This window comes from Nipponia nippon, unplaced genomic scaffold, assembly GCF_047370975.1.
Source record: "Nipponia nippon isolate SJK-2023a ecotype South Korea unplaced genomic scaffold, ASM4737097v1 scaffold_33, whole genome shotgun sequence".
Classification (NCBI taxonomy): Eukaryota; Metazoa; Chordata; class Aves; order Pelecaniformes; family Threskiornithidae; genus Nipponia; species Nipponia nippon.
This window is the reverse complement of record NW_028262351.1, coordinates 2,238,081-2,382,259: the sequence shown is the minus strand read 5'-3', so window position 1 is coordinate 2,382,259 and position 144,179 is coordinate 2,238,081. Positions and strand designations below refer to the sequence as shown.

Here is a 144,179-nt window from a genome sequence, read left to right as displayed (position 1 = left end):
AAAGACACCATTTTCTAGGGTAGAATAACACATACAGAGAACCGAACATGGCGTTTACTGTAACAGTTGTGAAGATAAGGATAAAGCCAGGTCAGTATTCAAAAGAAAAACAGCACTCTTAGCATACAGAATAGCATAGATACGATGCCTTTCAAAATCACAGCCACAGGAAAAAAAATTAGAAGACATTAGAAAAGCTTCTAATAACCACTATTCAATATTGCTAACCACGTTAAGGACAAAGACCAGTGTAGGGTGCGAGAAGACTTTGTCACGGTAACCCAGGATAGTTCATCTCCCCCATCTGAGTATGTAGAGTCCCAAGCACATCAGCGAGCTCGCTAGTGAGCAAAACAGGACATTGCATATGTATGATATGTTAATTGGCACAAGTTTTATTATCCACCTCTGCAGCGCTTTCCCTTGAGCTTCACTCCCGAGCAGGGCTCCACTGCGTCGGGTCCCCATTTGATTAGTGTCGGTGTCTCGGGGCTCCCACCGTGGTAACACTATGCTTTCAGTAAAGCCAAAGCTTTCACTTGCTGAGTGTCGTACCTCGTCCCTGGGGGTCCGCACCTGCTTTTTGCTCGTAACAACCAGCAGTTCATCAAACTATCACTCCAATTTAAATTACCCTTCAGATCAAAGAAACAGCAACAGACATAAGAAACCATAGAGAAGTGTCATGGTTTAACCCCAGCCAGCAACTAAGCACCACACAATCACTCACTCACTCCCCCACAATGGGATGAGGGAGAGAATCGGAAGAGTAAATGTGAGAAAACTCATGGGTTGAGATAAAGACAGTTTAATAGGGAAAGCAAAAGCCGCGCCCACAAGCAAAGCAAAGCAAAGCAAGGAATTCATTCACCGCTTCTCATCAGCAGGCAGGTGTTCAGCCATCCCCAGGAAAGCAGGGCTCCATCATGCGTAACGGTTACTTGGGAAGACAAACGCCATCATGCCGAATGTCCCCCCTTCCTTCTTCTTCCCCCAGCTTATATACCGAGCATGACATCATATGGTATGGAATAGCCCTTTGGCCAGTCTGGGTCAGCTGTCCTGGCTGTGCCCCCTCCCAGCTTCTTGTGCACCTGGCAGAGCATGGGAAGCTGACAAGTCCTTGACGGGCGTAAACACTACTCAGCAAGAACCAAATCATCAGTGCGTTATCAGCATTATTCTCATCCTAAATCCAAAACACAGCACTCTACCAGCTACTAAGAAGAAAATTTACTCTATCCCAGCTGAAACCAGGACAAGAAGACAGAACTTTACTATGGCAACCACACGCTTAGATGATGCTTGGCTTACCATTAGGACAGAAGATTACATCTGAATTTGAATTTCATTAGAGTTTTTATGGGTTTGGGTGCAAGAGTTTGGTTAGAGAGGATATCTTAGTAAACAACATACTATTATTTTCTATAAAGCAAATTAAATTAAGCCATGAAAGTTGAAAAGAGCCAAATTTAAGATTAAAATCTCAATATTTAACACACAATGCAAAAGTGAGGAATAAAAAACTTGCCAACTTACAACTTGCTAAAACAAGTGGAATTTTCTGCAATATATTTACCATTTATAGCTTGGCTCTATATTTAGACAGATATTTGCTACAATTCCTTGTATTTAAGAAAAGGCATTTATTTATGAGATCATTTTTATTTGTATATAGACTATGACAGCAGACAAAAGGAGAAAGAGGCACCACTAAATGGCTCCATGGTCAGTATTTTTCTCCAACCACACACAAAAACCAAGCTTAAGAACAGAAAGCTTTATTAAATGGTTCTCCAATGATAAATCTTACTCTCATTTCTAACTGACACCACATAGCAGTATTTCTCTAGAATACTTCTAAAGCACTGAAAACAATTAAAATATTTTTCTATTGAGTTATTACACTTTGTATATAAATGAAAGCATATTCCATGTGATACCTGACTTCATCTCAGCAAGTGCTATCAAAACTTAAAATTGGGAGTTTTGGCAAAGGTTAAACAGATACAGAGGTTGAAATTTCTCTTCCTAGCAAGTCAATGAAAAAAGCAACAATAAAAAAATGTTGATATAGCAAAAAAATACATTAAATTACTGCACTTACTCTGTGGATTACAAAAGGCATGGTCAAGTTAAAAATCATAACCATTTAAACAATGACAAAAACACCAGTATTTTCAACACAAACTATCATTGCAGAACATTGGGGGGGTTCCATTAGTAGGTCTGTACTTCCAGCTATGAATTTAGATGAGAGAATTAACTCTGTTAACTTATTCATGTTAACAGGTTTACTTCTGTTTTAACCATTTCCTCTTTCTTTACAGGTAATTTAGAAATGCCTGGGTACCATTCCTACTCCTGAAACTCCTTCTGAAAGACAATTCCTGTATCCTCACAGCAGGATTTATCATCTACAAATTTAAACCCTATCATGAAAAAAACGGCATCTGTGTCAGTGGTCTCTAGCCCTTAAATGATTGTTTCCAACAAAATATAGACCAGTATGGTAACACTTATTTATTCTTTGGGTTAGAGTTGGTAGAAAGATATACTTCAAAGAAACACGTACAAGCTAAGATATTCTAATAACCCAAACACTGCCTCAGACTAATAATATACAAGAAGTATACAATAATGATTAATACCACTAGTAACTGCAGTGCCAGAATGTTTTCATTCCACCCCTCCCTATGTCATTACAAGGTAATGCATCATTACAACATGATCTTCCTCTGGTAAAATCTAACAGAAACACACAGTAATCATCAAATTCTCCACCACTTCTACAGCCAAGAAAAGTGTTGAGTAGATGAACTGCTTGCAGTTATCCTCAGCTAGGGATTACAGCCTAGTAAACGAAAAAGTGTTCCTCATACAATATCAATTAACAAGCAAAAACTGTGGTTTAGTTGATTACTATTCATGCTCCCTATTCCAGAGCTTCCATTTTTGTGAGCAAGAACAGGCCATCATGAAGATGTTATTTCCAACAAAACATGGCAACTTAGAAATAAGAGCATGAACATGCCTTTTACATTGAACCAAATTACAAACCAACCACTTCAAACTTAACCATCTTTGTCACTTTATAAAAAAAAAAAAAATCCTAAACCCAAACTCCACAAAACATTAATGTGCTTTGCACATTTTGTTCTATTACAGATCTCCAACAATGACAATGTTGAAATCATTCCCCACTTTCTAGCAGGTGGAAGATCCCACCTATTCATCCTCCATTAATATCCGACATGAAACAAGGCCCACACTCAAAATGGGGTATGGGGAGACAAGTAAGAAGGGGAGGGGAGTGCTGCCTTGTTTTAGGATGAAAAGAACCCATAAGCCCTTCAGGTGTACTGAGAATTTGCTATGTACTGGAACTTGCAATTTTTCAGTCTCCAGAAGAACCAGAATTGGTCCTTCTCTCTCAGGCTATATTTCATATCTTAGTGCAAGACAGTTAAACTGAAATATTAAGAGAAATGTAATCACTGACTGCTATAGTAAGAAGGCAATGCTGAGCTGACATTTAATGAAATGAACAGAGACAATTTTGAGCTTTTTTAGTTAAAGAATAAAGATCCTTTTTTAATGCTACTGTATTTTCTAGTAGTAAGACATAGTTATTCTAAAAAAAAAGACTCTTTAAGGCAGTTAAGATGTAAATAAATGCCATAGCATCATTAAAATTATGGATTAAAAATATTCTGCAGAGGAATCCTAGGTCAAAAGCCAAGATGAGAAGATCACACTTTCATGCTGTTTTTCTTTAAGGTTGAATATATTTTACCATCTGTGAATAGCGTAACATTCCCTTTTTCCCTCAAAAGCCATTATGCATGGTGACAGAAACACAGCAGTAGCCAAGACTGAAGCTTCTTAAAACATTTTATTTGCTACATTCTCCTGATCTGTGATAAGAAAGTAACAAAAAGTTACTTTGCAAAGATAATATATTTATCTCAGCTCTCTCTCTTCCTCCTCTTGCATATGCTAAAAACAAAAACTATGCCCACTTAATTATCACACCACAATGATATTCTTAACAGGCTATGACTGCAAATAGCAAAGACTGCATATCCTTTGAAAAATACCAAACATTGATTTGTGTTTATTTGAGCAGCGTAATTTCTCAGCAGTAGGTTGGTGTGATAATCATCATTGTTTTTTAGAGTTTTATTTCATCTTTAGATTGAAACAAATGGCACATACTCCTTGCCCTTTAGAGGCCTCTAAACACATTTCTCTCAACACACAAGAGCTGACACAAGTAAGAGCATTCATCTGGCCTCCACTTGGGCACGGAACTACTGAGGCCACTTAAAAGAGAAAGAAGAGGTAATACTAGATGGCAATCTGTGAGGGTTTATCTTCGAGATGAGGCTTATTTGAGTTTAGCTCCCAAATAGGGAGTGCACAACCACATCTCAAAACCACATCAGGGCCTCCTCCACAATCCCATGCACCAAACAAACCAACAGCACATCAAACATGAGGTATATGAACCACAGAAGAGGAGAAAAAAAGAGGGGTCAACTGAGTGAGTTGGCAAGAGACCTGAGAGGAATGTAGCTAGTTTCTTCCAACCAAATGTCAGTCAAGGATAATCTGGAAAGACAGAATTTCTTCACAACTAAAGGCTGATGGAGAAGCCACAATAATAACAACCATAAAAAATATTTCATGCCTATTATTTTCCTTGTTTAAAAAAGGTTGAGATTTTGACTCCTTCCTCCATGTACTCAATACAGACTAAAGATGCCACCAGCAGAAGTGGTCTTGTAGTTCCTGTGTGTCGCTCCTCCAAACACTCTCACCACTGCCCTTCGCTAGCACAGATTCTTTCCTGACCCTGAGAAAAGCTGCTTCAAGGGATTTAAAATTGGCAGAAAGCTAACACTAAGATGACTGCAAATTGTATTCTGCTATTTTCACTCCCAGGATCAGACAAGCACTCCTGCAGGCTCGTGGAAGGGAGCAGGAGCTGGCAAAGCAGGGACATGCAGCCCTTTCAGTAACAACCAGCCAGTGTCTCAGCCATGCTGCAAGATGAAACTGCACCTTAAATAAATTTGAGAATCCAGATAAGAAAAGTAGCAAAAATTACTCTGAGATCTTAAGGTACGCAATGAGAATCTCAAGCATTGATAAACATAAGAAAAAGTGCATCTACTCTCTGGATTCCAGTATAGGAAAAACACGCATGTGTGCCTGATGCCAATGCCATCACAAGTACACGAAGCACATAGAGCAACGCTGCTCTCCAAACCCAGTAAATCATGATGAGATTTTTTTTTACTAGAGGGTCCAACATCCATTTGAACTGGCACATCCAACATGACTGAATCAGTCCGCTAGGGTTTTGCTTTTGTTCCACTATCGAAATGCCCTAGCCAAAATCCCTGCCAAAAAGGATGCCCACTCAGAAGTTGTATGAAAAAGGTTGATAACTGTAAGCATATCCATCTATATAAACAGGTACTAAATCTCAGAGCTCTAACAACTACTTGTCTTAGGGCTCCAAAACTGTCTGCATTTTAAACCTGCCTTCCCATATCTTTTGAAACATTTTGCCTTTGATCTGAAAGCCTCCATACCTTCTTTCTTTGCAGGAGTCAACTTTTAACACACGAGGTCAAACCTATATTTAATATATTTAATATTTTAAACCTGTTTAAAAAATATTTTAAAAGCTTTACACATCTCCTCTGTCTCCAGCAGAAGGAATTAGAAGTTTTCAATTGTTTTAGCAATATCTATTCAGATAACCTAAACTCTTCCTAACTCCCAGTGTTTAGTTACGAGAGAGTTAAGAATCTCTTAAGAACAAATCAGAGGGATCAGAGAAAACTTACAAGTGGAGAATGCACAGGGACTTCAGTAAAGTGTATGGTCACAGTCAGCTGGTCCCAAACACCTCTACTCTGATCTTACACCTTCAATAGTTTTCATACAACTCAGTCTTGCATGCCTTATGCATAAAGGGATGTTGCTAGAAGAAAGCACACATGAAGGTGATGGTGTTTCATTTAAATAAATATTAGTATTTTCTCAGTCCTTCTCATTCCCCTAGAATTCTATGGTGGTTTGTCAGAAGTTTTTAACTTTACAATTATTAGACTGATGAAAATGATAGACTGATAAAAAACCAAAACACTCATTTAAAAATACTTTCAGTTGCCAGGATACAATGACCAAAGTTTAGTGTATTTCACCATATCAGCCTACTAAGATTTTCTCTGTTGCTTCTGAACCAGCAGAAAAGGTGGAAATATCTTTGTCACTTCACGCAATTGGAAAAATGTGCAGATTTCAAGAAGCATGCTAAGTTTACTGACATCTTCTTTCTTTGCCTTTATAACCAAGGAAATTTGGTGTAAAAATTGCATTAATTTAGCATGGTAAAACATTCAGCCAGGATTTAAACCTTTACCTATAGAGAAGAGGACCAGAAATTCTGGTCCAGACTGAAACAGAAGAATAATCACCTCAAAATGGAGAACAGGAGTAGACAGAAGAAAAGGGGGAACACCTATCACCAGCCAAGAACACATATTGACTGTAAGAAGATGAAGGTATAGAGGGTCACAAGCCAAGACTTTGTGAAAGATGTAATAAAGAATTCCTCAGCAACACAACTAAAAATAAAACAAACAAAAAAGTGAGATTGCTAAGCAGTATGAGTGAGGTAGATACTGAATATAAACTTGCCATGACCTCAATGTTAACTCCACTCTCAGTAAAACTACTAAGGTGCTTGATAGGAAAGGCAACTTAGCTTCCAGTAACTAGGCCATGAAAACTGTCCACTCACTTGAAAACAAAAAAATCAAAAAATAATTTTTTTTTCCCCTCCTTCAATTCAGACATTAAATGATCAGATAATCTCCATCCTGGAATTCTGAAAGCATTAGGACACGAAATAACAAATCTAGTAGAAGATTTTTTTTTTTAATAAATCTTTCTTATTGAAAGTGACAGGTGACGTAGAATCAGAAATGCTAACGCTTACAAAAAATGTTGAAGGGAAAGAAAATATGACCCAGGCTATTCCAGACCATTACAGGTACCCAGTCTGACCTCAGCAGAACACAAGGCAGAAAAGTGGGTTTTGGAGGAATGATGGATTACAAAAATGGAATGGAAATTGGAATAAGGAACATATTATAGCACTGGAATGCCATTTGTGATAAAAATGCTATCTTGGCTCTTTAGACAAAGGCAATATAACAGGACTAATTCATTTAAGTTTCAGTAGAACATTTAATGATAGTGCCACATTGCAAAGTATTAGCTGAAGTAAAAAAAAAAAAAAGATTAAGGATTAGAATAGTTGCAAATGGCAACTGAAATGAGCTGCACTAAAAGACAAATTACCAGGGAGCTAGTGATTCTCCCCAGTCAGTCCTGTGATCCCCACTCTGCCCAGAGGAGTTAGCGGTGAAATGTCCCGATGACACAAAGCTGGGAACTGTCGCCAACTCAAGAGAATGAGCAACAGGTTACTCAAAAGAACAAGATAGCCTTGAAAACTAGACACATTAAAATCAGATTAAATTCAATAGCACAAAGTGCAAGGGCTATTCAGAATTTAAAAATTAAAGTGAGAGCTCAAACTGAAGCAAGAGAGAACAAGAAAAGGAAAGAGGCACTTTTCAGTCACAGGATGACTGTGACCCCCCACTGTTCATGCAGCCATAGAAGAGACAAATACACAGTCTAAGACCTATTGGGCAAGCTATTGCCAGTAAAAGCTGACAAGGATTAATGCAACTACAGAAGGCAGTGGTGTGCACACCTCTAGTTTCTCAGACCAAGTAAAGATTAATTCAGCTGGAGCATTGTCGCAGATGGAATGAGAGTGCACTGGTAAGAGAGAAGCAGTGATGTCCTGCAGAGAATGGAGTTTTCCACTGAGCAGAGCTACGAACCACCTGTGCCTTGGGAAAGGAATTTGGGAAGGAGCTAAAAGATATTATTTGTTTAAGTAACGAACTGTGGAAAACTAACCCTATATGAGCTATACCCTTGAAGAAGGGCTAACAGGCTGATAAAAGGGAACATCTTGGCACCAAAGACTGATTGGTGGCCAGAAAAGCATGAAGTCTGATAAAACTGCAGTAACTGGGTGAAAGGTAAATGCAGCGAGGGGAGATCACAACCACCAACTCAATTCAGGACCGAAAAGACTTGCCCCCCCACACCTGAAAGGAGCACACATGCTAATTTACATAGCAAGTGAGACTAATTTAAATACAGTAAACCAATAGTGTATGAAATGTTAATCACTGACCAATAAGTGTAAATTTGGACCGGTTTATACTAATCACATAGCAGGATAAGTATGCTGTAGTTTTGTATGAAGGTGTGCTTGATTTGTGGGAGATCACCAAGCACCCAGATTTGCGCAAACGTGAAATAAATAAGCAATGTCTCTCCTGAATATGTGATTATTGGCCTATTGCACACCGGGAAAAGAATCCGCTTTTTGGACAACAGCAGCAATATGTTTATTGATAACAAAGTTTGATAGTAAATACAACAGAGGTTTAACAAGATTCGATGGCAAGGTACACTTTATTATTATTAAGTAAGCTCATTGGTGATATCAGGATTGGAGGCAGCCTCGGCTGCAGTGATCACACACTGGTACAGTTCACAGTCCGGAGAGATAAGGGTCAGGTGAAGGGTATAGTCAGGACCCTGAATTTTAGGAAAGCAAACTTCCAGCTCTTCAAGGAGTTAATCAACAGGACCTCCTGGGAAATGGCCCTCAGGGACAAGGGAGCAGAACAGAGCTGGCAGGTCTTTAAGGATGCTTTCCATGGGGCACAAGAGCTCTCAATCCCCAGGTGCAGGAAATGGGGCAAGGAAGGGAAGAGGCCAGCATGGCTGAGCCATGACCTGTGGGTCAAACTAAAGGGCAAGAAGAGATTGCACAGGCAGTGGAAGAAGGGACAGGTATTCTGGGAAGAGTACAGGGACACTGCCCGGTTGTGTAGGGATGGGATCAGGAACGCCAAGGCTCGGCTGGAGATGAACTTGGCAAGGGATGCAAAGAATAATAAGAAGGGCTTCTAGAGGTATGTCAGCCAGAAAAGGAAGGTCAAAGAAAGTATACCTCCCCGATGAACATGACTGGCAATCTGGTAAAAACAGACGAGGAGAAGGCTGAGGTACTCAACAACTTCTTTGCCTCAGTCTTCACTGGCAACCTCTCTTCCCACACCTCTCAAGTGGATGGACCTTAAGGCAGGGACTGGGGGAGCAAAGTCCTTCCCACTGCAAGAGAAGAACAGGCTCGTGACCACCTGAGGAACCAGAACATACATAAGTCTATGGGACCTGATGAGATGCATCCCGGGGTCCTGAGGGAATCGGCTGATGTAGTTGCCAAGCCACTCTCCATGATATTTGAAAAGTCATGGCAGTCAGGTGAAGTCCCTGGGGACTGGAAAAAGGGAAACATTGCACCCATTTTTAAAAAGGGTAGGAAGTAGGACCCTGGGAACTACCGACCTGGCAGCCTCACCTCTGTGCCTGGGAAGATCATGGAACAGATCCTCCTGGAATCTATGCTAAGGCACATGGAGGACAGGGAGGGGATTCGGGACAGCCAGCATAGCTTCACCAAGGGCAAGTCCTGCCTGACCAACCTAGTGGCCTTCTATGATGGAGTAACTACATCAGTGGATGAGGGAAGAGCTACAGTTGTCATCTACCTGGACTTCTGTAAGGCCTTTGACAGCCCCCCGCAATATCCTTCTCTCTAAATTAGAGAGATATGGATTTGATGGGTGGACTGTTTGGTGGATAAGGAATTGGGTGGATGGTTGCATCCAGAGGGTAGTGGTCAATGGCTCAATGTCCAGATGGAGATCAGTGACAAGTGGTGTCCCTCAGGGGTCCGTTCTGGGGCCAGTGCTGTTCAATATCTTCATCAATGACATAGACAGCGGGATCGAGTACACCCTCAGCAAGTTTGCATAGTGAAAAATCAGCACTTTGACAAAGTAACTTGAAACAGATGGGGAGAGAAAAGGAGGAAAAAATTAGGTTTATGCTTAGGAATCTGTTATCACTACTTAAAAAAAAAGTTTTTGCTGACAGATCTATTCCTTACAGGTAGTCTCTATGGGCTAACAAGTTGGTCCTACTGCTATCTCACTAGAGGTCTCAAGAAAAAAAGAAATCCAGATAGGTAGCATAAGAGACAAGGGAAATACTCATTCCCTTACAAAAAACCAACAGTTTCTAAAGCAGTTTCAGAGAATGCATGGGTCAAGTATGGCAGATGACATTCATTCAGTTAAGAATAATCTGTCTTCTCTTTTGACTGGCAAAGAGCCACCACTCCCATCTGGGGTTCCTGGAGAAAGGAACCTGTGTGCCAAGGTGCAAGGGGCACATTTAGGGTACACTGTTTCTATGAGGACAGTGAAGCCACACGATCCCTGAAATATTTTTAGTGGATGCAAGGGCTGGGGCCTGAGACCTGGTAAGGAGCAGACTGGAGCAGGAATACCTGCAGGTGCTGACTTTCAGGCAGGTTTTCCCCCAGACAAGCAACCACCTTGCTAGAAGCAAGTGGCCAATACACCATGACAATGTGGAAACAGCAGGATAAGAATAAACTCATATTTCACTGTGCCTTTCATTACTGTAGCAATGGAGATATGTCTTACGAGCAATGGGAATCTTCTGTCTGTGGATACTTTGGGCTGAGCCCAGTAGAATTCTAGTGAAGCATTTCAGTTCCAAAATGCATCTAAGTTTCCTGAGCTTTGTTCTGCAGACCAACAGTAATTCTTGAGTTTTATGGAACGAGGCAAGATGAACACTAAGTGTTGGAGGAACCTGAAAGGCAAGATAATAAAAAAAGAGAGTATTTATCTTGAATTCTGTAGATTAGCAGTTCCTCTTCTACCATGTAATATAAAAATCTTGCATTTGAAGGCAGGGGAACACTAAAAATATGTTTCCTTTACTAATGAATCAAGAGACCAGCTGCAGGACTGATCAGCTTCATTAGGAAAGAGGTTTTTCCAAGAAGTGTGAAATTCTTAAGAATATATATCCAAGCAAAAATAAACATAGGATTATAGAGTTTCTTGAATAAATAACTATTACAAGACAACATAATAGGAATCCTACAAGGAGCAGAAATAGGGATCCATGTGAGAAAGAGAAATCATACAAGTCAGCTAATAAGATTGATCAGTCAAACTGATTCCTAGGACTGTACAGAAAGACAGAGTAAGAACAGTACTAGTACTATGCAATAAGAATAAAGAATTAAAGATTAGCTGAATGTGCTTTCATAACGATATGGTGTAGTAACAAATGGAGCCTAAGGAAAATTGAGCAACTATTATCATCAGGTGACTCAGTGGGATGAAAAGATCTGGAATAACACTTGGTGGAAAAAATAACAGAAGACAAAAATATAAAATAGGACAAGATTTGGCAGGGGTTGACCAAAGATGCCAGACTACACCAATATTCTACAGTTATCAAAGGAATGGTTTTAAGAAATGCAGAAAACCCTGTTCTTCAATAAAATTTTTGATACAGTGTCACATAGAAAATTGCTAGTTAAGTCGAAGAAGAGACATTGGTACAATTTAGCTACAAGTCATCTAGCTACACTGAAGATAGAACAAAAGTGTTACTGAAAGTTTAAGCGCAGGACTGGAGAGGAGGTTACAAGTCCCTTAAGCACAGTCTAAATGGCCTGTAGGTGGCACAAGCAACAGATAGTGTAAATAGCCTATGAATGAACATCCCAAAATAGCACGAGCAGCTGATACTCTGTGATTTGAGACTCCCTAACCATAATAGAAGAGAGAAAGGAAAAAGCCAAAGAAATCGTCCATGGAAAAGTAAGGAAATATGCAACAGATGGAGGAAGGAACTGCTGAGATAATACAAACAAGCTGATAGGACTTCAGTTTAACAAAGAACAAAAAAGTGGAAAAAAATGTAAAAGGTGATGAGAGCAAAGGAACTGCAAACACACCTAAAGGAGCTGAATCTGCCTAGCCGGTCACTGGCCATTTCCAGGCCCTCAACTGTTCTCTGGAATATCTGCCTCCAGCTCAAGATTATCTGCCTCCAGCTCAGCAAGCTCCTGCAAACAGACACCATGCAGCACCACTTCTGCTGGCACAGCCAAGTACCTCTCCCGCAGCTGCTCCATTAAGAGAAGTAATTGTCTGCATCCTGCTTGCTCACTACTCACATTTATCACTCTGGCAACAGAAATAACAGTCTCGGCATTGCTATTTTCAGAATTCTAATTAATTACTTTTGCACAAAGACTACGTTAATTATATTTTCTGAGGAACAAGAATAGGCAGGCAGCCACAGCCTGGAAAGACCATGAAAGAACATAAAGGAAGTAATACCCTTATATGTTGATAAAGAGTTAAATTATAGAAAAGGGTGAAATACAGGAAGGTTGTTAACAGGATCTTCCAAGGATTTCAGCTAGTATTTATACTGCTCCACATATTCCTAAGAAATTTTGAAGCAAGAGCGAATAACAAGGTTAGAAAAATCTGTAAACAAACTTATTGAGAAGGATCACAGTGATATTGAATAACTTGACAATAAAATGATGTACTGAATTACAGAAAATGCAAAATAACACAGAAAAATAGCTATACAGCACTATCTACACAGCTATGAGTTCTACATTAGCTATATCACCCACTGAAAGATCTTAAAATCACTATGCATAATTTTTCAAACATGAGCTAACCACCTAAGAGCAGTCAAAAAGGCAAATAAATCAAGAACAAATCAGAAAACTAAACATTATATGTTCATGATTCACCCAGCATACCAATAGCTACATCTGCTTTGATCATCTTGCCTCAAAGATATAGACCCTTGCCTCAAAGATACAGATACAGAATAAAGCAACGCAGATAATTAATGGTATGGAGCAGCTTCAGTAGAGAGCAACTACAAGTGAGCCCTATGTGTTAAATGGACCAGGGGGATGACTGTGTGTAATATGATAAAGGTCTAGAAAACCCTCTTTCAGACAACATAGAGCCAAATGATATGCCTCTAAAATATTGAGAGTAAATACAAAATTTAAGTTATTGTCCTGGTTTCAGCTGGGAGAGAGTTAATTTTCTTCCTAGTAGCTGGTATAGTGCTGTGTTTTGGATTTAGTATGAGAATAATGTTGATAACACACTGATGTTTTGGTTCTTGCTTAAACTAGTCAAGGACTTGTCAGCTTCCCATGCTCTTCCAGGTGCACAAGAAGCTGGGAGGGAGCACAGCCAGGACAGCTGACCCAGACTGGCCAAAGGGCTATCCCATACCATATGACATCATGCTCAGTATATAAACTGGGGGGAGTTGGCTGGGAGGGAGGGACTGCTGCTCAGGGACAGGCTGGGCATTGGTCAGCAAGTGGTGAGCAATTGCATCATACATCACTTGCTTTGTGTATTATTATTACTGTTTTACTTTATTTTATTTCAGTTATTAAACTGTTCTTATCTCAACCCATGAGTTTCTCTCACTTTTACTCTTCCAATTCTCTCCCCCATCCCACCAGCCAACTGGGGTTAAACCACAACAGTTTAGATTTAAAAATAAAGCCTGCACAGGAAAAGGTAGATATAAACTGAATCTAAAAAAATTTAACTGTAAACCAGAAGACATTTTTCATCATTAGAGAAGTAAAAGTAAGGCTTCCCAAACAATAATTCAGTCAATAAGCCTAAGCCTGTCCTGCAATGGAACTGGGAGACAATAAAGAGGGATGATGGTGCTTCTACATGCAATTGTAGGAATCTGGAGTCTTAGTAAACTGAGGAAACTACAAAATTACAAATTAAATTATTTGATAACAACCTGCACAGGCAAAGCACTTATAAACTTTTGGGTTATTTGAAGTACATCTTCATACTCGAACAAGAGCAAGGAAACGCACTGATAGTTACCGCAAGATGGCTGCTGATGCAGCTACTGAGAAGAATTTCTGAGCTGAGAATCATCACACATTTCGTTACACAAATGTATTTTTTATGTTACTTTACTTTTAAACTTTCTTGTTTCAGTTAGAAGTACCAACTCTATTAAAATAGCATGGGGCACAGACCAGATGAGTTGAGCAAGGTTAAGTCTCAAGTTCAGGCAAGAGGAATGAAAGCTTTCAGAGAAAGTCTAGAGACCTGAGCTGTGCTTTTTGGTTTTTTGACACTGTTTAGAGGAGAGAGAGGAGTTTTCAAATTGTATAAGCTTTTGAAAAGGTACTGCCTCTTTACAGCAACTTACAGTAAGATTCCTAAAAAAAGAGAAACTGCCTACCACATGAGCATACTTTGCCTGAGTACTGGAAATGCTAGCAACAGTGAATGCATGTGCAGCAGTCTGTCAGCCTCAGCATTTAAGACTATATATAAAGATCAGTTTAGTTTCCTGATTTATGAATATGCCAGTTGTCAAGGTATTATTTTTATTTGCCAAATAATTTGCAGTACTTCAGCCTGTGTCACAAAGCTGATTTATGCTTAACAATGGAATGCAATATTTTCATAAAGCTTCCAATTAAAAAAGCCATTCCTATGAAGTTATCAGGTTTTGCTTTTATGCATGGAAGGGAAGGATTCCAATGATTTGCATACATATAGCTACTGTCAAAGTAAATGATCCATTTATAGCTTAAACTCCAGATTCTCTGTGCATATCAGGTAACTTCTCATTTCTCACAGCTGTGAAGTTATTCAGCATTTCACGTCAAAGATTGTGTTCAGTAATGACTTTGCCATGAAAAGTTACAAGCAGTAGTGTACCAAGTCACCTTTACCACACACTACAACTGTTTTAAGGAGAAATCCGAGTCTGTATCCACTAACTGCCGAGTTACACAAGCTTTTTTGGCACTTGTCGTGGTTTAACCCCAGCCAGCAACTAAGCACCACGCAGCTGCTCACTCACTCCCCCACCAGTGGGATGGGAGAGAGAATCAGAAGGCTAAAAGGGAGAAAACTCGTGGGTTGAGATAAGAACAGTTTAATAATTGAAGAAAAATAAAATAGAACAGTTAAATAGGCAAAGCAAAAACCGTGCACGCAAAACAAGGAATTCATTCACTACTTCCCATCGGCAGGCAGGTGTTCAGCCATCTCCAGGAAAGCAGGGCTCCATCACACATAACGGTTACTCAGGAAGACAACCGCCATCATACCCAATGTCGTCATCCCCCCTCCTTCTTCTTCCCCCAGCTTATATACTGAGCATGACGTCATATGGCATGGAATAACCCTCCCGGCTGTGCCCCCTCCTAGCCCCCCGTGCACCAGGCAGAGCAGGGGAAGCTGAAAAGTCCTTGACCGGTGTGAGCGCCACTTAGCACCTATTTAGCAACTACTTAGCACTACTTAGCAAGAACCAAAACATCAGTGTGTCATCGACATTGTTCTCATCCTAAACCCAAAACACAGCCCCATACCGGCTACCAAGACGAAAATCAACTCTATCCCAGCTGAAACCAGGACAGCACTAAACCTGTTTGCTTTCAGAAGGGGTGAGAGGAACACAAAACTTTTGTTTTAAAGCAGAATTTCAAGGAGATCTATTAACCATCTTGAGTAGAATTGCAAAGAGCAAGAATAAATTCTCGTAACTCCACTTTCCAGTTCCCTGCTTGCTTCTGCATAATAAAAAAATGCCAAAGCTCCAGCTATGACTCCATTCTTTTTCATTTTAATCTACAGCTGTGAAATGAGAATTTTCTATGAATGAAATGACACCCTTCCACACTCCTGGTATCTCAAGGAGGCAGATGCATAAGAGATGATACATGAACACACTGCATGTGACCTTAGCTTCATTGCACAACTGCAGTTATTACAGCCTGGCTATGTCACTTGATTTTTTTTTGTACTGCTTTCTCATTTAAAAGAAAATATTGCATCCACTCAGACAGTATAAGAAGAATGTTTTTGTTGAATGTTGTGCCTCCTCTATCTTGTCTGCCAAGAAACTACTCAAATTTAACAACCCACAGGAATACAGACGATGTGTAAGCAGGTGCCACATCATAATAACACAAAAAAAACTCCAGCTAATGCTGGTTCCAAATTCAGAGGACTGACAGAAAAAATCCTTCCTTTTAAAAAGGAGAAAGCAGCTTAAAATGAAGTAGGAATTAAATGGTGAAAATTCAGGGTTGGCAAAAAGATATAGCTCTAGCTAGCACGTAACTATGGAGGTATATATGAAAGACGCTTCTGGTCTCCATCTAAAAGAAAAGCAAACAAAAATAACTTCTTGTGGCTCACTGGTGTCAGAAAAATTCACAATTATTTCTAGGGCATTTACTGCAAATAAATATGGTCATGTGAACAGTAACTGATGCAATGGAACTTTAATATTTATACTTTTGTTCTAATAAAAACCCTAGTCTTGCTTCATGGCTTTTTCATTCAAATAAATCACTTTCAAATTCGTAGAATCATAGAACCATAGAATGCTTTGGGATGGAAGGGACCTTTAAAGGTCATCTAGTCCATCCCCCCTGCAATTGGCAGGGACATCTTCAACTAGATCAGGTTGCTCAGAGCCCCATCTAGCCTGGCCTTGAATGTTTCCAAGGATGGGGCATCTACCACCTCTCTGGGCAACCCATTCCAGAGTTTCACCACCCTCATCGTGAAAAATTTTTTTTCTTGTGTTTAGTCTAAATCTAGCCTCCTTTAGTTTAAAACCATTACCCCTTGTCCTGTTGCAGCAGGCCTTGTCAGTTCATCACACATTGTCTCTGCCGCGCCTTCCTCCTCACACTCTTCCCATGCTCCAGTGTGGGTTCCCTCCCACGGGAGACAGTCCTCCACGAACTTCTCCAACGTGGATCCCTTCCATGGGGTGCAGTCCTTCAGGAGCAGACTGCTCCAGCGTGAGTCCCCCACGAGGACACAAGTCTTGCCAGCAAACCTGCTCCAGTATGGGCTCCTCTCTCCACAGGGTCACTGGTCCTGCCAGGAGCCTGCTCCAGTGTGGGGTCTCCACAGGGTCACAGCCTCCTTTGAGCGCATCCACCTGCTCCAGCGTGGAGTTGCTCCACGGGCTACAGGTGGATATCTGCTCCACCGTGGACCTCCATGGGCTGCAGGGAGACAACCTGCCTCAGCATGGTCTTCACCACAGGCTGCAAGGGAATCTCTGCTCTGGTGCCTGGATCACCTCCACCCCCTCCTTCTTCACTGACCTTGGTGTCTGCATAGTTGTTTCTCTCAGATATTCTCACTCCTCTCTCCCAGCTGCTGTTGCACAGCAGTTTTTCCCCCTTCTTAAATATGTTATCACAGAGGTGCTGCTACCATCGCTGATTGGCTCAGCTTTGGCCAGCAGCGGGTCCATCTTGGAGCCGGCTGGCATTGGCTCTATCGGACATAGAATCATAGAATCATTTAGGTTGGAAAAGACCTTTAAGATCAAGTCCAACCGCTAACCTAGCACTGCCAAGTCCACCACTAAACCATGTTCCTAAGCACCACATCTACACGTCTTTTAAGTACCTCCAGGGATGGGGACTCAACCACTTCCCTGGGCAGACTGTTCAGTGCCTGACTACCCTTTCAGTGAAGACGTTTTTCCTAATATCCAATCTAAACCACCCCTGGCGCAACTTGAGCCCATTTCCTCTTGTCCTATCACTTGCTACTTGGGAAAAGAGACCGACACCTATCTCACTGCAACTTCCTTTCAGGTAGTTCTAGAGAGTGATAAGGTCTCCCCTCAGCTTCCTCTTCTCCAAACTAAACAACCCTAGCTCCCTCAGCCGCTCCTCATAAGACGTGCTCCAAACCCTTCACCAGCTCCGTTGCCCTTCTTTGGACACACTCCAGCATCTCAATGTCTGTCTTGTAGTGAGGGGCCCAAAAATGAACACAGTACTCGAGGTGCGGCCTCACCAGTGCCGAGTACAGGGGCACTATCACCTCCCTGGGCCTGCTGGCCCCACTATTTCTGATACAAGCCAGGATGCTATTGGCCCTCTTGGCCACCTAGGCACACTGCTGGCTCATGTTCAGGTGGCTGTCAACCAACACCCCCAGGTCCTTTTCCGCCAGGCAGCTCTCCAGCCAATCTTCCCCCAGCCTATAGTGTTGCATGGGGTTGTTGTGACCCAACTGCAGGACCCGGCACTTAGCCTTGTTGAACCTCATCCAATTGGCCTCGGCCCATCGATCCAGCCTGTCCAGATCCCTCTGTAGAGCCTTCCTACCCTCCAGCAGATGAACACTCCCGCCCAATTTTTTTTTCCCAGCGAAGAGTACGCCTTTCCAAGCCCTGAGCAGCCAGTTTCATAGGGGAAGCTTCTGGCATCTTCTCACAGAAGCCACCCCTGTAGCCCCCTGCTACCAAAACCTTGCCACACAAACCCAGTACATAAAGCTGTTTGCCAAGGAAATGAAAGATCTACATGAGTACTTTTAATAAACCTTTATAACTATGCTTTAGAAGAAGTTATATCTCTGTCTCCTACTGGCACAATTCCTAATAGCAAAGTTCCTGTTGGAAGTAAAAATCATAGTTTGAAGGTTACATCATTGTTAAGATAATTTGTTATGATTTGTATCAGGAAATGGCTCATGATGTATTGCAGTTTGGTTCCCAATGCCATAAACTGTGGTACACCATCAAAATTTTGACTAAAAGTGGCAGCTATTTTCGGAAGGTACAAGCAAATTAGTAACTGATAAGAATTAAAACTGTCAAAATTTCCCAGGTATTCAAGTCATAATTTATGAATAACAATTCATAAATTAAAGCAACTAAAAGGATATATGTTCTACAAATAAAATTACTTATTTTATGCTAATAACATAAAATGATAAAAACATAATTCACACCACTTATCTTTTGGGAGTAATTTTGACCTCTGCTACACATTGACAACACACATGACTTCAAGCAAGTATTCTGCTAAGAGCAGAATTTTCTCTTTCTCCCCCTCCTTACTTGGAGTATGTCCAATAAATATCATTAAGATTCATGAACCTTACTATAAAATGCACTTACCAGTGCTGGACTATCTTTAGCTTCCACACCAAAAACATTCTGTCAGCAAATCAGGATCTTTAATATCATCATCATTGTCATCATCTTCAAAGAACTGCATAGAGTTTGAGTTTGGAACCCTGCTTAATACAGGAACTTCTTTTTCCTCCGCCTGAGATAACTCATTCAATTCATCGTCAGACTCACCACTCTCCTCAGCACCTTCACTGGAAGCAGAATATTCCTCAGTTTCTTTCCTTCTCTCCTTTTCCTTTGTTTTCTTAACAGATACCTTTCCACTGAAATTAGTTCCGCATTTGTTCACGCCTTCCTTGTTTATTGAAGAGATTATATTTTTGTTTTGCTCTGTCTCCTTCAAGTTATCCATCCTCTCAGCTGTCTCATTCACACATAGCTGTTTCTGAACTTTTTGAAGAAATCTCACACAAGGTGCCGTTGCAAGACCAAGTGATCTAAAGCATGGAATTAAACAAATAAATTAATCTGTAAGGTAGATATACAAAATTTTACTAAATTAGAAGCTGTCATTGATGGCTCACGTGCTTCAATTTTAATTATGGTAATTCATATTTACACATTTTGACAAACTTATTTACAAAACAGTATTTGGCACACAACAGGACATTCTAGCTTGAAAAATGCATGTGAACATTGAGAGAGGAAGGAAGATGAAATAACTGAGAAAACCCTCAAGAATAATTACAAATCCTCCCAGGAAAGAAAGCAAAGAACCTGGAAAGCTGTAGACAAGAGCAAATTAAATATGATTTATAGTGAAATACGGTGGAAAAAACACCAGTGTAATTTGGTATTGAAGATACACAGATGTCATGTCAAGGACTGAGATAGCACTGATCTCTGTCAGTGTCCTTCACTTCTAGAAGTGCACCCAGAACATTGTCCCCACCATCTTGAAGTGATAAAAGCTTAGAAGAACAAACACAGTACGGATAAATGACTAACTACTGAAAAAGCCAAGGGAGAGACATTTCTCCCTTAAAGGAAATCTCACCTGTCTGCATCCTTCTATGGCAAGGCTTTGACCTTCATGGCATATGTAACTATTGGTGCAAACAATACTGTTATTTAACCAAGTTATTCATGACAATTCAAAGTTATACTAATGCTCTACATGAAGGGACAAAAATTAGCCAAAAAGCAAAAATATTATATGGCAACAATAATGGCGAGCATTGCATGGGAACAGATATTTTGTCTCTAACTAACAGATCATTTGACTTCAGTAAACTTCATAATTGCCCACTATTATTACATCTGTCACTGCCAACACCAATTCAAAAGCAATATTTAAGTCTCTTTTGGTCTTTGCGCCTGGAGCACCTCCTCCCCCTCATTCTTCACTGACCTTGGTGTCTGCAGGGTTGTTTCTCTCACATATTCTCAGTCCTCTCTTCAGCTGCAGTTGCGCAGGTGTGAGTTTTCCCCTCCTTCTTAAATATGTTATCACAGAGGTGCTACCACCATCGCTGATTGGCTCAGCCTTGGCCAGCGGCAGGTCCGTCTTGGAGCCGGCTGGCATTGGCACTGTCGGACATAGAATCATAGATTTGTTAAGGTTGGAAAGGACCTCTGAGATCATGGAGTCCAACCTGTTAACCTAACTGCCTGGTCCACCTCTAAACCATGTTCCTAAGCACCACATCCACGTGTTTCTTGAATACTTCCAGGGACTGTGATTGTACCACTTCCCTGGACAGTCTGTTGCAATGCCTAACCACTCTCTCCATGAAGAAATTTTTCCTAATATCTAATCTAAATTCCCCTGGCGCAATTTAAGGCCATTTCCTCTCATCCTATCACTTGTTACTTGGGAGAAGAGACCGACCCCCACCTCGCTACAACCTCCTTTCAGGTAGTTGTAGAGAGCAATAAGGTCTCCCCTCAGCTTCCTCTTCTCCAAACTAAACAACCCTAGCTCCCTCAGCCGCTCCTCATAAGACTTGTGCTCCAAACCCTTCACCAGCTTCATTGCCCTTCTTTGGATACACTCCAGCATCTCAACGTCCTTCTTGTAGTGAGGGGCCCAAAAATGAACACAGTACTCGAGGTGCGGCCTCACCAGTGCTGAGTACAGGGGCACTATCACCACCTCCCTGGTCCTGCTGGCCCCACTATTCCTGATACAAGCCAGGATGCCATTGGCCCTCTTGGCCACCTGAGCACACTGCTGGCTCATGTTCAGTCGACTGTCAACCAACACCCCCAGGTCCTTTTCCGCCAGACAGCTCTCCAGCCACTCTTCCCCAAGCCTGTAGCATTGCATGGGGTTGTTGTGACCCAACTGCAGGACCCGGCACTTAGCCTTGTTGAATCTCATACAGTTGGCCTTGGCCCAACTATCCAGCCTGTCCAGATCCCTCTGTAGAGCCTTCCTTCCTTCCTTCAGGCAGATCAACCAAAGCTATGTAGTGCCAGTTCAGAGGAGACTGGGTGTGTATGGCTCTGAAATACAATACTTTATCAGAAAGTGCTATGAACTGAGCTCAGGTTGATGGATATTGATATTGGGTATCACTCTGTAACCAATATGAAGTGAATAGGTTGAGCAAACTCAGTTCTTTGAAGAAGTTGTCTAAGCTGTAAAACCCCATCAGGTAGCTTTACCTCCTAAGCAGTCTGAGCAGAACAATGAAAGACTGAGTAAGCCATGAAAGTTAATATAACCTCACCACTAGGAAGAAATTTGCTTTTGAGCAGCTGTGCATGATATGGGTAGTGTCAGGGGTGGGAGACTGAATAGGTTTTGTTTTAGTTTTCACCCTTCCACTTTTGTGAAAGATGAATTCTCCCATGTACTTCAGAAGAATTAGATTCCTAGACAATCAAAAAATTAACCTAAGCCTATAAAATACAGTGTAAAAAGAATATTTGAACTCCAAAGGAGCATCTACCCACCTTTTTAAAGGAGGGGTAAGAGTCCATTATATGGGAGCTAATAGAAAGTGCTACCTGAAAATAATGCTTTCTATGTACATTATAAAGAGCATTACAGCTCCACAACAAGCTGCAGTATGGGGAAGAATGAGTAGATCCATATCCTGGAGTCAAACATACCCCATTATAACTGAGCAAGCTCTGTTACTTGTCTGAAAGCAACTTCAAGAGCACACAATTATGGCAGTATATAACTGAAAAAAATGTTACCTAATGTGATGATATCTAGTGGTGCAAACATAGTATTATTCACATGCATGAATACCAAAATAATCTCCAAGTGGTGCAAATGCAGTCTGCATTCAGCAGAGCAGGACTAAAGTTTGCAAGGGGATCTAGATCTGTAGAAGAATGTTCTGCATGGTAGCAGTGCAAGGTAGAGCCAAAATTGCCAACTTCTTTGAAATAAGAATATAGTTGGCTGGCTGGCTGTTTTTTCTATAGAAAAGGCAAGACAAGGGAAAAAAAGATTATCTGAAAGAGAATACAAAAAGGACACAAAATGTTATCTCATGTAAAAGATATTTATAGCATCTAATTTAATAGTTAGCATAACAACTTCCCAACTCATGTCCAGTGCCATAGCTATTTCATTCTATTGTGGAGGCACAAAGGGTATGTACAGTTTTTGTAAGTAGGAACTGTCAAGTTGGTTTTATTAAATTGTTAGCTACTCCTTCCCCCACATAGAGTTATATCCTCTAACATGTCAGCCTTCAAGATCATGTTGAGCAAAAAAAGTCTGGAAAACTCACTGGGCTGAATTCACCAATAACTACTCTGTTTTCCAACAGAGCAAGCACATGTATATCACAAAGGCATATGCCATGCCTTTTTACCCTGCTCTCTTTAGTTGCAATAAGCAGAACAAGACCTAGCCTGTTAATTTTTTTTAGCTCAAGTAGTTCTTTGATGTGTAATGTTACCTTCTTATACTAGCAGTGAATTACTGGAGTTGCAGATGTCAGTTCTGATGTCGTGAACATGAATGAATAAGGGGCCTTCAGAGCAAGTAATTATCCAAGGAAATAGGGAAGACTGGTTGCTGTGATCATGACAGAGAGGTTTTGGTGTCGTGCTGTGCAGTGGCTAATGTTACACCTGTCCAAAAACATAAAGCTAAAATTCCCAAAGAGACAGCAGCATGGAGATGTATCTCTCTGCACCTCCTCTGCTGCATCTTCTCTTAGGCCCTAAACAGCCTGGTACATCTTGGAAGACTAAAATGACCAAGGCCATCTAAGCCATCATCAGAGACAAAAGCATAATATCAGATCAGTCTGATTATTTGCACTTCTCTGCACATGCATTAGGAAAGTTGTGCCATCTTCCTACATTTATAAACTTAAAAACAGTGTTCACTACAAAACTATTCCAAACAGACCGTGGTGGTTTATTTCTGGTGAGTAATCATAGAATGCTGCCATTATCCCAGCAGAGGGAAATCTGGAGAAATTGTCAAAGCAGGTTTTGTTTTACTGAAGTAAAAACAGTTTGTTGTCATAAACGTACTAGAATTAGTTTTTAATTATATGACTGCAGACAATGATTAACTGATGTTATTGCTTAGTATGCATTAGTTTAAGCTGTACTCCAAAGAATAAAATCTGGGGCGTTAAATACATTAGTGCTGTCACTTGTTTTTCTATAAAAAAATTAGGTTAGTTTTGGCAAGTTATTTAAACTTTTAAGTTCTGGCTTCTGCAAGACATGTTACTTGGAATTTTTTTTTCTTCTTCAGATATTTTGTGTATGTCCAAAGGAGTTAACAGATCTTCACAAAAACCAAAGAAAGGTATACTTTAACATATCAAAAGCATCAGGCTTTACTGAAAGGGATAGATGTTACTTAATGAAAACTCTTCTGGTGCTTAATAAAATGTTCTGTGTACACTGGGAGTCCTGTACAGTAATAAGTGAAACAGTGCCAAGAAAATGGTCATAGCATGGACATAGCTACACTGGCAAAACTATACTTGGTAATGATAAATGTAAAATCTTTTTTTTTTTCTCCATTCCTCATCTCCTGCAGAAACAAGCCAGATCAATGTAATGGTGTCTACATGAGGAGCTTCTGCTGACTTATCTATGTTGGCCAGTGACAGTAATTTCATATGCCTGAGCAATGTTTAACTGGCAGAAGTCTGCAATGTAAAACTAATCATGTGAAAAAAAAAAAAAAGAGGTTCCTGGTTACTTATGACAGTGAGGAAGAAGAGTTAATTCATCATTATTATGGAGAGTTAAGTCATTGTTGTTGTTGTTGTTATAATGTAAAGGAATTGGAACAGAAAACCACCACCAAGTGGATTAAGATGAATTTGGTTTCATGTTCTAAGGGGATGAAAAAGTCTGGTAAAAGCTACCCAGCACCAAAACAGAATTATTAAAAAATGATAGGAAATTAAACATTTGTAGAAGCAAACAGCCACAGACTCCTACTCAGTTTACTGGGCAAGTCTTCTTGGCTTGCAGCACAAGCCCTTGCCATGGAATTGCACTCCAGAATTTGAAGTTTCATTTTAATAGTGATATTTCTGCAAAGAAAAACTTAAAATAAATGTGAGAAATTGAACCACAGGCATACTGCTACCTAAAGCCTAAGAATGAGTTTTCAGTTGAGCCATACCTGCTATGGAAGCTGTGGGTCCATGGATATTTGTCACCAGAGCTAAGCTGCTGCTTTTTTCTTATATAGTTATTTTTAACCTATGCCAGTTCCTTGGTTTCATTAACTTGTGGCTTCACAAACAGTTTCACAAACTTCACAACTAGCAAAACTGGGGGAGAATATGGCCAGGGGGAAGAGGCCAGAGGACAAGGAGGCAAGAACTGCTTGCATCAATTTTGCCAGGAAATAGCTGTAGAGCCATAGCCAGCAGTGGGATAGGAGACAGGGCTGATTGCAGGGGACAGGAGCTGCTTCCACAAATGCAGCCAAGTTTACCTGCAAGTATAGTTAAATGGTGTCTGTCTAGTCAGCATGTGAACTCCATCATTTTTAACAAAGAAACTACCTCAGTTGTTCTGCAGAATACTCTGGTTCATGTTACTATCTCTATTCCTGAATGCCTTCTTAGCTGTTAAATTGCTTCCATTTATATTGAACTCAGAAGCTGGGTGTTTTTCAGCATCATCTTTAGGATTTCTGTGTTAAAGTTCCTGTCATCAGTACATAAATCTGCACCAAGCTGAAAAACATAGAATGAAAAAGACTACTGAAACAAATGGCATCATGGCTTGCTTCATTTTAAAAAAATGAGCAACTACATTTTTCAAATAAACTGAATTTCTATCCTATAGTGCTGGGGTGCCTTTTAATCATCTTGGGCAACTTGGCTTTACTCCCAAGACCTTGAGCCTTGTTCAGTACAGCAAAACTGTACAGAGCCCTCTGCAAACTCAGATTCCTACAACCTGTGTATCTGAGAAGTTTGGCCATCATGTAAATGCCTAGGTGCTCTTACACAGAGATGCACTTTTCCTGGGACCTGTTAATTAGCCTTCATAACAGTGCATGCTACATGGTGTGTACATATTAGCTGAGGATAAGCAGAAACAACTCACTGGCTTTTAATACGTGTTGAGTAGACATATTCCTTTTTTTTTAATTGCTTCTCCACACTGTATAGGTGATGAAGATGACAAGTTCTGTGCAACTACTCAGGAAAAAAAAGTCCTGTTTCTGCATCACCTGGGAAGGTCTAACCAGTAAATTATGTGAAATAGGGACTATAGATAAATCAGGTGATGAGGAGGATTTTACAAATGGTCAGTATAACATCAATTCATTTTTGGCAGCTGAACTTTTTAGTAAAAGAGTGCTTACTCCACATTTGTTGGTAGAAAACGAGTTATCTTGTTGCTTGGTTATTCAGAATAATACACTTTAAGATGTAAAAGCTAGATAACAAGCCTTCCTAACTAGCAGTGTTGCCCAGATATTTGATTTATCTGTACAAGCAATGAATGCGGTATTAGTACTAACACTTATACATGGCTCCACAAGATAAATGTTTGCTGTCCCAGACAAAGCCTTTATCTGATCAGCAATTCAATCCTATCTGCAAGTGCTAGGCCAACAGGTTAATTGGGAATGTTACTGGTTTGACCAGCCAGGAAAATGAGTGATGTCTCACAGGTTTGTAACTATAAGCCAGGAATATGTCAAGGTCAGCACGTCAAAGAGCTCAGATAAGCATCACCAAATTGTTTCAATTCCCATGTCAGCAGAGTGTTGTTACTATGTAGTATTTTGAGATTTACTGCCAACAGAAAACTTCTAAAACAAAGACCCCTGAGTCTTATGATTATATAATTCTAAACACCATAACAATTTTTTTTGTAGTTTTTATCACTCTTCTGCCTGGAGCCAGCAAACAGAAGGTTTGGGAGCTTTGCTTTTCCTCAGAATGTTTTAGGACAGGACATTTGAGTTATAGAGATGCTCAGATGCCATAAAGAGAAAGGAAAGGGTTTTACTTGGACAGACATGCTTACTGTCATGGGCAGACATATTCTATTGCTTTCCTCCTGTTAAGATACTATTATCCTGTGCAAACCAACAGATTCTTTCTCTTTCTGAACAGCATTTTGCTGCTCTCTGTTGCGGCATGTAATTAATTGTTTCTGGCACATCTGCTGTTCCTTGGCAAGAACCTACCTCTAAGTGCTGCTGATGGTCATTTAGTCTTTAGTGGAATAATTAAAATGTGTATGCTCTTGGAAAGGCATATGTAATGATAGTCCAGGGAGTCCCTTGATGGTAGGGGACTGTTCCTCCCCGCTGCAATGTTTCATGAAATTAGCCATTTCTGCTAATTCTTAAGTGTTGTGTCATATTCGGTTAGCAAAAAGGAAATCAGTGGATCAGATTTAATTCTGTGGGATTTTCTTTGAGAACCTATGTGTACAGAAATAAAGGATCTGCCATCTTCACTGTCGGAACCACATCGATTGCTCCCTCTGTTCAGGGCTGCTCAAAAAATTTACTGTCGAAAGTCATCTCTCGGTTCTATGAAGACAGTATATGCTGGGTGACAAGAATGAATTGCTGTGAGGGAAAAACATATTGAATATGCCCATTTTTATGTTTCATGTTGAAAATAAATGCTTGATTTTTAATTGTGTTGCTGGGGATTCACGATAAGAAAAGACATCTTTGGGGGAAAATATCACTGTTCTTTCACCTATTGCATGTGACCTTAACCCAGAAAGTTGATATCTTCATCCAAAGATGCAATAACTCAGTGTTTCTCATGTTGTCCGACCCATATTCTTTTTATTATTCTGTTACCAAGTAGGAGTCAGATCCTCAGGAACTGGTTATCTGGGTAATTGTTGTCATTAGATGTCATAGGTTGTTTCCTGCCAGTAACACAGCAAATCTAGTAATTTACTATAGCTCAAGACTTACAGCGGCTTTCTGGATTTTGACAAAATGACATAGTTTGAGTTATTTCTAATAAAATTAGAGAGAAAAGGGTTTTTTTAAAGCAATTGTTTATCTCTTTAATCTTAGAGAATCGAAAGAAATATGCCATGTTGAATAGGCAACACTTTGTGACTGAATGACCTGAGCTAATGCTTTGGAATAAGCTGGGATGGTTCTCATTATCTTCCCCCCCTCCTCCACAAAGTAACTAAAAATTTACCTGACAACTTTGAAACGCATACGTATCTGTGCAAATTCACGTATAGCCAAGCATATACATGAATGTATGAAGCAGCTTGTGTTTGTTACTCCACGTACTTTCATCAAGGTTGCTTTGTTGTTTTTTTTTTTACATGCAAGGAAACCATCTATTTGCATATATGAGAGTTGTTAAATCTACTGTTTGCAAGTAACTTTATTTTGCTGACTGAGAGTTTCAGCATTAGACAGGCTCATTCCAAACTGGTCCAAACAGTTGACTTAAGATGCAAAATAAATACAACCTTTATTAACTGAATGTTATTCTGCCTTTGTGTACATATTTTCCACTATTTGAGTAAAATCTACATATGACTGTTTGCTAAAACTTTCTTCAGCCTTAGTACTTGACTCATGATATGCCACAGATATCCTCATCTATTCTTTTTAGAAAACTCCTCACTGGTACTATTCCTATACAGATGGTCATATCTGAGCTGGCCAAAAAAACAGGCACTTTTTGTTTCAGCAACGGGGTAGTAGAACAACACAATTGCTTTTGATGCCTCTGATAAAGAGGAATGTAACATGCTGGAACTCTTCATATAGCAAGGGGATAAGGAAAAGGAAAATAAAGTAGATTTAGGTTGTTTGCTACAAAAATGGTTCAACATCATCTTGGAGCAATGTAAGGAAAGGAAACATAAGGACATTCTGTTTAGAAAGAATGAATGAAGCATCTTTTATACTCGAGTTCTACCACATACTAACAGATACACTTCTGAAAAAGGAAGGCTATTTTAATATGAGCAAGCATCTTGGAATGGGACATTCTCTCATCTAATTCCTACTTTTTTGTCAGCTCTCCTCTGAGAAGTTTTTTATTGGAAGAGTTCCCCAGGAGCTATTTCCAAGAGGAATGACAAAGAAACTGTTGTCGTTTTCTTTTAGATAAACTTTTTAATTCATAGAATACCAGGTTGGAAGGGACCTCAAGGATCATCTGGTCCAACCTTTCTTGGCAAAAGCACAGTCTAGACAAGATGGCCCAGCACCATGTCCAGCTGAGTCTTAAACGTGTTCAGCGTAGCGGAGTCAACCACTTCCCTGGGGAGATTATTCCAATGATTTACTGTTCTCATTGTGAAAAATTTTCCTCTCGTGTCCAATCGGAATCTCCCTGGGAGTAACTTGTACCCGTTACCCCTTGGCCTCGCCATGTGACTCTTTGTAAAAAGGGAGTCTCCATCTTCTTTGTAGCTCCCCTTTAAGTACTGGTACATGGTGATGAGATCAACTCTAAGCCTCCTTTTCTCAAGGCTGAACAAACCCAGCTCTCTCAGCCTATCCTCATATGACAGGCTTCACAGACCCTTGATCATCTTGGTGGCCCTTCTCTGGACCCCCTCCAGCCTGTCCACATCTTTTTTGTATAGCGGGGACCAGAACTGTACACAGTATTCCAGGTGTGGCCTGACAAGCGCCGAGTGGGATAATGACTTCTTTATCTCTGCTGGTGATGCCCTTTTTGATGCAACCCAGCATCCTATTGGCCTTCTTGGCCGCAGCAGCACACTGTTCACTCATATTAAGCTTCTTGTCCACCAGGACCCCCAGGTCCCTTTCCACAGAGCTGCTCCCCAGCCGGGGTAGATCCCAGCCTGTGCTGCACTCCTGGATTATGTTTTCCCAGGTGCAAGACCCTACACTTGCCCCTGTTAAACTTCATAAGGTTCCTGTTAGCCCCCTCTTCCAGCCTATCCAGATCTTCCTGCAGGGTGGCTCTCCCTTCCAGAGTGTCTACTTCCCCACTCAATTTGGTGTCATCTGCAAACTTCATCAGGCTACACTTGATCCCATTACCCAGATCACTTATCAAGATACTGAATAGCATTGGGCCCAATATCAATCCCTGGGGGACCCCACTTGTGACGGGTTGCCAGTTTGAAAAAGAGCTATTTACCACCACCCTTTGGGTCCGGCCCACTTCTCAAAGATTATAGAGAGTGGCCCCACAATGACATCAGCCAGCTCTCTCAACACCCTCGGGTGGATGGCATCAGGGCCCATTGATTTGTAGGGGTCAAGCTCCTGTAATAATCCACATACTAACTCCTCCTTCACTGATGGTGGGTCTATGTTTGGATCAACCTGGGTTTTCGTTCCCAACGCCTGGGATCCAACAGTGTTGGTAAAGACAGAGGTGAAGAAAGTGTTGAGAACCTCTGCCTTTTCAGCATTGTTGGTGACTGATTCACCTCTACTGTTTAACAGTGGGCCTATGTTTTCCTTCTGTTTCCGCTTGCAGTTTACATACCTGAAGAACCCTTTCTTGTGATTTTTGACATCTCTGGCCAGTTCCAATTCAAGCTGAGCTTTTGCCTTTCTAACTGCATCTCTGCACACTCTGGCAATGCCCTTGTAGTTCTCAGTGGATAATCTTCCACTTCTCCATCTCTGGTACGCATCTCTTTTGGTTTTGAGCAGACCCAGGAGCTCGTGGTTGAGCCAAGGGGGCCTCTTGCTCTGCTTCCTTCCCTTTCTTTTATAGGGGATAAACTGGTTTTGTGCTTCCAAGAGAGCATTCTTGAAGAACTCCCAGCACTCACTGGCTCCTTTATCCTTCCCACAGAATCCCTCCCAACTGAGCTCTGAGTGAGCTGAAGTCTGCTCTTCTAAAATCTAGAACCTTTGTCTTGGTGCTAACCCTTAGCATGCTCAGCCGGATCCTGAACTCCACAATACTGTGATCACTGCAGCCAAGGTTGTTACTGACCGAGATGTTACACAGCAGGTTTTCTTGGTTTGTGAATAGCAGGTCCAGCAGTGCCTCCTTCCTGGTTGGCCCATCTAACATTTGTAAGAGGAAACAGTCCTCTACGCATTCCAGGAACTTGATGGATGACATGCGAGCTGCTGTATTGTTCTTCCAGCATATGTCTGGGTAGTTGAAGTCACCCATGAGAACCAGGTTCTGTTGACCAGACGCTTGCCTTAGTGTCCCAAATATTGCTTCATCGGCTTTATCGTCATGGTTTGGAGGTCGGTAGCAGATGCCCACTGTAAGGTCCTGCTTGGAGAGACGACCCCTCTGATTTTAACCCAGAGGCATTCAATAGAGCACTCACAATCACCATAGTTGACTTCAATACATTCGAGGTTTTCCTTAATATAGAGTGCGACTCCTCCACCTCTTCTTCCCTGCCTGTCTTTGCGAAACAGCCTATAACCGTCCATCGCGATTCCCCAGTCATGCGAGTTGTCCCACGATGTCTCAGTTACTCCTATGATATCATAACCTTCTGACTGGGTACGGAGCTCCAGTTCCTCCTGTTTGTTTCCCAGACTGTGTGCATTTGTACACATACACTTGAGGTGGTTGCTCCTCTGGTACACATCTTGGGAGACAGCTAAGGAACATTTGTCACCGCACTGATTGGCCTGACTTACTCCCCAGCTGGATGTGATGGCATGAGCATTTCCGTTTTGGACCCCACCCCCCAAGTCCTTCAGTTTAAAGCCCTCCTCACCAAGTTAGCCAGACTGTTGCTGAAGATTGCCTTGCCCCTTCTAGACAGGTGGATTCCGTCCCTCCCTAGTATGTTATAGTCATCGAAGAATGCCTCATTGTCGTAAAAGCCAAAACCCTCACAACGGCACCAGCCACGTAGCCAGGAGTTGATATGCATTATGCACCTATTTCTGGCTACCCCCTTCCCTTGAACTGGCAAGATGGAAGAAAAAATAACCTGGGCACCAATGTGTAGCAAACACTACACATCAAGGTTATCCCGCCAGATCTCCAGCTGACCCGGGCTTTATACCCCCAGCAGCAGGCGTGTCATGTTATAAGGGGCGGAGACAAGGGAGGGTCAACCCTTAACTCTTTCCCTACAGCACGTGATCTTCCGGTCGCCAGCCCTTATCTTTACTACATTTCCCCCTCCCTTAGCTCCAGTAGTTCTGGATCTTGCTGGGGAAGCTGCGTGTAAAATAATCCATATATGGTAAGACTTATACAGACACGCATCCGTTACGTTCATAGATTTTGCCCAGTCCAGCCAGTAGTTCGTCGCGGCTCCCTCATTACTCCCCCACACCATCAGGATGCATAGGGAAATGGTAACCTGTCAAGATAAGACTCAATAGATTGATTAATGTCTATACGGTCAAATATTTCGACTGGGTACCCATTCTAGCGTCCCTTTCTCGGTTTGCACACACGCATACCCACGCCCCAGGCAACGGAGGGAATAAGGGCCCCCCCATTCACGGGTTTGCAGGTCCCGTACTTGAACCAAAGGGTAAGGCCCTTCGTTCTCATCGAGCCGGAAATGTGCCTGGGTTGCAGTCTGGGTTTTATAGGTGTTCCCTCAAATGGTATGATTTAAGGTAATTAGTGCCGTCGTCAACAGACGCTGTGCCCGAAATAAGGGAGGGTCAAGGGGAGGGGGAACCCCTGTTCCTGGGCTTATCTTTTCCCCCTCCCTAAGTCGGTCGAGTAACCCTTTTAATGTGCGATACGCGCGTTCTACAATGCTTTGGCCCGTACTGTTGTAGGGAATGCCATGACTCAACTGAATATCCCAGCGTGCGCAAAAGTCCTTTGTCTTCTTGCTGACATATGCCGCTCCATTATCTGTTTTAATTTTTTGTGGGATGCCAAGTTGCGCCATACAGTCCTGCCAATGTAAAATAACTGCGAGAGCATTTTGTTTAGCATGCATAGTCACTAAAATAACTCCACTGCAGGTATCAACTGTGACATGCAGATACTTACGTGGATTAAAGGGTTCATAAATCGTAACATCAGACTGCCATATTTGGTTGGGCTGCAACCCTCGAGGGTTTACCCCTGCCTCCCAGAGGGGACCTTTGGAACACACAGGACAAGCAGCAATCACAGAGCGAGCATCTTGCAACGTAATGCCAGCGAGCCTAGCTAAACCGCGAGCTCCACAGTGGAGCAGCTCATGCAGGCAGAAAGCTCACCTTAGGTTAGAAGTTTCTTCAACCGCCAGTACGCTCTTTGCTAAGCTGTCCGCTACTTCATTCCCAGCAGAAAGAAAACTTGGTATGGAACTATGACTATTAACACGGATAGGACAGACAGGAGCGGTTCTCATTTGCAGTGCAGTGAGCAACATTCCGGCAATCTCTGACGTTGCCCCAAGTGCCCATCGGCACTTCTTCAGTAACTTATATACATAGCAAGAGTCTGTGATTAGATCCAAGGCCTCTTCGGGCCATTGAGTGAGAGCCATCCATACTGCTTTGGCCTCAAGATACTGCACGGATTGCCCTTGATCTTGATAACTAATGTGGGTCCACTGACCATCCTCCTGCCATGTAACGACAGCTTTCCCAGTAATCGATGACGCGTCGGTAAAAACCGTGCGGCCTCCGGTGGGTTGTTCAACTATGGCACTAGCTGGCAAAAAATGGAGTACCTGGATTATCTCCCCACAGGGGTGTGGTCTTAGACCTTCAATACAACCCATAAATGCAGCTATCGCCGCTTGCAGGAGCCCCACTTGTGGAAGTACCAACTCCCACTGTGCCAAAGAACAGGGCAATGCGATGACCTCCAGGTCCTTCCCTGTTAAGTGTTGAGTTTGCCTCCGACAGCGGAGAATAAGCTGAGATAATAATGTTGGCCTGTTGCGTCTCGATAACAACTTGGGTGCACCGATTCCTCCACTCCTCCCTAAACAATACCATCATCGAGGGGGTCAATACGGCCCGCATCAACTGAATGATATCAAAAGGTGCAAGCGGCGTTGCAAAAACACAGTCTAGTAGGACTTGGGTCTCTGGGGAATTTAATCCATGACTTTTCATCGTTGTGACCAATTCTTTCACCAACTTCGCATCTAACGGTTGCCATTCATATCCTCCACCTGGGGCTGCTCGGATAGGAAATGCTTGAATCAGAGGGGCCTGGAATCGCACTCCTTCCAAGACACAATTTTTTGCAATCATCCACCAATCTGTCCCGTTTGCCCTTTCTTTCGGCATTCCCCCTGGCATAAGACTTTCCGCATTTGCCACCACCCCTCTCAATCGGCTGATCAATGCCTCGAGTTCCCTTGAAACCTCGTTAGTCCATCTCGGAAGCGGGGGCGGATGAGCAACAATCGAGGATCCCTCGTCACCCCCTTCGCCCTCACTGCTATCAGAGCTCATGGGGTAATCGTGTACAGGCTCCCTCCACTGTGAGGGAATACCAGTTTGATTTCCCATTGCCCCAGGGATAGGGGTTCCCTCTGGTGGCTCAGGTATCACTAGCAGTGCCGGGGGAGCCCTACCACCCCCCCCCGATGTCCTGCGCTCCACTCTCTGTGTGTCCAGCACTTGTCGATCACTGGGATACAATGGGGCGTCCTCAGGTGTTTTGCCTTCCTTTTCTCCTTCCCGCCATCTTCCTTCACGTAGTTCGCAATACCGCTGGGATCCCACATCGGCCCCCGGGACCCAGTCCAGCAACCTATCAGTCAGCTCCCTTTCCACACATTGTTGCAACTCGCCCCAGGGGTATTGAGGAAGTGGCAGATCCACCGGTACAGGAGGTGCCAAAGGTTCCATGGGCGGCCGCTCTAAACTCCCCACTTGTATCGGGAACACCTTTCCCGACTCCTTTGTTCCCGCTGCACCATAGTCTCCCTGCACCTCCCCTTCCTCCGTTGGCTCAGCCCCCAGTAACAACGGTTCCGTCTGTGACCCACAGGCCTGTGTCCCCTCCGAAACTAAACTTGTTGGCTTTTCGTTCCCAGGAGATTCATGCCCCATCAGCACACCACGTGCGGCAGGCCGGCGCCGCCTTGCCGCAAACCCCCTCTTGAGCACCCTTGTCATTACCGACTTTAGTACCTTTATGAGTTCCGCGAGCTCCATCGCTGTTGCCTGATCACGTCGGGGTCACCACTGTGTAGCAAACACTACACATCAAGGTTATTCCCCCCAGATCTCCAGCCAACACGGGCTTTATACCCCCAGCAGTAGGTGTGTCATGTTATAAGGGGCGGAGACAAGGGAGGGTCGACCCTTAACTCTTTCCGTACAGCACGTGATCTTCCGGTCGCCAGCCCTTATCTTTACTGCACCAATGTTTTTCACTTGCACCCCCAGGGCTTGAAAGTCTTCCTTGATTTTACCCAGGTTTCGGCTTTCAGTGTCGTTCATGCCTATATGAAATAGTAACAATGGATAGTAGTCCATTCTCTTGATGAGTTGTGGCACCCTCTCGGCCACATCTCAAACCTTAGCTCCCAGAAGGCAGCATACCTCTTGTGACTCCCTGTCAGGTCAGCAGATGGGTGCCTCAGTACCCTTCAACAGAGAGTCACCCACTACGAGCACTCATCGCTGCTTTTTACAGTGTCCACTGTGTGTTGCTGGTACAGTTTTCCCTTGCAGGGGGCTTTTCAGACCTTGCTCATGGGTGTCCTCAGCTGTTAAGGCTTCATATCTGGTTTTGATTTTGATGATGGAGGGTGCAGGTTGATGTGGAGTCCTGCTTTTGTGAGTCACCAGGGTTCAAGGTGCCTCATTCTCAGTGGTGTCTGCCACAGTGTCGTGGTTTAACCCGAGCCAGCAACTAAGCACCACGCAGCTGCTCACTCACTCCCCCACCAGTGGGACAGGGAAGAGGATCGGAAAAGCAAAAGGGGAAAGCTCATGGGTTGAGATAAGAACAGTTTAATAACTAAAGTAAAATAAAAATAGAACAGTAGTAGTAATAATAATAACAATAATAACAGCAAGTAATAATAGTGCAATAGTAATACAAAGCAAGCGATACACTCTACAATTGCTCACCACCCGCTGACCGATGCCCAGCCTGTCCCCCAAGCAGCGATTGTTGCCCCTCCCCCGGCTAACTCCCCCAGTTTATATACTGGGCATGATGTCATATGGTATGGAATAGCCCCTTGGCCAGCCCGGGTCAGCTGTCCTGGCTGTGCCCCCTCCCAGCTTCTTGTGCACCCGGCAGAGCATGGGCAGCTGAAAAAGTCCTTGACCACTGTGAGCACCACTTAGCAACTACTTAGCAAGAATAAAACGTCAGTGTATCATCGACATTGTTCTCATCCTAAACCCAGAACACAGCCCCATACCGGCTACCAAGAAGAAAATCAACTCTATCCCAGCTGAAACCAGGACACACAGGAACATGGCTCTGAAGCCACCTGTCTATATCTGTCTCAGCTCCTCTAATACTGCACAGCCTTTTAACTGTTTCCTGCAGTTCAGCCACCTGGCGTAACAGATCATCAACCTGTGCACACCTTATGCGGGTACTTACCTCTTCATCAGGAGATGGGTTTGGGCACTTGCTGCAACCTACTGCCTGTACTGATGTTTCTTTTCTTACCAGATCCATCTGGGTGGATGCGTCAGATGTCTCAGGGGCTTTCTCTGTAGGAACAGTGGTTTTGGCCCTGAGGCAAGTGCCCACCGTTTTGCTAGAGGCCTAGAGCACTTCCCGGGGCTGTGGACCTACAAGTGGGTTACAGAGCCCTGCCTGCGCAAACCGCCACGCCACGCCACGCCACGCCACGCCACGCCACGCCACGCCACGCCACGCCACGCCACGCCACGCCACGCCACGCCACGCCACGCCACGCCCTGTTTGCCCATCCTGATCATTCGCGCTCCCTAGGGGCCGTTTAAATCTCCCGCCGTTGCTCCTGGCAACGCCCACGCCGCGTCAGCCGCACGTCAGCCTCGCTCACGAGAGCTGCCGGCTCCTGACGGGTCCCTCTGCTCGCCCTCGGGTTTCCTGGGCTCCGAGAACCCCCTCGCCTGCCCCAATCTAGCGCTGAGCCACAGGACTTACCCTTGCCGCCGCTGTGCTCCTCGCCGACTGAGTCATTGCATTACATCAGATGTCACCTACAAAGTAAGTCCTATGACTTGTTCTCTGTATTTACTTCAGCACTGTAAGTTGGTTTATGGAAAGAAAGTAACTAGATTAAAGTTTAAAGCTTTGGCTGGCACACCTCTCTCCTAGAGAAAAACCTATGATAATGTAAAACTTATCTAACAGTTTTTTATTGATGTGGGCCTTACTTATATTCTGTAATAGTATAGAAAGGGAGGATAAAGCCTGTAAGCGTAACATGCTTTAAGGACTGATGAAAGGAAGTTACAAACTATCTCTGCAGAAATCCTTCTCAATTCAGTCTGTTGCTTCCTGCAAAGGAGATTCTGCCACAACCTGAAGGTGATCAAGATTTTTTTTATTGTTTTGAGGATATCATTGCTAGTAGCTATGCTGTGATTACCTGTATATACAGGTAATATACCTGTATGATTTCCTAAGGAAAACAGTTTCAGAATAGCTGTTTCCCTAGCATTACCACAGTTTATGAAATCTGAGGACTTCAAAATCAATACCAATATTCACTTTCTTCCTAGATATGATGTTCTGAGAACAGGACTTGCATGAGCATCTGTCTCACATGTCTGGTGAAAGATTGTGGTGAATGACAGCAGATGCAAAACATAGACCCCAGAGCCTGTATGGTGCATGAAGACTGCGCACACCATTACTGTGTCAACAGGAATCATTCAGGACAGCTTCCCACCAGGAAATGCACAAATGCAAAATGTGTTTATACTGCCCAGCAGGTATTTCAAACTAATTATAACCTACAAAGGCTGTTGTAATGCTGAGATTTAAAAAACTATGTTATAACAACTGAATCATGCCTTTTGTATGACAGCTTAACATTCATAAATGTGGTCATACTATTCTGCATTGTATTTAAGTACGCGAGTTTGTCGTTCAGCAAATTATTACCAACTCTATCAGCATTCTGCTTTTCTGGGCTTATTTGAAAACCTGCTTGAAGTCTGAACTCATAATTTCTATTAACTTGTATGAAGGCAGAAAGTCATATCTTGCGTAGTGGTGATGGATAGGATTAGCAGCAATGGCAGAAATGGGAGAAATGCATTGCCTGAGGCTGATTGACTCTCAGTGATGATCTAGTTGACCATTTGACAAAGGTGTTCAACATGCTGTGTGCCCCCAAACCAAACAGAATAATTTGGGTAAAGCTGGTGATCCCAGTACATGGGAAATAGAGCTCCCTAAAAGCTGAAGTAGCTTTTCAGTATAAGTATTCACAGTTCCAACTGTGGCTAAGCTTAGCAGTGTAGTTAATAGGCTGAATGGTTTTTTTCCTTCAGAAAGCTTGATGCTGATAGTGTGTCCTGGTTTCTACTGGGACAGAGTTAATTTTCTTCCTAGTAGCTGGTATAGTGCTGTGTTTTGGATTTAGGATGAGAACAATGTTGATAACACACTGATGTTTTAGTTGTTGCTAAGGAGTGCTTACGCTAAGTCAAGGACTTTTCAGCTTCCCATGCTCTGCCAGGTGCACAAGAAGCTGGGAGGGGGCACAGCCAGGACAGCTGACCCAGACTGGCCAAAGGGCTATTCCATACCATATGACATCATGCTCAATATATAAAGCTGGGGGAAGAAGGAAGGGGGGGATGTTACAGATTTACAGAATTACAGATGCTAAATACAATTAAATATTCATCAAATTATTTATTGAATAGTGCACGTCTTTAAATAATTTATTCAAGCATCTGTATAGCTGATTTAATAATGTGACCATGTAAACATGTAGCTGCTGAAAACTTTGCTTCATGCTATGAATACAGTGAAAATTTTTATTCTGAAATATTATAAGAGCACATGCAATTCTTCCCCATTACATAGATTTTTTTAAAAAAATATACTCACCAGATACTGTTGTAGTATCTGCCAATATTGCATAAGGTAGAACACGGTCAAGAATGAGAAGACTATTCCACCATATTTTGTCTGGTCATGCATTTTGTTGGTTTTCAATCAATCTAGCCATAGCTATACATTCATAGTAGTGATTCAAGAAATACAGCTTACACTTAACAGTGGAATTTGCTCAAGTTTGTGATGATCTCTAGTTACATTGGTTTATTGTGTCTGTGCACAGAGATGTCTCCTTATTGCCTAACAGCAAACATTGAAAGAACCATCTAAAATTCTCCTATTACTTCAATGTACAGACTGCTATCAGTAGGAAAAAAATTGAAATTTTCATTAAGCCTCATTCTGGGGAATCTTTCTCACTACATGGCAATTCCATCAGTCAGTCACGCTCAGCATTTCTTAGCTTCTCAATGGCATACATTGCATGTGGTATCAATCTTGGTCAGGCAGGTAAACTCCGTAACTCCTTCAGAAATAAGGTATTGCTGTGCTGATTTTAATTTTTACATCTTAAAGTTACTTAAGAGCATTCTTACCTTTAGTAAAATACTTTCATTGCTAAATTCTAGCCTGTGGCTGCAACCAGCATGTTTTAATAGTCTTCATACAAAGCCTCAAACTCTCATCCTAAATACTGAGTCTTTAGTCTTTTACTCTGAAAGTGTTTTGTGTTCTGATGTAACTGTCTGTGCTCAGAGAAATTGTATTAAACCACAGAATTGTAAATCTAGACCAGACATCATCATTCTCTCATGTTAAAAGCTGTTTCTGAGGAATAATAAAATGTTAAAGAATAAATTAATTGTGCATAGTCTTCTGTAGTAAGCCATGATGATAGAAAAAGGGATATGGAATGAGGAGTTGAAATTTTATCATTAAATTTCAAGTAGATGCAATATTCTAACTATGAATTGGAACCCCACAATCCAGGGGCATAATCATTTGTTTGAAATACTCTTGAAAAGTTTTTGATCTGTGGGAATGTGTACTACCTGAGTCTTATTCCTTGTCTTACCTCTTCCATTAAATTGTTTTCACAAATATATAAACCTAATAAACTTTGATAAACCTGTACTGCTTTCCACTAGTTTCAGACTGGGACATTGTACTTTAAGGTAGGCAAAGATGAGGATAGAAAATATTGCCAATTTATGAAATCCTGTGAGTGGTATTGTTGTCCCAAAAACTTGGGTCTGTTACCCAATGTGCATCGCCCAATTCACACACAGAGTCGAAGTATTTTCCTTTGTTACATAAATGCGCAAATACGGGTGCATGGTACAAACCAGCACAGCGTTGATGTAAACTAACAGTTATTTATACAGTCATCTAATACATATTCATTGTCACTTTGTTAAATGATTGGTTAAAATTCTTCGCCTGCCATGTAAATTACTACGCATGCTCACTACGATTCTCGAGACCTTTACTTCCTTAACCTTTTGGGTCGGTGGGTTTCTTGAGTGGGTGGTCCTTGAGTCGGTGGTCGTGATCTCCCCCTGCCGGCATTACCTTTCCCCTAAGTTCACTTAACTTTGGCAACACTAAGCAGTCCTTTACGGACTGTTAGCGAAGCAGACTATCATTCACTTTAGGGTTCTTTGTTCTGAAACATATATCCTGTTTCATGATGCCATAGTATTATTAGGGTAAAATGAGCAAGGTTAATCTTTACCGACATCAATATGTGTAGTGTAATAGCGATCTGCACAGAAGATGGAGATCATGAAAAAAGAGTAAGGCACTGATAGACATTGAAAGGGTTAAAGCCAAGATAGACAAAGCCACTGCATCAAAATGCCTCCTGAGAGAATTAAAGCCTAGGGGCAAGGAGGACATTTTAAATATCTTAGTTACTTAACTAAACAAAAGAAAGGCCTTTGTCATTTAGAGAGTAGTTAGAATGGTTGTAAGATAAGGTCACAATAGGATGACGACAGCCTTGAAGGACACAGTTTACTTGATGCTGGGACTGAGTTTGCGCAGAAGTAGAGGTCAATCAGCGAACACAGGGAAGAAGACTACGAGCCTTCATCTGAAGACCCCCAAAGACCACCTGAAGACCACCACGGGAGACAACTGCGCATGCGGATTGGACATTTGCATATGTTAATGAGTTCCAGGAAATCTCATGTTTATGTAAATGAATTCTCGGAAATCCTGTGAATATGTAGGATTTTATAGTATATAATCTCTGAAAGTCCACCAAATCGGGGGAGCACTTATGGTGGAGAATCCCCAGTGCTGCCCAGCGCTGCAATAAAGAATACCTGCTTAATAGTAACTTCCTTGCTATTGAGTTTCATTTCAGGGACTCTCTGAATACTCTGTTTCTCCCTTGGGGGATTCGGACTGTGAGGAGAAGCATCCGTGAATTTTTGTATCAACATATCGAATCCCCATGAAGTTGAAAAATATTACCTTGTACTACTTTTGTATGTATTGTACATGGTGTCCTTATGTAGACAGGGCAAGGTGTATGGATTTCCTTAACTACTAATTTTCTGAGTCTGAGGAGGTTTGTGTTTGTTTTTTTTTTTTATCATACAGTGGCAGAGTGCAGTGCTACTTAGGATCAAGACTGTGTTCAGAGATTTGGCTGCTAATGCAGCATCTTCTCATATTAAAAAAAAAAAAAACACAAAAGGGATTAACTGGCTCGTAAAACTGCTCTAGACAGCTATTGGGGAATTTTTATGGTACCCCTCGAGGCAAATTAAACACACGTTTGTTCTTAAACATAGAAAAAAATTTAATGAACAATGCATTGGGCAGTGTTACCGCAATAAGCGTTTCTACATGGAGTCCGCAAAGATGTGTCACAAGCAGCTTCCTTATATACGCTTGCGCCAGCACCAATCCCGAGAGCGGTTGAACGGGGCTCCTCAGCCCGGCCCTGGGCCCATCCCCCAGCCCAGCTCTGCTGCCCAAAGATGGGCCCTGAGCACTTGCATTCCAGGATGGCTACAAGACAATGCTGAGGCTGTTTCTTATCTCATCACCCAGGGAAACTTCAGTCCCTTGCAAGAAGTCGTTCTGTCTCAGGCATTCCTGCTTCCAGCCAGTTTAACCCCTTCTTGCAGTTGAGTCTTCTTGCCCTTCATGCCGAATCATTCCTCAGTCACAAATTACCACTGCTGAGCAGTTACAATTTGAATTTCCCCTTCACAGCTAAACAGGCTAAAGACTACGTGTGAACAGCCTGACTCCCTTTAAGAGGTCAAGTAAAAAATTATTTTTATAGATGGTTATATTAAAACATCTCCTTTTCAATACAAACCTTTTTATACAGTAAAAATCTTCTATAACCTTAACTATTAAAGGGTCTTCTAGTTGATCCTCATCTGATGGTTTTCTCTTGATCTTTCTTTCCTTTTAGAACAAGCATTTTTCCTTAACTGGCAACTTCAACAGATTGTCACATGGTGAATAATTCAGTACCATTCTTAAAAACAATTTAGCATGAAGTTTTAAATAATAAATTGGTTCTTAAAGAATTAACTTTGAGAGTGTCAAACGTAAAAAGTCCATTTGAGCAAAATACAGGAGTAGATGATACTGTGCCTTGCACGTGTATTTAACGGAGATCATAGAATCATAGAATTGTTAAGGCTGGAAAAGACCCTTAAGATACATTGAGTCCAACCGTTGTTGGACTCGATGTACATAGACTCGATGTACATATTGCTATGATGATGTATTTAATTGGTCTTCTACTGATCCCCAGGGTAAAATAATCTGCATCACAATCAAGAGTAAGCAAGGAAACACACATACTAGTTACAGTCAAAAGTGAAGAAATCCTGTAGGAAGGTTTCAAATTTATTTCTTAGTAAGAAACCTCTCCGAGATCCATGCAGAGGCCCCTGGTAAACATATTAAATCAATGAAACAAAACTGCTAATAAAATTAAGATTTAATCACTTTGGCAACAAAAGGGTCAAGTGGCATGAAAAACTCAAGCCTGAAAATACTTTCTTCTCACACTAACAGGTTATTCTTCAGAGAATTTTCACCACAAATTTGTCTGTAGGCTGCAAGTTTTTTTCTAATGCAAATGTAACTAATGAAAAAGAAAAAGGGTAGGCCACCAACTGAAAGAAAAACATTTATTGAATCAAAGTCAATACTTTCCTTTTAATATCTACAAGCCAGCACTGAACTGACTTTATTAAAGAATGAACACAACGTACAAAAACATATGTCTTATAAAAATATGTCAATTTTTTTTCTGGCTATTGATCTGAAGACATTTTGAGGAATGCAAGATAGTTTTGGCAAGTAAATTTAAGCTGCGGTTACTGATGACAAAGTTCAAATAATTTTGTAATCGTAGTATATTTAAGACTCATTGATCAAGTGGCATCAGAAATGCTGACCCCTAAAAATGTCATTGCATTGCTATGTGTTTGTGCACCCCAGACAACTGAACATCTGATCTTGTGTCATCAAGAATCAGTACCTTTATCAGTGAAGACTATCCAACCTAACTGGAACTATTCAACCAGATAGACACCTACCACTGGCATACAGCTTAGGAAAGGCCAACTACCTCCATAGCCCTTGTATGCTGCATGCAGAAGATCAGGTAGGTTCATAAATGTTTAAATCAATTGGATAACTATTGCAATGTGAAATCAGGGAAAGCAGAGGAAGAGAATAAAGACTCATTTATGAAGCAATCTTTATTTATAAACACATGTGTGTTTATGTATAAAAATGGAAACTATTAGGCTCAATTATGCCTTATTTGTTAGGATGGGGTTTTTTCCACATAAAAATTTAATTCAGTCAGGTTTCAAACCATCAACTTGTTTCAAACCACCAACAAGGAGAAAAAAAAAAGGACGATTTACAGAGATAATTCGAAAACAGTGCAATATCAAAATACAATTTTCACAACATGTGAAAGAGAAACATGTTTTGGAACCTGAGCAAAAGGCTTTTTGCTGACTTTGTAAAAAGTCACCCTGTATGTTGTTTTCACTGGCATCTGTTCTGCCAGATTAGTATGTTGCTCTTAGCAACTTCCATGGCCCCTAAATATTTAGTACACAGAAACTGCCAACTACTTAGAGAGGGCTACTAAAATTTTCAGCTAATATATTGCAGGCAGTCTGACATACTGCTACTGGAAATGACCATACAGCCTAAAATTATGAAAAATTGTAAAAAGAAAGAAGCAGCCAAACACGATTCTTTTATTTTTTAAATAGACTAAAGCGCTTCCACAATACTTAGATACTACACAGGTTTACAGTCTTGAGGTCAGCTCTTTCAAAATAAATATACTGAACATTTATAACAAATGCCTTATGAATGCAAGTTTTCTCTTTATTATTTCAAGACCAGTTGGATAAAACTTAAAATAAAGACCTAACTCTGAAGCAGATAAGATACAAGTCCTTTTTCAGAAACAGGCATGACACATGCCACGGCTAAATTTTTCACTAACAACAGTATCATCAGTCTGCAGTAAGCAATTTATTTTTTTTCTGGCACCAAACAGGCCACCATACAAATCAACTCCACAAAGCATGTGGTCATCTATTCTGCTGATTTTGTATGAAATAATAATTTGTGCTTGCAGGGCCCAGGCCTTTCAAAAATGGATATGAATGATGAGAGATTAAAAATATTAATGGAAACTTACTCATTTCTAAATTACTTGATTGGAGAAAATATTTAAAAAATAAAGAGTAACAGAATGCTGTGCATTAGGTATTGATGATGGAAGCTAAGGTTGGTGCTTTAATTTGCTTTAACAAACAGCTAAAACCGATCCTAAACAACTCTATGTCCATGATACTGGTAGGAGGCCAACATGTGCATGTCACTGAAAGGCACGGTAGGACCAATCTCATAAATGGCATCATCAGAGCAGAACGGCAACTTTTCACTGGAGTAATCGCAAAGTGTGAACAATGAGCCATCACTTCTCTCATCACGAACACAAAGCAGTCACCAAGGCAAAAGAGGAAAGAAGATACAGGAACTCACATAAACCTGTAACACAGAAAACACACATTAAACTGAGTTTTGAACATTTTGATAGTGATGATTTTCCTACCATAACATATTTAACACTACACATATTTTGCTTAATTAAATGGAACTGTTGCAAAAATAGTATCCTAATTAGATCACAAAATTCTTCTGAAATTTGGTATACAACTAAGTTCACTTGCAAAGATTTGCCTACAATAATATCTTGGACATAACACAGGCTTAAGGACAGATTTGCAGTCAGCACTGAATTATTAATGTCTTGTTCATTACATAATAACAATCAACATGCTCACCACGATATTGAATGTTATACCCAGAAATGCATTTTAAAATCGTGCATCATAAGGACGCAGCTGTTTATAGGGAGCTAATTACGATATGTGGCAGGATGTTCTTCCTCACTACTCTATCAGTGCCTAAAAAGCAGACAGTAATACTTACTGGAAAGGTTTCCCCAAGGTTATCCTGCCTGAGTGTCTACAAGCTGCATCTGAACACTTGCAGATATGCCACCTCCATAGCCTCCCTTGGACTGCATTTGGTTCTGAATTGAGCTCACCTGGAGACAGAAGGGAAAGGGGGTCAGAGAAAACAAGGCTACAGGCAGAAATGAACTATGGCATCTTTTTGCTTTTGGTTTTATTTTTTGTTTTGTTTTTCAAGTGCTCTCTCACCATTAAAGCTACATTACTTTTGCATGAGGACATATGCAGAGTAGGCTTTCTGGAATTTTCACTTCTGCAGGCAGCTCAGCAGGAGAGATGGAAGAACTGGTGCTGATGCAGAAGTTTTTCCTCTATCCCAAAGAAAACTGGCTGATTCAGGCTTTCATTGAGCTGCTTGATTAATCAAGAAAATTAATCAAATATTATCAGTATCCAGCTCCACTCTATCTGACAAGCTGTAATTTAGCTTGTTATATGGAAAACATTCTTCGTCAAGTATGATAAACGAGTGAAGTTAACACCATTACATTAAAAATGCAACAGTCAATTTATAAAATATCTGCATAGTAACTGTACTGTATGGCTAATTTCAGAACATTTAAAATAGGGCTTTCTAAAAAAAAAAGGAGCCCTTTTGGTGTATGGAAGATTTTTTGGTTTGTTTTTTGTTTAAGAGCACGAACTTAACTTTTCCTTGATTTATACTATTCCTTTAATCAGTGTGGCATTTATTTTTTAAACCATACTCAGTCTATCAACTTCTCTGAAATTATTTTATTTGAAGGCATTTTTAAGCTGATGCAAACAAATACATAAAAAACACCCTCCACCCCCCACCCCCCTATGGCTTTCATTGTCTTTATCAATAAAAAGGACAGGACTCTAGTTCTTTTGTGCTTGTGCTGCATGAGTCAAAATAATAATCTCCTAGTGCCTGCAGGAAGACAGCTCCAATCTTAAAGGTTTGGCCTTTTTCTCTTTACACCTCAGAGTGTACATAACAAGTACACAATGAACACGAAGTACTTAAAGCTACAGGTTCTGAAATAGCACTTGCAGTAAGAAGCCTATGTCTGCAGGGCACTATTTGCAATTATTTCAGGTATGCTCCTTCATAGAGACCTCAAAACACCACTAGAAAGCTGTATTAAAACAGTGTTGGAGAAATATCTTCAAGTAGCTTGCATGATATTTATCCTATCTGCAAAGACAAAAAAAAAGTACTGTCTTCTAAATAGACATCCACAGCAAAGCACAAACAAACAATGAATCAGAAAAACTCCTGCACATTGTTTCTCAAACCAGTGTGAAAGAAGCCTGTTTTAGGATATTTGTCTTTGATGGTACAGTATATTGCAGTGCCGTGCAAGAGATCTCTGAGCTTTTTTATATCCTTAAACAGCACAATGTAAAACCATCTTCTACTTTTGTGATTTATTCAAATAAGCAATACAGCTGCAGTAAAGCAAAGTTATGTTCAAATTTTTCTTCATGGATAAGCGTTCAGATCCAATGCTCTAGTGGGTCTGACACCAGAGACTACACAGTAAGGAAATGTGGAGGGAGTGTACCACCCCATTCATGGGGTAGGGTTTAAAAACTTTCATATTTCACCAAGCTGATGATCACAGCATCTTCTCTTGGCCTTTGGAACAAAAGACATTTGAATGTAATCAATCTATTTCAGAAAAAACTCTACAGGTAAATGTATTCAGAAGAATGACTTAATGACTCCATTAATTTAATCTGAATGAACCCTACCTCTAGCGAAACAGAGCTAGAAAGACACATCTCCAGGGCATGTCACCTTCTAGCTGACAACTTACCTACATCACTTGAAAAAGGAACATTATATCAACACAAAATGCAAGGCTAAAGAGTAAATTTTCATGAGTACTTCTAAAGTTTAAAAGAATCTCGCTGGTACCTGAGTCTCACATAACATAGAATCATAGAATCATAGAACATTTTGGGTTGGAAGGGACCTTTAAAGATCATCTAGTCCAACCCCCTCTGCAATGAGCAGGGACATCTTCAACTAGATCAGGTTGCTCAAGGCCCTGTCCAACCTGGCCTTGAATGTGTCCAGGGCATCTACTGCCTCTCTGGGCAACCCGTTCCAGTGTTTCACCACCCTCATTGTAAAAAATTTCTTCCTTACATCTAGTCTGAATCTACCCTCTTTTAGTTTAAAACCATTGCCCCTTGTCCTATCGCAACAGGCGCTACTAAAAAGTTTGTCCCCATCTTTCTTATAAGCCCCCTTTAAGTATTGAAAGGCTGCAATAAGGTGTCCCTGGAGCCTTCTCTTCTCCAGGCTGAACAACCCCAACTCTCTCAGCCTTTCCTCATAGGAGAGGTGCTCCAGCCCTCTGATCATTTTTGTGGCCCTCCTCTGGACCTGCTCTAACAGGTCCACGTCTGTCTTGTACTGGGGACCCCAGAGCTGGACGCAGTACTCCAGGTGGGCTCTCACAAGAGCGGAGTAGAGGGGGAGAATCACCTCCCTCGACCTGCTGGCCACGCTTCTGTTTACGCGGCCCAGAATTCGATTGGCTTTCTGGGCTGCGAGCGCACATTGTCGGCTCATGTCCAGCTTTTCATCCACCAGTACCCCCAAGTCCTTCTCCGCAGGGCTACTCTCAATCCATTCATCCCCCAGCCTGTACTGATACTGGGGATTGTCCTGACCCAGGCGCAGGACCTTGCACTTGGCCCTGTTGAACCTCAAGAGGTTCACACGGGCCCACCTCTCCAGCCTGTCCAGGTCCCTCTGGATGGCATCCTGTCCCTCAGGCATGTCAACCGCACCACTCAGCTTGGTGTCATCCGCAAACTTGCTGAGGGTGCACTTGATCCCACTGTCTATGTCAATGATGAAGATATTAAACAGTACTGGTCCTAATACGGACCCCTGAAGGACAACACTCATTACCGATCTCCATCTGGACATTGAGCCATTGTCCACTACCCTCTGGATGTGACCATCCACCAAACAGTCCATCCATCAAATCCATATCTCTCCAATTTAGAGAGAAGGATGTTGTGGGGGACCGTGTGTAGTAAAGATAAGGGCTGGCGACCGGAAGATCACGTGCTGTACGGAAAGAGTTAAGGGTCGACCCTCCCTTGTCTCCGCCCCTTATAACATGACACACCTACTGCTGGGGGTATAAAGCCCGGGTCGGCTGGAGATCTAGGGGGATAACCTTGATGTGTAGTGTTTGCTACACAGTGGTGACCCCGACGTGATCAGGCAACAGCGATGGAGCTCGCGGAACTCATAAAGGTACTAAAGTCGGTAACGACAAGGGTGCTCAAGCGGGGGTTTGCGGCAAGGCGGCGCCGACCTGCTGCACGTGGTGTGCTGATGGGGCAGGAATCTCCTGGGAACGAAAAGCCAACAAGTTTAGTTTCGGAGGGGACACAGGCTGGCTGGGAAGGAGTGGCCTGTGGGACACAGACGGAACCGTTGTTACTGGGGGCTGAGCCAACGGAGGAAGGGGAGGTGCAGGGAGACTATGGTGCAGCGGGAACAAAGGAGTCGGGAAAGGTGTTCCCGATACAAGTGGGGAGTTTAGAGCGGCCGCCCACGGAACCTTCGGCACCTCCTGCACCGGCGGATCTGCCACTTCCTCAGTACCCCTGGGGCGAGTTGCAACAATGTGTGGAAAGGGAGCTGACTGATAGGTTGCTGGATTGGGTCCCGGGGGCTGATGTGGGATCCCAGCAGTATCGTGAACTACGTGAAGGAAGATGGCGGGAAGGAGAAAAAGAAGGCAAAACACCTGAGGACGCCCCATTGTATCCCAGTGATCGACGAGTGCTGGACACACAGAGAGCGGAGCGCAGGACATCGAGGGGGGGTGGTAGGGCTCCCCCGGCACTGCCAGTGATACCTGAGCCACCAGAGGGAACCCCTATCCCTAGGGCAATGGGAAATCAAACTGGTATTCCCTCACAGTGGAGGGAGCCTGTACACGATTACCCCATGAGCTCTGATAGCAGTGAGGGTGAAGGGGTGACGAGGGATCCTCGATTGTTGCTCATCCGCCCCCGCTTCCGAGACGGACTAACGAGGTTTCAAGGGAACTCGAGGCATTGATCAGCCGATTGAGAGGGGTGGTGGCAAATGCGGAAAGTCTTATGCCAGGGGGAATGCCGAAAGAGAGGGCAAACGGGACAGATTGGCAGATGATTGCAAAAAATTGTGTCTTGGAAGGAGTGCGATTCCAGGCCCCTCCGATTCGAGCATTTCCTATCCGAGCAGCCCCAGGTGGAGGATATGAGTGGCAACCGTTAGATGCAAAGTTGGTGAAAGAATTGGTCACAACGGTGAAAAGTCATGGATTAAATTCCCCAGAGACCCAAGTCCTATTAGACTGTGTTTTTGCAACGCCGCTTGCACCTTTTGATATCATTCAGTTGATGCGGGCCGTATTGACCCCCTCGATGATGGTATTGTTTAGGGAGGAGTGGAGGAATCGGTGCACCCAAGTTGTTATTGAGGCGCAACAGGCCAACCATCCCATGGCAGGAGTGACTTTAGAGCAGCTGATGGGTGAAGGGCAGTTCGCAACTCCTCAGGCACAGGCTCAGCGAATGCGGGGGCGCGATTTTGCTGCATCTTCGAAAGCTGCCCAGGAAGCAATACGCATCATCGCAGCTCTTGATAAAAGGGAGCCTCCATGGGTCCAAATACGGCAATCGTTAAGTGAGCCCTTCACAAAGTTTTTAGACCGGCTGCAAGCGGCGCTCCAGGTTGCTCGACTTCCTGAGCAGGCTAAGGAGGCAATATTGCTTGACTGTGCACGTACGCAAGCAAACCCACAAACTGCAGTGTTGCTAAGACAGTTACCCATAGGGACCACGCTTTCACAGATGATTCGTTATGTGCTGGAACAGGAACAGGCGCAAAGTATGCAACCGGTAGTGGCCGCAGTCCATGCGGCCTGCCGCGGCGCACGACTTATGTGCCATAGGTGTGGGGGGCAAGGACACATGGCGCGACAATGCCCTTCAAAAATAAACACCCCCGGAACAGGGGAAGGAGAGAGAGACCTACGATGCTGGCGCTGTGGGCGACTAGGCCACAGAGCTCGACAGTGCAAATCGGGGAGTCAGCAAAGGAGACCGGGCTGGGGAAACGAGAAGAGGGGATGGCTGAGGGCCGTGCCATCCCCACCTGCCCCAGTGATCAGCTCAACAGGCCCGACGACAGCAGCGCAATGTATGGCACAGGGAGTCTCTCCTTCCCCGGGACCAGCACAGTCGCCTGCGGTCCCAATGATGCAATATCCAACTCAGCTGCCTTGGGGAGATGGGAGCGCGCAATAGAGGAGGCTGGGGATAGAGCCTCGCCGTATGTGGCACTCACCCTAAACATGACCACACGACCAGAAGTAGATATTATAGTTACCCCATGGCTCCCAGCGTTGGGGGAACACCACGCCTCGTGTTAAGAGCCCTTTTAGATACAGGAGCGGATGTTACAGTAATCCCATCACATCTATGGCCAGATGATTGGCCACTCAAACCGAGAGGTTCGCTGCAAGGCGTGGGAGGCATGCAGACCTCGCATCAAAGCAGGAACCCAATGCAAATTATGTTGAAGGATCCGGAATCTGGACAAGCTAGGGTAGCATGGTGTAACCCTGTCATTGCTGAGTTACCCATTGTCATCTTGGGACGATGTTGCTTGCAGAAGATGAATATAGTGCTGCGTACAAATTTATCATAATGGCCACTGCCTGTGTCCGCCCATTAAAACTCACCTGGTTGACAGATAAGCCAGTGTGGGTAGAGCAGTGGCCATTGACAGAGGAAAAGAGGGCGGCTGTTCGACAATTGGTACAACGAGAACTTGACGCAGGACACATCGAACCCTCTACAAGTCCCTGGAACACCCCCATTTTCGTGATAAAGAAAAAATCGGGAGCGTGGCGACTGCTACATGATCTACGCGCAGTTAATGCATGTATACAAGACATGGGTCCGCTACAAGCGGGCCTCCCTTCTCCGGCCATGATTCCACCTGACTATCAAATAGTGGTTATAGATATTAGAGATTGCTTTTTTAGTGTTCCCTTGCATGAAGAAGATAGAGTACGCTTTGCCTTTACTGTTCCTGAGCCTAACAATCAACACCCGTGCGCCAGATATCAATGGAAGGTGTTACCCCAGGGCATGAAAAACTCACCAGTCTTGTGTCAAATTGCTGTAGCTGCTGCGATACGCCCTATTCGAGAAAATTTCCCTACGGTCATCATTTTCCATTACATGGATGACGTGTTACTGGCGTCCAACCAAGAGGAGTTACTGGAAAAGGCACGCGTGCAGCTGATAGTCAGTTTGGAGCGACATGGGTTACACATTGAGCCTCGGAAAACACAGGTAGGGCGTGCAGTAAAGTATTTAGGTACTCAACTGATGCCACGAAGCGTGACAGCACAATCATTTGAAATTCGGACTACAGTGACAACACTCCATGAGGCACAAAAATTAATTGGACAACTATTGTGGCTTAGAAACTTTATTCCAATATCTGAGGCAGAAATGACTACCTTATATCAACTCCTGAAAGGAGGAGATTCCCCCTAGCTCCAAGGACTCTTTCAAGAAACCATCAGGAGATTCTTAGGACAATTATGGAGCGAGCCCAGCATTGGGGTCTCGCTCGATTTACACCTGAACAACCAGTCACTGCCCTGATTTACATGACCGATACCGCTGGCCATGGTTTACTAATTCAAAATAATGGTGAAAAAGGCTGGCCTTTTGCTTGGTTGTATCAAGGCAAACCAAAGACGGCTTTAATTTCTTGGCCAACATTATTATCCCAGCTTATTCTCCGCTGTCGGAGGCAAACTCAACACTTAACAGGGAAGGACCCGGAGGTCATCGCATTGCCCTGTTCTTTGGCACAGTGGGAGTTGGTACTTCCACAAGTGGGGCTCCTGCAAGCGGCGATAGCTGAATTTACGGGTCGTATTGAAGGTCTAAGACCACACCCCTGTGGGGAGATAATCCAGGTACTCCATTTTTTGCCAGCTAGTGCCATAGTTGAACAACCCACCGGAGGCCGCACGGTTTTTACCGACGCGTCATCGATTACTGGGAAAGCTGTCGTTACATGGCAGGAGGATGGTCAGTGGACCCACATTAGTTATCAAGATCAAGGGCAATCCGTGCAGTATCTTGAGGCCAAGGCGGTATGGATGGCTCTCACTCAATGGCCCGAAGAGGCCTTGGATCTAATCACAGACTCTTGCTATGTATATAAGTTACTGAAGAAGTGCCGATGGGCACTTGGGGCAACGTCAGAGATTGCCGGAATGTTGCTCACCGCACTGCAAATGAGAACCGCTCCTGTCTGTCCTATCCATGTTAATAGTCATAGTTCCATACCGAGTTTTCTTTCTGCTGGGAATGAAATAGCGGACAGCTTAGCAAAGAGCGTACTGGCGGTTGAAGAAACTTCTAACCTAAGGCGAGCTTTCCGCCTGCATGAGCTCCTCCACTGTGGAGCTCGCGGTTTAGCTAGGCTCGCTGGCATTACGTTGCAAGATGCTCGCTCTGTGATTGCTGCTTGTCCTGTGTGTTCCAAAGGTCCCCTCTGGGAGGCAGGGGTAAACCCTCGAGGGTTGCAGCCCAACCAAATATGGCAGTCTGATGTTATGATTTATGAACCCTTTAATCCACGTAAGTATCTGCATGTCACAGTTGATACCTGCAGTGGAGTTATTTTAGCGACTATGCATGCTAAACAAAATGCTCTCTCAGTTATTTTACATTGGCAGGACTGTATGGCGCAACTTGGCATCCCACAAAAAATTAAAACAGATAATGGAGCGGCATATGTCAGCAAGAAGACAAAGGACTTTTGCGCGCGCTGGGATATTCAGTTGAGTCATGGCATTCCCTATAACAGTACGGGCCAAAGCATTGTAGAACGCGCGCACCGCACATTAAAAGAGTTACTCGACCGACTTAGGGAGGGGAAAAGATAAGCCCAGGAACAGGGGTTCCCCCTCCCCTTGACCCTCCCTTATTTCGGGCACAGCGTCTGTTGACGACGGCACTAATTACCTTAAATCATACCATTCGAGGGAACACCTATAAAACCCAGACTGCAACCCAGGCACATTTCCGGCTCGATGAGAACGAAGGGCCTTACCCTTTGGTTCAAGTACGGGACCTGCAAACCCGTGAATGGGGGGCCCTTATTCCCTCCGTTGCTTGGGACGTGGGTATGCGTGTGTGCAAACCGAGAAAGGGACGCTAGAATGGGTACCCAGTCGAAATATTCGACCGTATAGACATTAATCAATCTATTGAGTCTTATCTTGACAGGTTACCATTTCCCTATGCATCCTGATGGTGTGGGGGAGTAATGAGGGAGCCGCGACGAACTACTGGCTGGACTGGGCAAAATCTATGAACGTAACGGATGCGTGTCTGTATAAGTCTTACCATATATCGATTATTTTACACGCAGCTTCCCCAGCAAGATCCAGAACTACTGGAGCTAAGGGAGGGGGAAATGTAGTAAAGATAAGGGCTGGCGACCGGAAGATCACGTGCTGTACGGAAAGAGTTAAGGGTCGACCCTCCCTTGTCTCCGCCCCTTATAACATGACACACCTACTGCTGGGGGTATAAAGCCCGGGTCGGCTGGAGATCTAGGGGGATAACCTTCATGTGTAGTGTTTGCTACAACCGTGTCAAAGGCCTTACAGAAGTCCAGATAGATGACATCCATAGCTCTTCCCTCGTCCACTGATGTAGTTACTCCATCATAGAAGGCCACTAGGTTGGTCAGGCAGGACTTGCCCTTGGTGAAGCTATGCTGGCTGTCCCGAATCACCTCCCTGTCCTCCATGTGCCTTAGCATAGCTTCTAGGAGGATCTGTTCCATGATCTCCCCAAGCACAGAGCTGAGGCTGCCAGGTCGGTAGTTCCCAGGGTCCTACTTCCTACCCTTTTTAAAAATGGGTGCAATGTTTCCCTTTTTCCAGTCCCCAGGGACTTCACCTGACTGCCATGACTTTTCAAATATCATGGAGAGTGGCTTGGCAACTACATCAGCCGATTCCCTCAGGACCCCGGGATGCATCTCATCAGGTCCCATAGACTTATGTATGTTCTGGTTCCTCAGGTGGTCACGAGCCTGTTCTTCTCTTGCAGTGGGAAGGACTTTGCTCCCCCAGTCCCTGCCTTAAGGTCCATCCACTTGAGAGGTGTGGGAAGAGAGGTTGCCAGTGAAGACTGAGGCAAAGAAGTTGTTGAGTACCTCAGCCTTCTCCTCGTCTGTTTTTACCAGATTGCCAGTCATGTTCATCGGGGAGGTATACTTTCTTTGACCTTCCTTTTCTGGCTGACATACCTCTAGAAGCCCTTCTTATTATTCTTTGCATCCCTTGCCAAGTTCATCTCCAGCCGAGCCTTGGCGTTCCTGATCCCATCCCTACACAACCGGGCAGTGTCCCTGTACTCTTCCCAGAATACCTGTCCCTTCTTCCACTGCCTGTGCAATCTCTTCTTGCCCTTTAGTTTGACCCACAGGTCATGGCTCAGCCATGCGGGCCTCTTCCCTTCCTTGCCTGATTTCTTGCACCTGGGGATCGAGAGCTCTTGTGCTCTATGGAAAGCATCCTTAAAGGTCTGCCAGCTCTGTTCTGCAGGACTGTGAACTCCACCAGTGCATGATCACTGCAGCCCAGGCTGCCTCCAGTCTTGATGTCTCCAATTAGCTCACTTGCATTGGTGACCATCAGGTCCAGTAGCATCCCCTCTGGCAGGGCTGTCTGTTATCTGGCTTAAGAAGTTATCCTCAATGCACTCCAGGAGTCTCCTAGATTGCCTATAGCTCGCCGTGCTACTTTTCCAGCAGATGTCGGGGTGGTTGAAGTCCCCCAACAGGACAAGAGCCTGTGAGCACAATGCCTCCTGGAGCTGGAGTAAGGCGGCTTTGTCAATAGGCTCCCCTTGATCGGGTGGCCTGTAGTAGACACCAACCACAAGGTTCCCTTTCTTGCCTCGGTCTCTAATTCTTACCCATAAGCTTTCAACCTGCTCATGGCTATTCTTCAGGGACAGTTCTTCACACTCTATCCATTTCTTGACATAGAGAGCAACCCCTCCACCCCTCCTACCTCGACTGTCCCTTCTGAACAGCCTGTAGCCACTGATAGCCACACTCCAGTCATGGGATTCGTCCCACCAAGTTCCAGTAATGGCAACTAGGTTGTAGCTTTCTAGCAGCACGGTGGCTTCCAGCTCCTCCTGTTTGTTGTCCATGCTGCATGCATTGGTGTTGAGGCACTTCAGCTGGGCTGTTGACCGTGTCACCTTCTTAGAACACACCTTAATTCCTTTGAGGTATTTCCCTGGTGTTTCCCTGTTGGCTCCTATTACCTCAGGAGCCCCTGGCTCATCTCCGTAAGACTTTGTGTGCTCCAGTGTACCCAGCACATCTCGGAGCAACAGGCTGAGGGCCCTCGCTAGCAACCCATCCTTCTAACCTTGGCGTGTCGTCCCACAGCTTGTCACAGGCAAGCCTGATATTATCGCCCTCCCCCTTCGAGTCTAATTTAAAGCTCTGTCAATGAGCCCTGCTAGCTCGTGAGCAAAGACCCTCTTCCCCCTTTGAGAAAGGTGAATACCATCCAACGCCAGCAGGCCTGGTGCCGTGTAGGCCATCCCATTATCAAAAAAACTGAAACTGTGGAGGTGACACCAGCCACTGAGCCATGTATTAATAGACTGGGTCCATCTGTTTCTTCCAGTGTCGCTGCCTGCAACTGGAAGGATATAACCTGTGCTCCAGATTCCCTTACCAACTGTCCCAAGGCCCTGAAGTCTCTTTTGATTGCCCTTGGACTGTGCGTTGCGGCTTCATCACCACCCACATGGAAGAGCAGAAATGGGTAATAGTCCGAGGGCCATACCAGGCTAGGAAGTTTCCTGGTGATGTCCTTAACCCGGGCCCCAGGGAGGCAGCAGACTTCCCTAAGAGGAGGGTCTGTCTGGCATATTGGACCCTCTGTTCCCCTCGGAAGGGAGTCGCCTACAACTATAACCCATCTTTTCTTCCTCATGGAGGTGGTCGTGATACGGGGGGGGTAGGCCTTTCTGACCTTGGCAACACCTCTGGTGTAGATGGACCATCATCCACATCATCCTTTGACTGGCCTTCCACATCCAGAGTCTCATACCTGTTGTACAGAGGCACCTGGGAAGGCAAGGTAGGCAAGGAGGAGGTTCACCTGCCACCCCATATGCGTGTTTATGTTAGCAAGTAAAGAAGTATCAGTCTAAAATACGGAGGCTGTTGCACCTAAAATAAAGAAACTCAAACAAATGTAAGCTTGACTGCATTAGTAGTTCAGTGGCCATCTTCTGTATGAAAATTTATGTAGGATACATACATTCGACACTCTCAAGGGCAGAGAGGCCCTGCAGAGAGATCTGGACAAATTAGAGAGCTGGGCAATCACCAACCATATAAAGTTTAACAAGGGCAAGTGCCGGATTTTGCACCTGGGACAGGGCAACCCTGGATGTACCTACAGACTGGATGTACCTACAGACTGGGGAACGAGAGGCTGGAGAGCAGCCCCGCAGAGAGGGATCTGGGGGTTCTGGTCGATGGCAAGTTGAACGTGAGCCAACAGTGTGCCCTGGCAGCCAAGAGGGCCAACTGTGTCCTTGGATGCATCAAGCGCTGTATTGCTAGCTGGTCGAGGGAGGTGATTGTCCCACTCTACTCTGCGCTGGTGCGGCCTCATCTTGAGTACTGTGTGCAGTTTTGGGCGCCACAGTACAAAAAGGATACGAAGCTACTAGAGAGCGTCCAGAGGAGAGCCACAAAGATGGTGAAGGGTTTAGAGGGGAAGCCGAACGAGGAGCAGCTGAAGTCACTTGGTCTGTTCAGCCTGGAGGAGACTGAGGGGAGACCTCATCGCAGTCTACAGCTTCCTCACAAGGGGAAGAGGAGGGGCAGGCGCTGATCTCTTCTCCCTGACAACCAATGATAGCACCCGAGGGAACAGCAGGAAGATATGCCAGGGGAGGTTTAGGTTGGACATTAGGAAAAGGTTCTTCACCCAGAGGGTGGTGGAGCACTGGAATAAGCTCCCCCGGGAGGTAGTCACGGCACCAAGCCTGACAATATTCAAGAAGCATTTGGACAACGCCCTCAGACATATGGTGTGAATTTTGGGGTTGTCCTATGCAGGGACAGGAGTTGGACTTGATGATCCTTGTGGGTCCCTTCCAACTCAGGACATTCTATGATTCTATGAATGTCAAAAACACTGACCAAAAAGCAGGTCTAACAGAATTGTGGGCTGACAAGGTGGCACTCTTTCTGAAGCAACCTCCTTTTTAGGCAGTCTAAACTACAAGAACAAGCACAATTAAATGCTTTTTTTTTTTCTTCAAAGATACCATTGCCTTCCCTATGATGATACATAATAACAAAGGTTCTTTTCTGTGTTATGTCTAATTTAGATAGGATAAGGATTCAAGAATTTTGGAAGGGATCACACCAATTGAAGACCATACAATCTATTGTGTTGCGTATCTAGCTAATTAATTTCTTCCCTCCCCTTTAAAATCAGGAAATAAAATGGTCCTTGAGAGAGTAAACAACAGAAAACTAAGTAAATGAGAAAAACTAAGAAAAGAACAGAATACATGAAATAAAAGGATAAATTGAGGATTATGAAGCAGAAAACGAAAAGTGAGAGACTTCACCATGGAATACAAAGATAAAATAGAAAGAAGGTGATGGGAATGAGAAGGGAACAGTGCACAGAGTGTTCCTACTGTATAATTTTACCTTTGACAAAATAACAAGTTTCTTTACAGAGAAGGCAAACAAAATCAAAATATTTCAGTAGTCAGAAAACTACTGTACTCAGAAGCATGAGGATATATAATGAAGAACAATGCTGATGAAAAAGGCGCAGAGCAAATAGATACTGATCTTATTCCCAAATCTATATGGGAAAAAGCTAATGAAATTGCAGGAGATCTTCCTAAGGTATTCAGAATAGAGAAGGCAGAAGTAAGTTCACGAAGTAGTATAATGTCCATACTATAAAGGAAGTTAAGCAGCAGAAAAACACATGAAGAGAAGACTGTGATCTTGGAATTTACACTGTCAAGAATTAACACAGAGACTGGATGAAATATTACCACAGTGAGTCACCAAGGAAGAGGCAGGAAAATAGGCAAATGTGAAAAAGTAGAGATTCGTGCTTCTAAAAAGAGAGAGAAAAGGATAATTTTTTGCATACTGTCTCTTCTTATCTGGGATCAGAAAAATCACTATGGTCATTGATGCAGCACATTATCCAAAAGAAAAAAAGAGAAAGAGATACAACCAGTTACATGTGTTAAAATGAAAGAAAAAGTCCATGTAGGGAGACAATAATGATTATCTAATATCTGGAGATAGTTGGGTATTATGCGAGGCAAAGGCGAGGGCAAGTAGGGGAAAAAGTCTGAGGTGGGAGAGTAAAGCTTCAGGCAACCAACACAAGCCTCCCATGAGGCTGCTTAGCTGTGAGAATAAGAAAGGTTCTCACGGGAAGGGCAGCAAACATCTAAAAAGCAAAAAGCCATGCATTTTTAAAATTTTATTAAAAACACCATTCGCTCATTTCATTATTTCAATTTACACATAGTTTTAAATATTAATGTAATAGATTGCATTAAATAGATAATTAGCTTTAATTTAATTTTATCAAGCTGAAACTGTGCTTGTCTATTTAACTTGCTTACAGATGTTTTAGTACAAATTACTTCCAATCCATAATGTTGCTTCAGGGAAAACCTGGTACTTTGTTTGCTATGTCAGATTTCCCAGCTTTGCCCTTCCCCAATGACTACTGAGTTACGAAAGTTTTTTTCTGATTGCAGTAAGCTGTAAAAAATCAAACTAGTTTCTAGGAAGCTACAAATGACCTACATTAAAACTGACTTTTTTTCTTTACAGGTCTGTTCTTTATTTTAATACCCCTGACAGAACTCTTGTGTTCCCCTTTGCTAAAATCTGCCATGGAGAAACAATTTTTTTCCTTTAAAGGGGATTATTAAGGTCAAGAAGTATTTTTCATCATTATCTATATGCCACCCTTTTCTTAGATCGTGTATTACTAACCTTAAAAATATATTGACATTTCACAGAAAATATGAAGTAGTACAAAATAAATCTATTCTCATAAGGTCACTTTCAATGTCTATCTTAGTGTATTGGGTATATGTGGCAAGGTTTTGGTAGCCGGGGGGCTGTGAGAAGAGGCCACCCCACCCCCAGGGTGGGGGGCTCCCTTGTGCCAGATACAGCCAGTTCCAGCAGGCTCCACAACAGCCCCACTGCATGCCAAAACTGAGCCCATGAGCAAAGTAGGCGATGGTTCTGTGAAAACATATTTAAGAAAGGGCAAAACCGCTGGAGAGAGAGGAGGAGGGAACAAAAAGAGTGAGAAACAACAGAGGGAACACCAAGGTCAGAGAAGGAGGAGGTGCTCCAGGCACTGGAGCAGATATACTCCCTGCAGCTTGTGGAGGACCCACACCGAACAGATGGATATTCCTGAAGGACTGCAGCCTGTGGAGAACTCATTCCAGAACAGAGCTTTAAACTAGACTCAGTGGGGGAAGGGGATGGAGTTTTGAGCAACAGAGAAGAGCCAGGGGCTGCTGATGCATTAGGAACCAACAGGGGAACACCTGAGAAATACCGCAAAGGAATTGGGGCTTGATCCTCCAAAAAGGTGACATGGTCAACAGCCCAGCTGAAGTGCCTCTATCCCAATGCACGCAGCACGGGTAACAAACAGGAGGAGTTGGAAGCCACTGTGCAGCTGGAAAGCTATGGCCTAATTGCTATCACTGAAACTTGGTGGGATGACTCACACGACTGGAGTATTGCAATCGATGGCTATAAACTGTTCAGAAGGGACAGGCAAGGAAGAAGGGGCGGGGGGGTTTGCCCGCTATGTAAAAGAATGGATTGACTGCACAGAGCTGTCTTTGAAAGACAGCGATGAACAGGCTGAGAGCTTATAGGTGAAAATTAGGGGCCAAGCCAACAAAGGAAACCTCGTGGTTGGTGTCTACTATAAGCCACCTAATCAAGGGGAGGATGTTGACGAAGTGTTCTTACTTCAACTACCGGAAGCATCAAGCTCGCAAGCTCTGATCCTGCTGGGTTCAGCCACGCTAACATATGCTGGAAAAGCAGCACAGCAAGCTGTACGCAGTCAAGGAGACTCTTGGAGTGTGTTGAGGATAACTTTTTAATCCAGATGACAGACAGCGCAACTAGAGAAGCATTACTGGACCTGTTGCTCACCAACACAGATGAACTACTTGGAGAGGTCAAGACTGGTGTCAGTCTGGGCTGCAGTGATCATGCCCTGGTGGAATTCACAATCTTGAGGGATATGGGCCAGGTGAAGACTAAAGTCAAGACCCTGAATTTTAGGAGAGCAAACTTTCAGGTGTTTAAAGAACTAGTGGATGGGACCCCCCTGGGAAACTGCCCTCGGGGATAAAGGAGCAGAAGGGAGCTGGCAGCTCTTTAAGGACATTTTTCTTAGAGCACAAGAGCTCTCAATTCCCATGCATAAGAGATCAGGCAAGGAAGGCAGGAGACCAGTATGGCTGAGTAAGGACCTTCTGGTCGAGCTGAAGTGCAAGAAGGAAATGCATAGGCAGTGGAAGCAGGTACACACAACCTGGGAAGAATATAGGGATGCTGCCTGGATGTGTAGGGATGGGACCAGGAAAGCTAAGGCACAGTTGGAGCTGAATTTGGCAAGGAATGTGAAGAATCATAAGAAGGGCTTCTACAGGTGCGTTGGTCAGAAAAGGCAAACTAAAGAAAACATACACCACCCCCACACACCCCCCCCACGCCCCCCCGATAAATAAGACAGGAGATCTAGTGACAGCTGACATGGAGAAGGCTGAGGTACTCAATGATTTTTTTGCCTCCCTTTTCACTGGCAATCACTGTTCCCACATCTATCAAGTCCCTGAACCTCAAGGCAGGGACTGGGGGAACAAAGTCCCTCCCATCATAGGAAACAATCCGGTTCAAGACCACCTGAGGAACCTGAACATACACAAGTCCATGGGACCTGATGAGATGCATCCCAGAGTCCTGAGGGAACTGGCAGATGTAGTTGCTATGCCACTGTCCATCATATTTGAAAAGTCATGGCAGTCAAGCAAAGTCCCCGGTGACTGGAGAAAAGGGAATATCACACCCATTTTTAAAAAGGCGGACCCTGGGAATGACCGACCAGTCAGCCTCACCTCTGTGCCCGGTATAATCATGGAGCAGATCCTCCTGGAAGCTATGTCGAAGCATACGGAAGACAGGGAGGTGATTTGAGAAAGCCAACATGGCTTCACCAAGGGCAAATCATGCCTGACTACTCTAGTGGCCTTCTACAATGGAGTGACTGCATCAGTGGACAAGGGAAAAGCAACTGAGGCCCTCTACCTGGACTTCTGTAAAGCCTTTGACACAGTCCCCCACAACATTCTTGCCTCTAAATTGGAGAGAGATGGATTTGGTGGATGGACTATTAGATGGATAAAGAATTGGCTGGATGGCTGCATCCAAAGAGTTACAGTCAATGGCTCACTGTCCAAATGGAAACCAGTAACAAGTGGTGTCCCTCAAGGGTCCGTACTGGGACCAATACTGTTTAATATCTTCATTAATGACATAGTGTCCTCAGCAAGTTTGCGGATGATGCCAAGCTGAGTGGTGCAGCTGATACTCTAGAGGGAAGGGATACCATCCAGAAGTATCTTGACGGGCTGGAGAAGTGGGCCCGTGCGATCCTCGTGAAGTTCCACAAGGCCAAGGGCAAGGTCCTGCGCCTGGGTCGGGGCAGTCCCCGATATCAGTACAGACTGGGTGATGAATGGATTGAGAGCAGCCCTGCGGAGAAGGACTTGGGGGTACCGGTGGATGAAAAGCTGACATGAGCCGACAATGTGCTCTCACAGCCCAGAAAGCCAATCGAATCCTGGGCCGCGTAAACAGAAGCCTGGCCAGCAGGTCGAGGGAGGTGATTCTCCCCCTCTACTCCGCTCTTGTGAGAGCCCACCTGGAGTACTGCGTCCAGCTCTGGGGTCCCCAGTACAAGACAGACGTGGACCTGTTAGAGCGGGTCCAGAGGAGGGCCACAAAAATGATCAGAGGGCTGGAGCACCTCTCCTATGAGGAAAGGCTGAGAGAGTTGGGGTTGTTCAGCCTGGAGAAGAGAAGGCTCCAGGGACACCTTATTGCAGCCTTTCAATACTTAAAGGGGGCTTATAAGAAAGATGGGGACAAACTTTTTAGTAGCGCCTGTTGCGATAGGACAAGGGGCAATGGTTTTAAACTAAAAGAGGGTAGATTCAGACTAGATGTAAAGAAGAAGTTCTTCACTATGAGGGTGGTGAAACACTGGAACGGGTTGCCCAGAGAAGCTGTGGATGCCCCATCACTGGAAGTGTTCGAGGTCAGGTTGGACAGGGCTTTAAGCAACCTGATCTAGTGACAGATGTTCCTGCCCATGGCAGTGGGGTTGATCTAGATGATCTTTAAAAGGTCCCTTCCAACCCAAACCATTCTATGATTCTGTGAAAAGGAAGGAACAGCAGAGAGAAACCTCTATGTACTGACTGTAAACCCTCCCCTCACACAGAGCTCATCAGGGCAGGACAAGGAGGAGTGAAGTTGAGCCTGAGAAAGCGGGGAGAAAACTTGTTGTATTAATGTTTGTCTTTTTGTTTCTCACTATCTGAATCTATTTTAATTGGCAATAAATTAAATTAATTTTCCTCAAGTTGAGTCTGTTTTTCCCATGAAAGTAATTGGTAAGTGATGTCCTGTCTTTATGTCGACCCACGAGCTTTCTCATCCTATTTTCTCCCCCTGTCCCACTGAGGAGGAGGAGTGAGTGAGTGGCTAGGTGGGAGTTTGGCTGTTGGCAAAGGCTAATCCACCACTCTTAGCTTCTGTTTTTCACTTTCAAAGATATACTTATATACTTATAGTTCCTATCATCTACAGGAAGCCACAAAACCCCACTTGTGACATCAGTGTTGCTTGCTCTGGAAATAATTCACATTGCAAATAGTGAGAACCTCAATAAGTACACACAATAGGAATATTTGTGTGAACCATAAACTAAGGAAAGTTACAGAGTTTTACATAAGCAGCATTTAAAAAAAATAATTAAGAAATCTAATCAGAATTATAAGTTACTTTAAAAATATTTTTTCTGAAATACTCTAGTATATTTTAAAATATACCTCTATTTTAGTTCATACATGTTATCGGAATAAATTTAAGAAGTACTTTACATATACCTTGTACAATTTATAAAAAATGTACTTTGTATTGTCAATAAATGTAGGAATTTTTAATATGATATTCCATAATCTTGAACACAAGTGGTTAAGACTTGGAATTAAGACACTAGCATATTGTTTTTCAGCTTTCTTACAGAAACTCTTATAACTCAGTTGAGAACCACTCCTTCAACTAATTGCTTCAGCCACAATAGTCATGTTCCCATATTGTATCAAAGATGAAATATTCTTCATCCACTCATGCTTACCGAGTTCATTCCACTGAATAGGTCTCCTGATCCTACATGAGCCGTGTGAACAAAGTTTGTTGGCTCCCCAATCATGCTTCGGTCAATCCGCCGTCGTCTTTTCTGAAAGGCAGGTAAAGAAAACATCTGATTGAGATTCATTTAAAAAAACAATGTTTGACATACATGTAGAAGTTAACTGTCCACAGATTATTTCATACACCATAGGATATTTTCATAGGAGTCAAAAGGCAGAGTCCAATGTACTTTGTTTTTATTTGGAAGATCTATAGCAGATTGTTAGACCACCACTGATATCACTCCTAACATTTAAACCAACCAAACATTCATAAATAACCTTACTACATTTCACTGTATCAATATCTGTAACATTCCACATGGTGACTTATGTCTATATATGTATTTAGATATGATAGGTCAAATTTGAGGTTTAATCATTCAAAACAAGAATTAAGGGTCAAAGAGCATTAGTAGAGTGTAATAAACAGCTAACTTACAGAGTTTTTGTGTTGCTTTGCCATAGGAACTTATGCCCATTTTTCTAGTAACATACTTCACCGTGATGTGCAGAATAATGCCTTGAATTTGATCGGGTTTAGTCACAGCCATATCCTTAGTGGAGCCTGTATACTCAGATAACTTTCACTCTGCATGGTTGTAGTGAGAGCTGCAGAGATGTAGTGTGATATTAAGACAGGATATCAGATTAGATCCTAAGGATACTCTGATTACTGTGCCATGAGACATAATGTAAGAATAGCTTAACTTCTGTCTCCCTTTTGTCAGTCATGGCTTCAGTTTTTATGCATGTAATAGCAGGCAAATGAGAAATTAGAGGCAGTAAGGACTTCCTCTAGTAAAAGCCGCTTTGGCTCTCTGCCTCTGGCTGAGCATTGCATCTAGAGGAATAAAATGGAAAATACTATCCTCATCTTTCAGGCCAGAGGCAGTAAACTTGAGTAGAGTGAACCATGCAGCCTGCAACCACTACAACCACTACAAGCCAGTATCCTGTATTTAAAAGATGAGAACAGTCATGGAGCACAATATGAATATTTAAATTTACAGTATGTTAAACAAAATACAGTCTAATAGCTACGAAACTACTTAAGATCAATTAAAAGCTTGTCATTGTCTTAAAGTCTGCTCAGTGTCCATTTCTAGTCAGCAATAAGATCTTAAGAACACCCAGACTCAGACAGGAAGGTACATGCTTCATGAGTGGACTCACTGCTATTGAACACAGCCACAAATGAATCTTTATGAATCAGAGCCTGCAGCTATGAGAATACATTATGGGGCTTAGCCAGCAAGTAAACAACACTTTTAATCCTTTCCTGTACCTTTTCGCTATTGCTAAAAGCAGGTTTCAATTCTTTATTGCATCACTATTTAACAGCCAAAGGTAGGGGGAAGCAAAACCACTCACACAGGAATAGCAAAACAAAATGACCTGTTCTATTCCTAAACTATTAGTGAATTCTCTATCCCCAACTAATTTGACAGGATCAACCAAATGAAATAACCATAGCTATAAAAACATTGTCATGTAGTTTCCAAGGGCTTTCAAAGAGAAAGCATTCATGGAAATTAATTTAGATGTCTCAAATATAGAAAACTGATATATTTCATAGAGACATAAATAGTTACAAAAGAATCTCTAGCCATGTCCCAATGCATTAATATTTCAATCTAGAAGTCAAATTCACATATATACAGCTAACTATTTCTTAAGTTATGCATGATATAAGATAGCAAAACATATGTGACTAACTTGAGTGGAGACATCTCACACCCAGTTTACGTTTACACTGGATGAAAACTCCTAATCTAAAATGTTCAGTATTAGGAGCATCTCCACCAGGTGTAATGATTATTTTAAATACATAGTTACTATATTTACACAATATAATATTGTGAAATGCTGGGACAGTTTGTCTGTGTTGTAGTCCTCGTTCTAAAGTGGGAAGAATCTCTGGAAAGTCACATGCTACTGGAACACACAACTCCCTCAATTAAAACACTTAAAATTGTTTCAGTTTTGTAGAAGTTTAGTTTATATTGCCTTTTTTTGTAGAATAACAGAAAGCCAAAGGCATTCATGTGTACAAATAATACATCCATGATCTGTTGGTTTTAATGGAGTTTTGAAATGCTGGGGTTTTGATATGCAGAGAACTGAACTCTTTCTTTGAGCAACTCAACTTATTTTCTTCTTTACTTGTTGCTAAGAATGCTGGTATAGCAGTAACAGCATTAAAATGCTGGATCTTGTGAATGACTGTAAATGATTCTTCACTCATCAGCTAGTGAACCAGTAACCACTAGTTAAAGTGAATCACCGTTGAACCCTGATTCTTATCTTAAGCAAGTTTTTTATCAGAGGCCATCCATGCCAGTTACATCTTGGCATGTGCCCACTGATGTGATCACTTTGAAGCAATGTAACAATATTTAAATTCTCTGCTAAACAAAGACCCCAAAACAGTTCACTCTAAAAGCAAATAAAACTGATGCTTTTTTGCTGCAGAAGCACTCAGTTTGCATTTACATTAGTGTTTTAGCTTGGATCAGGAGTGTGTTTTTGAAGGGACTTTGCCAGTCCCTGTCTACCATGCTTCAGTTTGAATTTCAGGGTAATCTTAGAGTGCATAAACTGGATTTCTTTTGGATGAAGCTGAACTGGAAGACACTCTCCTAGTTGATACACTCCAATTGCTAATGGACATTGAGGTCAGAGGACTAGGCAAGCCAGTCTGAATTAAACCCTGAAACACGTCTAATGTTCACATTGGTTCCTCAGCACCAACTGTTTTGCTCTACAAAACTGCTCCTGTTAAGAAGTGCTACTTCTTAGTGAAGACATAGACTCATTCAGAGAACTGAAAAGACGGACTAGTGTGGGTGAATGGATATGGAGATCATTGTAAGAAGTCACCTGTTTTAGGAGGATATAACATAGGAGACAGGAGTGAGGGAACATGCTTAGAAAGGCTACAAAACTTTTACAGATGAGACTACAAATATTATTATTCTGAAGTTCTATTTTCTGAGACCCTGTACCTGAAAGAATACATGCAGTACTGTTGTTCTGTAAACAATAGGAATTGACACATAGATTGGTTCTTCAATAAATTTAGTATATTTAAACTGAAAGGAGCACAGAAGCAGCACATTCATCTTTTGCTTTAGAAGAAATTAATAGCACAATTATGCTAATTTCCCTCAGTGTATCATTTGTGCCTATTCTGTGCTTGTTTCTAATGCAAGTCATGTGCCCAAGCTGATAAGCCCAGCTGAAATAAATTCCAGTTAGCCTTCATCCATGCCCCAAACTCCATTTGGTAATTTACCATAAATTAACCTTAAAATATAAATACCATTAATCATTCTAATAATGAGATCTGACTATAAAGGTGATCTATAAAACAGCTTTGCATTTGTATGATGCTAGTGGAAAGGACTTCAATATACAAGCAACTGAGTATTTACAACATCTGAAGGCTTGTTTTAAAGTAAGGGAGACGTTTCTGACAGAACACATGTATGTCCTAACTCTGACAACCTAACTTCAATGAGATCCTATTATTTCCTGTATCTGTGTTTCTTGGGGATGCTTTCTTGGGAGGGGGAAAACTGAAACATACCACCCCCCAAAACACATGCATGCACCCCAACCCCCACATTATGATTAACTTGTTAAATGTCTGTTATCTTTCTTGTTTGTTTGGATCAAGTTTCTGAAACATTTCATATCAAAGGCAAAAAAAATTTTCAAAATGGAATTGTGTTATTTGAGATTTTTTTCTTTCCTTGTCCCACAGTGTCCAACCCCCCTTTACTAAGTGGATGGTAGCGGTGGTGGCAGGGAGCACAAGGGAGATGAGATGAGAGAAACAAACATGTAAAGGGATCCTGGAAGTGGAATATGAAATATCATTTAATGATTTTCCTCAGTTTGTTCCCTTGACAAAAATCTACAGAATTCGGATTCCAAAGAACACACCAGGTAATCTTTACCCCACAAAAAGAATAAATCATCTTTAAACATAAGTACAGGAGATACAGGTTTGTCTATTAAACGTCTAAGGGAAGTGGAAGCATTCTGAGGACCTATCTCAGAAGCTTTGCTTTATACATATACAGTAGATGCACTGAAACTGTATCACATTTCCATTACCATAGTAATGAAGTAAAGAACTGATGTCTCTTCTTAAGCTGTGAATGATGCTTTGTACTCACACAGGGTAGCATCTCTTTTGAAGTACAAATCAGAATTCCGAAAGCGACCAACGCTTGCATGATTTAGAAATTATTTTAACCTTGTAAGTTTCTTGAAGCTTTTGCTAAGGCTTAAAAAAATATTCTAATTATACCATGTATTCAACCTACCATTTAGCATTGGCCACAAGCATTTTATTAAAACACCTATTTAATAGTTTAAAAAGCTACTTACGCTAGAAACTCAAAACTGAAATGTTTCTTTAAACAAAGAATTGCCACTGATGGTCCCACCATGTAAAATTTCCTTTTTATTTTTTATTCCCTTTTATTTTTGGTTTTCAGAGAAATTATCTTTTCTGATCACCTCCAAATCTTGTCCAGAGTTTGGGCTGCGCTTCTCTAGCTCAAACCATTCCATAGTGATGGCAACAGTTCTAAATTAGTCAACTTCTATGCACACACATATATATATATAAAAGAAAATTTAATTTTCTCCTTTGTAGTTATGCATCTCTCTCTGCCCTTCATGACAAGTCCTCTCCAAAAAAAAACCCAAATAAAAAAAACCCCAGAAACCATGCAGATTAACATCAAGGAGTGTAGGGTCTCAAATATATCATAAAAAGTTCAAATTATGTCACTTAGATCCAAGCAGGTTGATAATTATTTTTCTGGAAACTGTTAAAAGTAGAAGTCCTAAATGAAGTCAAACACAGAACAGCATACAAAGATATCCCGAAGTCACTGCAAGTAGTAGCCTGTACACCCAGGGGATCAAGGGCAAAGAAGTGTCTCCTGTTTAGCAGAGAGAAAAGCATGTTCTGCTTAATCTACACCAGATTTTTACAAGACATCAGCTAGGTACATACCCTAAATCCAGGTCTGGGTGAAATATAACTGATGCACACCACTATCAAAGCCTATGGTGATTTTAACTGCTGAAGCCATCTCAGCTCTACAAAAGCCTCTATCAGCTCTCAAAAGAAAGTAGTATTGCAGGTGCAGATTAGGAAGGTGCTTTCTAAACATAAAGTGATACATAGTATAAACTAAAGCAATTCAAGGAGAAGTTATTGCTGTACTGCAAATGTACAATTTCTGAAAACAATGCTTCGTCATTGAAATTCCATCACATGACACTTTTTTGCTGTCACTTATCATTCCATCATGTCTACTTTATACACAAGAAAGGTTGTCAACTCTTCTTCCCACACAGCAATGCTCTTTACCCAGCTATATGTTGTCCTGGCATTTTATATCTTAAGATTCAACAAGGCTAAGTGCCAGGTCCTGCACTTGGGTCACAACAACCCCATGCAACGCTACAGGCTTGGGGAAGAGTGGCTGGAGAGCTGCCCAGCGGAAAAGGACCTGGAGGTGTTGGTTGACAGCTGGCTGAATATGAGCCAGTAGTGTGCTCAGGTGGCCAAGAGGGCCAATGGCATCCTGGCTTGTATCAGGAATAGTGTGGCCAGCAGGACTAGGGAGGTGATCATCCCCCGTACTCGACACTGGTGAGGCTGTACCTCAAATACTGTGTTCAGTTTTGGGCCCCTCACTACAAGAAAGACATTGAGGTGCTGGAGCACGTCCAAAGAAGGGCAACAAAGCTGGTGAAGGGTCTGGAGAACAAGTCTTATGAGGAGCGGCTGAGGGAACCGGGGTTGTTTAGCCTGGAGAAAAGGAGGATGAGGGGAGACCTTATTGCTCTCTACAACTACCTGAAAGGAGGTTGTAGTGAGGTGGGGGTCGGTCTCTTCTCCCAAGTAACAAGTGACAGGACAAGAGAAAACGGCCTCAAGTTGCGCCAAGGGAGGTTTAGATTGGATGTTAGGAAATATTTCTTCATCGAAAGGGTTGTCAAGCATTGGAACAGGCTGCCCAGGGAAGTGGTTGAGTTCCCATCCCTGGAGGTATTTAAGACATGCAGATGTGGCGCTTAGGGACATGGTTTAGAGGTGGATTTGGCAGTGTTAGGTTAACAGTTGGACTCTATGATCTTAAGGGTTTTTTCCAATCTAAATGATTCTATGATTCTAAGATTGCAATAATTTCAAGTAAACTAAGAAACTAAGCAACAGAACACCCACTGCCCCCAACATGAGTCTGTTAAAGAGAAAGAATGGAGCGTATCAATGCTAACAACAAATTAACATCAAAGAGGCTAGACTTAAACATTTATATGTGTTTGGAAAAAGTGTAGGGCATAGTAAACTAAATTAGAAAGGAAATAGCATGCTGATCTGATATAGTCTAATCCAGAACACCAGGTCTAGAGCCAGATCCAAATCAATATGAAGTGATCCATAAATAATGTGATGCATCTTTATTTTTTGACACAGTTCTTTCTTTGTCTTTCATTCTGTCTAATTATCTGTAGAACTCTGTCATCATTTCTGCTCACTCTGCAAGAATATCTCTATTAGTCTTTATAACAGAAAAGCCAAAATAACAGATTGTTAAGATATTTCAATACAAAATTTGTAAGCTTGCCACAGACACACACATGCAGAAAAGCTAAAAAGTTACATTTATTGAGGAATAATCCCCATGCTTTACAATCTTCCTTTCTGAATAAAATAATGAGAAACATTTAACAAACAACATTGATACATAATCAGGAAAAAAAATAAAAAATCATGCTTTGGCACCTTAACTGATGCACAGTAAAAACATCAATTTCCTGAGATTCATTTTCCAGTCTTCTATCAGTCTTTCCCTTAATTTTAAGACTATTTTACAAAAGCCATTAAATCAACCCTTAAAAGGAATGCAGATTATGGAAACTAAGGTATCTATACTATTACATTGTAGAATTGGGTATCCCAGCAGCATATGAGGCTAAATTGGCTCACATTTATCTGGCAGGATTGCTTTAATTGAGTCAGCAAAGCTTCCTAGTGACTTGCAGGATCAGAAGCCTAGCTAAGACAAAAAATAGTTTTTTCCTTTTATGAAATGATTACTCTCATAAAACAGGCTTATCATCACTTTCCACAAGAAGGTAACTAAAGAATATATAATTCCTCTTTCAAGACTGGTTCAATTTACTTGCTAACTCCCCAGTGGGAAAATTGTCCTGGTGAAAAGAGAAGTGCATGATCCAGCTGGATGCTCTAAAGGGCTCCTTTGCAGAATGACTTTCTGCAGTCAGAGAATGACTGCTTACATTTATTATCTCCAAAACATTTGCTGTTTGCCACTACAGAATAAATTCATTAGATACATACTGATGAAGTAACTGGTCAGGATGCCTTTGGAGCAGCAAGGAGAACCCAGAGATAATAATGAGTTCATACTGGTGAAAAATAACATAGCAAGGAAATACCAATGGGAGGATTGCCAGAAAGGTCAGCAGTCACGAATGTAAGCGCTGACAAACAGCCTCAGGTACTCCATTTCACAGCATGGAGAAACATTCATAGGCATGGAATCACAAATTTGCTTCAGTGGCCATACCACTCCTGTGAGGACTTCTGCAAAGCTCCCAAATTTGTCATCTTTGGAAAACTCTTCATCCAGTTCATTTAGGTAGGTCACTGGAACAAGCACATCCCACAATACATTATGATCTAGTCAGTCTTTGCTTGCTCTCATAAAGTCAAAGCAAAAAGGAGTTATTATCAATACAAAGGAAGAAGGAACAGTCTCTCATATTCTACTCATACTATGAAAAAGTCACACATTTAAAAGGTGATCCTACCAGTGCATGTGGAAATGATGGCATTACACACAAAATAAAAAAGACAATACAACAAGCATAGAATAGACTAGACTAGACTAGTTCAGTTGGAAGGGACCTACAATGATCATCTAGTCCAACTGCCGGACCACTTCAGGACTGACCAAAAGCTAAAGCATGTTATTAAGGGCATTGTCCAAATGCCTCTTAAACACTGACGGGCATGGGGCATCAACCACCTCTCGAGGAAGCCTGTTCCAGTGTTTGACCACCCTCTCGGTAAAGAAATGCTTCCTAATGGCAAGTCTGAACCTCCCCTGGTGCAGCCTTGAACCATTCCCACATGTCCTGTCACTGGATACCAGGGAGAAGAGATCAGCACCTCCCTCTCCACTTCCCCTCCTCAGGAAGCTGTAGGGAGCAATGAGGTCATCCCTCAGGTCTCCTTTTCTCCAAACTAGACAAACCCAAAGTCCTTAGCCACTCCTCATAGGACATGCCTTCCAGCCCTTTCACCAGCTTTGTTGCCCTCCTCTGGATGCATTCAAGTACCTTCTCATCCTTCTTAAATTGAGAGCGCCAGAACTGCACACAAGACTCAAGATGAGGCCGCACCAGTGCTAAATACAGCAGGATCATCACCTCTTTTGACCGGATGGTTATGCTGTGTTTGATGCACCCCAGAATGCGGTTTGCCCTCTTGGCTGCCAGGGCACATTGCTGACTCATATTGAGCCTGCTGTCAACCAGCACCCCCAGACCCCTTTCTGCAGGGCTGCTCTCCAGCCACTCCTCTCCCACTCTGTACTTGTGCCTGGCATTACTCTGTCCCAGGTGCAGGATCCGGCATTTATTCTTGTTAAATTTCATGCCATTGATGATTGCCCAATGCTCCAATCTATCCAGATCCCTCTGCAAGGCCTCTTGTCCCTCGAGAGAGTCAACAGCACCTCCCAGTTTGGTATCATCAGCAAACTTGCTAAGGGTGCATTCAACTCCTGCATCCAGATCATTGACAAATATATTGAACAGAACTGGCCCTAGAATTGAACCCTGAGGAACACCACTGGTGACTGGTTGCCAGCCAGATGTAGCCCCATTCACTACAACCCTTTGAGCTCTGCCCTTCAGCCAGTTCTTCACCCAGCGCACTGTGAACCCGCTCATCCCACAGCTGGACAACTTGTCCAGAAGGATGCTGTGAGGGACAGCCTTACTAAAATCCAGAAAGACTACATTCACCGCCTTCCCTTTATCCACTAGGTGGGTGACCTTATCGTAGAAGGAGATCAGATTAATTAAACAGGACTTTCCCTTTGTGAATCCATGTTGACTGTGCCTGAGGATTGCATTAATTATTAAATTAAATGTCTTTCAGTAGTATTCAGTATAATCTTCTCCATTATTTTTCCTGGAACTGAGCTTAGACTAACAGGTCTGTAGTTCCCTGGGTCTTCCCTCACACCCTTCTTTTAAATTGGAATAACATTGGCTAGCTTCCAGTCAGCAGGGACCTCCCCAGACTCCCAAGACCTTTGGTAGATGATTGAGAAGGGTCCTGCCATAACATCCACTAGCTCCTTCAGTACTCTGGGATGAATCCCATCAGGTCCCATGGACTTGTGAACATTCAGCTGATACAGCTGGTCCCTTACAATATCAGTGTCCACAAATGGAAAGTCACTGTTCCCACACTCGTGGTCCTCCAACTCAGGGGACCGGGCAGCCCAAGGTCTATCAGTAATATTAAAGACTGAGGCAAAGAAAGCATTGAATGCCTCCGCTTTTACTTCATCCCTACTAGTCAGGTGACCATCTTCAACAAGTATCAGTCCAATGTTTTCTTTAGACCTCCTCTTGCTATTAACATACTTAAAAAAAGCCCTTCTTGTTATCTGACACAACACTGGCTAGTTTCAACTCTAGTTGAGCTTTGGCCTTTCATGTCTTCTCCCTGCATATATGAACCACAGCTCTGTAATCTTCCTGCGAAGCCTGACCTTGCTTCCAGACATCATACAATTTCTTTTTCCTCTTGAGCTCCACAGGGAGTTCCCTCTTCAGCCAAGCTGGTCTTCTGCCCCACTTGCTTGACTTTCAACACAGTGGAGTTGCCTGCTCCTATGCTTCGAAAAGATGCTTCTTAAAGACTGACCAGCACTCGTGGACTCCTAAGCCCTCAAAAGCAGATTCCCAGAGTTCTCTGCTAAATAGCTCTCTGAATAGCTTAAAGTCTGCTCTCCTGAAGTCCAGGGTAGCAACTCTGCTGTCCTTTTTTCTCATTACACTGAAAATTTTAAACTCAACCATTTCATGATCACTGTGGCCAAGACAGCCACCTACCATCACATCTCCCACGAGTCCTTCTCTATTCACAAATAGCAAGTCTAGGAGGGCATCTTTCCTAGTTGGGTCACTGAGTACTATCTCACTGTCCATTTGACAATTTTCTGAGAAATAGAAGTGTTTTAAGACTTGGGCTATTTCACAGCACCAGACAAGCAGGTAAATTGGTGAGATCTGGAGCACGTTCTCTGCCAAATAAGTGGGAAGGCTGGTGGGAGGAGCCACCAGGCACCCAGCTTGCTGCAGGCAGACCAGCCTGCCCTGCAGGGCAAGCCCTGGATAAGGAATTCTGCTCTGTCTCCCTCCCCACACTCAGCTTCTTGGCCCCTGGGTAAGGCCTCACTGATGTCATGCATATCTGCAATTAGCTTCAAGAACTACTCAGTTTAGTACAGATAAGTGACAGCTTTTTTAAAAGTTGGAGGAGATAACAGATGGATACTTAGATTACTAATATTTCTTTTTTACTCCCCAGTAAAAAACTGATTCACCTACTGCACATTTTACTCATTTATTCTGATTGCAAAATTGCTTCAGCCATTTGGCTTCCATGTACCCATGCATTTGCTGCTGTTAATTCTCTTCCCTAAAACCACTGCTTTTTATTTGCTCTTTATATTTTGCAGTAGAAACACCCTTCCTTTTCTCTTCCTTATACATACCAAATTTATGTCACATAATAAAAATTATGTTCATTAGAGGCAGAACTACTACATGAAATTTGCAGAGTCATGTCAGCTATTCAATGTGACCTACTTAATTAATTAATTAATTAATCAATCAGAACTGTATTTTTTTCCTTCTAAAAACCATAAGCTTAGGGGGAAAAAAGTACATCAAAAGACACTAAGAGTCACATGAAAGGAAACTAACTTTCAAGCTCCAATCTCAGTTCACCCAGTGCATCTAACAGCAAAGATGGTACAGTCTGCCGCTGACATTTCTCACCGTGTTGCAGTTCTCAATGCTACATCTGCTGCACTGAGAATTACTTTAACATACAACAACTCTGCAGCATAAAAAATAAGCCATTCTAAAGAGAAGAGCACACACAGTTGTAAATCTGCTCTATGTTTCTATGTGGGGCAATAAAGAAGATTTGAATAGCATGACATTTTTGTTCAATTTACCTTCACAGTTATTGGTTTAATTGTTAATCTCGCTGGTGGTAGAATTTTTTTCTTGTACACTAAAACTTAACTCATAGCAAAGCTATCTGCTTCTCAGTTTGAAGCAGTCTAAGAAACAATACCTTCTATCTCACTACCAGGTGTTCAGAAACAGATGTTGCCAATGCATTATCAACCACAGGCCTTGCGCTATCTAGAGTCTATCTAGGGTCTTATTTCATTAAACACAAAAATTGACAAGTTCTCTGGCTCTTCTTATCAGGCTTCTTTCACAGGACTGACTGGAGAGTTCAGTTTTTAATTAGATAGTAGCTTCAGAAGACTGAAGAAATGCCTACATCTGAAAGTTTCTGAAACTGTTAGCTCAAAGCCAGATAGCATTTGCTACTTATTTCCTATTAGTTTTCAGTTACAGCTATGTTCCTACACTATGATTTTTGCCTTTGAAAGACTCCCATCTGTGAATTATATTAAGAACAAACTACATTATTAAAGAAATCAGAAAACCCGTTCTGAAAAAAAAACAAACAGAAATGTTCTGGATATGAAACTGGATTAGCCCTTCATCACATACACTGTGTCTACACAAGGAGGTTGGTGCACTGTCATCCGAGACATGATTTCACTGCATAATAGCGACTCTGCACTTAATCCGCCTCCCATGCGGACACTTTCTGAAGCGCTGAGGGTGTCCATGTGCAAGGGAGCTAACTTTCACAAGTAGTATAGGGTACCCAATCCAGAGATGATTTGAGCACGCTACAGAGAATTAGTGTGGACTAGTTATTGGATCTTCCATATATAGGCATGACCCAGATTCACCTAACCTCAGAGCACAATCCTTCACCAGATGTCACCACCTGACTCTCATGTGCTTTGTACCTCATCCCTCTGCATTGGCATCTTTGTGTAAAGGGTGTTTATATACTGTGGCACCAAGAGTTGGAACTATCCTTGTTTTTAAGACACACCCTAAAATGCTGTGTATTGCTCTAATTCATAAAGGAATCAAAGCTGCATCATGTCAAAGCTAAAATAACTATATCTAGGTTCCTGTAATAAAAAATCGTGGATTTAAAGGAATTTCCCCCCCCTTTTTATTCTAGGAATTTCATGCATGAAATAATCAATGGGTACTGTGCTTTTACACATTTACTTATTTACCAATAACCAACATATACTACCTCAAGAAAAACTCAAAAAGGCAACTCAGACATTTTTGTATGTCAGTACTGTTTCAATTTCACAGAAAGATTTTATTGTCTTTAGAGGGAAAAGATAGGTGTCTATGCTTACTATAGATATGAATTTCTTACTTAGTTGATGCCAGCTAAACCACACACACACCTATTAAGTCAATATTTTTAATCACTGAAAGCAGCTAAGACACCAATGCAGTGTTTTCACCAATGAATGAAAATTAAAGTTAAATAACAAGGAATAAATGAGATCAACTAATCTAGCTTATTTACTGAACATGCATCAAATACAAAAGGTTTTTCTTTGTATGGTCACACTTTCAGAAGATAGATGGAAGTATAAAATAGACCTTTAATTAGAAGAATGCTTATTATGTCCAAAAATACAAATCAAATTGTTAACATAACTGGGCAATTACACTTCTGAAGATACATTTGCAAATGAGCACTTTTGTACTCTGACACACAGCCTCCAGAGCCCCTTCCTTCTGTAACACAGATTTAATCAATTTAACCTAAATTAAATGAATATATAATTTACAGGAAAAGCTATAAGGCAAAAAAAACATAGAAGCTAATTATCAGAAAACACTTCCTAATTTTTTTCTAAATTATAGAACAGTCTCAAAAGGCAAGTAGGGAAGTTCCAGCACCTGAGTCATTTACAACTAAATTGGACAGAGCATTAGTTTAAAAATAATAATAATATTTTTAAAAAAAAACACAGAAAAACACACACACACCAAAAAAAAATCACACCACAGATGAACAGTCACACCTTGGCAAAAAAATTAACAAATGAATGAGCAGTTCTTTTCCATCCCTGTTTTTCATGTAGCCTGATGAAGTTTGCAGATGACACCAAATTGAGTGGGGAAGTAGACACTCTGGAAGGGAGAGCCACCCTGCAGGAAGATCTGGATAGGCTGGAAGAGGGGGCTAACAAGAACCTTATGAAGTTTAACAGGGGCAAGTGTAGGGTCTTGCACCTGGGAAAACATAATCCAGGAGTGCAGCACAGGCTGGGATCTACCCCGGCTGGGGAGCAGCTCTGTGGAAAGGGACCTGGGGGTCCTGGTGGACAAGAAGCTTAATATGAGTGAACAGTGTGCTGCTGCGGCCAAGAAGGCCAATAGGATGCTGGGTTGCATCAAAAAGGGCATCACCAGCAGAGATAAAGAAGTCATTATCCCACTCGGCGCTTGTCAGGCCACACCTGGAATACTGTGTACAGTTCTGGTCCCCGCTATACAAAAAAGATGTGGACAGGCTGGAGGGGGTCCAGAGAAGGGCCACCAAGATGATCAAGGGTCTGTGAAGCCTGTCATATGAGGATAGGCTGAGAGAGCTGGGTTTGTTCAGCCTTGAGAAAAGGAGGCTTAGAGTTGATCTCATCACCATGTATCAGTACTTAAAGGGGAGCTACAAAGAAGATGGAGACTCCCTTTTTACAAAGAGTCACATGGCGAGGCCAAGGGGTAACGGGTACAAGTTACTCCCAGGGAGATTCCGATTGGACACGAGAGGAAAATTTTTCACAATGAGAACAGTAAATCATTGGAATAATCTCCCCAGGGAAGTGGTTGACTCCGCTACGCTGAACACGTTTAAGACTCAGCTGGACATGGTGCTGGGCCATCTCGTCTAGATTGTGCTAGAAAGGTTGGACCAGATGATCCTTGAGGTCCCTTCCAACCTGGTATTCTATGATTCTATGATTCTATGATAAATCAAATAGTCTTTACTGTACATTAAAAAAATATATTATGAAAAAATAAAACCGATTCAATAACAATTTAAAGACATGGACAAAATATTTATTGGAGAAACAGTATCAAACAGGCAAAAGAATCACAACTCTGCTTTCTGATCTTAATGTATTCCTAGCACTAATATGGGCATAACTCTTTGTCTCGGGCCATGGTGACTCACTGATATTATTTGTGAAGTCAGCTATGTGAATGTAATAAACTATGGTGTGAACATAATGCACAAATACTACTTCTCCACTAGAAATGTGAAATTCTAGTATCCACATGGGGAGTTAGTGTGGGATACCTACTGAGTTTTATGTACTTTCACTAGTTTCATTTCCCCATGTCAGCATTGCCTTCTGTATTATTTTTAAAAGCTCTGCAGCATACTCAGCAGCTCTTCAATAAAAAAACATTGTGCAACCTTTTATTGCACCTACTAGAAGTTTTAAAGAGTTTTATTTATGTAAAATATTAATATACCACATGTAGTGATTATACATGTCAATGTTTACTTGTCAGATATACTCTAAGCAGATTTGCCTTCTTTACTAAAAGCAGTCAACAACACAGGACTAAAGATGCCAGATAGCACTGCATTTTTTACTGAATCAAAATTAATTCATAATAGGTTTGCATAAATCACTAGGAATTGCATATTTTATTTTGAATGGATTTTCCTATGGCATAACAAGATTTTTAAAAGCCTAATCACTTTTCTCTAAAGACATAGAATCATAGAATATTAGAATCATAGAATATTAGAATCATAGAATATTAGAATATTAGAATATTATAGAATCAGTAAGGTTGGAAAGGACCTCTGAGATCATGGAGTCCAACCTGTTAACCTAACTGCCTGGTCCACCTCTAAACCATGTTCCTAAGCACCACATCCACGTGTTTCTTGAATACTTCCAGGGACTGTGATTGTACCACTTCCCTTGACAGTCTGTTCCAATGCCTAACCACTCTCTCCATGAAGAAATTTTTCCTAATATCCAATCTAAATCTCCCCTGGCACAACCTGAGCCCATTTCCTCTCATCCTATCACTTGTTACTTGGGAGAAGTGACTGACCCCCACCTCACTACAACCTCCTTTCAGGTAGTTGTAGAGAGCAATAAGGTCTCCCCTCAGCCTCCTCTTCTCCAGGCTAAACAACCCCAGCTCCCTCAGCCGCTCCTCATAAGACTTGTGCTCCAGACCCTTCACCAGCTTTGTTGCCCTTCTTTGGACACACTCCAGCATCTCAACGTCCTTCTTGTAGTGAGGGGCCCAAAAATGAACACAGTACTCGAGGTGCGGCCTCACCAGTGCCGAGTACAGGGGCACTATCACCACCTCCCTGGTCCTGCTGGCCACGCTATTCCTGATACAAGTGAGGATGCCATTGGCCCTCTTGGCCACCTGAGCACACTGCTGGCTCATGTTCAGCCAGCTGTCAACCAACTCCTCCAGGTCCTTTTCCGCCGGGCAGCTCTCCAGCCACTCTTCCCTAAGCCTGTAGCGTTGCATGGGGTTGTTGTGACCCAAGTGCGGGACCCGGCACTTAGCCTTGTTAAACCTCATACAGGTTTACTCCCTGTATACTTTGAGCTCTGCCCTTCAGCCAGTTCTTCACCCAGCGCACCGTGTACCTGCTCATTTCACAGCTGGACAACTTGTCCAGAAGGATGCTGTGAGGGATGCATGACAAGAGAAGCATGCAAGACAATTTAGCAACAGATGGTCCAGTAGATATTTTAGGGCTGCTTAGACAGTGAGCCCACATGTAACACGAACTTATTTGTTCAATTTTACACTTCTAAATACAGTCTGGGTGAAAAGTAGTCAGGAACAGTAGCAATAGCTCCTTACTCCTTCATTAGCTGCACTAAGAAGATACACAAGTTTTGTTAAGGACAAAATCTCAGATATTTTCATTATTCAGAATTCACCACTAGTCTCGAAGTAGGATCAAAAACATATCACACATTCATTTTCAGAGACACTTTTGGCTGCTCATAATGTTCAGAAAATCTTTCCGTCTTCTTTTCCATCTCTTTGACAAGGCTATAACCTGTTTTGTAGTTCTTCTGCAAAATATAACAAGCAGTCATTACATAAGGCACAACACTGAGAAGCATTCAACATTTTTATCACTGCTTGTTCTTCAAAAGGTGTGCACCTCTCTGCAATTACTGCTTCATGATCAGTTCTTCACAGAGCATTCTTTACAGTATTAACTGAAATCTGATAATGGCATGTGATGGGTTGACCCTGACCAGCATCTAAGCACCCACCAGCCACTCACTCACTCACCCCACCAGTGGGATGGGGGAGACAATGGGAAGAGCAAAAGACAGAAAAAAAACCTCAAGGATCAAGATAAAGACAGTTTAATAAGTGAAGGGAAAACAAAAAAGAGGAAAAAACCCAAGTGATACAAAGGCAGTCACTCATGACTTCCTACAAGCAGACCGATGCCCAGCTGGTATCTGAGCAATGGCAACCTTGTAAAGACTACCTCCCCAGTACAGAATACCCCCTCATCATGCTGAGCATGTTACATGGCATGGAATATCTCTTTGGTCAATTTGGGTCAGCTGTCCTGGCTGTGTCCCTTCCCAGTCTCTTGCCCACCCCCAGCCTAGTCACTGCAGGGGCAGAGTGAGAAACAGAGAAGGCCTTGATGCTGTGCAAGCATTGTTCAGCAATAGCTAAAACATTGGTGTGTTATCAACGCTGTTTTGTTCACAAACACAAAGCACAGCACCATATGGGCAGCTATGGGGAAAGTTAACTTCATCCAAGACAGACCCAGTACATGGCACTAACCAAATATAGGGGATATTATGAGAATTCAGAAGAATGAAGCATGGAAATCTGCTGGCTTAAGTAGTTCAGAATTTCTGTAGTTTTCAGTTACTTCAAGGGAGAGGGGAAGAATGAAGCAATAAAAACATTGTGCTATATTTGTGTAGGATGCTATGTGATAAACTAAAGAAAAGTACAAAAACGCAGCAAGTACACTGATTTTCTGGGGAAGTATCTTAAGTAGTCATGACAGAGTATCATGACAACTCTCTATGTGAATATAGTTATTTCATTATCCTTAGAGCAAACGCACTAATCTAACATGTCTGGGAAGATGCATCCTCAGACTAGATTTGCTTTCCCTATTTCTTTGGAGGGCCTGAATTTCCCCCATTAGTTCAAAGTTAAATTTTCAACTCAGACATAAAAAGAAAGCAAAGTGCAAAGGAAATAAGTACTCAGTCATGATTCCATACCATGTTATAGGAGCAGTCATTAAGCTATTACTGACCAATATTTTCCCCACACAGCATGCAAGTAATGAGGCTGTGGAATACAAATAAGTTCTTCCCCACTCCAGCAACAGAAATGGATTCAATTTCAACAGCAATAGTCTGTCTTCAACAAAACTTCAACATCACTGAAAATGAAACCTCAACTATCAGTTCAGTCCAGCTAATGAGCTAAATTCATTTCCTATTCCACAAATTTCATGTCTTTCCATGGTTTAGTAACAAGTTTTAACAAATTATGAACTCAACAGATATAACTAATCTATAATTAACTGATTACTGTGATGGCAGAATTTCTATTGTGTAAATGTCTCCTATTTGCATACTTTTTTTGGACACCATTCTCTCAATCCAATACCGGTAATTCTGAAGTTGGATCCATTGAAGAAATGCAGGTTTCCTAGTATGTCAGATCTACTGGTCTTGCCAGAATAAACCTATATTCAAGAGCTTCTTAAGAAAGATGAAATAGGAAAAGATGGTTCTTTAGTAGTCAGCAAAAGAAATGAAGCTTGGCATTGGAACACGAAGCACCACAGAGATCGCAAACTCCTCCAGGTTCTTGCATTACTGGTAACTTCAAGGCAACTGCTTCCCAGTTTTGTAGTTAGCTTCTATCAAAAAGACAACACAGCTAACATCAGCTATTGGCTACAGATTTACAATCATCACAAGCAGTTAAAAAAAAATCAGAGAATGAAGAAGAGAAAAAGCAATAAACAGAACAAAAACATTTTCTAAAGCATCGCAGACTGGGAATTTGCAAACTGGGTGCATAATAACATGTAGATTATTTATAGTAAATATTTTTCCTTGTACTTTTCAGAAAATGGAACCATATAAAACCTAAAAAGATAGGCAGACAACTCCATTTTCCCCATCAACTAGAGCTATGGACACAGAACTCAATCATAATCACTGACAGGAAAACATCTATTGTTCCTAAATTTAAAAAAGAAAACTAAGCTAAAATAAAAAACACACACCCCCCTCCGTGTTTTATAGCCTGAATGTCAGATACTTTTTTACCAACAGATGGGTCTCCAGTGGACTCTTGCAGCTATGACAATAAAACAAGTTGGTTTTGAACAGATGATTCATCAACATGACAACCACCAAATTCTGATCTTATCAGATGATTTTAAGAGATCCCTGTGCTACCGTGTCATCAGACTATACCGCCCAGAAGCATGCTTCCACAATCAAGGCACAGAATATGCATCTGTCTCTTCCCAGATTTCCTGCATGGTCTCTGTGCCTCACCTCCATCTATAAAGACTTCTGTTTCATTGAAATTCCCCAAAGTTCTGGGTATAAAGTGCCCAAAGATTCATGGACAAAGGCTATAGAATAGCCTTCTACAGCTGCTGTCCAAGTCATTTAGGTCTATGTGTTTCCTGATAGCTTCAAAATTTTACACTAAGGACAGTTGCATACCATATAAAAATAATTTAGGACAAGAAGAAATGAATCAACATGAAATGTCTTACTTTAATGGGGAGAATCTGAATTGTCTAATGTGGAATTAGTAAAAGACAGGCTATTGCTTTATAGTTGCCCTATAGAGATGTGGTGGTGCATTCCTCTCCCCTTTTTTTCTTCTTGTGCACCTGACAGAGCATGGGAAGTGAAGCTGCTTTACTATCTCAGTAACTCCCGTCAAAACTTGGCCTTTGTGTAACGAGTTTGGCAGTTAAGCGTCCCTTGACCGTATCAAAAACTCTTACATGGCTGAGGTGGGAGCAGCACTGTCTGTACCAGGGAGGCAGCCCTGACAACCTTGGAACATATTTTTCGTCTGTACTAGTCACCACCTGGCAGCCTTGGGGCCTATCTTATCTAAGCTGTAACTCAGGAGGATCTGTACCAGCATCACTGGAATTTTTGAGAACTTTAGGAATCTTCAACACGGGCTGTGAAAGGAGAAGGGAAATTTACTGATGCCTAAAGTCAATCATCTCATGACCCTGTAAACAGCGGTACCAAGTTGAGACCCTTTGAGCTCTCCTGGACCACAGCAGGCTGCACCAGAATCTCCCTCTGAGTGGGACGCCTCTCAGAGCTGTGAACTCTTAAGTTTGCATGAGCTGATCTCTGGCTCTCCTTGCTCCTCGAGGTTCGACTTTTGCCCGTTGAGACGGTCATTTACAGTGAGTATTTCACTAAACCTGGCAGGGATTTTTTATTGGTGCCTTTAACTGCGCATATTTCAATAGGTACCTTTAACTACGCATATAATGAGTATTTAGGCCTATTGTGTGTGTATGTGAATCAATTCAAATATTATAGTAAACCTCATTTAATCACTTTGTAGATGCTAGATTAATTAATGATTAGTTATTGCTAAATTCTTGTGATTCTCTCCTTGCTGCAAACAAACCTTAAACTGCTGCTAAACATATATAATCCTTAGACATAAACCGTTGACCAAGTCTGAGACTAGAATTGGATCCAGCCGCACCTAGGCTCCTCTCTGAGAAGGACTTTAGAAAGCAAGGGGGTCCATTCTGAACCTCATGACTCAACGGGAGGGCTCCCCTTTTCCTCCTTGTATTTTCTTCGGGCTTGATTTTCTCTTTCTTTCTCTTTATATATATATATTCCATTCACTTAATAAGTGATAGAGTGAACCTTGCCATCGAACTCTGTTAAATCACACTTTTATAGATTTCTATTAAAATCACTATTTGCAAATATCTTTGACAGTGATTTTTAAGCGTCCTAACCACTCATCTGTGACAAGAGAGCTTCCTAGAGCCTCTTTCACTTCAAATGTTTGGAAATAATGCATTAGAAAAAAAACTGAAAATGAGAAGGCTGTGGTGCTCCTTTTCACATCTTTCTTACTATCTCTCTGGTGTTCACTCCATATCCCTCTCTTCACTGCCTTGCTGAATATACACCACCACCCACCTCTGTCCAAAAAAGTTTTATCCTTCCAGATAACTGATATCTGCAGCCCACAGCATACTTCTAAGGAGCACTCCCTGTCTTTGATCCTTTTCCTTTTCTATTCCAGTAACTTTTATCTCTGTCCTGGTCCCCTAAAGGTATCTGTAAACTTTGTCATTTGATAACCATCCAGGAATTTCCTCCAAATGGTAGTGATTATTCTTACTGGATTTACAAGTTACCTCTGTAAAGGATCCCAAAGACTGGATAACTAGAAGATGATATAAAATGATACTAAGGAATCCTACCACTTCAAGCTTCTGGCAATTCCCTCACCTTCCTTTGTCCTAAATCATTTGCAGCAGCTACATTAAAATCCTTCCTGAAAAGGATGTTGATACAGCTTTTCAGAAGCTTTAAAAAAACCCTTATTTTTTATAAAAGCAATGTATACTTGGTTTATACTCCAGCTGCTTTTAAGTAGAAATAGAAACATTACAGCTTCAGAAGTGACCCTAGGTCTCTAACTGTAACATCATTCTAGACAATTTTAAACATCTATTTAAGTTTTAAAGTGTTAATTGTAACATATTGTACTAAAAATTCAAATAAATTTTAAGTACATTTTATAAATCTAGTGTGTAAAGCTGATGTGCAAGCATATAAATTTCCCCACTAAGAACATGACAGAGGGGTTTTGTTTTCCAGTTGCAAAACTAAAAAAGTAAAAAAGTTGAAAGACATACATTATCATCAAGACTCTCAATATTCCCTCTTTGGAATCATTAAGGAAAAAAGTTTTGAAAAACCCACTCCCAGGTATCTACATTTCTGCCTTTCCCAGTTCTGTTTTGCTGCAGGCTTCATTTTCAGACCACTCTTCTTTGAGCTATCTGAGATTGCATAATTACAGGACACTGTTGTTTAAGAAATTGAAATAAGTAAATTTGCATAAACACAATCTAAAACAGATATGGTTGTTTGTTTGCCTGGGGAACAGTAACAGTATAAACCATACCACATTTAGTGCCTCCTGCAGCATTTCTTCCCTTAAACATTGCAAATATAAACGTCTGCTGAGTTTGGTCACAAAAAAAAAATTGTTAGTAATATTCACCCCTGTACTGCCTGCAGAGGAACGTAGCTAAGAGTCTAAGTAGATTTCTATTCCTTCTTGAGAGCAGCCCTGCAGAGAAGGACTTGGGGGTACTGGTGGATGAAAAGCTGGACATGAGCCAGCAATGTGCGCTCGCAGCCCAGAAAGCCAACCGTATCCTGGGCTGCATCAAAAGAAACATGGCCAGCAGGTCGAGGGAAGGTTATTCTGCCCCTCTACTCTGCTCTCGTGAGACCCCACCTGGAGTACTGCGTCCAGCTCTGGGGTCCTCAGCACAGGAAAGACATGGACCTGTTGGAGCAGGTCCAGAGGAGGGCCACAAAAATGATCAGAGGGCTGGAGCACCTCTCCTATGAGGAAAGGCTGAGAGAGTTGGGGTTGTTCAGCCTGGAGAAGAGAAGGCTCCAGGGACACCTTATTGCAGCCTTTCAATACTTAAAGGGGGCTTATAAGAAAGATGGGGACAAACTTTTTAGTAGCGCCTGTTGCAATAGGACAAGGGGCAATGGTTTTAAACTAAAAGAGGGTAGATTCAGACTAGATGTAAGGAAGAAATTTTTTACAATGAGGGTGGTGAAACACTGGAACAGGTTGCCCAGAGAGGCAGTAGATGCCCTGGACACATTCAAGGCCAGGTTGGACAGGGCCTTGAGCAACCTGATCTAGTTGAAGATGTCCCTGCTCATTGCAGAGGGGGTTGGACTAGATGACCTTTAAAGGTCCCTTCCAACCCAAACTATTCTATGATTCTATGACCAAATTATTTACTAAATACCAATGAGCTGAAGCAAAGGGATTAATAGCAGAAAACATACTGTGCCAATGTGGGAAAAAGACCCTGCTTGAACTCTCTGAATGCAGACTGAGTTTGTAGACCTGGCAACCAGAAGTTTTACTTATTTTAAAAGGCTTTTCCTTGTAAAATGTGATCATTTGATCTACATTTTATGGAGCAACAAAATACTATATGGTAAAAGATTTTTAAGGTTGTATTTAACAGTAAACTTCAAAGGAGAAGGTTTATCTGTCTGATTACAACAAAGTTTTCTCATTCTTTTTATAATTTTTTTTTTCTTTTTCACTGAGAAATAATATGACCTGACCGATTCTAGAACATAAGTGTACTGGTTTTGGCTGGGATAGAGTTAATTTTCTTCACACTAGCTGGTATGGGACTATGTTTTGGATTTGTGACTAAAACAGTGTTGATAACACACCAGTGTTTTAGCTGTTGCCACACAGTGCTTACACAGCATCAAGGCCTTCTCTCTTTCTCATGCTGCCCCACCAGCAAATAGGCTGGGGGTGCACAAGAACTTGGGAGGGGACACAGCTGGGACAGCTGACCCCAAATGACCAAAGGGATATTCCAGACCATATGACGTCATGCTCAGCAATGAAAGCTGGGGGAAAGGAGGAAGGAGGGACATTCAGAGTTATGGCGTTTGTCTTCCCAAGTAACCGTCACGCGTCATGGAGCCCTGCTTTCCTGGAGATGCCTGAACACCTGCCTGTTGATGAGAACTGGTGAATGAATTCCTTGTTTTGCTTTGCTTGCATGCGCGGCTTTTGCTTTACTTATTAAACTGTCTTTATCTCAACCCATGAGTTTTCTCACTTTTACTCTTCCCATTCTCTCCCCCATCCCACTGTGGGGGGAGTGAGCGAGCGGCTGTGTGGTGCTTAGTTGCCGGCTGGGGTTAAACCACGACAGCTGCCTACCAGGGTTAACCCACAACAATAAGTTATTATGTAATTTAAGATATCCTAAGTACTTGATCACTTTTCCTATTATTTACAATAATACCATTCAGACAGTGTGAACAGAAGGGCTTACATCAGACTACATAGAAATAAATATTTTAACCAGTGTAAAGTTCAAAGAGAGAGAGTGTGCAAGAGAAAGAGAGAGAGAGATCTAAATACTGCAGAAGATCATTTTGGTGAAATGAAGCATGATACGAGCAGCATACAAGGAGACCAATTTTACTGTCTTCAAAGGATAATCAAGAGGCCCTCGTATTTGTAAAACATTACTGCAGATTTTACGCTGCAATAATTTCACATAAGTATTATGGACTTCAGAAATTCCTCTTGTATTTTAATACATCTCTTAAGTCTAATCAGCTTTTCCATATCTAAAGTACTTACTTGATGTCAATTTTTAAAAATAAGATAGTTTTCATATATAATTAACATCATCTAATTTAAAATCTAGCTAGAATAAGTGTTTGCCAAAACATTTAAGCTGTACTACATTCAATAAAAAGTCACGGTGCTTATACACATGTGCCATGAAGACCTACTTATCAGTGTCTAAGAGCTCTGTATTTTACAGTATTCTGTAGTGCCTTTCCTCAGAGGATGTCAAAGCATTTAACAGCATCCTGGGCAAGCATTAATATAAGTAAAATATTCCAGAAGTCAATCGTTTTTTGCAACAATGAAGCAGATTCTTCCCTTCACAAAAAAAAAAATCCAAACCAAAAAATCAACACCCTCCCCAAAACCTCACATGCAAAACACCAACAACCCACTATCCAAAACACATACTTCACAAATTAGAGAAACCAGGGACTACAGTTTGTACCTATTTGCTATTTAGAAAACACCTAAGTGTTGCATCCCTGCAGTAAACCCCATAACCTTCAGGTATTCTGCTTGAACCACTAGATTAATTAACATCTTAATCTTCTCTGTCTCTCTCCCTGTCTCTGAGTTTTCTTTCTCTCTCACTATCTTTTGTGCCTTTGCTCCTTGTTTCCCTCTCTCACTCTCTCTCCCTAACACTCCCGCTCTCTTGCTGTCTCTCCGCCTCTGTCTCCATCTCTGAATTTTGTCTCACTCCATCTCCCTTTCTCTCTCTTTCTCCCCATCTGTCTCTCTCTCGGTCGTTCAGTCTCTTAGTTTCTCTCTAGTTCTTGCTCAATCTGTGGCGCTCGCTCTCTTGCTCTCTCCCTCCATATCTATCTTTCTCTGGCTCACTCATGACATCTCACTGTCTCGTTCTCACTACCTTTCTCACTCGCACTCACTCACTCTCGCTGTCTCGCGCTCAGTGTGTCGCCTGCCATCTCGTGCCCGCTCCCATCATCTTGCACTTGTTCTCACGTGTGCTACTGACACCTTGCGGTCATTTTCTCACCTGCTTGCACTTGCTCTCAATCGCACTCTCATGCTTGTGACTGTGTCACTCTTGCTGCCTCACTCTTGCTCCATCTAGTCATCACTATCTTTCTCTCTATCTCTCGTGCTCACTCAAGCATGCACTCTCATCTCACTCACTGTTTTGACCAATCGCGCTCGATCCAGCTCACTCCCACAGTCTCACACTTGCTCACTGTCTCTCACTTGTGCTCGCCTCCTCTTGCATGCTGTCTCACACTCGCTGTCTCACCCTCTCTCACTCAGTCTTGCACTTGCCATCTCACTCAATCTCACTGTCTTGCCCTCGCTGACTTGCCCTCACTTGCTCTCATGGTCTCACACTCATTCTGTCTCACAATTGCTGTCTCACTCACTCTTGCCGTCTCACGTTCCCTCTCTTCCTCTTTTGCTCACGCTCTTTTCCTCCCTCTCTTGCCCGCTGCCTCCTGGTCTCTCACTCTAGCTGCCCCGCTCTCGTTCTCGATAGTCTCCCTCCTCCCTCACTCTCCAGTATGTGCTCGTCTCCTCCTTCTCTCATTCCAGCTCATCTTCTCACATTCGTCTCCTCTCTCCCTCGTGCGCATATCCTCGTGCTCTCCTTTGTGTTCATCTCATTCCTCTCCCTCGTGTATTCATCTTCTCTCTCTCATCTCCTCCCTCTCTAGATTGTGCTCGTCCTCTCCGTCGCTAGTCTCCTCACACTCTTGGCTCACACTCGTATCCTCGCGTTCATCTCCTCAAGTCTCATGCTCGCATTCATCTTCTGGTGCTCATCACCTAGCGCTTGCCGCCCCACACTCGCTGTCCCGTGCTTGCCTCCTCACTCCCTTCCCTGTGCTCACCTCCTCATGCTCATCTCCTCCTCCCAGTCCATCTCCTCCTCACGCTCACCTCCTTGCCCCCTCGCTCCTTGCTCTCACTTGGCTCCTCGCCCACGCTTGGCTTGCCCCCGTTGCTTGCCTCCTTGCCCCAGCTCGCCCCCTTGCCTGCCCTCCTTGCCCACTCTCTTGGCTCCTCGCCCGCCTCCTTGCTCCCACTCACCTCCTCACCCACTTGCCCCCGCTAAGCCCCTCGCCCCCTCGCTCGCCTGCTCATCCCCTGCCCCCTCGCACCCCTCTGCCCCCTTGTGATTGCTCGTCCCCTAATTCCCGCTTGCCTCCTCGCCTCCTCACCCCCTCTCTCGTTCGCCCTCCCCCTCTCGCTCATCCTCCCCCCCAGTCTCTTGCTTGCCCTCGCCCTCCCGCTCACTCACGCCTTCTCGCCCTCCCTTGCCCTCTCGCCCCCTCTTGCTTGCCCTCATGCCCTCCCTCTCCCTCGCTCTCTCGCTCGCCCTCCCACTCACTCACGCCTTCTCACCCTCCCTCGCTCTCCCCCCTCGCCTGTCCTCACCCTCCCGCTCACTCACTCGCTCGCCCACCCGGCCTGCTCACTGTCGCTCTCTTGCCCCCGCTCGCTCACCCTCTCGCTCCCACCCTCCCTCTCGCACCCTTGCTCTCAATCTCTCGCTCGTGCTTGCTTGCTTGCTTGCTCGCTTGCTCGCTTGCTTCCTCCCTCCATCTTGCGCAACCACATTCCCTCTCCCGCTGCATGCTCACTCTGCTGCTCACTCTTGCTCTCGCTCACTCTTGAGCTCTCACCCACGCCTCCCTGCTCGCACACTTGCTCGCTCTCCTGCCCACGCTCGCTCTCATGCTCTCACTTCCACTTATGCTCGCTCTCTAGCTCTCGCTCTCTTGTGCCCTCGCTCGCCTGCCCTTGCATGTGCCCACACTCTCTCCCATCTCCCATGCTCCTGCTCCCCCTTGTTTGCACTCGCCCTAGCCCTCACTCCCTCCCTCAAGCTCTCTCCCTCCCTCTCTTGCCCCCTTGCACCACCACCACCACCACCACCCCGCTCGTGCTCGCCTGCACACTCTCGATCCCCCTCTCTCATACTCTCCCTCCCCCACGCTCCCTCCCACTCCCACTCACTCACTCTAGCTGGCTCGCTCTGGCTTGCGCTCTTTCCCTCCCTCCCTCCCGCCCCCCCCCCCCCCCCCCCGCTCTCTCACTCTCCCTCTCCACCGCCCTCTCTCTGACTTCATTTAAATGAATGCTAAGAAAGGCAGAGGAGGAATGGATTTTACCCTATATTTAACAGCAATATTTCCTTCCTTCACCATTGTCCAGCCACACAGTAAAATAAGCCTTAAACAGTATCAGACATCATGAGATTTCCAGATTTCCACCTGCTTTTTGGTAGATCTTAGAGCAACAGTTTAGGTCCTCCTCACTCTCACCCTCCCCTTCCTTTCTCCCTCTCTACAGTTCAAACATATAAAGGCTCTTTTCAAAGACTTCAGACATATTTAAGGATAGGAAAATGTCTCTATGACAGTCTAGATCAGACTCTTTTCTTTCACAGCTAAACCAAGATGGTAGTTAATTCCTTAATTCTCACTGGGCTTAGTCCAACAGCACTAATTTAAGAAGCTAAAACAAAAAAAAGAAAACTTGAACAATGTATTGAATTATACACAAAACATTTCTAATTCTCATACTTACAGGCTGAGGCTGTTCTGCAATACAGCAGTTGAAACACAACCAGAACTCACTCATTGTTTACGGTCTGAAGTGCAAACACAGATGAAAAGCAGGATTCAGTCTCTGCAAAAGTGTCTCCAGGTAGCAAGTTCTTTAAATAGATCTATTTATAATGGTTCCAGTGTGAAAAGTTTCTCTCTTGAGCTTTTCTCCAAAGAAAAGTCAGTCCCAGGATAAACAGGTTGAAGATAACTTATTTTGGAGTCTTCTTTTAGAAGACTGGTCCCAGCACCACACAAGTGTTACATATGCTTCTTTGATCCCTAGTGTTATGTGAACCTGAAAAGAAAGAAGTACATTACATCAGAAAGAAAGAAGATATAGAATCTCATACTCACAGACAGCCACCCACGCCAGTGATTTCTTGATAATATCTTGAACTACAGAGCAAACAAGTCACATGCTTATTTCTTTTTAAGAGCCATCTCTTAAAAGCGCAGAAGCAGGCAATTCCAAAGTGTCAGAAGTCAAGCAAGTGGGGCAGAAAGCCAGCTTGGCTGAGCAGGGATCTTCTAGAACTTAGGTGGAAAAGGAAAGTGTATGGACATTGGAAGCAAGGACAGGTGACACGGGAGGACTACAGAGATGCTGTTCGCCACTGTAGGGAGAAAATTTGTGCAGCCAAAGCTCAATTAGAGTTCAAGCTGGCCAGCACTGTGAAGGACAACAAAAAGGGCTTTTTTAAATATGTTAACAGAAAAAGGAGACTCAGAGATAGCATTGGTCCATTGCTTGATGAGGTTGGTCACCTCACAAATAGGGACGTAGACGAAGCGGAGACGTTTAATGTCTTCTTCGCCTCTGTCTTTAACACCGATGATGGGCCCTGGGACCCCCGGAGCCCTGTGTTGGAAGACCGTGACTGGGGGGATGATAAACTCCCAGCCGACTCTGAATTTGTTTGAGACTTGCTGCTCCAGCTGGATGCACATAAGTCTATGGGGCCTGATGGGATTCATCCCAGGTTACTGAAAGAGCTGGCCAATGTCATCGTGGGACCTGTCTCCATTATTTTTCAACAGTCTTGGGAGTCTGGAGAGGTCCCAGTCAACTGGAAGCTGGCAAATGTTGTGCCAATTTTCAAGAAGGGTAAGAAGGAAGCCCCTGGTAATTACAGGCCTGTCAGTCTCACTTCAGTGCCTGGTAAAATTAGGGAGAAGGTTATTCAGGGGGTTATTGAAAAACACTTGAGAGACAATGCAGTCACTGGTCATACCCAACATGGGTTCATGAGGGGAAAGTCCTGCTTAACTAACTTAATTTCCTTTTATGACAAGGTCACCCATCTAGTTGACCAAGAGAAGCCAATACAAGTGTTTTTGTTTTAATTTTAGCAAAGCTAAATTTTAATTTTAGCATCAGGATGGAACCAGTGGGGTTCCCCAGGGCTCGATTTTAGGGCCAGTGCTCTTTAATGTTTTTGTAAATGATCTGGATGCAGGAGTCAAATGTAGATTAAGTAAGTAAGTTTGCCGATGATACTAAATTAAGAGGAGCTGTGGACTCCCTCGAGGGTAGAGAGGCCTTAGAGAGAGATCTGGATAGACTAGAGAGCTGGGCAATCACCAACCGTGTGAAGTTTAACAAGGGCAAGTGCCAGATTCTGCACCTGGGATGGGGTAATCCTGGTTATACGTACAAATTGGGGGAGGAGAGGCTGGAGAGCAGCCCCGTGGAAAGAGATCTGGGGGTTTGGGTTGATGGCAAGTTGAATATGAGTCAACCGTGTGCCCTGGCAGCCAAAAGGGCCAACCGTGTCCTGGGGTGCATCAAGCACAGCAGAGCTAGCCAGTCGAGGGAGGTGATTGTCCCACTCTACACCGCACTGGTGCGGCCCCACCTCGAGTACTGTGTGCAGTTTTGGGTGCCTCAATATAAGAAGGACATCAAACTATTAGAGTGTGCCCAGAGGAGGACAACCAAGATGGTGAAAGGTCTCGAGGGCAAGACTTATGAGGAGCAGCTGAGGTCACTTGGCTTGCTCAGCTTGGAGAAGAGAAGGCTGAGGGGTGACCTCATCGCAGTCTACAATTTCTCCTCTCTCTGGTGACCAGCGACAGGACACGAGGAAATGGAATGAAGCTGCGTCAGGGGAAGTTCAGATTGGACGTTAGGAAAAGGTTCTTCACTGAGAGGGTGGTCAGTCACTGGAACAGGCTCCCCAGGGAAGTGGTCACGGCACCAAGCCTGTCAGAGTTCAAGGAGCGTCTGAACGACGCTCTTAGTCATATGGTTTAGTTTTAGGTAGTCCTGCGAGGAGCAGGGAGTTGGACTCAATGATCCTTATGGGTCCCTTCCAACTTGAGATATTCTATGATTCTATGATTCTACAGTGACTAGTGAAAATGGCATATACCAGAAATTCAAGTGAGGCTGAAATTCTCTAACTTCTGTTAGGTGAATCAGCATCAAGAACTGGCATCCAATTTTCCAGCAGCCATCTATGTTTGATCTATACCTAACTTTCACTGTCTTAATGGAAAATGACAACTGACCATGCACCCCTTTAACTTCTTAAGGAATTCTGCTTACTGACACTTCATATTTCTCAATGGAAAAATTACCCAGTCCATTCACAGAGCAAGGTACCAAGGTTTAAATACTATTTGACCACAATCTTGTGGCCCAGCTGTCAAGCAAAGATATGCTTTTCTAAATCGAGTGAAAAAAGCATCTCCATATTCTGAAAACTTCACACCTTAACTAGAACTAGAGATTTTCCAGAAATCTTCGTTAGAAGTACCCAGATAGGTATTCTTTGAAATAATATTGACATTTTTGAAAAGCTGAAGGGAGGGGTTCAAACTAGTTACTGAAGCTGCTCTGAAAGCCATGTTAATCTCACCAGGCCAGATGCACTTGCAGAAGCCCTCTTCCTCCCTTCCCCCTAGCAGGGCAGGCACTCTGGCAATGCTTTTAATGCACCAATTCTCTTTTGCACTCTCAGATCCCAAGAAACCCGATTTGCAAGTAACTCTGCCAGACAATGCACAACATAGGCTGAATAAGGCTGAAAACCTTTTTTCACTTCCTCATAACTTTCCCATAGCTCTCCCAAAATGTTCCATGTTTAGCTTCAAGTTAAGAATAAAAACATTGAAGAAACTTCTTCAAAGCTTAAGTTATACTTTTTTGTGCATTTTTAAACACTAAAAACATAGGTCTTGATTCTGTACAGTGACCCATTTTATTCATGTCCTTTCCTTTATTATAAGGTTTTGAACATTATGACTAAAGTTACTTATAATTAGAGATTTTCTTATAAGGGTTTTATTTTGTGATCATTGGTCATTTGGAGTAATTTTTTTTTCCTCCCTACTTATATTGAAATAGTTTTCATTATTTCCTTAAGTAACTTGAGAATAGACTGTACTGCAAATTAAGCTCAAAACAAATTCATAGCCATGAAGGACCATCATATTATGAGAATGCATTGCTTCTGAATGAAGTTTCAAAGAATACTGTAAATGGTGCAGCAGGATATCCTTTTATACACAAGGAAAGAACAACAACTTTACCAAATAAAAAATACACATCTCTCTACCAGACTTTTTTTATTATTTTAAAACAAATATTTTGAGGGGAAAAAAGACTACTCCATAACATATATAGAAAAATAGCCAAGCAAACATAGTTAGCTTAAAATAAAAGCACACGGTGCATAAAGGACAGATTTCCAATACTGAAATGCAACTTCAATGGGGATACCAATATTATTGACCTAGTTAAGATACAAACTGCTGTGAATATAAGCAGTTTAAAAATGTTCCAGAAACATTGTTATAACAAAGTATGTATTCTCAACAGAACAGTTACTACTGTTCTGAAATCTGAATATACAGGAAGTTAAATTGTCTCTTCAGAAATGACCTACTTATCACACCAAGAAACACCAAATTGTATCCCCTGTGTACCTATGAAAAGTTCAAGGCATTTATTGCTAAAAATGTCCGTTTGGAAAATGCCCTATGGGTCAGACCTCAATCTTGACTAAGTCATCTAGAGTTTTACTGCCTACATAACCATTGTAAACCTGAAATGATTTGGCTTTCCTATGAAATGACCCATGTATACAGTGGCATATGGCTTACCTACATTGATAGGTATCCAGTGAGGACAAAAAGCCTAGAAGAGAGGCATCAATTTTAGATGCTATGAGTTATTTTTCCAACTAGTTTTAAGACAAATTGTACATACCTGCAAATGCAAAACAGGCTCATTTCAGCTCCTCAAACTGAAAGCTGCTGACAAAATCATAAGCAACTTGCAATGCTTATCTATTAAATACAAAAGAAGCTTTAAACATCTCAATTCTTAGTCAGTGACTTCCTATAGGGAAGTATCCAGGCCACGTGACAAGTGTACTCTGACACCAAATAACCAGTATTTGAACCCAACAATGAACTTCTAGTTAATATTAACTACAGCTATTCAAAATTCTATTTGCATACAAGAGACAGAAAATATCTATATAGCATGTAGTTAGAAATTACACTTGAACACATCCTCTTAAAAACAGGGTAAAACAGGAAACATTCATAGGCATGGAATCACAAATTTGCTTCAGTGGCCATACCACTCCTGTGAGGACTTCTGCAAAGCTCCCAAATTTGTCATCTTTGGAAAACTCTTCATCCAGTTCATTTAGGTAGGTCACTGGAACAAGCACATCCCACAATACATTATGATCTAGTCAGTCTTTGCTTGCTCTCATAAAGTCAAAGCAAAAAGGAGTTATTATCAATACAAAGGAAGAAGGAACAGTCTCTCATATTCTACTCATACTATGAAAAAGTCACACATTTAAAAGGTGATCCTACCAGTGCATGTGGAAATGATGGCATTACACACAAAATAAAAAAGACAATACAACAAGCATAGAATAGACTAGACTAGACTAGTTCAGTTGGAAGGGACCTACAATGATCATCTAGTCCAACTGCCGGACCACTTCAGGACTGACCAAAAGCTAAAGCATGTTATTAAGGGCATTGTCCAAATGCCTCTTAAACACTGACGGGCATGGGGCATCAACCACCTCTCGAGGAAGCCTGTTCCAGTGTTTGACCACCCTCTCGGTAAAGAAATGCTTCCTAATGGCAAGTCTGAACCTCCCCTGGTGCAGCCTTGAACCATTCCCACATGTCCTGTCACTGGATACCAGGGAGAAGAGATCAGCACCTCCCTCTCCACTTCCCCTCCTCAGGAAGCTGTAGGGAGCAATGAGGTCATCCCTCAGGTCTCCTTTTCTCCAAACTAGACAAACCCAAAGTCCTTAGCCACTCCTCATAGGACATGCCTTCCAGCCCTTTCACCAGCTTTGTTGCCCTCCTCTGGATGCATTCAAGTACCTTCTCATCCTTCTTAAATTGAGAGCGCCAGAACTGCACACAAGACTCAAGATGAGGCCGCACCAGTGCTAAATACAGCAGGATCATCACCTCTTTTGACCGGATGGTTATGCTGTGTTTGATGCACCCCAGAATGCGGTTTGCCCTCTTGGCTGCCAGGGCACATTGCTGACTCATATTGAGCCTGCTGTCAACCAGCACCCCCAGACCCCTTTCTGCAGGGCTGCTCTCCAGCCACTCCTCTCCCACTCTGTACTTGTGCCTGGCATTACTCTGTCCCAGGTGCAGGATCCGGCATTTATTCTTGTTAAATTTCATGCCATTGATGATTGCCCAATGCTCCAATCTATCCAGATCCCTCTGCAAGGCCTCTTGTCCCTCGAGAGAGTCAACAGCACCTCCCAGTTTGGTATCATCAGCAAACTTGCTAAGGGTGCATTCAACTCCTGCATCCAGATCATTGACAAATATATTGAACAGAACTGGCCCTAGAATTGAACCCTGAGGAACACCACTGGTGACTGGTTGCCAGCCAGATGTAGCCCCATTCACTACAACCCTTTGAGCTCTGCCCTTCAGCCAGTTCTTCACCCAGCGCACTGTGAACCCGCTCATCCCACAGCTGGACAACTTGTCCAGAAGGATGCTGTGAGGGACAGCCTTACTAAAATCCAGAAAGACTACATTCACCGCCTTCCCTTTATCCACTAGGTGGGTGACCTTATCGTAGAAGGAGATCAGATTAATTAAACAGGACTTTCCCTTTGTGAATCCATGTTGACTGTGCCTGAGGATTGCATTAATTATTAAATTAAATGTCTTTCAGTAGTATTCAGTATAATCTTCTCCATTATTTTTCCTGGAACTGAGCTTAGACTAACAGGTCTGTAGTTCCCTGGGTCTTCCCTCACACCCTTCTTTTAAATTGGAATAACATTGGCTAGCTTCCAGTCAGCAGGGACCTCCCCAGACTCCCAAGACCTTTGGTAGATGATTGAGAAGGGTCCTGCCATAACATCCACTAGCTCCTTCAGTACTCTGGGATGAATCCCATCAGGTCCCATGGACTTGTGAACATTCAGCTGATACAGCTGGTCCCTTACAATATCAGTGTCCACAAATGGAAAGTCACTGTTCCCACACTCGTGGTCCTCCAACTCAGGGGACCGGGCAGCCCAAGGTCTATCAGTAATATTAAAGACTGAGGCAAAGAAAGCATTGAATGCCTCCGCTTTTACTTCATCCCTACTAGTCAGGTGACCATCTTCAACAAGTATCAGTCCAATGTTTTCTTTAGACCTCCTCTTGCTATTAACATACTTAAAAAAAGCCCTTCTTGTTATCTGACACAACACTGGCTAGTTTCAACTCTAGTTGAGCTTTGGCCTTTCATGTCTTCTCCCTGCATATATGAACCACAGCTCTGTAATCTTCCTGCGAAGCCTGACCTTGCTTCCAGACATCATACAATTTCTTTTTCCTCTTGAGCTCCACAGGGAGTTCCCTCTTCAGCCAAGCTGGTCTTCTGCCCCACTTGCTTGACTTTCAACACAGTGGAGTTGCCTGCTCCTATGCTTCGAAAAGATGCTTCTTAAAGACTGACCAGCACTCGTGGACTCCTAAGCCCTCAAAAGCAGATTCCCAGAGTTCTCTGCTAAATAGCTCTCTGAATAGCTTAAAGTCTGCTCTCCTGAAGTCCAGGGTAGCAACTCTGCTGTCCTTTTTTCTCATTACACTGAAAATTTTAAACTCAACCATTTCATGATCACTGTGGCCAAGACAGCCACCTACCATCACATCTCCCACGAGTCCTTCTCTATTCACAAATAGCAAGTCTAGGAGGGCATCTTTCCTAGTTGGGTCACTGAGTACTATCTCACTGTCCATTTGACAATTTTCTGAGAAATAGAAGTGTTTTAAGACTTGGGCTATTTCACAGCACCAGACAAGCAGGTAAATTGGTGAGATCTGGAGCACGTTCTCTGCCAAATAAGTGGGAAGGCTGGTGGGAGGAGCCACCAGGCACCCAGCTTGCTGCAGGCAGACCAGCCTGCCCTGCAGGGCAAGCCCTGGATAAGGAATTCTGCTCTGTCTCCCTCCCCACACTCAGCTTCTTGGCCCCTGGGTAAGGCCTCACTGATGTCATGCATATCTGCAATTAGCTTCAAGAACTACTCAGTTTAGTACAGATAAGTGACAGCTTTTTTAAAAGTTGGAGGAGATAACAGATGGATACTTAGATTACTAATATTTCTTTTTTACTCCCCAGTAAAAAACTGATTCACCTACTGCACATTTTACTCATTTATTCTGATTGCAAAATTGCTTCAGCCATTTGGCTTCCATGTACCCATGCATTTGCTGCTGTTAATTCTCTTCCCTAAAACCACTGCTTTTTATTTGCTCTTTATATTTTGCAGTAGAAACACCCTTCCTTTTCTCTTCCTTATACATACCAAATTTATGTCACATAATAAAAATTATGTTCATTAGAGGCAGAACTACTACATGAAATTTGCAGAGTCATGTCAGCTATTCAATGTGACCTACTTAATTAATTAATTAATTAATCAATCAGAACTGTATTTTTTTCCTTCTAAAAACCATAAGCTTAGGGGGGAAAAAAGTACATCAAAAGACACTAAGAGTCACATGAAAGGAAACTAACTTTCAAGCTCCAATCTCAGTTCACCCAGTGCATCTAACAGCAAAGATGGTACAGTCTGCCGCTGACATTTCTCACCGTGTTGCAGTTCTCAATGCTACATCTGCTGCACTGAGAATTACTTTAACATACAACAACTCTGCAGCATAAAAAATAAGCCATTCTAAAGAGAAGAGCACACACAGTTGTAAATCTGCTCTATGTTTCTATGTGGGGCAATAAAGAAGATTTGAATAGCATGACATTTTTGTTCAATTTACCTTCACAGTTATTGGTTTAATTGTTAATCTCGCTGGTGGTAGAATTTTTTTCTTGTACACTAAAACTTAACTCATAGCAAAGCTATCTGCTTCTCAGTTTGAAGCAGTCTAAGAAACAATACCTTCTATCTCACTACCAGGTGTTCAGAAACAGATGTTGCCAATGCATTATCAACCACAGGCCTTGCGCTATCTAGAGTCTATCTAGGGTCTTATTTCATTAAACACAAAAATTGACAAGTTCTCTGGCTCTTCTTATCAGGCTTCTTTCACAGGACTGACTGGAGAGTTCAGTTTTTAATTAGATAGTAGCTTCAGAAGACTGAAGAAATGCCTACATCTGAAAGTTTCTGAAACTGTTAGCTCAAAGCCAGATAGCATTTGCTACTTATTTCCTATTAGTTTTCAGTTACAGCTATGTTCCTACACTATGATTTTTGCCTTTGAAAGACTCCCATCTGTGAATTATATTAAGAACAAACTACATTATTAAAGAAATCAGAAAACCCGTTCTGAAAAAAAAACAAACAGAAATGTTCTGGATATGAAACTGGATTAGCCCTTCATCACATACACTGTGTCTACACAAGGAGGTTGGTGCACTGTCATCCGAGACATGATTTCACTGCATAATAGCGACTCTGCACTTAATCCGCCTCCCATGCGGACACTTTCTGAAGCGCTGAGGGTGTCCATGTGCAAGGGAGCTAACTTTCACAAGTAGTATAGGGTACCCAATCCAGAGATGATTTGAGCACGCTACAGAGAATTAGTGTGGACTAGTTATTGGATCTTCCATATATAGGCATGACCCAGATTCACCTAACCTCAGAGCACAATCCTTCACCAGATGTCACCACCTGACTCTCATGTGCTTTGTACCTCATCCCTCTGCATTGGCATCTTTGTGTAAAGGGTGTTTATATACTGTGGCACCAAGAGTTGGAACTATCCTTGTTTTTAAGACACACCCTAAAATGCTGTGTATTGCTCTAATTCATAAAGGAATCAAAGCTGCATCATGTCAAAGCTAAAATAACTATATCTAGGTTCCTGTAATAAAAAATCGTGGATTTAAAGGAATTTCCCCCCCCTTTTTATTCTAGGAATTTCATGCATGAAATAATCAATGGGTACTGTGCTTTTACACATTTACTTATTTACCAATAACCAACATATACTACCTCAAGAAAAACTCAAAAAGGCAACTCAGACATTTTTGTATGTCAGTACTGTTTCAATTTCACAGAAAGATTTTATTGTCTTTAGAGGGAAAAGATAGGTGTCTATGCTTACTATAGATATGAATTTCTTACTTAGTTGATGCCAGCTAAACCACACACACACCTATTAAGTCAATATTTTTAATCACTGAAAGCAGCTAAGACACCAATGCAGTGTTTTCACCAATGAATGAAAATTAAAGTTAAATAACAAGGAATAAATGAGATCAACTAATCTAGCTTATTTACTGAACATGCATCAAATACAAAAGGTTTTTCTTTGTATGGTCACACTTTCAGAAGATAGATGGAAGTATAAAATAGACCTTTAATTAGAAGAATGCTTATTATGTCCAAAAATACAAATCAAATTGTTAACATAACTGGGCAATTACACTTCTGAAGATACATTTGCAAATGAGCACTTTTGTACTCTGACACACAGCCTCCAGAGCCCCTTCCTTCTGTAACACAGATTTAATCAATTTAACCTAAATTAAATGAATATATAATTTACAGGAAAAGCTATAAGGCAAAAAAAACATAGAAGCTAATTATCAGAAAACACTTCCTAATTTTTTTCTAAATTATAGAACAGTCTCAAAAGGCAAGTAGGGAAGTTCCAGCACCTGAGTCATTTACAACTAAATTGGACAGAGCATTAGTTTAAAAATAATAATAATATTTTTAAAAAAAAACACAGAAAAACACACACACACCAAAAAAAAATCACACCACAGATGAACAGTCACACCTTGGCAAAAAAATTAACAAATGAATGAGCAGTTCTTTTCCATCCCTGTTTTTCATGTAGCCTGATGAAGTTTGCAGATGACACCAAATTGAGTGGGGAAGTAGACACTCTGGAAGGGAGAGCCACCCTGCAGGAAGATCTGGATAGGCTGGAAGAGGGGGCTAACAAGAACCTTATGAAGTTTAACAGGGGCAAGTGTAGGGTCTTGCACCTGGGAAAACATAATCCAGGAGTGCAGCACAGGCTGGGATCTACCCCGGCTGGGGAGCAGCTCTGTGGAAAGGGACCTGGGGGTCCTGGTGGACAAGAAGCTTAATATGAGTGAACAGTGTGCTGCTGCGGCCAAGAAGGCCAATAGGATGCTGGGTTGCATCAAAAAGGGCATCACCAGCAGAGATAAAGAAGTCATTATCCCACTCGGCGCTTGTCAGGCCACACCTGGAATACTGTGTACAGTTCTGGTCCCCGCTATACAAAAAAGATGTGGACAGGCTGGAGGGGGTCCAGAGAAGGGCCACCAAGATGATCAAGGGTCTGTGAAGCCTGTCATATGAGGATAGGCTGAGAGAGCTGGGTTTGTTCAGCCTTGAGAAAAGGAGGCTTAGAGTTGATCTCATCACCATGTACCAGTACTTAAAGGGGAGCTACAAAGAAGATGGAGACTCCCTTTTTACAAAGAGTCACATGGCGAGGCCAAGGGGTAACGGGTACAAGTTACTCCCAGGGAGATTCCGATTGGACACGAGAGGAAAATTTTTCACAATGAGAACAGTAAATCATTGGAATAATCTCCCCAGGGAAGTGGTTGACTCCGCTACGCTGAACACGTTTAAGACTCAGCTGGACATGGTGCTGGGCCATCTCGTCTAGATTGTGCTAGAAAGGTTGGACCAGATGATCCTTGAGGTCCCTTCCAACCTGGTATTCTATGATTCTATGATTCTATGATAAATCAAATAGTCTTTACTGTACATTAAAAAAATATATTATGAAAAAATAAAACCGATTCAATAACAATTTAAAGACATGGACAAAATATTTATTGGAGAAACAGTATCAAACAGGCAAAAGAATCACAACTCTGCTTTCTGATCTTAATGTATTCCTAGCACTAATATGGGCATAACTCTTTGTCTCGGGCCATGGTGACTCACTGATATTATTTGTGAAGTCAGCTATGTGAATGTAATAAACTATGGTGTGAACATAATGCACAAATACTACTTCTCCACTAGAAATGTGAAATTCTAGTATCCACATGGGGAGTTAGTGTGGGATACCTACTGAGTTTTATGTACTTTCACTAGTTTCATTTCCCCATGTCAGCATTGCCTTCTGTATTATTTTTAAAAGCTCTGCAGCATACTCAGCAGCTCTTCAATAAAAACATTGTGCAACCTTTTATTGCACCTACTAGAAGTTTTAAAGAGTTTTATTTATGTAAAATATTAATATACCACATGTAGTGATTATACATGTCAATGTTTACTTGTCAGATATACTCTAAGCAGATTTGCCTTCTTTACTAAAAGCAGTCAACAACACAGGACTAAAGATGCCAGATAGCACTGCATTTTTTACTGAATCAAAATTAATTCATAATAGGTTTGCATAAATCACTAGGAATTGCATATTTTATTTTGAATGGATTTTCCTATGGCATAACAAGATTTTTAAAAGCCTAATCACTTTTCTCTAAAGACATAGAATCATAGAATATTAGAATCATAGAATATTAGAATCATAGAATATTAGAATATTAGAATATTATAGAATCAGTAAGGTTGGAAAGGACCTCTGAGATCATGGAGTCCAACCTGTTAACCTAACTGCCTGGTCCACCTCTAAACCATGTTCCTAAGCACCACATCCACGTGTTTCTTGAATACTTCCAGGGACTGTGATTGTACCACTTCCCTTGACAGTCTGTTCCAATGCCTAACCACTCTCTCCATGAAGAAATTTTTCCTAATATCCAATCTAAATCTCCCCTGGCACAACCTGAGCCCATTTCCTCTCATCCTATCACTTGTTACTTGGGAGAAGTGACTGACCCCCACCTCACTACAACCTCCTTTCAGGTAGTTGTAGAGAGCAATAAGGTCTCCCCTCAGCCTCCTCTTCTCCAGGCTAAACAACCCCAGCTCCCTCAGCCGCTCCTCATAAGACTTGTGCTCCAGACCCTTCACCAGCTTTGTTGCCCTTCTTTGGACACACTCCAGCATCTCAACGTCCTTCTTGTAGTGAGGGGCCCAAAAATGAACACAGTACTCGAGGTGCGGCCTCACCAGTGCCGAGTACAGGGGCACTATCACCACCTCCCTGGTCCTGCTGGCCACGCTATTCCTGATACAAGTGAGGATGCCATTGGCCCTCTTGGCCACCTGAGCACACTGCTGGCTCATGTTCAGCCAGCTGTCAACCAACACCTCCAGGTCCTTTTCCGCCGGGCAGCTCTCCAGCCACTCTTCCCTAAGCCTGTAGCGTTGCATGGGGTTGTTGTGACCCAAGTGCGGGACCTGGCACTTAGCCTTGTTAAACCTCATACAGTTGGCCTCGGCCCATCGATCCAGCCTGTCCAGATCCCTCTGTAGAGCCTTCCTACCCTCCAGCAGATCAACACTCCCACCCAGCTTGGTGTTGTCTGCAAACTTACTGAGGGTGCACTCAATCCCCCAAAGATATTAAAACAGGACTGGCCCCACTACTGAGCCCTGGGGAACGCCACTCGTGACCATGACATAGACTATATGAGATGAGAGGCGAATGCTTCACAGATTAGACAAATTATTCAGGGGAAAAAATAAGCTAAAGAAATACAAACTATGGTTTAGAAGGACAGCTGACTTACCAGTGCTGATCTACAGCAGTTACCTCGTATACTGGGTCTGTCTGGGATGGAGTTAACTTTCTTCATAGCAGCCCACATGGTGCTGTGTTTTGGATTTGTGACTAAACAGCGTTGATAACACATCAGTGCTTTGGCTATTGCTGAGCAGTGCTTGCATAGTGTGGAGGCTTTCTCTTTTTCCCCATCACCCCCCCCCCCACAGCGAGTAGGCTGTGGGGGTACACAAGAAGTTGGGAGAGGGGACAGCTGGGACAGCTGACCCCAACTGACCAAAGGGATATTCCATACCATATGATGTCATACCTCAGCAATAAAAGCTCAAGAAAAGGAGAAGGAAGGGGAGACATTCATGGTTATGGCATATGTCTTCCCAAGGAACCGTTATGTGTCCTGAGGCCCTGCTTTCCTGGAAATGGCTAAATATCTGCCAGTCGATGGGAAATAATGAATAAATTCCTTATTTTCTTTTGATTGCATGTGCAGCTTTTACTTCACCTATTAAACTGTCTTTATCTCAACCCATTTTGCTCTTCCGATTTTCTTCCCCATCCCACTGGGGGGGGAGTGAGCAAGTGCCTATGTGGGTGCTTGGCTGCTAGCCAGGGTCAACCCACCACACCTGGAGGAACAACACCATCCTATTTACTAATGTAAATGTTTTCAAGTATGTCACCATGTCACAAATTTGCATTTCCTTGCAAGATTGCTCTTTGTCAAGCACTGCTGAGTTAAAAATAGCTTATTATTTTTAATCAGTCAAAATAACAACAAAAAAATATATACTAGCCATTAATCAGTGACCTTACTGAAATTCTTCTACTGTTTCATATTTAGCCAAATTCAGTCCTTTTTTTGTTTTTGTTTTAAACTTCAAGGAAAAAAAATCTGAGTTTTGACAGTTTGTTGTATGGACAAGTGCCAGCTGAATTAAACAAGAACTAGAACTTCTAGATGCAAAACAGCATTTATGATAAGCGGACTGATAGTTTTTCTAGTTTGATGAGGCCTCTACAATGTTGTTGTCGAGTATTGTACACAAAAGACAAAGTTACAGCAGAATGAAAATGAAGATAGTTAACCTCTAGACTGATTTGGAATCTTTTTCTAAACAGCCATCCAAATGTACCTTGAAGATACTGAATTATGGGGAATCCATTAGTTCCTTTAGAAAGTTGTCCTGTTGATTAATTAATCTCAGTGTTAAAAATATGCACCTTTATTTCTGTAATAACTCAGAGCAGGGTTGTATATAAATTTATTAACTTTCTCCCCCCTTTCTCAAACAAATTTTTCAGAGCTCCCTCACTTTTTCAAAGGAAAGATACAGCAGAAGTAGTATCTTCTTTAATCCTTTCAATAGGAGAAAGCATCCAGAGGGGAAAATTCATATATCACCTGCCTTTTACTATTATTTTCATTATGTAGGGTATTCCAAGATGACAATCAAAATATTCTGATGTGGGTTTTTTTTTTTATAAATTAACCAAGGTTTAATAGAATCTTTTCCTACTTTACAGTATACTTCGATGTTTTTGCCATCCACATATTCTTCTCACAAATACTTGTTAACAAAAAAATCAGTCTTGTCTATGTATCTAGCTTCTGTAGGATAATCTGTCTGTGTCCTGGTTTCAGCTGGGATAGAGTAATTTTCTTTCCGGTTTTGCCATAAACCAAAGTAAGGTCAAGGGACCTGCACAGGAGATCCAGTTTTTAGGAATAAAATGGCAAGATGGACGTCGTCAGATCCCAATGGATGTGATCAACAAAATCACAGCCATGTCTCCACCAACCAGCAAAAAGGAAACACAAGCTTTCTTAGGCGTTGTGGCTTTTTGGAGAATGCACATTCCAAATTACAGTCTCATCGCAAGCCCTCTCTATCAAGTGACCCGCAAGAAGAACAATTTCAAATGGGGCCCTGAGCAACGACAAGCCTTTGAACAAATTAAACAGGAGATAGTTCATGCTGTAGCCCTTGGGCCAGTCCGGGCAGGACAAGATGTAAAAAACGTGTTATACACCACAGCCGGGGAGAACGGCCCTACCTGGAGCCTCTGGCAGAAAGCACCAGGGGAGACTCGAGGTCGACCCCTAGGGTTTTGGAGTTGGAGATACAGAGGATCCAAGGCCCGCTATACTACAACTGAAAAAGAGATATTGGCAGCCTATGAAGGGGTTCAAGCTGCTTGGGAAGTGGTTGGTACTGAAGCACAGCTCCTCCTGGCACCCCGACTGCCAGTGCTGGGCTGGATGTTCAAAGGGAGGATCCCCTGTACACATCATGCAACTGATGCTACGTGGAGTAAGTGGGTCGCACTGATCACACAATGGGCTCGAATAGGAAACCCCAGTCGCCCAGGAATCTTGGAAGTGATCATGGACTGGCCAGAGGGCAAAGATTTCGGAATATCACCAGAGGAGGAAGTGACGCGTGCTGAGGAGGCCCCACTGCATAATAAACTATCAGAAAATGAGAAGCAATATGCCCTGTTCACTGATGGGTCCTGTTGTCTTGTGGGGAAGCATCGGAGGTGGAAAGCTGCTGTATGGAGTCCTGTACAACAAGTTGCAGAAACTGCTGAAGGAGAAGGTGAATCGAGTCAGTTTGCAGAGGTGAAAGCCATCCAGCTGGCTTTAGATATTGCTGAATGAGAAAAGTGGCCAATGCTCTCTCTCTGTACTGATTCACGGATGGTGGCAAATGCCCTGTGGGGATGGTTGCAGCAATGGAAGCAGAGCAACTGGCAGTGCAGAGGCAAACCCATCTGGGCTGCCGCATTGTGGCAAGATATTGCTGCCCAGATGGAGAACCTGGTTGTAAAAGTACATCGCGTAGATGCTCAGATACCCAAGAGTCAGGCCACTGAAGAACATCAAAACAACCAGCAAGTGGATCAGGCTGCTAAGATTGAAGTGGCTCAGGTGGATCTGGACTGGCAACATAAGGGTGAATTATTTCTAGCTCGGTGGGCCCATGACACCTCAGGCCATCAAGGAAGAGATGCAACATATAGATGGGCTCGTGACTGAGGGGTGGACTTGACCATGGACACTATTGCACAGGTTATCCATGAATGTGAAACATGCGCTGCAATCAAGCGAGCCAAGTGGTTCAAGCCTCTCTGCTGGGGTGGCCCACACCCACCGCAGGCCAAAGCTGAGCCAATCAGCCAAGCTATTAGAACCTCTGTGAAAACATATTTAAGAAAGCACAAAACACTACGCAGACAGTGAGGAAAAAAGTGAGAAAAAACAGATAACAAGAAGGAGGAAGAAGAGGTGCTCTAGACATCAGAGCAGATATTCCCCTGCAGCCTGTGGAAGAGACCACAGTGGCACAGGTGGATCTTTCCTGAAGGAATTGTGGCCTGTGGAGAGCCTACACTGGAGCAGATTCTCACTTTTTCCAAATTACTGACTCCTCCCTTCCCCTAATATCTTTATTCCATTCTTAAGTGTTGAGCTCTACCAGATTGTCATGCTTTAACCCCAGCCAACAACTAAGCACCACACAGCCACATAGCCGCACAGCCACAAAGAGAATAGGAAGAGTAAAAGTGAGAAAAACTCATGGGTTGAGATAAGAACAGTTTGATAATTTAAATAAAATAAAGCAGTAGTAGTAGTAGTAATAATAATAACATACAAAGCAAGTGATGCACGATGCAATTGCTCACCACCTGCAGACCAATGCCTAGCCTGTCCCCGAGCAGCGGTCCCTCCCCCCCACAGCCAACTCCCCACAGTTTATATACTGGGCATGACATCATATGGTATGGAATAGCCCTTTGGCCAGTCTGGGTCAGCTGTCCTGGCTGTGCCCCCTCCCAGCTTCTTGTGCACCTGGCAGAGCATGGGAAGCTGACAAGTCCTTGACGGGTGTAAACACTACTCAGCAACAACTAAAACGTCAGTGTGTTATCAACATTGTTCTCATCCTAAATCCAAAACACAGCACTATACCAGCTACTAGGAAGAAAATTAACTCTGTCCCAGGTGAAACTAGGACATTATCCTTATTCTATACCATCTATGTTATGCCCAGGTCTTACACTTTCCAATACGTTCTAATTAATGACTACCACTTGTCCAGTCTTTTCATAGAATTATAGAATCATAGAATTGTTAAGGTTGGAAAGGACCTCTGAGATCATGGAGTCCAACCTGTTAACCTAACTGCCTGGTCCACCTCTAAACCATGTTCCTAAGCACCACATCCACGTGTTTCTTGAATACTTCCAGGGACTGTGATTGTACCACTTCCCTTGACAGTCTGTTCCAATGCCTAACCACTCTCTCCATGAAGAAATTTTTCCTAATATCCAATCTAAATCTCCCCTGGCACAACCTGAGCCCATTTCCTCTCATCCTATCACTTGTTACTTGGGAGAAGAGACCGACTCCCCCCCACTACAGCCTCCTTTCAGGTAGTTGTAGAGAGCAATAAGGTCTCCCCTCAGCTTCCTCTTCTCCAGGCTAAACAACCCCAGCTCCCTCAGCTGCTCCTCGTATGACCTGTTCTCTAGACCCTTCACCAGCTTCATTGCCCTTCTTTAGACACACTCCAGCATCTCAATGTCCTTCTTGTAGTGAGGGGCCCAAAAATGAACACAGTACTCGAGGTGCGGCCTCACCAGTGCCGAGTACAGGGGCACTATCACCACCTCCCTGGTCCTGCTGGCCACGCTATTTCTGATCCAAGCCAGGATACCATTAGCCCTCTTTGCCACCTGAGCACACTGCTGGCTCATGTTCAGCCAGCTGTCAACTAATACCCCCAGGTCCTTTTCCGCCGGGCAGCTCTCCAGCCAATCTTCCCCAAGCCTGTAGCGTTGCATGGGGTTGTTATGACCCAAGTGCAGGACCCGGCCCTTAGCCTTGTTGAATCTCATGCAGTTATTTGATATATACATAGAGTTTTGATATATACACACAGATATCATTTCCTTAGTCTATAGGCTATCCCTCTAAAAAGTCCGTTGAGTTCATTCAGTCCGTGACTTTGGGCTCCATCTGTCATAACAGTGTTTCATGGCAGGAGAGATGGTGTGTGGTGCTGAATTGTTGCATGCTGAAGCCAGTTCTGGTTCCATCTGGTTCCATGGTCAGTTACCTCAACGTTTATTCTTCATCAATTTGGGTGATTCTTACTGTATACTGTTGATATGGCATATAGCCACCATAGAAATGATGACATACAGTATTATATAGCAATTAACATCATACCATTCAGTTCATTGGCTATTTTCACCCAAAATCAAATCCCCTTGAGGTACACATCGGACTTCCCCATACTCCTGCATCACCCACCAAGTGCACCCTGGTCCTTGAGCAAAAGCAATACCACAAATGGGTTTGCCTTTGCCCGAGGTGGGAGTAACCCAGACTGTCTTCCCCATCATATTTTTTATGTGCACTACAGGGACTTTATCCCCCTTCTACAGTACGTAAAAGTTTTGATTGGGCAGGGCCAGCTCAATTGGCAGATCCCCTAGTGTTGACTAACCAGGTGGCCTTTGCTAAATGTGTATCCCCATGTTTGAATGTCCCACCACCCATTGCTTTTAGTGTAGTCTTTAACAGTCCATTGTATCGTTCGATTTTCCCAGAGGCTAGTGCATGATAGGCGATGTGATATACCCACTCAATGCCATGCTCTTTGGCCCAGGTGTCTATGAGGCTGTTTTGGAAATGAGTTCTGTTATCTGACTCAATTCTTTCTGAGGTGCCATGTTGCCATAGGACTTGCTTTTCAAGGCCCAGGATAGTGTTCCGGGCGGTGGGTGGCATGGGGCACAGGATATGTAGCAGGCATCCCGTGGTTGCTTCCACCATTGTAAGCACATGGCACTTGCCTTGGCAGGTTTGTGGGAGTGTGATATAATCAATCTGCCAGGCCTCCCCATATATATATATTTCAGCCATCGTCCTCCATACGAGAGAGGCTTGAACCACTTGGCTCCGGACTGGCCCAAGGGCTACAGCATGAACTATCTCCCGTTTACTTTGTTCAAAGGCTTGTCATTGCTCAGGGCCCCATTTGAAATTGTTCTTCTTGCGGGTCACTTGATAGAGAGGGCTTACGATGAGACTGTAATTTGGAATATGCATTCTCCAAAAAGCCACAACGCCCAAGAAAGCCTGTGTTTCCTTTCTGCTGGTTGGTGGAGACATGGCTGTTATTTTGTTGATCACATCCATTGGGATCTGACGACATCCATCTTGCCATTTTATTCCTAAAAACTGGATCTCCTGTGCAGGTCCCTTGACCTTACTTTGTTTTATGGCAAAGCCAGCCTCCAGAAGGATTTGGACTATTTGCTTCCCTTCCTCAAAAACTTCTGCTGCTGTGTTGCCCCATACAATGATGTCATCAATGTATTGCAGGTGTTCTGGAGCCCCACCCTGTTCCAGTGCAGTCTGGATCAGTCCATGGCAAATGGTGGGGCTGTTTTTCCACCCCTGGGGCAGTTGATTCCAGGTGTACTGGACCCCCCTCCAAGTGAAAGCAAACTGTGGCCTGCACTCTGCTGCCAAAGGGATTGAGAGAAATGCATTAGCAATGGCAACGGTGGCATACCACTTGGCTGCCTTTGACTCCAATTCATATTGAAGTTCTAACATGTCTGGCACAGCAGCACTCAGTGGCAGTGTGACTTCATTCAGGCCCCAATAGCCTAATGTTAGTCTCTACTCTCCATTAGACTTTCGCACTGGCCATATGGGACTGTTAAAGGGTGAGTGAGTCTTGCTGATCACTCCTTGGCTCTCCAGCTGACGAATCAACTTATGGATGGGAATCAGGGAGTCTCTGTTGGTGCGATATTGCCGCCGGTGCACTGTTGTGGTAGCAATTGGCACCTGTTGTTCTTTGACCCTCAGCAACCCCACAACAGAAGAGTCCTCCAAAAGACCAGGCAGGGTAAACAGCTGTTTCATTTCCTCCGTCTCCAAGGCAGCTATGCCAAAAGCCCACCAGTACCCTTTTGGGTCCTTGAAATACCCTCTCCTGAGGTAATCTATGCCAAGGATGCATGGGGCCTCTGGGCCAGTCACAATGGGGTGCTTCTGCCACTCATTCCCGGTTAAGCTCACTTCAGCCTCCAATACAGTCAGCTGTTGGGATCCCCCTGTCACTCCAGAAATACAGATGGGTTCTGCTCCTTTATAGCTTGATGGCATTAAGGTACACTGTGCACCGGTGTCCACTAAAGCCTTATACTCCTGTGGGTCTGATGTGCCAGGCCATCGAATCCACACAGTCCAGTACACCCGATTGTCCCTTTCCTCCACCTGGCTGGAGGAAGGGCCCCTCTAGTCCTGGTCATAGCATTTGTTACTCACTTCTTGTAAATGCGAATCAAAAACCCCTTTATTGAGATCAGAAGCAAAATCAGCCCTTCTACTCTGTCTGGGGAACTGCTCACTAGAAACTGGAGCTGCAACTCTCCTGGGAGAACCACCTTTTGTAGTTGTTTTTCCTTGCAAGTCATGTACCCGTGCCTCTAGGGTCAAGGTAGGTTTTCCATCCCACTTCCTCATGTCCTCTCCGTGGTCATGCAGATAAAACCACAGAGTGCCCCGTGGTGTGTATCCACTATATCTTCTCTCTTGAACAGAGGGACGCTTACTCCTAATGGCTGAGATACTGGCCCGTACAGGTGAGGAGTAGGACACATCCTCTTCGAGTTGCTGGACCTTCTGGGACAGTTTCTCCACAGTTGAGACTCAGACCTGTAGGGAGGAAGAGAGACTTTCTTTGTAGTGTCGGAGTTGGCCAGCCATTTCATCCACCGTTGGTCCCTCTTCATCTTTCCAGGTCATTATTGCCAAAGAGTTTGCATACGATGATGGTGCGCTCCGCACAAACTTCCACCACGTGGGTCATGTGCATTGGACTTCGTCTGGATCTTTGGATAACTGCTCATTGTCCAGGTCATTATAAATCACTTCCAGCACAGCTAATTCCCTCAGGTACTGGATACCTCTCTCCATGGTGGTCCACTTGCCTGGATGACATATAACATCTTCCTTGAAGGGATACCTTTCCTTCTTTCCTTCACACCTGACAGGAGTCGCCTCCAGAGGCTGAGGGCTTGTGCCCCTTTTCCAATCGCTTTGTCAATGCCCCCTTCCCTAGAAAGGGATCCCAGCTGCTTGGCTTCCCTACCCTCTAATTCTGGGCTACTGGCCCCATTATCCCAGCATCGGAGCAGCCAGGTGATGATGTGCTCGCCTGGACGACAGCTGAAATCTTTTCGCATATCTCGCGGGTCACTCAGGGACAGGGATCGGGTGGTTACCATCTCATTTATGGGTTCTGCCTCTTCCTCCTCCTGTTCTCTTGATGGCTCTGGCTCATCATCAGCCCTTACTAAATGAGCCGATTTCCTTGTGTATTTTTTCTTCTGTATAGGAGCGAGTGATACTGGCACGGGTTGGTTCTCTGGTTCAGCCACAGCGCCTATCGCAGGGGCTGGCGCAGCCACGGGGGCTGTCATTTTGTTGTCCGATCCAGAGACCTTCTCTTTCCCTTGAGGGTACTGAATACTGTTGAATAGGGCTCGGTAGGCATGGGCCAGGCCCCAGCACATTGCAGCGATCTGTTTCTCTCTGGAGTTGCCAGGGTGACAACATACATTTTCCAAGTACTTTACTAGTTTTTCAGGATTCTGCACTTGTTCGGGGGTGAAGTTCCAAAACACTGGAGGTGCCCATTGTCCTAGGTACTTGCCCATACTCTCCCACACACGCTGCCGCTCATAGCTATCCAGCCTTGGGGCAGATCTCTGGATGATATTCTTAAAATGCTTATTAACCTTAGATAAAACTGAAACAAAATTCCCAAGAACTATCAATGGATATATCTTAACTACCCAAGGATGCTCAAGATAATGAAAAGTTGTTGCAATGAAGGAGGAAACATCATAGAAGAAAGCAATAAAGGTGCCACCCTGTATTTCCTCCATAAAAAAAACTCTCAGAGGAAGAGGTATAATTGCTAATTGTCTCCATGAGGTGGTACCCGAAGTACAGTAATGGCTTCACTACAGAACCCAAATACCAGATAGCGCTCAAGGCCAGTGTTTTAATAACCAATCTTCCAGGCAACACATCACTCATTACAGCAAAGGACAGCAAACTGAAAAAACCCACAACAATCCTCAACATGCACAGCAAAAACAAGAGCATGGTGCAGATCAGGTAGACTAATACCAAGAACGGATGAATCAATATTACGACCGATAACTGTTAACAGATACAAATTCCTTAATACACTCTGATTAATCTGTTATTATCTCAAACCCTTCGTGCCCCACATTGGGTGCCAAAAAGGACTGTTGTGGTTTAACCCCAGCCAGCAACTAAGCACCACGCAGTCGCTCGCTCACTCCCCCACCGGTGGGATGGGGGAGAGAATCGGAAGGGCAAAAGGGGAAAACTCGTGGGTTGAGATAAGAACAGTTTAATAACTAAAGTAAAATAAAAGTAGAACAGTAGTAATAGTAATAATAATAATAACAAGTAATAATAGTACAATAGTAATACAAAGCAAGCAATACACTCTACAATTGCTCACCACCCGCCGACCGATGCCCAGCACGTCCCCCAAGCAGTGATCGTTGCCCCTCCCCCGGCCAACTCCCCCCGCTCATATACTGAGCGTGACGTCATGTGGTATGGAATAGCCCCTTGGCCAGTCTGGGTCAGCTGTCCTGGCTGTGCCCCCTCCCAGCTTCTTGTGCACCCGGCAGAGAATGAGAAGCTGAAAAGTCCTTGACCAGTGTGAGCGCCACTTAGCAAGAACCAAAACATCAGTGTATCATCGATATTGTTCTCATCCTAAACCCAAAACACAGCCCCATACCGTCTACCAAGAAGAAAATTAACTCTATCCCAGCTGAAACCAGGACAGATGTATAAAACACAATGTACATAGAAAACCAGAATAGGTTCTTAGAATCAAATTTGCAGCCTCAGATCATAGCCAATGCTCACATGCGTAGGGATCACTTACTACAGTCTACTCAAATAGACCCTGTTAAAGTGATGGCTGTTATATATACCAAGGACAGTGAACGGTCAGGAGATATCTGGCTTGATCCTGACTCTCCTCACAATGATGATTCAGATGATCCAGGGGAAGAAAATAATGTGAAAGTAGTCACTCCCATGATAAAAGTAGAGCAAACACCAGGTGCACCCCATCAAACAACTGTGAAAAGTTTTACCTTCATGGAGTTAACCGATCTTCAAACTAAATTTTCCTCTAAGCCTGGAGAAACACCCCTAGAATGGATGGCCCATATGTGGGAGGAAGGAGTAAATTAGGTTACCCTCACCATGGATGAGGCTCAAGGTTTACTACTAGGACTGGGGATTCTCCTAAAGTGAGCAGCTGCAGCACTGAAACCACTCACCCTTTCTACAATGACAGGAATAAATGCAGCTACTTGATGGGAGACTGTTCTGCAGCAGATGCTGTCTGCTTTACTCTTATATGAAACATCAGGCTCTAAGGTAAAGGTTAGGAACATACAGGCAGTTAAGCCCAGCCACGATGCCCCCCACCCTCGATTCCAATCAAACAAAAATAAAGGCAAAAACCCTCCAGACAGTTCATCAGAGGAACATAGTTCTGTTTGGCAAAAATGTTTAGCTAAAGGGTTAATGAGGCAGCAACTGCAAGGTCTGTTGACTACAGTGCTGAAACAATTAGTAGGAGAAGCCCAGGAGCAGATCTCAGGACCCACCCCCGAAGTTAGGGAGTATTACTCAACACTTGGAGCAAGGCTATTTAAATGCTAGGGGAGCTGGCTCAGCTCCACTGTTTGGGCCACAGCCACCAAGGCAGCTGCATGGAACCAGGGTCTGAAAATATTGGTTGCTGGAAATGATAAATATACCACAACATTTTTGATTGATATAGGAGTACAAGTTTCAAGTTATCTATGAAGGTAAAGCTCTTTTAAAGAAAGAAGCAGTTTCAGTAGTAGGTGTTAATGGTGCAGTTACCCTTATCCAGTTGTATGAATAAATTAATATTGTGAAATGGATATACCCTATGGCCCTTCTTATTGGGCAAGATTAACATTTGGAGAAGGAATATTTGAGAATGGATATTCTGAAAGGAAAAACTCAGATAGACAACTGGGGTAAATGGAAAAATGGTAGTTGTGGTGGGTCGACCTTGGCTGGCCACCAGGTGCCCAGCAAGCCGCTCTATCACTCCCCCTCCTCAACAGGACAGGGGGAGAAAAATACAACGAAAGGCTCACGGGTTGAGATAAGGACAGGGAGATCACTCACTAGTTACCATCATGGGCAAAACAGACTTGACTTGGGGAAGATTTATTTAATGTATCGCCAATTAACAACAGAGTAGGATAGTGAGAAGTAAAAACAAAACTAAAAACAACTATCCCCCAGCCCTCCCTTCTTCCCAGGTTCAATGTCACTCCTAACTCTTCTACCTCCTTCCCTCCCCAAGTGGCACAGGGGGATGGGGATTGCGGTCAGTTCATAACACTTCCTCTCTGCTGCTCCTTCCTCTTCACGCTCTTCCCCTGCTCCAGTGCTCTTCCCCTGCTCCAGCGTGGGGTCCCTCTCATCCAACATGGGTCCTTCTGAAAGGGTTAAAGCCAAGATAGACAAAGCCACTGCATCAAAATGCCTCCTGAAAGAATTAAAGCCTAGGGGCAAGGAGGACATTTTAAATATCTTAGTCACTTAACTAAACAAAAGAAAGGCCTTTGTCATTTAGGGAGTAGTTAGAATGGTTGTAAGATAAGGGGGCTCCGGAATAATCCCATCTCAGACAACTGGGCCTTGGGAGAACAAATGCATGGAAGATAGGAAGTCACAATAGGATGACAGCCTTGAAGGACACAGTTTACTTGATGCTGGGACTGAGTTTGCGCAGAAGCAAAGGTCAATCAGCGAACACAGGGAAGACGACTACCAGCCTTCATCTGAAGACCCCCAAAAGACCACCTGAAGACCACCACGGGAGACAACTAATAAGTTCCAGGAAATCTCATGTTTATGTAAATGATTTCTCGGAAATCCTGTGAATATGTAGGACTTCATAGTATATAATCTCTGAAAGTCTACCAAATCGAGGGAGCACTTATGGTGGAGAATCCCCAGCGCTGCCCAGTGCTGCAATAAAGAATACCTGCTTAATAGTAACTTCGTTGCTATTGAGTTTCATTTCAGGGACTCTCTGAATACTCCGTTTCTCCCTTGAGGGATTCGGACTCTGAGAAGCATCCGTGAATTTTTGTATCACTTCCCATGAGCTGCAGTTCTTCACTAACTGCTCCAGCATGGGTCCTTTACCACAGGCTGCAGTCCTTTGGGAATGGACTGCTCCAGCATGGGTCCCCTACAGGGTCACAAGTCCTGCCAGCAAACCTGCTCCAGCGTAGGCTCCATGGGCTGCAGTTCCTGCCAGGAGCCTGCTCCAGCGCAGGGTGTTCACAGGATCACAGCTTCCTTCAGGGTACATCCACCTGCTCTGGCGTGGGGTCCTCCATGGGCTGCAGGTGGATATCTGCTCCACTGTTAACCTCCATGGGCTGCAGGGGAGACAACCTGCCTCACCATGGTCTTCACCACGGGCTGCAGGGGAATCTCTGCTCCAGTGCCTGGAGCACCTCCTCCCCCTCCTTCTTCACTGACCTTGGTGTCTGCAGAGTTGTTTCTCTTACATTTTCTCACTCCTCTCTCTTCTGGCTGCTGCGCAGCATTTTTTACCCTTTCTTAAATATGTTATCAGGGGCGCCACCAGCTTTGCTGATTGGCTCAGCTTTGGTTAGCAGCAGGTCCGTCTTGGCTCTGTCTGACATGGGGGCAGCTTCTGGTGTCTTGCCACAGAAGCCACCCCTGCAGCCCACCTGCTACCAAAACCTTGCCATGTAAACCCAATAGAGTAGTTCTCCAATTACAGGGAAAACTAATCTCCATATGATTAAATCTATAAATCTGCTACAAATAGCCCCACTCCTGCCTAATAGTAAACCAGTTAACATTCCTCAGTATAAGCTACCTGCTCATTCCATAAAACCTGTGACAAAATTAGTCAAACAATTAGAATCATAGAATAGCCCAGGTAGGAAGGGACCTCGAAAGATCGTCTGGTCCAACCTTTTGTGGGAAAGGGAGCCTAGATGAGATTATCTAGCACCCTGTCCAATCGCATCTTGAAAACCTCCAGCACATCCCTGGGGAGGCTGTTCCAGTGGATGATTGTTCTCACTGTAAAAAAAAAAAAGTCTGTCTTGTATCAAGAGGAAACCTCTCTCCTGGTGCGACTTGTCCCCATTGCCCCTTGTCTTCTTCATGTGGCTCCTTGTGAAGAGAGCCTCCACCCTCTTTGTAGCCACCCTTTAAGTACTGGAATACTGGGATGAGGTCCCCCCTGAGCCTTCTCTTCTCCAAGGGAGAAAAGACCCAACTCCTTCAGTCTTTCCTCATAGGGCAGGTTCTCCAGCCCTTTGATCGTCTTCGTGGCCCTCCTTGGGACCCTCTCCAGTCTGTCTGCATCTTTTTTTGAATTGTGGAGACCATAACTGGACACAGCACTCCAGATGCAGCCTGACAAGTGCTGAGAGAGAATTAGAGAAAGGGGGTATTGTAGATTAAAAAAAACAAAACAAAAAAAACCCACACGTTCACCATATTATAGCCCCATATGGCCTGTTAAAAAAAACAGACAGAACATGGCATATGACTATTGACTATAGGGCTCTGAATAAAGTAACTCGCCCTTTAATAGCTGCTGTTCCTAGCACAGTAGATATAGTTAATACAATAAATGAATGTGCTTTTCCATGGATGGGAGTGTTAGATATAAAAGATATGTTCTTTATGATCCCAATACAAGAGCAAGACAAACCAAAGTTTGATTTTACTTGGAGTACCTTTAATCACCTACCCCAAGGTTTTAAACATAGCCCCACAATTGCTCATGCCATGTTAGCTAAAGAACTAGAATCAATCATCCTCCCACCTGAAGTAACAATTTTAGAATATATAGATGATATTCTAATTAGAGGACCAGAATAGGAAATGGTTTGCCAAAGTGTGAATGCTATCATCCAGCATTTACAAGAACTAAATCTTAGCATTCCCAACTCAAAATGGCAAGGACCAAGTCAAGAGGTTACATTTTTAGGTTCCTGATGGATAGAAGGATGGAAAACTGTATCAGAATCTACATTAGAAGAGATGCAAAGCATTCCGGCACCTTCTGATTGAAAAAGAATTGCAAGCTTTATTAGGAATTTTTGGGTTTTGGAGGTCACACATTCCTGGATTCAGTATCTAGTGAGACCTCTATGATTTGATGAAGAAGAAAGCAGACTCAAGAAAGGGAAATCAAGCTATGTGTGCCTATTCCTTTTTTAAAAGCAATTTTAGCTGGTAAGCTGTTACCCTTAGGGGTAGCACAGAAAACTACTGTGCAGCGATGGGCTTTGTCTATACATCACTAAGTGACAAGTGATGGGATAAATACATAAAACAAATTATCAGAGAGTATAGAGCAAATTGGGATGCCTATTGAATACTCCCATTTGCCCTCCTCCCTGATAACTGATGCCTCACCCTGGGACAGTGAGACAAGAAGAGTTTGGGTCACAGACAGGAGTGCCAAGCAAATGGGGAAACTATAGAGAGGTAAAGCTGCAGCTATATTGGTAGAGACCAGAAAAGCTTTCACAGATTAAATCAACGGCTCAGCCCAACTGGCAGAGCTCAGATCTTTGGAAATGGCCCTGGAGCAAGGAGCCACTTGTGTCTATACAGATTCATATGTTGTGTGGGCCAGTGCCACCCAGTGGATAGAGAATTGGGTGAAAAACAATTGGCAAGTAAATGGTAGAGACACATGGGGAAAAAACACACTGGTAAAAGATTTACGATATAGCTCAATCTAAGAGCATACCCATAAGGCATATATCTGCCCACCAAAAACAAAAACCCTGAGGCAAAGTGGAATCAGATGGCAGATCATTTGGCTAGAAAAAAAACATATTACAAAATTCTGCCTCCGAATGGCTAGGTAAGAAGTTACAGGAATGGCTAGGACACACTGGGAGTTATAATTTGTTTCAGCAGGCTGCAAGGAGAGGATGACCTGTGACAAAAGCTCTGGCAAAACAAATTGTAGACTCATGCCATTTTTGTCAAACAATAGTACAGTACATGTCAAAAGGACAACAGTTTGTCAATATCAGGGAAGGTAAACTACTCTGGGAAACCTGGCAAGTAGATTGTATTGATCCTTTAAAGCAAACACCTGAAGGCTGGAAACAGGAGTACAAATAGTGGTATAGGGAACATGCACTCCACCCAGGCTGCAATTGGTCTAACAACCATTGCTGGTTTAAACCAGTTGTTTGCTACTTTCCCCTTGCCCAGAGAAATAAAACTTGATAATGGATCACATTTTAAAAATAAAGAAGTGCAAACTTGGTGTGCTTCAAATGGAGTACAATGGACTTTCCACCTACCATATCAACCTCAAAGTAATGGGACAGTAGAAAGGTAGAATGGACTACTAAAACAACTACAGAAGAGTAAATCTATTAATGCTTTCAAGTGGGGATCCCATTTATGAGAAGTTGTAAGTCAGCTAAATAAGCAACAAACCCCCATGGGAAGGCCCATAGATAAGCGATTCATGTTAATGGCTGCACAAATTCCTGTTAAAACAGAGGTGAAACCCTATCTAAGTCCTGGAGATGAGGTTGTGGTTAAACACCCAACTCAGGGATGGATCTGGGTGACTGTTGTTATAGAAAGGAAAAGGAGTATGGCATGCTGTAGACACTAATTGGAGCAAGTTAACCATAACCGAGGCTTAGATTATGTCCAAGACCTAGGTGTCTTCTCTTACAGGAAAATGTGGTGTTACCTTATCACTGCTAGAACACACACCCTAAACTTGTATCTAACAGGATCTGCCTTTTTATGTTTCCCATGGAACAACTCAGGTGTTGAACATCAGTCACAAGCCATCTTTGAAACCACAGTTACAGGAGGAATACCATCTGTATTAGCACAAGGTCAAGGACTGATAGCAGGTAATAATGTTACACTAACTCTAAGATCTAAAGTTAATCTGAATTTAACTATATGTAATAACACCAGATGGGAAAAATTATTTTAACAATAAAATGAAATGGGTACTATAGACATGTAAGGCAACTAATCATATGTTAGTGGCTCATAAGAATTACACTCTAACTGTAAACAATGAGAAAACAATAATATACAGCAATTTTTCCATAAACACCATTGTATTGTTTATAGTGACCCTCTCTATGATTGGTGGCTATAAAATCATAGACCAATAGGACATAGAATTAAAAGATATATCATCCAAACTTTGTTGGGTGGAATTGGTACAGGAACAGGAATATTTAATTCATTTGATATTGAAACCCTAGCAAATAAATTGTCATTATTGGGAGAAACTGAAGTGGTGTAACCAGAATGACTGCAAGCTGGCTATCAACAGCTTTACAAACTTCAGTACAAGATTGGCAAAGTACTTGGCACCTCTGGCAACACACTAATGTATTGCTATGATCCCAATTACTAATTCCCAAAGAAATACCACAAGAAGTCAACAAGTGTGGTACAGATCAGAGGCATATTATCTCCAAGCAATCTCTCATACACTATTTTAGTAAGTTATCTACTTGCAAACATGTAAGAAAGGGAAACAAAGCCAAAACACACACATCAAAATACTGCCTGCTTCTCTCCACCAAAAACCTAAGGAAGCCTGAAAAATAAACAATGCTGTGAGCATGATATTTCTCATGCCAAAACAATCCTTAGACATACAGTACTTCTGTTGATAGACTTAAAAGGTCCTGAATAACACAGATATATGAAATGCAATACCTATGTTTCCTCAATATGAAAAGAATGTCACTGCCACACCAAACAAGATCTCTATAAATATAAGCATGAAGACAAGTATTTCTCACATCATTCAAAACCATTTGTTTACTTGAAACAGAAATGCAAGTTTCTTTTTCAAGATCAGCTACAGAAGTTTTCCAGACAGATAGCACTATGAGCAATCTTCTTATTACTTAAACAATGAAGCTATAAGGAAAATGGCAGCAGCAACCTCTGCAGCTCTTTACATCAGGAAGTATCCTCAGGTTCCTCCAAGACTTTTGTGAACTACACTGATGAAGACTACAGAACAAGCCACAGACAACACAGTGAAATGAATTACAAGGCATAGATCATGATGGATTTAACATCAGATGCTTCCCAGTTTAAGCTTGGCAAATTGCTTTGCCAACATCACCTAAGCTGTTCTCCATGGCCTAGTGTCTTATTCTATTCTTCTGACAGGTAAACTTAGAGTTATTTGTTTTGGCAAGTACTTAATTCCCTAGACCACAAGATAAATATATATTAGCTATTCGGAAGGATCATCCTGGTACATATTTCGCTTTAAAACATAAGCATGGTTTGGAACATATTTCACTAACACACAAGCATAGTCTCATTTAAACACAGTGGGACTTTGTCATTTGCAGGGATCACAGCAATTTAGAGACCCTAAGCAATAAGCAACAAAACAGCCTCATTTCCTCTTACAAACAGCTTCCTGTGGCAAATGACTAAGAAACAAAGGTTTTTAGAAAGATAAAGATAGCCCAAACTAGCATTCTGATTTTATGAAAGACATAAAACTGCACTTTGAGAAAAGATGCACTGTTTCCTTGGGTCCTATGGACACTTTTACCCCTTTCCCCAGTTACCTTGAGCTCCTAGAACTTTGCAGCCACATTTAAAGAAGAGATTGTAACTGCTTTCAAGTATATAGATTTAGCAAATGTCTTCATGCTGACCTTTACAAATTTCTGGTGAGCCTTTCTGCACACTACAGAACTGCTGGGAAATTCCATAGTTACTAAAAATTTAGGCTGTAAAATTCAGTGAAGTCCTCTCTGCTCAAAAAAAAAAAGTCTGTGCTCTTATTTCTGTTTTTTGTAAATAATTTAATAACATCATATTTCATTTGTATAATCCTTTCCAATGAAAGGTCTGGAGATGAGTCACTAGAGTTTTGCTGGAGGGTACAATCAAGGCTGCCTGTAAAACCAACTTAAATCAACTCAAATGAAAAGTGAGCAGCAACTACTTTGACTAAGTTGTCAAACAGTTATAATGTGACAATTCAGTTTACTATGCAATGTTTTCCTATTTTAAATGAGATCATCTCCTAATGCCACACAACTGCTTGTTTCCAAATATAAACAGGATTTCTTTGTCAGCAGATTCAAGGAGGGGGAAATCACACACACAGAGAAAAAAACACAGAACAACAAAAACACACAAATTCCTCTGCCTGGGATATCAATTTTTACCTAAAAGTTAAGATTAAGGTGTAAGAAACATGCATTTAGATCAATGTCATAGTTGCTCTTTAACATGTTTTTTTTCATCAGGGTTGTTCTTTCTCAATTAAAAGAAAGTGCTGTTAAAGGGGGTTTCAAGCCCTTTAAATTCATAACTTTGCTTTCACTAGCAACTTTTGCAAAGAGTGCAAGATACAGTTATTAAATCTAATATTTAAGTTCAGACTCAAATCTCAACCCAGCCCAAGAGAGTTCTCTTTTTTTTCCTACCCCTCACAAAAATACTACCTGACAATTACATAATTTGAAACTCAAGGTGTCAGACTTCCCCTTTGCACTTTAATAGCAAGTCAACAAATATACCTTGTGGGGGAACACATTTTTCTCAACCTCCACCTTCAGTCCTCTTTCATTGCACAGGCTTAATACAGAGCAAGCTGAGGAAGAGGTAAAAAGAAAGAAAAAATTTAATTAATAACTCATCCCATCTACAATCAAGCTCCAGTAAATATTGCTCAAACAATCTCAAATGTTGCTGTTCCAGCTTTCCACTCTGCTCCTGTGCAGGACATCATTGCATCTGTAAGCAGATCCTGCAGAAAGGAACATGCTCCTGACTTCTGTCATCATATTAGTCAAATCAAAAAACATCCAGGAATCATAAGATCTGCTGCTATGGGCTCTGACTTACAATCAGCTTGTAGCATAGATGTTAGAGATTGCATATAAGAGGTAAGAGAACAGAAGAAAAACCAAGAAATTTGGTAAATATCTTGCCAAAAATGGGTACTGCATTTGTCAAAATGCTGGAAAACAGAACTGAAATAACGAATCTTTTCATGTCACCTTTCTTCAGTTCAGTAACTAGATGAACATGATACGGTAACAGCACCTTCACTTGCAAGGTATACTTGCTTCCTATATGGATTTGATTTCCCATTTCTCCTAAGAAAGCAGGAGTGATGGCTCATGTCAGGTTCAGTGTGAAGGCCAGATATCGCTGCTGTCCTTTGACACACAATAAGCAGTTACTTCCCCAAAGCCCTCTTTGTCTGCTACTCAGTCACAGATCGTTTTGTGTAAGGTATTCATTTTTCTGTCCCCCTCAAACACACACCCCTTCTCTTCCAAACATGCAGCGAGAACTGTGGTTGGTGAATCACTTTCCACAGTCACATCAGTAGTGCTACGCCCAACTCATTCAGTACTTCCCATGCAAAAAGATCAAATTGCCACACCTTACAAATGAAACATTTATGGTTAATTTCTCTAGAAAACATTTGTTACAATAAGTATAACCCCTTCATAAGCACTAATACAAGTCTTTCAAATAGTCCTGTGAATTTTTACAAGAAATTAATTTCTCAAACCACTGTTTCTGAAATGCACTGAAATGTGCATCCATACCACAAAAATCAGTTCCAACTGAATTCCTTCATATAATTTAACTGGTGACAATGAATTATGTACTGTATCAAACAGCACTATGAATGCTTCAGTAAATACACTCTCAATTGAAGACTCTGTAAAGTTGCAAAAAAATTTAAGGATTTTTACTGGTTTTTATGAGAACATACTTGCAGTGTTATGTTCAATACCAGAAATTAGGATACAGTTAAATGTAACAACAATAAAGACCCTGCCAAGTCTTAAGTCATTGATTTACCTGTTTATTTAAAAAAATATTTTAAAAACAGGGATTTCAGTTAAGTGTTACAATTCCAAAAATAAACTTAGGAACAAAACCAGATACATAGGCTCTTCTATACTTCCTTTAATTTCTAAATACCATGCTACCAGTTTCATTTGCTCATCTCCACATTTGGAGATTCTCTCTTTTGGAAGACTGCCCTACTTCTTTTCCCCAAGGCCTTGTTGCTAGGGTTACAGCTGCATGGCCATCTCCTGTTGAAACACAAGTCTTTGGAAAAGGGCATAAATGGTTTCATTATCTTTTTCTCAGAGCGAACATAGTGAGAATATAGCATTCACACACACACACTAGAAAGTACTTGAACAATCCCAGCCACTCAATCATGACTATTTACATATGAACAGTTGCACAAGGAATCCTGTGGCCTTACAAAATTGCATGCAGTTACCATAGGTTGTTTCAAGTCAAAGAAGGTGCCCATCTATGATCCAGTCTCTTGTGGCATTTGGAGTTAGGAGCCTTATGACAGAAGCTTCTCAGAACACAAGTGCCAAGTACCCAACTTCCCTCAAAGCCTGCCAGACTTCTGAGAAGCAGGCTACGCAACGTAAGGGTATGTGGAAGGAGAGTGTCTGCTCCTTTAAGGGTATCCAGTCAAGAACCTTTTCAATGCAAAAAGGGATAATAAGAAAAGGGGGAAGCCATAAACAAGAACATACAGAGACACAAGCATGACCGACAAATGGTAAGGGGAGGCAGTGCTGAGAACCAAACCTGGTCAGTCATGCTAATCAATAAGGGTATGTGGGAATGTTTATTTCAGTAAATTATCTAATCTTGTCAAATGGGATACTAAGGAAAAGGGGGAATCCAGAAACAAAATATACAGAATACACAAACCTAACAGGCAAACATAACAGAGGCAAAGACAAGAAACAAACCTCATGAATCACACCAATTGATGGGCTATCAAGAAACTGCATGCAAACCAAGACTTTGTAACTGATAAGGATGCAAATCTGACAGTCCAGGAGCTATAGAACTATGCAAACTGATGAGGGAATGTGCAGGGGAAGAGGGATTGGGGAGGAACAAAGGAGGAATAGAAAGAAAGGGGTATAAAAGGGACGGGTCCCATGTAAAATAAGGCCGGTCAGTACACTTGTCTGACTGAGTCCTGTGCCTGATCACCACAGCTTGTCCTATCTTCTCATATCTTCTTATTAAATCCTTTCTTTACTATCTCTCTGTGTAATCTCACTCTCTATCCTGTATGTGTGTGCGCTGCAAGGACTAAGTGTCAGCTACTGGGTGGACCAGCATGAGTGGATATGGGGCCAGCAACTGGAGTCAGACCTGGGGTGTAGGAGCCCCGGGCCTGTGGTATCAGTTACTGGAGTGAGTGAGAGTCCTAGCATCAGTAGTTGGATGCAAGCACTAAACAATTTGTGTCAAGGACTATTAACACTCCCCCCAGCCTCTCCTGGGAATTGGATATCAGCATTAAAGCAGTCTCTGGACATTCTTCTTCAGCATTCTAATTACAGATAGCACTTTGTCCTGAGCATTACACACCACATGGGCTTGGGGCATTTTTTGTGGACATGTGATTATTCATGGTAGTAGAAGCCAGAATTACTCTTAGGCTTCCCAAATTTTTGTGGCTTGATTACAAAATGGCAGACTTTTTTTCCCTTTATAAAAATCAAACGTAAGACAAAAACATGATTGCAAAGAACACTGTGGGAAAACAAGCAGGAAACATGTACAGTTTTTTTCAGGATGTCATGTTTCACACCGTACATAAGCTTAGCCAATTTAAGAGAGATTGTGGCATATGACCCTACATCCAGAAAGAAAGAGCATTATAGGACAGAACTTTCCCATCTGTTAGAAATATTATATCATTACAAAGTACATTCTACAGCTACTTAGAAGTCTAAATATAAAACCTCAAAAATGGAAGATCTCTCAGAGTGTATATTCAGTATTTCAGACTACGTTAACTGAACATGATGCAGATGTAGTTCTAATTACACTTCCTAGCATCATTTCTTTGTGAGCCTCATTTTCATTCGCTTTCCCATTACACAGCAGAAGAACAAACCAGTTAGTGTCTAATTTAGACAATCAAACAATTTCCCTGAAGCACTCTCCTATCCTACTTTTTGGATAATACACTCTTCATATAGACACACAGGTATAAAGAAAGTTGGTTTCCATGATTGTAATTTTCTTATTTATGAACTTCATTTTCTAGCTGTCTTCTAGTTTATGGCTTCCACCGGCACAAAGGCTCAGTGACTTTATTTCTCATGTTGCATTTTACTGTGAAAAGTGACAGCAAATCATAGAATCATAGAATCAAATGTGACATTGTGGCACTGATATTGTTCAATCTGGATCAGCTGTGTTCTACTTCAAAATGCAAACAAAATATTCAAGCCGAATGAGTTAGTCGTACAACCCAGCTGCACCCCAGTGATTTGTTTGACCCAGGTTTAACAATGAAGGAAGTGGAAGACAGCCTGATATAAACATATTGGATACAAGAGACAGCAGTAATGAAAAATGAATAAGTATTTGTACAAATGGGCATCTGAAATGGAGTAACAGAAGAGCAGTTTTGCATTTGTGTTACTTCAAAGAGTTATTCTGCAAGATTATGGTAATAACCAGAACTCAAGAGTTGCACGTAGAAATATAGTTACATAAGCTTAACTAAAAAAACCTCACACCCACACACCATGTCCTTCATTAGAGATGTTAACAACCAACATCTTATGTGATTTTTTTTTCCTTTGCCCTTAAACTGTGCAGAGCACATTCAATTTCAATTAAATGAGTGAACTAACTACTCTTTTGTCCTTGCTCCAACTTCCTGAATTATTACATTGAAAATTAAATAGTCATACAAAAGTTAAGCAAATATGGTATATGAAATCTAAACACTTACTTCCTTACACACTTTCGGGAAGTTAAAACCATGAAAATCTTGCATAGAAAAGACAGTCCATGAAACAAATATGAAAGCCATAGTAACCAAGGTAATAGAAAAGACATTTCAGATTTTAAAGATACACTGGCTTTTCTATGGTGGTATCCAGAAACAAACACAACCATGAATGCAGTCTGCTAACATTTTAGGCTAGCACTTCTGGCAGCAAGACTGTATTGCAGAAGTGTTGCAGAAGCTTTCAGTGCCAGAAATGAATGGAATAAGGGTTTCCTCAATAAACTCAACTTGTTTGTTAGCATAAAAGCATTTCTCTCCCAAAATTCACTACCATTTTTACAGTATCTCCAGAAGAGACTGAAGAAAGTTTTTTCCACCTTCTTCCCCTTTAGCGAATGAAGTTATATGTAGTGATACTACAATGGAAAAGTGTACTGGTTTGGGCTGGGATAGAGTTAATTTTCTTCAGAGTTGTTTGTATGGTGCTATGTTTTGGATTTGTGACTAAAACAGTGTTGATAACACACCAGTGTTTTAGCTATTGCTGAACAGTGCTTACACAGCATCAAGGCCTTCTCTCTTTCTCATGCTGCCCCACCAGTGAGTAGGCTGGGGGTGCACAAGAAGTTGAGAGGGAACACAGCCAGGACAGCTGACCCCAACTGACCAAAGGGATATTCCATACCATATGACATCATGCTCAGCAATAAAAAGCTGGAGGAAAGAAGGAGGAAGGGGGGAAGTTTGGAGTTACAGCATTTGTCTTCCCAAGTAACCATTACATGTGATGAAGCCCTGCTTTCTTGGAAATGGCTAACCATCTGCCTGTCGATGGGAAGCAGTGAATTAATTCCTTTAATTTGCTTTGTCTGCACGTGCAGCTTTTGCTTTACTTAAACTGTCTTTATCTCAATCCATGAGTTTTCTCACTTTTACCCTTCCCATTCTCTTCCCTATCCCACTGTGAGCAGAGTGAGCAAGCAGCTGTGTGGTACTTAGCTGCCTACCAGGGTTAACCTAGAACAAAAGCCTTAGGAAAAAAACACGTTTTCATCTTTTTTCAGATTGTTTCAAGTTTGCTGTCAGCAGTTGGGAAGAACATGTTTCAATATTTCATAAGACTAGATGAGGAATAGTAACTGTGATTAAGAACCACAAGCCTTAATACCTTCTCCTTCACATGACTAAGTACATCCACCCACCATGTAGTCAAAGTCACATGACAAGAAACAGCTATACTTTGGCTACCTGAAGGGGGAAGTCCAGCCACACAATTGCAAGGGGACAGGGGAGGGAAAAGTTGCAGGGTTCTCTGTGAAGAGGCAGCAGGGAACGGCCCAAATGCACTGTCCTGCACCACTGTCTCAGACTGTCAGTTTCAACCTCCAAATATTTAAGATAAGTAAAGAAAGATACCAGGACCTCCCTTTTATTCTAGCTTTAAACACCCACACACCACCAAACAACATACAATAAGAAGACTGAAAGGCTGAGAGAGTTGGGGTTGTTCAGCCTGGAGAAGAGAAGGCTCCGGGGAGACCTTATTGCAGCCTTTCAGTACTTAAAGGGGGCTTGTAAGAAAGATGGAGAGACTTTTTACCAGGGCCTGTAGTGACAGGACAAGGAGCAATGGTTTTAAACTGAAAGAGGGTAGATTGGTAATAAGGATGAGATTTTTTTACGATGAGGGTGGTGAGACACTGGAACAGGTTGCCCAGAGAAGTTGTGGATGCACCATTGCTGCAAGTGTTCAAGGTTAGGTTGAACAGGGCTTTGAATCATTCTATGGTTCTATGACAGCAACCCCTATCCCCCCTGTGCTGCTGGGGGGCAGGGGCAAGTAGGAAGTAGATCAGTCAGGAGTGAAGTTGCCTCTCCTTCCAGTTTCTAAAGCAACTCAACTGTTTTTGGACAGAAGTAACCATGAAAGGATGTTCAAAACATTTCTAACTCTTTTCCCTATTGTAAAAAGCCACCTTCTCCACAAGCTTTGCTCAGACTGCTACACTGCAAATCACCACAGAGCTGACATGCTCACAAGGTCACAATTACTAGCATGCTTCAAAATAATTTATTTTGCCTTGTTATATGATAGTTTAAGCTGTCACTAAACCATTAGTGAAACACCCTTTAAATCAAAGATAATGTACAATACATCTGCAACATTTCTGGACTACAAACTACAGTTTCAGTGCTCTTCATTCAGCTAGTGTACAAATGAATTAAAATATTTTACAGACCATACACTAATTTTTTTTTAAATATATTTCCAATTTATGTATCTTTGGTATAGAGTTATATAAACTTCACCAGGAAGTTTCTTCAATACAGCATAATTGATTCGTTGCTTGGAAAGGAGACCACTCTTTTCCAAAGCAGAAAGCACATAGAAGAAGATCACCCACTAGCAAAAAAATGTTAGTTATCCAGGCAAGTATATTGATATTGTAGTTTCTTACCCTGGCTAATAGGGGAAATTAAATTTGAGCGCACAATGTAAATATTCACACACAGTTAAATTTATGCCCATATGTGGTGGGTTGACCTTGGCTTTCTGCAAGGTGCCCACCAAGCTGCTCTCACTCCCCCTCCTCAGCAGGACAGGGGAAAAAATAAGATGAAAAAGCTCATGGGTCAAGATAAGGACAGGGAAAACACTCACAAATTACCATCATGGACAAAACAGACTCGAGTTGGGGAAGATTCATTTAATTGATCACCAATTCATTCTGAGAGAGTAAGATAGCGAGAAATAAAACTAAAACCCACCATCCCTCCACCCTTCCCTTCTTCACTCCCAACTCTTCTACCTCCTCCCCACCCCAAGTGGCACAAGGGGAAATGGGGGTTGCAGTCAGTTTATAATGCTTTGACACTCTTTCCTCTTCACACTCTTCCCCTGTTCTAGCATGGGGTCCTTCCCACAGGCTGCAGTTCTTCACTAACTACTCCAGCATGAGTCCTTTCCACAGGGTGCAGTCCTTCAGGAATGGACAGCTCCAGCATGGGTCCCCCATAGGGTCACAGGTCCTGCCAGGAAGCCTACTCCAGTGTGGGCTCTCCACAGGCTGCAGCTTCCCTCAGGGCACATCCAACTGCTCTGGCCTGGGGTCCTCCACAGACTGCAGGGGGACAGCCTGCATCACCATGGTCTTCTCCACAGGCTACAGGGGAATCTCTGCTCTGTCACCTGAAGTACCTCTTTCCCCCCTTTCTTCTTCACCTTTCTTAAATACGTTATCACAGAAGCACTACCTAAGTTGCTGATTGGCTCAGCTTTGGCCAGTGGTGGGTCCATTTTGGAGCCAGCTTAAACTGTCTATGTCTGACATGGGGGGCAGCTCCTAATATCTTCTCACAGAAGCCACCCCTGCAGCCCTGCCCACGCTGCCCCCCCCCCCCCCCAAACTTTGTCATGTGTGGGAAAAATAACAGAAGATTGGCAAGGAGGATTGTAAACACGCTCAAGTGACTTGCAGCTGGGGTGTCAAAAAACACATATAATCATACTAATCGTTGTTTAGCCTTGTGTGTTGGACAAGTAGAACATCTGTGTTTAGATAACATAGGCCTGTGATAGACTTAGAGGCACCCTATCAAACATGCTTGAGATTCCTGCCCTGCTGTGGGAAAGATCCAAAGCACAGTGGTAAACTATGCCTGCGCAAATCCCTGATATACAGGCAAAACCAGCAGGTTTGGTGATCCTCTAGCATGGACCAAGCTCTGCAGTGCCTGCATCCCTGCTTGTGTGCCTCTGCCCAGGTGCTGCTTCAGGGATTCCCCCGGTTGGCAAGGTAACAAAAATAAATTTACTCTTTACATTTCATCCGTGGTTTTGTGGTTGTTCCTGCATCCTGCCTGTGCCAGCTCACACACCGTGTAAACCCAATACAACATACTAGAACTTATACACAGTGAAGGACCTCATTGCTTATTTGAATTGCTACTTAATTCATTGTCATAAGCATTTGCAAGATCACTTTCTGTAATTTCATCTTCAATATGCCCTTTCTCCCCCCCAAAAAACATACCAATTGTTACAACAGAAATTCACTTATTATTATTATTATTATGTCTTTCAACATTGTATCTATGTTTTGACAAAGTGGAAAATGCAACTTTCAGAAACAGATCCACACCTCCACTGAACTAATATTAATCAGATGACCTAAGTAAACGTCAGTAACTAAACATGCCTTGAGTGCAAAAAGAACACATTCTAACCCCAAATACTTCTGTACAACTGTAATACTAATGTTACCTTACATTTACGAGAGTTCCTTATACACTGATTCAAGTTTAAAAAAAAAAAAAGATACAACTCAGTCCTTGAGCATTAGAGAAGATCCTTCACACACAAAAAAAGAAACAGAACTAAAGCAACCCCCCCAACTTTACAAACACATTTACTTTTAGATTTTTAAATCAGTTAGTACAGTAAGGATATTTGTAATGGGTGTGAGAAAAATCTGTTTAAGGTTTTGTTTAAATTGCTTCTAAGAAGTTTCTTATTTTAAAAAAAAAAGTAAAAAAAACCCTACTCCATTCATCCAAGTTCAAAAACAAGATCAGAAGACTTATGATCTATTTTACATCTGACTTCAGAGTTAGAAGTCCCTGAAACTGATAGGCCTATGAAAGATTTATAATTTTGATAAAAGCATGAAGTTACATATACTACATAACAGACTAAAAATTAAATGCTTAAACCAAAAGATTACATTTCAAACCACCATGTTAAAATAAGAGTTTAGCTCTTTGGATACAAAATTAGTTTATCACTGTTACATCCCCAATGGCCTTTAGACACTTGGTTTTAATGGGTAGCTTCAAAGAATTTTTCTTCAGTGACATTCTGCATTTCACACCATTGTACAATAAGCTATACCATTATTTTAAAATGCGGGGGGGGGGGGGGGGGGGGGTGTCGCGGTAACAGACACTCGTGCCTCTTGCTCGGGAGGGAGGCACCGCAGCATCCCCAGCAGGCCACCACGCCCTGTGTTCAGCACAGGCCGAGCTCAGAGCCCCCACACAGCCTTGACTTCCCGCAGGTCTGCCATCGAGCAACCTATTCAAAGCACCACTTGCCCTCCCTCAACACAGTCTGCTCTCACATCTACCCGCCCCCCCCGGGGAAGAAAAAAAAAAAAAAAAACCCACAACCAAAAAAACCCACACCAAAACACCAACCCACCCACTAAGACCCTAATTTTTATAACTTACCAGAAACGCTGTTTCTTGCCGCTCTCTTTTTTTGTTCGTGGTTTGGTTTTTTGTTTGCTTTTGTTAGAGTGTCAGAAGAAAACGTTTTGTAAAACGCCTCGAGAGCATCGCTCGCCACGCTGTTGGCAAAGAGCCTACCTGTTCTGAGGGTAGATACCCCTGCAAGGGGGCTGTTCTCACAACGCCTCACCCGGACCTCGGCGGCCCCGCCGCCGCTCACAGGGAGCTCGCTAAGCCCAGCTGCAGGGCTGAGGGCTTGTAGTACGTAAGATACCGGTGGGCTCCTCGGTAAGGAGCCGCCTCCGGCAGGCTGGGAACTCCACGGGGAGAGGTTGCTGGGGCTGCCCCCTTGCTCCGCTCCGGTCCGCGGGCGGGGAGCCAGCAGAAACCCGAGCCCCCCGCCCGGGGGAAGGGAGCGACCAGTTCCGGTGCCCGAGGCGCAGCCCGACTCGCCGTCGGCCGCAGGTACCTGTTCTACGGCCCCCTGCCCAATCCGGCCCCAGCGGCACCCCTAATGGCGGGCAGGCCAGCGAGGCCGCTCCTCGGGCTCACGGGGGAAGGAGGGGGTGGTAAAACCGCCGACTAGGCTGGTGGGGGAACCCAAATCCCTGTCCCCGTCACTCACCGCTGTCCACAGTGGCAATCTCTCCTTGTCCACCTCTCGGAACTTTTTCCCCTCCTTTCGGGAGTCCTGTGCCCCCTCCTCACGGTGCTGGGGAGGGGTGGAGGAGAGTGGAAACGAAATCAATGGAGGAGGCTGGTGATGGCCGGGCGGTCACACGCAACGGGCAGGAGCGGCGCTAGCCTCTCTTCACCCTCCCGGCCGACTCCCCTGCTGTAGCCGAGCGCCGAACACTGCCTGCTGCCGCCGGCGAAGCGCCTTCCCTCCGCGGCGCGGCGAGCACGGACGAGAGGGTCTGAGGTGGGGAGGAGGTGAAAATGGCGACCTCAGTAGCGCTAGTGCGGCAATGGGAACGGATCCACCAGGCCAACTCGCTCCACGCTACTGGCTGTGCTCAGCACGACGAGGAAGACAGGGAACAAAAGAGACCGAACAGCAACTAGAGCAGTTGCTCTAGCTTGTCATCCCTTATATACAACCCGCGCCTCCGCCGCCGCACTTTCAAACCGCGGTCGGACATGGTTGCAGCGCCAAGGGCCTGGTGAGGCAATCGGCGCCGCGGCGCCCCCTGGCGTCGCGCGCGGTACTGCCGGGGCGCTGCAGGAGCTTCGCTGGGGGCGGCCGCCAGGCGGGGCGGCCACAGGGTCTGTGGGCCTCACGGCCCAGCATGGCCCGGCGCGGCCTGGGGTATATCGTCGTTTCTGCGGCCCCTCGCTGCCAGCCCGGGGCGGCGGGGCGAGTCAGTGGACGGCGGTGGGGCAGCCAGTGGGAGCAGGCCTGGCGGGTCCTCCCTAGCTGTGGTCAGTTATGTGGGGTATGTTCCTCCTACATGGCTCTCATCACCACGGGCCCTGGTCAGCAAGGCACTCCTAGAGCTTCCTCACATCTGCCTCATCCTGTTATAAAAGTGTTTTCCAAAATCATCTTAACAGGACATTTGAACCACCTGGGAAATCAGACTTCAGCTGGTGTCATGCATGGTCCTGGGGACAAACTCTCCCTGTCCACCAGAGGGCTTTCTGTGTCCAGCCAGGAGGAGAATCCTTCTCCCTGAGTAGGATTCCTCTCCTCTCCTTTCAGGTCCATAAAGTTAGGGAGCTGGGTGAAGCCAGCATTACAGATTCCTCCTGAAGTCAACTGAGAGAGAAGAATCTGGAAGAAGGAGAGGAGGGAGTCATCTTACCTGCTCAGATGCTCACCTTTGCTTTGTCAGGAAATAGCACATCCCAGGACAGTTAGCATAAAAAGCAGTTAATTCTCTTCTGGCATTCATAAGGCCTTGAGAGACGTGTGTGAAATATGTTCGTGAGAACTGATACGATCCAGGTCAGACCTTCAAGAAAAGAAAATGTAAACCATGACCAAATTCTCTGGCTTGTGACCTCAGGCTATTTACAGAGAGGCAAACCCTCTCTGTAAGTTGATGAACTTTCCCATCTTACTTATTCCCCTTGTAGGTTTAGGACTTCAGTCTATGGCAGCAATACAAACCTGACTTTGCAGAATGATTAGGGCTCCTGTTGAGTGCTCCACACCCATAGCTCTTACTGATTCAAAATAGGTATTGCACCACTGTGACTCTTGAACAGACCTCACTCCATTACATTGGACCTTCTTTCTTAAAAAAGAAGAAAAAAGGTTTCACTTTGCCACTGAAAGTGGCAAGCATGACTCAAACATGAAACTTGACCAATGTGCAAGATCAGATCTTCCCCACTGAGTGGCAAGGAACTGGTGGCAGCTATACCCAGAGACACCTCGGTTCTGTTGTGTTCCAGTTCTCCAAATTAAGAGAAGCTGCCATCCTCTTCCATCATCTCACCTGTGTGTTAGTTGTCTTTATTTTACAGATCATGCATGGTTCAGCTGCATGGGTAAAAATGGAAAATGTTGCAGTGTTAAAGAGTTTCCACTAAGCTGAACTTGAACAGTATAACAGAGAAAGAGACACAGAGACCAATTATAGAGTGGAAAGTTTCCTTGTCTATACCTAAATCAGCAAACTGTTATAAAACAGTCTGAAAAGGCTATCAAACATATCAAAAAGTATTAAAAAACTTTTGGTCTCTGTTTTTAGCCTATATGAATACACCTGATATTTAGGCTTATTAACAATATAGGTTTCATGTCTTTAATAAAAGCTGTATCAACCTTCAATTGGTTTTCCTTGTTGTCCTGGTTTCAGCTGGGATAGAGTTAGTTTTCTTCTTAGTAGCTGGTAGAGCGCTGTGTTTTGGATTTAGGATGAGAATAATGTTGATAACGCACTGATGATTTGGTTTTTGCTGAGCAGAGTTTACACTAGTCAAGGACTTTTCAGCTTCCTGTGCTCTGCCAGGTGCATAGGAAGCTGGGAGGGAGCACAGTCAGGACAGCTGACCCAGACTGGCCAAAGGGCTATTCCATACCATATGACGTCATGCTCAGTATATAAGCTGGGGGAAGAAGAAGGAAGGGGGGGACATTGGGCGTGATGGCGTTTGTCTTCCCAAGTAACCGTTACACGTGATGGAGCCCTGCTTTCCTGAGGATGGCTGAACACCTGCCTGCCGACAGGAAGTAGTGAATGAATTCCTTGCTTTGCTTTGCTTGTGCGCACGGCTTTTGCTTTACCCATTAAACTGTCTTTATCTCAGCCCGTGAGTTTTCTCACTTTTACTCTTCCGATTCTCTCCCCCATCCCACCGGGGGGGAGTGAGTGAGCGGCTGTGTGGTGCTTAGTTGCTGGCTGGGGTTAAACCACGACACTTGTTTTCTTGCTTTTTTTTTTTTTTAGTTTTACAGACTCTTTTTTATGATTTTGGACATTTTTCTTAGAGGCCTTTGTTTGTGCCACTGAGGTACCAGATGTGGTTATTTCTGAATTGCCTTCTGAAAGACCGTGTGAGGGGCGTTTGAATCAGGTCACAGATTTAGTCACTCATTTTCCCTTTTACAGATCCAGCCACTGAAAACCACCAGTCCCAGCCCTATGCCCTACTGATGGTATTTCACTTGCACATGATTAGATGATGGAATGTCATTATCTGATGAATACAAAGAACTGTTGCAAACATTGTTACTATTCTGTTTAAACCTCTCATTACTGTTAATGAACTATACTTCACAAGAATCCTGTCATGTAGAGAAAATATTATTATCCCCACTTTCAAGATGAAAAATTGCTGTATAAAGAGGTAGTATAGCTTGCCTCAGGTCATACATGTAGTATGTGGTAAACCCAGAAATTTAATCCAGAGTTTGAGTGCAGATCTAGTGTGGTGGGTTGACCTTGGCTGGCTGCCAGCCCTCCCTCCCCCAGTTGTTTTCTCACTCCCCCTCCTCAGCAGAACAGGGGGAGAAAATAAGATGGACAAGCTTGTGGGTTGAGATAATGTCAGTTTAATAAGAAAAGCAAAGGCCGTGTGTGGAAGCAAAGCAAAAAGAGGAAATGAATTCTCTACTTCCCATCAGCAGGCAATGTCCAGCCACTTCCTGGGAAGCAGGGCCTCAGTAAACATGGTACCTTAACCACAAATGCCCCCCCCGCTCCCCCTTTCTCTCAGCTTTTATTGCTGAGCATGACATCATATGGTATGGGATATCCCTTTGGTCAGTTGGGGTCAGCTGTCCCAGCTGTGTCCCCTCCCAGCCTCTTGCCCACCCCCAGCCTACTGGCCTTTGGGGGTGGTGGTGGTGGAGAGAAAGCCTTGAGGTAGCCAAAACATTGGTGCATTATCAACACTGTTCTAGCCACAAATGCAAAGCACAGCACTATATGGGCTGCTATGAGGAAAGTTAACTCCATCTGAGCCAGACCCAGTAGATCCAGTCAGTCTAACCACAAGCTCATTTTCTTTATTAACCGCTCTTTCTCAGGACTTCTCTCCTGAAAAATGTTTGGGAGAAGGAGCAAAGCATTACTGAAGAAACCATGCCAACAGAATTTCTGTTGAGGAACAGCTCATGCAGAAAACTATGTAGTTAAATGGAGGTCTTGTGAGTAGGCATATTTACACAGAAAACTTTCTGCAGAAACATCATCCTGTTTTGTTAAGTGTATAGACCAAGAAGGGGGACAAGCATGCAATATGTCACTTCAATATTGTGCATCTAAGACATGTGACATAAGTAAGAACTTCCAGCTCTTATTGGCCAAATTTCATGCAGGAGCATGTGAATCATAGGAACATCACAGGAATCTTAGGCCAAACCTGCTGACACATCAATGATTCCCATAAAGGTTAACCCACCACACCACATTAGGAGTACCACTGTATTTTCTTAAAGAGTTGTGGCATTTTTATCATACCCTGTCATGATACATGGTTTGAGCTGCTCCCCACAGCCATTCCTCTCACAGAACAAGGATGTGTCAAGTGTGTACATACACAGCTATCTGTGTTAGGTGGTTCTGGTGCAACTTCATAGTTTTGGACATCTCCCTTGCCCTGTATCTCAGCAGACACTCGAAGGGGAAATTCAAATTGTAACTGCTCAGCAATGGTAATTCGTGACCCAGGAATGATCTGGCCTGGCAGGCAAGAAGGCCTAACTGCAGAACCGGTTAAACTGGCTAGAAGCAGGAATGCCAGAGGCAGAACAATTCCATATAAGGGAGCATAAATTCCCTTGCTGATATAAAATAAGAAATGCCACAGTATTGACTCCTAATGATATGATTGGTGCTGGCGCAAGCGTATATAAGGAATCGTCTCATGCGCATCTCTGCAGACTCCCTGTAGAACCACTTATGGTGGTAAGGCTCTGTACAATGCATTGTTCATTAAATGTCTTTATACTTAAGCACAAACGTGTGTTTAATTCACCTCAGGGGTACAATAAAAATTTCCCAACACACTAGAGTGCCAAAAGGCACATTGAGTAGCCCCAGTAGCATAAGCCCATAAGAAGCCAACCTCTCCAAACCAGGTCCAGCAGCACAGTCAGGAGATTCATCTACACTGCAAAAGAATGTGCCAAATAGTTGTCAAAAGACAGTCATGTGCCAGGCTGCTTTTGGCAGGGATGGTGCATATTTATCTGCCACAGTTACTAACAGAGTATTAATGTTGTGTGGGAGAGCAAACTGTGTATAGAGCCAACCATGCTTGTAATAAACTCAATTAAACCGTCAATAGATTGCACTGAGTTGGACAAATGTGCTCTGACCAAGTTTGTACTCTGCTTTATTACAGCTAGTTCCTCAAGAGCACAGTCATGTTGCCTTTACCACTTTCCAAGTAGTGTCCTCCTGACTAAATAATGACCATTCTCCTAATTTCTTTCTCCAGTGATACTTACCCACATTACTGACTACTTTTACTAAATACTTATTCCATAGCCAAAGTTAGTAATAGGCAATAACTTCATCTTTCAAAAACAACTTCTTCTTTTACTGCTGTCCTCAGGGCCTTACCTAAGCATGAAAAATGGCTGAGCGGAATTAACTCAATATTTATATGAACCTTCGATGATAAATGACATTCTTCCCACCCTGTGTGCCAGAGTGCTTCTTAGCATACTAAACACATCAAATAGAAATCCATCATTTGCTGGCTTTGATGATGTATGTGAAAGAAATACTTTTTTAAACTAAAAAAATGCTTTATAACTCCAAATTTAACGATACAATGCATTTTGTTTTTTTAAATGAACAATAAAATGAGCATGTTATCTGTGGCTAAATAGCAGTGTGGGGGCATAACACTCATAAACACCATAGGATTCTTCTATTTCTGGTGTAGCCATATACAACTCAGTGAAGATGTGGACCAGCAATTACAAGTGGTTAAGTTACCTTTTCATTGAGCTGCATTAACTGATCATCTGTGCATTCCTTACCTGTGGCAACTGTGTACTTTCATGAAGGCAGTCTAAACAAATGTGTTTTATTTTGCAGTTGCCACAGGCAAGGAACTAGGGAGTACAGTCAGTTAATGTGACTCAGCTAACAAGAGGAAACATTCTGCTCATTCAATCACTTGCAAGAGTCTGTCATAGCTGTCAACTTTCAGAGGAGCTCAGCACAAGGGGAGGAAGCAAGTATGGCTTCTTACTTGTCTTCTCATCCACATGCCACTACCTAAAGAATTGCTGCCTTTGAAAGAGAAAGCTATTGGTGATATTTACCTTCCAGTGTTTTCTCTAAATGGTTACTCCCTATGAACAAATCAGGGTAAGGGAAAAACATGCTCTTTCTAAAAGAGGCAGTAGCTTGATCTAGAAGTCCTAGTAATCCTTCTAAATCTGCACAGTTTGGATACAAGCCCCTCTACATGGCAGCCTGATGACTGTCCTCTTGACTCAATCACTTTTCATTCAACATGTAAAGGCCTGAACTTGGCAAACAAGCTCAGACCTTTTCTGCATAATAAAAAGAAGATCTATGATGTGTAGAAGTAAAATAGTTAACACTTCATAGGCCTTTGCAGGCCTCATTAGTTAAGAAATACATCAGCATGACCTAACAGCCTCACCAAGTCATGATTTGATTTAATTAACACGATCACACAATTTGATTTAATTAACAAAGGAGTGAATTGTTTGGGGTATTAAAAAAAGAGGTGCTGTCTAGAGCTTCCTTATCTGATGGTCTGGAACCTCCCTATATGAAGTAATCCACATGTTACTTGCTCTTTGTTGCAATTTACTATAGTCCTGCATATCTGATAAGCTTTGGTGAAGAATGAGTTGTATAACTTAAAGGTATATAAACTCTGTAACTGCCCCATTTGGGCAGAGTTCATATCAGCAGAGGCTGTCACTCTGCTGCTCTGTGTTCTCTCCTATAGTTATAGTAATAAACTGCTTCTGTTCTGACCTGATCTAAGTTGTACTCCAGGTATTTTCGTGACAGAAGGAGAAAAGCTCACCAAGTGCAGATCCAAAGGGAATTTCTCATACAATAGGAATATTTCTATCAGAAAGGAACTTTGCTAAATAGCTATAACGAAAAGAAATATGATATAGTTGCTTCATTGTGAGCCTGCAATGAAAACTCTGTATGATACCTTCATTCATTACCCTTTTTTTTCTACCCCACAAACAGTAGCATTTTTTTACACCAAGTATACATGCAAAAATTCCTTTGGCTTGCAAGAACCAGGGCCAATAATTAGGTTTCTAACATATTTTCTATAACTTCCCTTAATTTTCATTGTATGCCTTGGAATCGTGGCCTTGAAAAGTCGCAGTTAGTTACTACCTAGTGTCTCTGTTTCCTCTCTCACTCTCTGACTATCTGAATCATAGAATACCAGGTTGGAAGGGACCTCAAGGATCATCTGGTCCAACCTTTCTTGGCAAAAGCACAGTCTAGACAAGATGGCCCAGCACCATGTCCAGCCAAATCTTAAAAGTGTCCAATGTTGGGGAAAAAGTATCCAATGTCAGGGATAATCTGGTCTGTTTAGGTTGCATGTTTCTATTACATGTTTGCACATTGCTTGGTATTGAGCAACTTCCAATTTCTTTGGCTTCTCTACTTGCTACTGTGATACAAATAAATAATGCTACACTATTATTTTTATTATTATTTCAGTAGCTTCAGGGTTAAGCTTTGTTTTCCTGTTTATGAAAATATTGGTTTATTGGTCTTACCAGAGATCAGGGACCATTCCATTAGGCACTATAAAAAGCAGGCTTTGCTGCAATATGCTACTATGAAACCAGATGGGATGGTCATAGAATGGGAGGAACCCCCCTCCCCGCCTGGTATCCTCTTTGAGTGACATCTAATTTTTCTCACCATTGCTATTAACGGCAATGCCAAGGCGAGCAGCTCCGGTGCCGACACCATTAGCAATGGAGCGCTCTAGCACGGTGCACGGGGGGTGTGTGGGTGTGTGTGTGTGTGTGTTTCCTGAACCGGGGAACCTCAGGGGGGAGCCGAGAGAGCCGCCAGGAGCCCGCAGCTCGAGCGACAGCGGCTGACGAGACCTGGGCGGGGCCAGGAGCAACGGCGGCCAAGCCGCCCCCCTCGTATAAAACAAGGCCCTAGGGAATGCTAGCGAGTACGAGCGCTCCGACCAGGACAGGCAAACAGGGCGTGGCGCGTCAGCAAGGGCGCGGCAGTTTGCACAGGCAGGGTGCTGAAGCTCTGCCAGCTCGACCAGGGAGCAATGGTATCTATCCGGCAGAAAGCCATGTCCACTCTAAACTCTGCACCCACCACGACTGACGCAGCTTCCCAGACAGAGCCCTGGTGAGAACATACTACCACCCAGGTGTCAGGCTGCAGGGTGTGCCCTACTCTTATGCCAGTACCAGATGGCAGTAGTGAGCGCACCTGTGGGAGGTGCGCCCAGGTAGAGGAACTCTTCCACTTAGTGACAGAGCTCCAGGAGGAGGTGAGTAGGTTGAGGAGTATCAGGGAGTCCAAGGGAGAGATAGATTACTGGAATCACACCCTACCTTCCCTTTCCTTCGTTCTCTTTAATATCTTCATAAATTACTTGGATGCAGGACTTGAAGGTTTGCTATCTAAATTTCCTGATGACACAAAATTGGGAGGAGCTGTTGACACTCTCGAGGGCAGAGAGGCCCTGCAGAGAGATCTGGACAAATTAGAGAGCTGGGCAATCACCAACCATATAAAGTTTAACAAGGGCAAGTGCCGGATTTTGCACCTGGGACAGGGCAACCCTGGATGTACCTACAGACTGGATGTACCTACAGACTGGGGAACGAGAGGCTGGAGAGCAGCCCCGCAGAGAGGGATCTGGGGGTTCTGGTCGATGGCAAGTTGAACGTGAGCCAACAGTGTGCCCTGGCAGCCAAGAGGGCCAACTGTGTCCTTGGATGCATCAAGCGCTGTATTGCTAGCTGGTCGAGGGAGGTGATTGTCCCACTCTACTCTGCGCTGGTGCGGCCTCATCTTGAGTACTGTGTGCAGTTTTGGGCGCCACAGTACAAAAAGGATACGAAGCTACTAGAGAGCGTCCAGAGGAGAGCCACAAAGATGGTGAAGGGTTTAGAGGGGAAGCCGAACGAGGAGCAGCTGAAGTCACTTGGTCTGTTCAGCCTGGAGGAGACTGAGGGGAGACCTCATCGCAGTCTACAGCTTCCTCACAAGGGGAAGAGGAGGGGCAGGCGCTGATCTCTTCTCCCTGACAACCAATGATAGCACCCGAGGGAACAGCAGGAAGATATGCCAGGGGAGGTTTAGGTTGGACATTAGGAAAAGGTTCTTCACCCAGAGGGTGGTGGAGCACTGGAATAAGCTCCCCCGGGAGGTAGTCACGGCACCAAGCCTGACAATATTCAAGAAGCATTTGGACAACGCCCTCAGACATATGGTGTGAATTTTGGGGTTGTCCTATGCAGGGACAGGAGTTGGACTTGATGATCCTTGTGGGTCCCTTCCAACTCAGGACATTCTATGATTCTATGATTCCCTGGGATAGGCCTGTCAGGCAGACAGGACGCATGACATGGAGGATTCCCTATCTTCTCTCTGCCTGGCTGAACACAGTGACTTAAGGGATAGGGGGCAATGGCAACAAGTTCCTGCCTGGTGCAGCAGGCGCGTCTCCTCTGTGACTGCCCCACCTTCCCAGGTGCCCTTGCATAACAGGTACGAGGCTCTGCAAGTGGAACTGAGCAATGATGAGGACGATGGTTCATCTAGCTTGGAGGCATCGCTGAGGTTAAGTCGGCCTACACCCTGCGTCAAAACTGCTTCCATAAAGAAAAAAAGACAGGTCGTTGTCATAAGAGACTCCCTTCTGAAGAGAACAGAAGGCCCAATATGCAGACCGGACCCACTTCTTAGGGAAGTCTGCTGCCTCCCTGGGGCCCAGGTTAAAGATGTGAAGAGAAAGCTTCCTACCCTGGTATGGCCCTCAGATTATTATCCATTATTGATTTTTCAGGTAGGCAGCGAGGAAGTTCCAACAAGAAGTCCAAGGGCAATCAAGAGAGACTTCAGGGCCTTGGGACAACTAATTAAGGGATCAGGAGCACAAGTAGTGTTCTCTTCTATCCTTCCAGTTGCAGGGAACGATGAGGAAAGAAACAGGAAGAGCCAGCAGATCAATACCTGGCTCTGAGCCTGGTGTCACTGGCAGAATTTTGGGGTTTTTGGATCATGGGTCAGTCTACACGTCACCAGGCCTGCTGGTGACAGTTAGGGTACACCTGTCTCAAAGGGGGAAAAGGATCTTTGTGCAGTGTTGAGGAAATTACGCCACCATGCCAGGAATTATGCCACCATCAACAGGGCTCGGCCCTAAGGTCCTGCTCAAAGACGATGAGTTGCCAATCTGCTGATTGGTGGTTTATTTATCTGACATGCAGAGCATCTCAAGCTGGGTGCCTCCAAAGAGGGACCCCAAACAAAAAAATCCCTGGGCAGTTATACCCTTATAATCTAAGTTCCCCACCCTTCACGCGACAGTTTGGACCAATAGTAATATTAGGGTCTGGGGTCTTCCCATTCTTCATTGGGTCCCTTCATTGTCTCTAGGCAGGCCGTTTCTTCTCTTATCTCTAAGGTTGCTGTGTCAGCTGACGATTGTAGTGGCCTTCCTTGCTTCCTTATCTTCCAGCTCGAACCAGCTCCGGGGCCTTCTTTTACTTAACTAGGTAAAAGTTCAGCATATCTTGGTGACAGTTCACAGCTTGTGGCCTAAGGCTTCAGCAAATTTAGCTACTAATGCTAAGCAAGATATGCTAAGCAAGTTCTATATAAGTAGTATACCAAACCGCACAACACGCAGGAGTTAGCAGGGCTCATTGAAAAAGCTTTAAACTAGATTGGAAGGGGGAAAGGGATAAAACCAGGCTTGCTAGAGATTAGCCTGGGGGCAGCACGCCAATGTTTGAGGGACGGTCTGCTAGCGAGGTCCTTCGGTCTGCCATCTCAGTGGAGGTAGGGGATGGAGAGCCACACGGCAGCAAAGATGCAAGGGTTATTGATGTGTATAGAAACCACGGAAGCGCCTGAGAATAGTCACATAGGAATTAGGGCTTCTCCCCCAAAAAAGGTGGCAGGATCAATAGCCCAACTGAAGTGCATCTACACCAATGTACGCAGCATGGGCAATAAACAGGAGGAGCTGGCAGCCATTGTGCAGCAGGAAAACTATGACACAGTTGCCATCACGGAAACAAGGTGGGATGGCTCACACAGCTGGAGTGCTGCAATGGATGGCTATAAACTCTTCAGAAGGGATAGGCAAGGAAGGAGAGGCAGTGGGATAGTCCTGTATGTTAGGGAGTGTATTGACTGTCTAGATGGTGATGAAAGGGTCGACTGTTTATGGGTAAGAATCAGGGGGGAGGCCAATAAGGCAGATATCATGGTGGGAGTCTGTTATAGACCACCCAACCAG

General features: G+C 43.1%; 1 protein-coding gene across 10 annotated transcripts; it reads right to left on the bottom strand.

Annotated features, from left to right (window-relative positions):
• Positions 1 to 42,512: 42,512 nt before the first annotated feature.
• On the bottom strand, positions 42,513 to 134,802 carry LOC148054180 (CDC42 small effector protein 2-like). Of its 10 annotated transcripts, none has more exons than XM_087770789.1 (8): positions 132,868 to 134,802; positions 122,767 to 122,840; positions 95,096 to 95,175; positions 90,860 to 91,177; positions 79,709 to 79,926; positions 63,514 to 63,615; positions 44,868 to 44,985; positions 42,513 to 44,423 (listed from the first exon to the last, which is right to left on the bottom strand). In XM_087770789.1, exons 5-7 carry the CDS (start codon positions 79,772 to 79,774, stop codon positions 44,887 to 44,889), a joined length of 267 nt encoding a protein of 88 aa, XP_087626915.1. In that variant the 5' UTR covers positions 79,775 to 79,926; positions 90,860 to 91,177; positions 95,096 to 95,175; positions 122,767 to 122,840; positions 132,868 to 134,802; the 3' UTR covers positions 42,513 to 44,423; positions 44,868 to 44,886. The 10 variants fall into 10 exon arrangements, with proteins under 10 accessions (XP_087626915.1, XP_087626919.1, XP_087626917.1 ...); XM_087770793.1 differs by lacking the exon at positions 95,096 to 95,175 and adding an exon at positions 94,990 to 95,023; XM_087770791.1 differs by lacking the exon at positions 132,868 to 134,802 and adding an exon at positions 132,243 to 132,852.
• Positions 134,803 to 144,179: the final 9,377 nt, after the last annotated feature.

Coding starts and splice junctions, on each gene's coding strand:
- LOC148054180 (XM_087770789.1), bottom strand. CDS start 79,774: ATGAAAATATCTGAGATTTTGTCCTTAACAAAACTTGTGTATCTTCTT. Junction 63,616..79,708: donor TTAGTGCAGCTAATGAAGGA/GTAAGGAGCTAT, acceptor CCTGCCTTTCAG/AAAAGACGACGGCGGATTGA. Junction 44,986..63,513: donor TATTCAGTGGAATGAACTCG/GTAAGCATGAGT, acceptor TTCTGTCTCCAG/GTGAGCTCAATTCAGAACCA.